We start from the raw sequence: 144,179 nt of genomic DNA, 5'->3' as shown, positions 1-144,179 counted from the left end.
TTCCATTACTTCTATTACTTTTTATCTATGATCATTTCCAACAATCTCCCTCTTTGGCATTGATGGCAAACCAAACTGATCAATTGATCAACTTAGTTACCACCAAGATTGTATGCGTTATCTTGATTGCTGCATCCTTACTACTGATCTCATATATCTCCCTCTTTCATATATATCTCCCTCTTTCTTTGTATTGATCAGTTTTTTGCATATTTCTCCCTCTTTGACACAAATGCCAAAGATGTAGCATCTTTAATATGTGAAGTATAAGCTTTTCATCTCATGTTTTCTCCCTCTGTCACCATGCTTGTGACTGATTTGGAGTTTCTGCTCCTACTATCATCCTCTGCATCATTCTTCTGATATTTCAATGATTTTTTCCTATTGATGCAGGGTAGCTTCCTTGTTGTTTTATACTGCTTGAGTTAGGGGCATTACCCCCAACTTGCCTCTAAGATATTCATAAGCATCCTTGGGCAATGGTTTGGTGAAGATATTTGCAGTTTGTTCCTTTCTATGAATGTACTCCAACTTTACTTGTTTGTCTTCTACCAATTCTCTGACATAGTGATACTTGATTGCAATATGCTTGGTTTTTACATGCATTACTGGATTTTTGGATATGTTTATATCACTTGTATTATCACAATATAATATCACAAGTTTAGTTACTTCTTCTTTCATTCCTTTCAATAGATGTGTGAGCCACACAATGTTTGTGCAATTGACTGCTACTGCCACATATTCTGATTCTGCAGTGGACTGGGATGTGCATGTTTGTTTCTTGTTGGTCCAAGTAACTAGCCTTTTACCTAAAAATAATGCACCTCTACTTGTGTTTTTTCTGTCATCAATGTTGCCTCCCCAATCTGCATCTGTATATGCATTGAGTTCAAACTTCTCATTCTTTTTGTAATATAGACCAAAGTTATCAGTTCCTTTGATATACCTCATTATTCTTTTTACTACTATGAGATGATTTTCTTTGGGATTAGTAGAGAATCTAGCCACTATTCCAACTGCTAATGCTATGTCTGGTCTACTATGTACAACATATTGTAGTTTTTCAATCATGGATCTATACATTGTTTGATTGACTTCAGCTAATACATCATTTTTGGATAGCTTATTTCCTATTTCCATTGGTGTGTTGACTAGTTTGGACTCCTCCAATCCAAACATTTTAATTATCTCTTTGATATATTTTGATTGTGTCACAAATATACCATGTTTTAGTTGATGTACTTGCAATCCAATAAAGAATTTGATCTCTCCAAACATAGACATCTCAAACTCATGTGTCATTTTGTCAGAAAAGCCTCTGAAAAGCACTTCCTTTCCTCCAAAAACTATGTCATCAACAAAGATCTCAAATACAATAATATCCTTACCTTCTTCTGATTTGATGTACATGTTGTTGTTATCATCAGTTCTTTCAAATACTATTTGTACTAGATACTTGTGAAGTCTCTCATACCATGCTCTGGGTGCTTGTTTCAGACCATAGAGTGCTTTATGTAATTTACAAACCATATCCTTGTTGTTCTCATCAAAAAATCCCTCTAGTTCTTCAATATAGACTTATTCTTCTAGTATACCATTTAACAAAGCAGACTTTACATCCATCTGATAGACTTTAAAACCTTTATATGCAGCATATGCAAGTAAAGTTCTTACTCCTTCCATTCTAGCAACAAGAGTGAATGTTTCCCCATAGTCTAATCCTTCTTCTTGAGCATAACCCTTGCATACTAGTCTAGATTTGTTTCTAGTAATCTCACCATTCTCATCTAGCTTGTTTCTGAATACCCACTTGGTGCCAATCACATTCTTGTCAACTGGTATGAGAACCAAACTCTAGGTTTTGTTCTTCTTTATTTGATCAATCTCTTCTTCGATAGCTTTATACCAATCATCATCTTGTAATGCACCATATACTATCTTAGGTTCAAGTTTACTGATCAGACATGATTCATGTCTTAGTTTGTTCCTTGTCATTGGTCTTGCATCTTTGTCACCAATTATTTGTTCAGCAGGGTGATATCTTTTTACATATTTGGATAATCTTGGTTCTATCCTTGTTTGCATGTTTGATCTTTTAGATTCAGGGTCACTATGCACTTCATTGTCAGGTTGTTCTTCATATATTTCATGTGTACTAACTCTAGAATAAGATTGTGCATTTTTTTCATTCTGTAACTTGGCTTCTGAATGTAACTTGGCATTCAGTAGTTGTGACTTGGCTAAAACTAAAATTTTTTGTTGAATTTCAATTTGATTGACAACATCCTTGTCAATAGGCATTCCTTCATAAGAATACACAAAGGTTCTGTATTCATTCATTCTCTTTGGTTCTTTAGCTTGGACTTTTGCATGCTCATCAAAGGTTACATTTGCACTTTCCACAATTTTGTTAGTGTTAGTATTCAAACACTTGTATGCTTTACTTCTAGTGGAGTAACCAAGGAATATACCTTCATCACTTTTTGCATCAAATTTTCCATTTCTAGCATCTTTAAGGATAAAGAATTTGCAACCAAATAATTTGAAATATTTTACATTGGATGAGTGACCATACCATAATTGAAAAGGTGTTGCACTAGTACCTTTCTTGACTTGTACTCGGTTCAGTGTATGATTAGCTACACTTACAGCTTCTCTCCAGTATTTTAGAGCAACAACCTTGTCCATCATTAATGTTATGGAATAGTCAATCACAGATCTATTTCTTCTCTTAGCAATTTCATTCTGTGGGGGAGTTCTAGGAGATGACGTTTGTCTTTTGATTCCTTTGTCATTACAAAATATCTCAAATTTGTTTGATGTGAATTCACCACCTCTGTCTGATCTCAAGCATTTCAAAATTTGTCCTATTTCATTTTTAACTCTGGCCACATACCACTTAAACATTTGAAAAGAATCAAATTTTTGCTTTAAGAACATAACAGTCATCATCTTGGAATAGTCATCAACAAACAATATTATGTATTTCTTTCTTTTGTAGCTTTGTACTTCCATTGGACCACATAAGTTAGTATTAACTAACTCAAGTACTTCTTTAGATGTATAGTTTTTGCTTTTGAAACTTGACTTTGTAATCTTTCCTAGCTGACATTGTTTGCACATGATATTGCTAGGTTTTTAAAATTTAGGTAAACCTTTGACTTTCTTCATTTTACTGATATTGACCAAATTGTCAAAGTTGACATGACATAGCCTTCTATGCCAGAACCACTCATCATCAAATTTTGCAACAAAACAAGAAACATCATCCATATCAAGGTAAAATAGATTACTTCTTGTTTGATCTCTTTTTCCTATCAATTTGCCATCAGTATCATAGATTTTTGTAGGTTTGTTTCCAAATTCTACTTTGCATCCTACATTGCCTAACTGTGAGACACTCAACAAATTGTAGTTTAATCCTTAAAAATAGTATGCATTATCACATGAAATTTGTTCTGTAAGCTTAATGGAGCCTTTTCCTTTTATTTGACATGGAGCATCATTACCAAATCTAACACTATTTTCATCATACTGAGTAAAGTTAACAAACTTACTTTTGTCTTTTATCATGTGATGTGAGCATCCACTATCTATGATCTATCTATCATTTTTGTTCATACATGTTACCAGTGTTGTAGGTTCTTCTTCATTAGACTAATCCTTCATGGCTACATAAACAACTTCATCATCATTATCATCAGAATTCTCTTCAGCAATTTAACACTTCTTGCCTTTATCTTTGTAATCTTTCTTGTCATCTTCTCTTCTATATTTGTGTTTTTTTCCTTCCTTGTAATCCTTTTTCTATGTACACCTTGTAGCAATATGTCCTACTTCATTGCAATTGAAACAAATGATAGGCATCTTACCTTTGAATTTTGCTTTGCCTCTGTGAAATCTTCTAGCTAGCAATGCTTCCAATTGTTCCACATCTTCCTCATCAGTGCTACTGTCACTGGATACATATTTCAATTTTCTTCCTTTCTTTGATTTTACCTATTCAACATCTTTCAATGATAGCTTTTCCTTGAAAGCAGATTCAACATTCTCAGGTCTATAGTTATCAAAGTTAGATAACTCAAATGCAGTCAGTCTACCCACTATTCCTTCAAAACTTAGATTTTTTCCTGGTACACATCTTAGTCCTTGTATTATTGATACTCTAATAGCATAGATAGGGAGCAAGGTTCTTAAGAAATTACTATTAATAGTATCTTCATCCAATTGACCACTCAAACATCTTATTGCACTTACCACTTCCTTTATTCTTGCGCCATACTGAGCAGCATTCTCACTTTCCTTTGAGGCTTTCTCTTTTTTCTCTTTAGAGATTCTGATCTCCTCCATAGATGTCTGATAGGGCTTTCCACATTTTGAATGCAATGTCACATCCTTTGATATCATCAAATTCAGTATAGTTGAGTGCAAAAGCAATCTCCAGCATTGTTTGATTGTGTTCCTGTTTGTTTTTCAAATCTTCTGCAGTAAGAGTACCAATTGGATCAACATGTTCAATAACAATTGAATTTTGGGCATAATCTCTTATGGATCCAAGATGTAGCTTCATCAAACTTTCCCATGCAACAAAGTTGTCTTTGTTGAGCTTGGGGACTTCTCTCTTAGTCATTCTGATCTTTTTTGCTTCTAGTCCCTTTAAACTGAATCAACAGTTTGGCTCTGATACCAATTGTTAGAATTCTTTAGAATAACTAAGAAAGGAGGGCGGGGTGGGGTGAATCAGTTATCCAAGGTCCAAATGCCCTAATAATACTTTTTCTCAAATTATAGTGAATCCATAAACTTTTCATCCATCCAAGCTTAAATCAATCATCTTAGCAAATTATAATAAATCAATATGCAAGGATACAACATACAAGATCAACACATGACACAATGATTTACGTGGAAACCCAATTTGGGAAAAACCTCTAGTAACATGCTACTTGATTTTTACTCTTCTAAAGTGATGCCCTATTAAAGGCTTACAACACACTTTTAAATGTGACCTTGTTAGAGGATTTCACCATACTGTTTGGAATGGGCCTGATCAAAGGACTTTAGAATATTCACTTGGAATGTCACCCTGTTAAAGGATTTACAACATGCCTATTAAACTAACCTAAGTCCATAGGATTTAAGCTAACTGTTACAATTGCTAGAAAGTAACAATAATGGATTTTTGATTTGATACAACTTACAACATATCTTGTAGATTTTAGATCACTCTTTAGCTCAATCCTTTGCTTGGCTTTAATCACTTCAACTCTAACAGCTTGTCATCTCAAGCTTCATCTCCTTGAGTCTTCTTACTCATCATAACAATGCAATCATATCTATGGTCATCTGTTGAAGCAGAGTAATTGTGCTTTCTTACTCCTTAGCACCTCCTTCAGTACTTTATACTTTCATGCTTGACCTCTCCTCTCTCTTTGCTTCATGACCTTGTTATTCCTTAAATAGAAATTTGGATTGCCTTTTCCACTCAATTTTCCCTCTCCAACTTTAGGGTTTCATATGGATTAGGTAGGATACAATGTATCTACCCCATATCTTTCTCTTTTCTAGAAACTTCGTCTAGAGTCCTATTGTATTCTCCAAAAAAAAATGTTCTACATGGTGTTCTGTGCCACTAGCTCATCACTCTTATCTTCTATTTAATTCATAGAATTCAAGATAAAAACCTTGTTAGCTCAGATATAATGAATCTTTGATCTTTGAAATAATGTAGCAACTCATCACTATTGGTTTATTGATGCTCAGCATCTCTGTGTTACTTGGCACTTGTATTTTCTCGGCACTTGTTTCTGTTTGGCACTTGTATTTGCTCGGCACTTGTTTCTTCTTAGCACTTATATCTACTCGGCACTTGTATCTTCTTGGCACTTCTTTTTGCTTGGCACTTCTATCTGCTCGACACTTGTATCTGCTTGGTACTTGTTTCTACTTGGCACTTGTATCTACTTGGCACTTGTATCTGCTCAGTACTTGTTTCTGCTCGACACTTACTGAAGTTGAACTTGCTCGGCTTCAACAAGGAATCTATTTGGCACTTACTAGCTTGCTCGGCTCTCTCTCTCTCTCTAATGAACTTAGTTAGGCTTTACAAATGACTTAGCTAAAACCTTGCATCTTTGATATGTTTTAGTGTGCCCATTTTCTGTGTCTTACAGTATGTCATCAATATAATTTTTCATCAATGGCTTAGCTGATCCTTGTACTTCATTACAACATCATAACTTCAACCTTTCTCTAGGTGTTCTGGTTACATTTTATTGATTTCCTCCTCCTTGTCAATCAACCATTTGATAATGTTTGGATCACTAAAGCAATTGTCATTCCTACAAGTAGCAAGTTTGAAATCAATGACAAACTAATGATTGAGAACATTCTTTACCAATTCCATTACTTCCATTACTTTTTATATATGATCATTTCCAACAATCTCCCTCATGATCTTTTCAATCATTTCCAACAATCATAAGATCAAGACATGGGTTGGATCATTAAATTGGAGGTGATGATTAGGTAAAAACCTAATCGAAGGATTCTAGAGAAGTTTCTAGAGGATAATCAAGAAGATGTACAAATACATTGAATTGAGTTGAATCTGATCATAAACCCTAAGATCTATAGTAGATGTATAGAATGGTAAAGCACAAACTGCCTATTTAAAGGGATACTAAATTGGAATTTGGAGCCATATACAATCAAGCTTAGTTGAGTCAATCCAATGTGTATGAGAGAATTTTTATACAGAGTAATGTTTATCAAAAACACAAAGTGAGTGTGAATGTGAAGCTAAGGATAAAGCTTATAGATGTGATATTTTTGTTGATAAGTGAATTTGAGTAGAAGGCTTATTTGTTCATGAGAAGAGTGGACTAGTTGCTTGAAGGGTGTCTAAGAAGATCAAGATCATAGATGAAAATGAAAGGTTTACTAGTGCACCAACATGAGGATTGAACATAAATCTACACCAACTAAAGTGAATTGTAATTACATAGTTCAAAACCTATTATTTTCTTTCTTATCATTGTAAACATTTTGTATTAAATCCTTTTAAAAGAGTTTGACCTAACAATCATTTGAAGTTGTAATATTCTTTGTAAATCCTTTAACTAGGTGACATTCTAAATGGAATGACCAAAGTCCTCTTACAAGGCCACTCCTAATAGGGTGATCAAATCCTCTAACTAGGTTATATTTAACAGTGTGTATTGTAACCTTTAATGGGGTTGGCTCCCAATAAAGCTCACCTCAAAAAAGTGAAAATGAGTGATATGTTGCTAGTGGTTTTTCCCAAATTAGGTTTCCACATAAAATTCTAGTATCAAACTGTGATGAATACCTTATTAATGTTTTACATGTGATGATGTTTTCATTACACAATGCAAGTTAGGTTTATGAAATTTTTATAGTAGAGAATGAGCAATAATAGGATAAGAAAAATAGTGATGTGTTTAATGTTTAGTTGTTTAAGTGGTACATAAAGACCTTGGGTAACTAATTCATCCCCCTTAGTCATTCTAAACATTTCTAACAATTTTTATCAGAGCCCAATGCTTACAGAGAAAAGTTTGAAGCTACTTAAAGCTAGGGATCATGACAAACAAGAGAGATGTACCAAAGCTAAATAAGGAGAACTTTCCTACATGATAGACCTTGATGAAGCTATACATATCTAATATCAATGATACTATTGTCAATTTTTTGGACACTAAATATGTATAAGTAACAACTACTCCTCTGACTACTAAAGAACAGAGACAAAAGTTAGATCACAATCAAGATATGTTGGAGATTGCCTCATCTCCGAGATATGTAGAGTTTGATGACCTAAAATATTGCAAGATTGCAAAGAATATGTGGGATAGATTGAATGCCATATATGGAGGTGATGAAAATGTACTAAGAGACAAAGTAGAAAATATAAGAGGTAAATTTGATGGCATGAAAATGATGGAAGGTGAGAACATAGTGCAATACTACACAAGAGTAAAAGATTTAGTTAATGCTATTTGAGGAGAAAATGGAACAATTGAAGATGATACAATGATAAGAAAGGTATTGAGGACTCTATTGCCTATCTATTCCATTAAAGTCTCTACAACTCAAGAACTGAAAGGCACACCAGGTAACAATTTGACCTTAGAAGGTGTAATTGGTAGACTTAATACTTTTGAGATGTCTATTTTGATAACTAGACACCTACTACCATTGAATCTGCTTTCAAGTCACAACTAATTCTTAGTAAGAAGAAAAGCATGTGAAGAGTGAAAGTGATAGCTCTAATGATGAGATTTATGAACTTAAAGTGCTCATTGCAAAAAGGTTTGGAAGAGAAAGAGGTAAATACAAAGGTAAATTACCTATCATTTGTTTTTCGTGCAACAAAGTTGGTCATATTGCTGCTCGATGTCCTAATAGAGAAGCTAAGGATGAAAAGAAGAAGAGATGGCATTGACTACAAAAGAAGCAAGGATGACAAAGGTAAGAAATATTGTTATGTTTCTAAGGAAAAGACTGATAATGAATCTAAGAGTAATGATGATGAAGTTGTCTATGTTGACATGAAAGAAGAATCTGATGAAGATCAAAAAACTTCATTAATTTCTTATTCGAACAACAGGGTAGATGGATAATTGATAATGGATGTTTCAATCACATGACTACTAATAAAGACAAATTTGAAGATATTGTTTCATACAATGGTGGATATGTTAAATTTGGTAATGATATTCCATGTGTTATAAAAAGTAAGAGAAATATTCTACTAACTGATAAGATAACATGTGAAAATTCTTAGTGGGTTGAAGGAATTAACTATAATTTGTTGAGTGTTTCACAGCTTAAAAAATCAGGTTAGCCAATTAAATTTCACAATAGAAAGGACAACATACATGATGGTGATGGTAAGATAATTGGAACTAGTGAGTAGAAAAGAGGTAACTTATTCTATCTAGACCTATCAGAAGATGCATGTTTACACAACAAGAAGATGTTTGGCTATGACACAAAAGATTATGTTATGTGAGTTTTGATAATTTGGTGAATATCAGTAAGATGAAGAAACTAAGAGTGTTGCCTAAACTAAAGAATCTTGACAATGCTATGTGTAAACAATGTCAATTAGAAAAGATGACCAAGTCTAGTTTCAAGAGTAAATCATATACTACTAATGATATTTTGGAATTGGTTCAAACTAACCTATGTGGACCCATTGGTGTTCAAAGTTACTATAGAGATTAATCTTTCATTCTATTTTTGGATGACTAGTCTAGGATGATGACTATGATGTTTCTTAAAGTTAAATTTGGTGATTTTCAATTATTCAAGTGGTATTTAAGTAGAGTTGAAAAAGAAACAAGGAAGATTCTAAAGTGTTTGAGATCTAACAAAGGTGGTGAATTCATTTCACACGAGTTCAATACATTCTACAATGATAGATAAATTAAAAGAAAAATGTTAGCACCAAGGACCCCTCCTCAGAATGGGATAGCTAAAAGAAGAAACATATTAATAATGGACTATACAAGAACACTAATGATGGAGAAAGGTGTATCACATAAATATTGGAGACAAGTGGTTAGTACTACCATCTATATCTTGAATAGAGTTCAAGCCAAGATAGGTACAAATGCTACACCTTTTGAACTATGGCATGGTTATGCTCCTAATGTTAAATATTTCAAAATATTTGGAAGTAGATGCTATTTACTAAAAGATAATAGGAATTGAAAACTTGATGCAAAGAGTGATGAAAGCATATTCCTAGGTTATTCCACAAAAAGAAAAGGTAATAAGTGTTTAAATTATAACACTAACAAAGTTGTGAAAAGTGAAAATGTTAGAATTCATGAGTTTGTAGAAAAAGGGGATGCTTCATGTAATGAAGAACTTGAAAACTATAGTAAATTCATCTATATGGATAATGATGCTTCCATCACTCAAAAAGAACAAACAAGTCAACCTGAAAGTTTCCATTAGACATGAAATGATGGAATGTAAATACAAATTGTTGAGCAACAGAGAGTGGGTGTCGAGCAATAGATTGAAGATGTCAAGTCATAGATAGGCAATGCCAATCATCAGAACCAAAACTAGATCAAGAAAGAGGAAATGTTCCTAAGATTGTTTTTCTAGATGAACCTAAAGAAGACCTAATAAGAAAGCTACCTATATTAGAAAAGTATGTGAGAAGACATCATAAACCTAATCAAATCATTGGAGATGTTGAATCAAGTGTTATGACAAGGAGAAAATCAAAGGTGACACATGCTTATTATGTGATTTTGAGCCTAAAACAATAAAAGATGCTTTAGAAAATGAAGATTGGATACAAGCTATGAGTGAAGAAATTGACTAAATTGAGAAGAATAATACTTGGACCTTAGTGCCAAGACCTAAAGATATAAATTTCATTGGGAAAAAGTGGGTTTTTAGGAACAAGCTCAATGAAAATGGGGAAGTAACAAGAAAAAAAGAAAGATTAGTATGCAAGGGTTATGCACAAGAAGAAGGAGTTGACTATGGAGAAACTTTTGCTCCTGTGGATAGACTTGGAGGAGTCAAAACTCTTCTTACATACTCATCTTACAAGAATTTCAAGGTATGTCAAATAGATGTCAAATCTGCATTTTTAAATAGTATACTGGAAGAAGAAGTATACATTGAACATCTTGAAGGATTTGTAGATCCAAACAAGGGGAACGTGGTATGTAAATTGAACAAAGCTCTTTATGGAATAACGGAAGCACCAAGAGCATGGTATGAAAGGTTAGATAACTATTTAGTTAAAATTGGTTTTGAGAGGACTAATGATAACATCAATCTACATTTGAAGAATGGTAAGAACAATGAGGTAGTTTTATATGAGATATTTTTTGATGATATCATATTTGAAGGAAGAGAAGAATTATATAAATAATTTGTTGATGAAATGAAAAAGGAATTTGAAATGTCTATGTTTGGTGAAATCAAATTCTTTCTTGGATTACAAGTATGTCAAATATAGTTTGGTATTTTCATTTCACAAACCAATTACATCAACAACATATTGAAGACTTTTGGTATGGAAGATTCAAGGCCAATGAGCACACCTATGTTTGTAGGACATAAGCTATCTAAGAATGACAATTCTACTGATGTGAACCAATCCCTATACAAATCCATGATAGAAAAATTGCAATATGTTGTTCATAGAAGACTAAATATTATATTGGCAATTGGGATAGTTGCTAGATTTTCAAAAAATCCTAAAGAGAATCACATTGTGGCTATAAAAATATATTGAGATATTTGAAAGGTACATAAGACTATGGATTATACTACAAGAGAAGTGATAGATTTGAGCTAAAGATTTTCAACGACTTAGATTAAACATGAAATATTAATGATAGAAAAGAACTAGTGGACGTGAATTCTTTCTAGGAAAGAGATTGGTGTTATGGACAAGCAAGAAACAAATTTATTTCCCAATCAATGGCTAAAGTCAAGTATGTGGCAGCTACATTGAATTGTTCAAATATGATGTGGATTAAGCAATTATTAAAAGGCATGCAACAAGAAATTATAGATCTTGTAGTTATCTATTGTGATAACACAAGTGCTATTAACATTTCAAAGAATACAGTGATGCACACTAAGACAAAGAACATTTCTATCAAGTATCACTACTTGAGAGAATTAGTTCAAGAAAAAGAAATAAAGCTAGAATCTATGAATACAAAGGAATAGATTATTGACATGTTCACAAAACCATTACTCAAAGATGCTCATGAATATCTTAGAGGTAAAATAGGGGTCATTCACCTAACTAAAACTACTTAAGAAGACAAGGTGCATTGTATCACATGTAGTAATCAAAACATTCTACATAGTGGTGCAATAAAAATCTACTCTGGGACATGCCTAAGGTAGAATACTTTAGTACAACATAAAAGATCAGTACAACATATTTCTATTTAGTCCAAATGTCATATCTATTTGATTGATGAAGACGATTTGAGAGTTACTCATGACTATAGCACCTAGAGGAAAGGTTAGAGTTATGAAAATGAAGTTATAATGGACATTTGATTAGATAGAATTTGATCAAGCAAAGTAATTTTTTATGTCAAGAAGATAATCCAAGCAAAGAAAAAGAGTAACATACTACAGAGTGTCAAGTAATGCTAGCGTCAACGGAGCCACGGTTAATGCTGAGAAAATCTAGTGTAAACCAAGAATTAGCATCCACCAGGCAAGTTAGTTGATGTTGAGCCAAAAAACTTAAACAGTGACCAACTATTTTAGTATTGACCAAGTATCAAAATTTAGTGATTGTCGAGTGATAGTAAAAGATCAAATTCAAAGAAATCATAAGATCAAGCTAGCTTAGTTGATTTCTTGGGAGATTTAAAACATGTCAAAGATAAGATTGATGAGTTGGATCATTAAATTCAAGGTGATGATTAGGTAAAGACCTAATAGAAGGATTCTAGAGAAGTTTCTAGAGGGTGGTCAAGAATATGTATGGATACATTGAATTGAGTTGAATTTGATCATAAACCCTAAGATCTATGATGGATGTAGAAAATGGTAAATCACAAATTACTAATTTAAAGGGATACTGAACCAAAATTTTGGAGCCATTTCTAGTCAATCCTAGCCAAGCCTAGCCAGTGTATATGAGAAAGTTCTTATACTAAGAACAGTTGATTAGAAACACACAAGTGAGTGTGAACATAAAGCTAAATGATAAATCTTGTAGATATGATATTGTTGTTGATAAGTGAATTTGAGAAGATGGCTTAAGTGTTGATGAGAAGAGTGGACTGGTTGCTTGAAGGGTGTCTAAGAAAATCAAGATCAGAGATGACAACAAAAGACTTATTAGTGAACTAGTATATGGACCAAAAATAGATTTGAACCAAAAAAAGTGAGCTATAATTACATAGATCAAAACCTAATGTTTTCTTTCTTATAATTGTAAACATTTTGTATTGGAATCCTTTTAGCAGAGGTTGACCTAATAGTCATTTGAAGACTTAACAGTCTATATAAATCTTGTAAATAGGTGACATTCTAAATGGAATGATCAAATTACTATTACAAGGCCACTCCTAATAGGGTGATTAAATCCTCTAACTAGGTCATATTTAATGATGTGTATTATAATCTAGTTTAAGGTTGGCTCCTAATAGAGCTCATTTTAAAAGAGTGAAAAAGAGTGACATGTTTATGTTAGTTTTTCCAAATTGAGTTTCTACATAAAATCCTAGTGTCAAACTATGATGAATTTCTTATGAATATTTTACATGTGATGATGTTTTCATTATGCAATACAAGTTAATGACAATTATATAGTGGAGATCAAGCAACAATGATAAGTAGAAAAATGACGTGTTTAATGTTTAATTGTTCAAGTGGTACATATAGACCTTGAGTAACTGATTCACCCCCCACCAACACCCCCCCCCCCCCCCAAGTTATTCTAAATATTTCTAACATTGTTTGTATGTTGTTTTTATTTTTGGTATCTATTATGTTCCCTAGTCTATTTTTTATTTTGTGTTCATTTGTGATTTTGGTTTCTTTGTTTTCTTTGTTTGTGTTCATTGTGTTTTTCTTTTCTTGTTTTTTTTTTTTTTTTTTTTTTTTTTTAAGGTTTTTTGTGTGGAAAAGGACAGAGCAGAGGCAAGGTAGAGAAAGGAGCAATAGTTGAAGGATGTTTGTTTTCAAGGTAAGTTGATTGTCAAATACACTTTCATAAACATATGAAAGTTTTTCTAATTTTGCTAATTCTTTATAAATTGTATTCTACCTATATTTTATGCTTTGAAGTGATTTTGGTTTTGGTTTAGATTTTGGTTTTCTATTTAGGGTTTTGAAACAAAATTTGAATGGGAAGTTTGATTCTTATCAAGAAAACCCACGTATCAACTAAGATAATAGTGTTTTTATGCATTTACAAAAATTATTAATAGTTAGATTGTATTGTACTTTCTTTTCCAAAGAATGTTTATGGATTGTGTTCAATCTTTGTTAGTGGTCTCTAAGCATATGTTAATAAATATATAGATATAATCTCTATATACTGACTTATTCAAAGTTTGGAAAAACCATTTAGCCATCAAATTCTAGGTTGTGTGGGATTAGTATTATGGGGCATATAGATCATAAATTGATGTTCTTAGTTGCTTGGATTTTGTTGGAAATCTATTTTTAGTTAATGAAGATATGCCCCTTCTTTTGACCCACCAGTTTCCTCTTATCCCAACAATTAGAAATTAAAATCTATGCATGAAGAGATCTACAAGATATGATGTAGGTTGACTCTGTAACCCCTGACCTTTTGCACCAATAGAGAGCATTTTGAGAAACCTTTTTCATCTTAAAAAAATACCCTAACCTTGGGCTATGGTGTTCTTGAAAATCAATCCCCAATAGTGGCCTTTGGATACTATGATCACTATTATTGATCATTATGAAAAAATATAGTGACTTGATTGAAAGTCTAGAAAAAATATTTAACATATATCTTAGGATATGAAGTAGCACCACTTTGTAGTTGGCTATGGGGGATTTGCGTTATTGTTAGGGGCTTGGGATTTGTGGTTTTTATTAACTTCTTTGAATTTTTTGGAAGTCTATTTTTAGTTAATAAAGATTTTTTCCTTGCTTTAACCCACCAATTAGGAATAAAAAGATATTCATCAAGATGTACTTGAACATGTTGTAGGTTAACTCTCCAACCCTTGACCTTATGCACAAAAAGAGGACATTTTGAGATACCTTTTTCAACTTACATAAACACCCCAACCTCTCCTATGGTGTTTTAAAAAAAACTTAAATAGTGATAGATAATCTACCCCAAAGGGTATTTATCCCACTCTTACACCTAATAAACTACTCCATTAGACATAATTCAACACCAAATGACCATTTTTGTAGGTTTGGGGTGCTCAAATAAAATCCCCAAAACTATACCATGAAACCATGCTTAATGGATTCAACCATTGTTCTTCAAGTTCAAAAATGTCAAACTACACTCACCAATCAAATTTTTAAGGAAAAGTAGAAAACTAAAGATGAAGCTCAAAAGATCAAGGAGTAAGCACAACTACATTATCAAGATAGCTACCTTTATGCTAGCTGATATATATATATATATATATATATATATATATATATATATATATATATGTATGTATGTATGTATATGATTTAGTGAGCACTAAGAAATAATTCAAAAGAAGTTGCATATTTCTTAAAAGATCACCTAACATAAAGGTTGATATCTTGATAATGTAGTTGTGCTTACTCTCTAATCTTTCAAGCTTCATATCTAGTTCTCTGAGTTTCCTTGTCTGTTAAAATTTATCAAAGGTATGCATTGGTGTAAGAAAGATACACATAATCTACTAGTTTGTAAGAAATTCCCATAGGGAAAACTACCCACAAGATTAACTTCTTGTTCTTGTTTTGAACATGTGCCTTCAATTTCAAACCAAGGGAAAAATAGCTATTAGATTTTGAATACTATTTTCTCATATTATCATAGATACTCTAATATATAGAGACAAAGTACAATCGAGATTGATTGAGTTTAAAACGATGCACTTTTAAAATATTTTGTTATCATAAGTGTCTTTGCATTGGGATGTTTCCCAGCCTTGAAGCTTTGTAGTTTTGCCTAAGCACACAATTTTTTTATACTTCGTCATGTGTCAAGTTTCCAATAGCTCCTGCAAAGTTCTAGATGTCTATATATAAATATACATATTTGCAAGGCTTAGTGGAATATAAACTAATAAATTAAAATAATTCTAAAATATAATCAAGTGCACATATAGGATATCCTTCCAAAATTATTATCATGTAATAATATCACTATTATGGCAATTGATTTGCAAAAGTCTACCTGATAATATATGAAAATGAGTAGTTGATTTGCAAATAGTGGTATTGCTTGTTAACCCATCTGGTTTTGTTTGCTGACAGTGAACACCCTCCAATTGTGCTACCTTGAAATGAATAAAAAATTCAAAGGGCCAGATTATAAATTGTGAAAAGAAATTCCTACAACTCAATAGATTATTGGTATTTAAATTTGGTAACCATGATACATAAGATAAAGAAGAAGCTTCTTAGTTTTCTAGAATGTTTTAATTTTCTATCTGAAACTTATTAATGATTTGATGTTTTGATTTTTATCTTCTTATAGATAAACTTTTTCAGGAAATGCTACAAAGGTAAGTTTAGGTTTATAGTTTTCCTTTTCATTATTAAATTTCTTTTTTTTCAAAATTTTGTACACTTCTTAAGTAGTACAAGCATGTTCAGGTTATTTATCTATCATGTGTTTCTTTATTTCAAGAAATATTCAAGTTATTTGATTTAATTTGTAATTATCATAATTTTAGTGAGTTAATTGAAGCTGAAATCATTGAGGTTGATGTATTAGTGTTGTTGGAAATAATAGAAAAAGAGGTATGGTATGAATGCATTGTTGATGCTTAAACTTCATTTTATTGACCATTTTTTTTACTAGCTGCTCTTATTTTAAATGTTTCTTAAATGAATTTCATTGCATTTCTCTTGTCAATATTAATGATATTGCATTTGAAATTGATAATGGTAGACAAAGGACAAGGCTTTTTCACCTAATTATTTTCCACCATTATTGAAGGTGAAAGCATAGGAAAGAAATTGTTGCTGTGGATTTAGAGTAGCAAGAGATGATTGGTTATTTTTTATTTTCTTTGTAAAATTTTGATCAAAGATTGATCTAGTAGTTTTGCAATGTGTAAAAATATAGGGTTGAATAAAAGAAATTTATTTGAAGGGGTTAAAATCCCCCTCAAAGACTGAAGGGAATGTCCATTGTCCATGGTCATCCCCAAAGTCTTTTTTTTTACAACTTAAAGAATGGTTTAAATATGCCAAGGCCATTCTTTAAGGTATGTCACTTGTCCCTTGCATTGTCTCCTCTTTAGTGTTTAATTCTTTATTATTATAATAATTTAATAATTTAGATCTTAACATTAAAGTTACAAAGCATAACTTCATCGATAAAATGATTATTAATGGATGCCTCATAAATTGTTTCATGATAATAATAATATGCATGTTTTGATCATAAATTAACCTTCCTACATAATATTCATAAACACAATCATAACTCACTCTATGAAAGTAATTTGTTTGCACAGTTCACAATAGTTAAAACATAATCATGAACTCGCTCTATGAATGTAATTTGCTTCAAAGACAAAAAAATCAAAGCATGATCATGAACCTGCTCTATGAATGTAATTTGTTTGTACAAACACAAAAATTAAAGCACAATCACAAACCCACTCTATGAATGTAATTTGTTTGCACAATTTTTAAATGCACAATTTTACACATAACATGCAAACATGATTACAAATGACTAATTTTTTTACACATAATTAAAAAAATAGATAAGAATATGCTATTACCACAAATTATCATTATTACATCACAACTAATAGCCTTAAAACTTTAAAATATTTTCCCCGTTTTTAACAATGCACATAACAAAAGAGACAATGAAATCTTAACAATTACATGTAATGCATATAATATAAAATAATTACATTCATAAAGTGAGTTCATTTAATGTAAACAATGAAATAATAAAATAAACTTGTGGGGTTGTTTTGTGTTATGGGTTGTATTTTTTTCGTGTGATGTTATGTTGTGGTCATCTTAGGTCTCTTAGGGAAGGTCATATAAGCTTCCGTCTTCATGTGGTTGGCCTTGTTAGTAGAGAATATGTGAATTAAATATTCTTGAAGCTAAGAGAGGCTTGTTTCTACATTTAATTAGAATTATCAATCTCAACGAAGAAACAATTATATGTCTATGCTTGCCTGTTTTGTTTATGTGTAATTTTAAAAATAATTTACTAGTGGTCCATAGTAGAAAATCTTAAGTAGTAATATTTTAATAATTATAACAACATAATAATAATCATGTTTTAATTTATCACAATTAAAAATTATAAATTGTGAAAATTTGATATGTTAACTATCATAAATTACCCTTCCTAATATAAATGACAATTGTGAACTCATTCAACCAATCTATTTACATAATTTATTTGCAAATATGGCTTTTTTTTTTAACACAATGAAATAAATGCATAAAGATGTGTTACTTGACCATAACATATTTTCATCATTTAAACTTTTAAATGAATAATAAAAATTTTAAGTTAAAGAATATGTGAATAAATATTCTTGAAGCTAATGTATTATAATGTTTTGTGATGTTGAAGCTTTTTTATAATGTTCTATGTATTTACATTATATATAATATTTTATAATTTAAGATATTTCATTATTTGAAATTTTTACACCAAAAATATTCATTCAAAATGTCATTAAAAAATTTAAAATTTTGATTTATCTTTTTAGTTCTAAATTTAATTTTAAAGCATAATAATATGCATGTTTTAATCTATTACAATTATAAATTATAAATTGTAAAAATTTGATATGTTAACTATACAAATTACTCTTCCCATTTAAATGACAATTGTGAACTCACTCTATCAATGTTATTTGTGACATATTTTTTATGCAAACTTGAATTCATTTTTAAACACAATAGAATAAATGGATAAAGATGTGCTACATGACCATAACATATTATTATCAAATAGCCTTGGAAATTTTTAAATAAATAATCAAAATTTAAAGTTTTTGATAAGGAAAACAAGTTTTAAAGGGACCCTAAAACCCTTTGACAATCCAAATACATTAAAATATAGCTAATGAAGCCTTTAGATAGAATAAGTCCTAAATAAAAACATGTCTATCACCTAAGAAAATCTAGGTCATTGAGAAGAAAATAAAAGAAAAGGTTTTGGGTATAGGGATCTGCACACCACAATCACAAATGTTGTAGCAATCAAGCACCAACTACCCACATTTAAGAAACAACATCAACCCTAATATTTCCCATTGAATCCCAACTGTGAGATCTAAGGGACATATCAAAAGAAAGAGAAGGCTTCCTTGAATGTAAACACCTTTGATTGTGATCCATCCATCTACAACCTTGGTTGCATCAGCCTGCCAAGCAAATAAATCTTTATAGCCAACTACAATAGAAGTAACTTTTGCAACACCACCAAAGACAAAAGTCACCCTAGATGGGCTAGCAACAACTGGTTGAGAGATGCCCATCCCCTCTTTCCAAGAAGAGCCATTAGAAATACTAGAAGACACTAGACCAACAACAACAACCTTTTTCTTGAGAGGGGATAGAAGAAGGGCCTTCACCACCTTCCAAAGATTCCTACACCTTAACCAACCCAAATGACCCATGTAAAACTTCCAAAGGATTAGTAATTGTATAATGTTGTGACAAGACACCCTTCCACCATGATGAAGGCTCCTTGGATTTTTCCCTATCACTATCACACTTCATTGCCACATGAACTCTTTCAAAGCACTTTCTACATCTAAAGGGGAGTCGTTCATAATCCAAAGGCTGAATCCAAGACCCCTTTGGAAAAAAAAGTTTAATCTATGTTGGAAAGCCCTTGTAGGCATCAATGACAACTAGAATATGAGATAATATAGTATGGAGAATATCATAAGAATTATAATCACAAAAAAATTTAAGAAACTTCTCTTGATGAAAATATGTAAAATGTTGGAAAATTCAACATTTAATGTGTAGGAAAAGTTTCTAATCGAGGGTGATTTTTTTTTTGAGGTAGGGGAAAAGTTTAATACAATTGTTTAATTGTGTATTGCCTTTGATGTTACAAAAAATGTAATATATTTACCAGTCACTATATGTCGAGCTAACTTATGCAGTGAAAATGATTTTCTATGTCTATTGAGCATTCTAGTGTCTGCCAAGTTCAGAAGGTAGTAACTATCGAGTTCACTCAAGCATCAAAGAGAAGTTCACAAAAGTTGAGCATTAACCGAGCTCACTCAGGTAACAAAGGAAATGTTGGATGGAACTAGTGTTAACAAGCTCACTTAGTTACCAAAGGAACTTTGTGAAGATGTAGTGTTAACCGAGTTCACTTGGTTAACACAAGAAAATCAGTTTTGAGTTAGTGTCTACCAAGCAAGGTTAGTTAATGAAGGTTTTTCTCATTTTGGCATATTGAGTTCAATGTATTTATTTGTTGGTACTAGCCAACTGAGGAGATGAATATTAATTATTCTAAGTTGTATATAAGCTGACTTGATAATGGATATGATATAAGTATAAGTTCAAGTTGAGGATTGAATGTGAGGAAATGTAAGGAAAAATAGAAGATGCTTAGAGGAAGTGAATTAGAAGGATAAGAAGAAAATCCTTGTAGAGATGCAAAGATACATTCAATCAGGAAGGATCAAGTATTCAAGCCATAATTGAGATATGTAATCAACAATTTAGTTGCATCAAAAATTAGGTCATCTCATTGTTACTCACTAAACATTGTGGTAGTGATCTAAATCTTTTAATAGAGTTGGCTTAACATCTATTTATAAATCCTCTAACAATGTAGAATTTCTAGATTGAAGTGACTAAAGAGATCTAACAAGGCCACTCCTAAGAGGGTGATTAAATCCTTTAATAGGGTCACACCTAATAGTTTATTTTTTAACCTTTAACAGGGTTGGCTCCTAACAGGGCTCACTTCAGAAGACTAAAAATCAGTAACTAGCTGTAATTGGTGGTTTTTCCCATATTTGGTTTTCATGTTAAATCCTGGTGTCACTTTTGTTCATACTATTTATTTCATGTGTATGTAACTAAGTTAATTAAGATTAATCAAAAATAATATCTTAAAGATTTTCATGTTAAACATTTGTTGAGTTATAGTTGTTATTTCAGTGGTTATTAAGTTAAAACATAATATCTATATTAGTTGAGTGCCTATATGTTTGCCGAGAAATAATATTTTTAGTAGAGTTTATGATCTATGCTAACATCTAAGGGATCTGGGATTTATTTTAGTGGTAATTTATTCACTCCTCCTCCCTCAATTACTCCTCTTATATTTCCAACATTTGATATTAGATCTTTTGGTTCTTATAGAGAAGGTTTCAAGGACCTAAGCTAAAGATCAGGATATCTTACAGAAGAGAGATTCCTCAATTGAACAAAGATAACTTCAAGTCATGGCAAGAACTCATAAGACTACATTTGGCAACCATTGGAGATTCAGGCCTAAAATACCTAGACACCAAATATGTGACACTTATTGGAACTATGACTATTGAAGAAATTGTAGAGAAGAAAAGTCATAAAATTATGATGATTGATATCGCTTCATCTCTCAACTATGTCAAATTCGATGAAGTCAAAGACTACAAAATTGCTTATGATATGTGGATCAAGCTAAAAGCCATCTATGGAGGAGATGATAATGTAAGAAGAGATAAAGTTGAAAGTATCAGAGGATAATTCTATCAAATAAAGATGAGAAAAGATTACAACATTGCAAAGTGCAATAATAGAATTAAAGCAAGTGTTTGTGCAATCAAAACTTCAGGAGGAAAGATCAAAGATGAGACAGAGATAAGTAAGTTTCTTAGAACACTTCTTCCTATATATGCAATTAGAGTATCAATAATTCAATAAATGAGATGAAATCCAAAGAATGATATAAAATTAGATGCAGTAATTGGAAGATTGATGACATTTGAGATAGATAACTATAATAATTATGTTCTTAGTTCTAGCAATCTTGAGTTTGCATTTAAAACCAAGTTGTCACTCAAGAAGAAAGCTAAAAGGTCAAAAGGTAAACTATCTAAAAGTGAATAAGAAGATAGTTCTAATAGTGATCTTGAAACCATTGGATCATTACTTGCAAGAAGGTATCCCAAAGGCAATGGAAAGTATAATGGTAAAATTCTTTAATTTGATTTTCTTGTGAAGAAGTTAGTCGCATTGCTACAAGGTGTCCAAATAAAAAAGACAAAGATTAAAAGAAGCACAAATTCAAAGGAAACAAAGATTTCAAGAAATTCAAGGACTACAAGGATAAATGTAAGAAATCATATTTTATGGCTAAAGATTCAGATAATAGTGGTGATGATGAAATGGTCTATATTGTTGCAAAAGGCGAATCTAATGATGAAGAAGATAAAATGGCACTTATCTCTCATGTTAGAAAAAATGATACATGGATTATTGGTAGTGGTTTTTCACATCATATGATTGGTGAAAAAAAAAAGTTTGAACATATGGAACACTATGATGGTGGAAGTGTAAGATTTGGAAACAATAAACCATCTCATTAACCAATGAACTTAAGTGTGATAATGCTTATTGGGTTGAAGGACTAAAGAATAATCTAATGAGTGTGGCACAATTGAATAACATTGGATTCAAGGTAGAATTCATGAATGGTAAGGTCAAGCAACTAGATGGAAATGGGAATCTAGTTGAGTTTAGTAATCAAACAAAAGGTAACCTATTCTACCTAGATCATAGTGAAAGTTCATGTTTCATTTCTCAAGTAGAAGAAAGCTAGTTATGGAATAGAAGGTTATGTCATATGAAATTTGATAATCTAATCAAGATAAGAAAAAAAGAAGAGTGAGAGGTATTCCTAGTTTGATAAAACCTAATATGGGCCTATGCAAAAATGATCAAATTGGTAAGATTAGCAAGACAAGTTTCAAAAATAAAAACTATCATTCTGAAGAAGTCTTAGAGTTGGTTCGTACAAACTTATGTGGATCTATTGGATTGAGAGCTACAGTGGAGATAAGTACTTTATTATTTTTTTGATGATTATTCTAGAATGATGACTATAATGTATAAAAAAGATAAGTCTAAAGAATTTCAAAAGTTTAAGTGGTATCTGGCAAGAGTAGAGAAGGAAACTAGAAATAAGTTGAAATGTTTGAGATTAGATAGAGGTGGTGAATTCATTTCTAATGAAGTCAATTAATTTTGCACTGAAAGAGGAATTAAAAGATAAGTATGAGCCCCTAGTACACTACAACAGAATGGTATAGCTAAAATAAGGAACAAGTCCATCATGGATTGTGTAAGAACTTTAATGATGTAAAAGAATATTGCAATCAAATAATGCAAGGAAGCAATCAGTACAATAGTGCATACCTTAAATAAAGTACAACTAAAAAAAGCCTCAAATAAAACTCCTTATGAACTATCCTATGGCTACAAACCTAATGAAAGTTACTTGAAAGTGTTTAGTAGAAAATTTTATATCTTGAAGGAATCTAGGAATAGTAAATTTGATGTCAAAGGTGGTGAAAGCATATTCCTACAGAAGTAAATCATATAAATCTTTGAATTTATCTACTCATAAGACCATAGAAAGTGTACATGTGAGAATTGATGAGTTTGTAGAAAAGAGTGAAGAAGAGAGCAATAAAGAACCTAAGGATTACAAATAATTTATCTATTATGAACCTAATACATTGCCAAATCCAATTTGAAATTAGCATACTTCACCTCCTGAGTCCCCAAAATCTCTAGAAACACCTGAGTTGCATCCAATGCAACTTGAGTCATAATATGAAGGACCTGAGTCATAGTTAGAGGCTACCGAGATGTTTCTAGAGAAAATCAAGTTTGAAGGAGCTGAGTCATAGATAGTGGGACCTAAGCTTGATACAAACGATCATGGTGAGGAAAGTGGAACAAGTTCTAAATCTAGAGTACCTATATTAGAAAGATATGTCAGAAAACATCATGCACCTAATCAGATCATTGGGGACAAGTTAGATAGAATGTTGAAAAGAAAAAAATTGCAAGGTACATGTTTTCTTACTAAATTTGAACCTAGATCAGTTAAAGATGCTTTGGATAATGAAAGATGGATTTAAGAAATGAATGAAGAGATAGATTAGATAGAAAGGAATAAGAACTGGACTCTTGTTCCTAGACCAAAGGTTAAAAATTTAATTGGCACAAAGTAGGTTTTCAGATATAAGCCGAATGAAGATGGAGAAGTTTCCATAAATAAAGAAAGGTTATTCTCAAGAAGAAGGTATTTACTATGTTGAAAAATTTTCTCCTATTGCAAAACTAGAAGGTGTTAGGACTTTACTTGCTTATGTCGCACATAAAGAATTTAAAGTTTATCAAATAAATGTGAAATTTTCTTTCTTGAATGAAATTCTTGAAGAGGAAGTTTACATAGAACAACCAAAAGGTTTTGTAGATCCTAGAAAAAAGGATATGATTTGTAAACTACACAAAGAATTGTATGGTCTCAAGAAAGCTCCTAGAGCTTGGTATGAAAGACTTCATAACTAATTGATAAAGATAGGTTTTCAAAAGACAAATGATAACATCATCCTATATATCAAAGAAGGACCATACAAGAAGATTGTATTGGTAGAAATATTTGTGGATGACACATTATTTACTGGAAATGATGATTTATGCAAAGCTTTTTTAGAAGAGATGAGTAAATAATTTGAGATGTCCATGTTTGGAGAGATAAAATTCTTTGTTGGATTATAGATTTAGCAGAAGAAAGATGGTATCTACATCTCTCAATCCAAGTGTTGGTATGATTTTTTACATTTGCAGAAGTTATGAAATTTTTCTAGAAATTTTGGTGAAAAATCATTTAGGTCTTTTGTTTTAAGCAGATTAGGGTTTTCACTCCTCATATTTTTGAAAGTTTTAAGGTTGCCCTAGTTGTGTCTTGCTCTGTGTGATGGTAGATCTTATTAACTTTTAAAGGTTGGTCTCTTAACTCAGCCATGAAAATGCCCTAAATCTAAAAACCCTAGGTTCCCCTTTGAATTTCTGAAGAGGAGTTATGAAATGCTTTAAGTTTGTCCTTTACGATCTTACGGTGTAAGGTTTCACGTAAGAGTGGAATGCCTTTCTCTTTCATTTCTATGGTCACGTTTTATAGCACAATGAAGAAGCATAAATGGTTTCATGTCTACGGGGATACACTCTTGTTTTTTGTAGTAGCAAAATTGCTTGGCCAAAGGCTTCCCGATCATACGAATGGTTTTGTAAGAAAAGAAGCGTAAAGGTTTATTGTGCTTTGAATGATCTTGTTACAAGGCTATGAGTAAGCAGTTTGAGTGAAGGGGTGGAGAGGTATTGAGTTGTGATCTGCACATATATGTTTCAATGAATAGCGTAAAGGCGTAATACCCCAACATGGCGTAAAGCTTTATTTGAAAGGTGCATGAAATTTTTTTATGGTTCTACGAGTAAAAGGGTAAATGTAAGAGTGAAAGTAAGGTTCAAATGTGATTATGTGCATATGTTCTTGAATTCACGAAAAATTGTAAAGCCTTGTTCTAGCAGTAAAGGCATTGAGTGGGACCTGTTGAAGTGTTAGAAGGCCCCAGTTGTAGCGAATCAGATAAAGACATGACATTTATGTCAGATGGGCCCAGCCCATGTGGCATATGGCTTAAAGTATGAATTTTGCATGTGCACAAAATTAGCGGTGATGTTATTTTTAAAATCTTCTACGATCAAATCTGGGTCGTTGATATTTGAGAAGGGCAAGTTTTGTCATTACTCCCTTATGCTTGCCAGGAAAGCGTATGAACAAAGGGCTATTTTATCAAATCTCCGTAGTCACGAGTTCAGTCTCAGCGTATAGGCATAAAATGGTAAATGGGAGATAAAAGAGGAGGCTTTACATTTTTATGATAAAAAGTAAACATAAGAGCGAGATGTCAGTTTGGAAGGCTCTCCGAGCATATGAGATAAATGGATTTCATAGAGGCATAAAGGATTGTTCAAAGAGAGCCATAAGGTATTTTGATGCTACGGGAAAAGCTAAATCGTAAGAACGGAGGGTAAGTTTTGAAGTCTTATGGTGTCCCAGGAAATCAAGTAAGCAGAGTGGCGTAGAAGAGATTTTCAGGTTTTTCACTGATACGAGGACGTGTGAGAGTAAAAGAAAAAAAAGGAAAGAAGAGGTAAGAGTTTTATGCTCATATGAAGAATTGTTGAATTGTAAGATCAAAGGTGACAATCAAAGGGATTTTGATCCTGCGGTGTGAAGGGCAGCGTATAAGCATAAAAGGTGAAGAAGGACTAAGATAATGGTTTTATGCTTATACGACGAAGGCCTAAGTCATAAAAATGGAAGAATGTAGTGAATAGGTTTGAGATCCTCTGGGGTAAAAGGCATCGTAAGAACATAAAGAGGGATTTTCAAAATAGTGCCAAGGCATCATTACGTTCTTACAATTTGGGCATACTGAAGCGTCTCCGAGTGAACGTAGAGATCCATCGAGGGCACTTCCGACATTACGAAGATTGAAGGTTTGACTCAGCATAAGAATGGAAGACAGTCATTTAAAGAGAAAATAGTTGATGTGTCATGACAGGTAAGCAAGAAAGACAAAATTACTATAGCCAAGTAAAATAAAGCTTTGAAAAGTACATCAAAATCAAATTTTATGACTAATATACCCTGATGGCAACTTGCATTCATAGTTTTAAAGCTCATGCATGCTAAATTTATTGAAAAGGTTGATAGATGTGTGATTAAACCATCAAAGATTGATTAACTGTCAGTGTATTTACTACTATGAAGTAGATTGTTTTTTGTCCCATTCTAGAATTTGAAAGTTTTAGAGCTCTGTGTATTCTGTGCTACTGTCAAATAATCCAAAATATAGTTTGAAGGCAAACATGGCTGACCAAGAAGTTGAAGAGATACATGAAGAAGAAGTTGAAATCGAAGACGAGGGTGATGATGTTGTAGAAGTCACACCAAAAGGAAAAAGAAATAAATCTATTGTTAAGACAGAAAAGAGGACAAGGGTCAGAGAACCAAACAAGCATGCAGAAGATTGGCTAAAACTCCTTCCAGGGTCGTCAAATGCAATTTCTACAAATGATCATATATTCAGAGACCCTTATGTTTTTGTTCGAGATGCTGAATGCCCTAGAATGACTAGTTACGATCTTTTTATGTACTTCTATTAGAATAGAATAGAAAATGTACTAGAGTGTAACCCCTAGAACAGAAATATGGCAAAATTGATATTTCCAAAAGTATTCATTGATGTTGATTTGATAAAAGCCCTAATAAACTCCTACAATCCAGTAACTAGGACTTTCCACAGGCATAATGGGAGTGTATTATGTACATTGGATAGAACTTCTTTGTTGAGGCTTTTGGATTGATGGGACAAATGGATGTACCTATTGACATTGCAGATTTACAAGGAAAATTTGCCAAGAATAAAACCTATTTTGTAAACAATGTCATGTTGCCACATATTCCTTACAGAGTTAAGAAGGTAGGGTTAATTCCAAGAAAGATGGGAGAATTTTTACCTTTGAGTAGGTTCAAGAATTATTTCTAAAATATAGTGTATGGGTTGCACAAAGTGTTGGGAAGTGATGGTGCAGAGGATTGTGTATATGGTTCTTTTTTTCTAATGGCATGTGATATATATGATCCTTTTCATCATAAGGATTATGATTATGTGGCTTTTATCATCGACAGTATGCACATGCAGATTTGTGATGCTAAGAAAGGAGAGCTGAAAGACTTCAAGTTCCACCATTATTCATTATTGATGCACCTTATCCTATATAGCAATATTGGGTACATCAATGGAGACTTCATTGATCAAACTTCTGATGAATTTGGTGAGTTACCTGTGCAACTCTGGACTCATATTTGGCATAAGGATTTCTTTTATTCAAATGCCCTAGTGTTTTTTAATTTGTTCAGTTCTGTTATCATGAGGCAACTAGATCATACTTTATTTAGGGCACCTAATGTTTTGAAGACTTTTCTTAGGCCCTCTTTCTTAGATGAAAAAACAAAATTAGATCATAACTGGGGGAGTATATTTTTGTTTAAAGAATGTACGTTAATCAGAGTATTTGCATGCCCACAACCTCCTCATCTATTGCCAAAATATTTACCCCCCAGACTGGCTATTATTGAATTCTTTTGGCAATTCTTATTGATGAATAGAGAAATGATCCCTCCCTCTTTGCATAAGCCTACTTTTGTGTGTATAACTTTTAAAGTAGGAGATTTTGAGATAGGAAAAAATGCATTTGAGGAATTAAGTGAGTTTTTAGGTCAATACAAATTTGCTACTGGGCCCTATAGGATGTATGACCCTGACAGTTATATTGCAAATGAGGTTAAGGCCATTAGGGGTTTTATTCTGCCTCCAAGCAAGCCAATCTCTGTAGAGGACCTAATTGCCAACATAGTAGCAACAGGGGAGGCAGATGAGTTATTAAGGAAATATGAGGAAATAAGGAGAGATGAGAATGCTTTGAAGAGGACCAACCCTGATTTTAAGGGTTTCTATACAGAATTTCCATATCCTAATAATCTGAGAAAGATGGTTGAAAATTTTGACCATATTATGTCACAAATGCCTCATGAACCAGAGGGAGAGGAAGCCACTGTAAATAGAGAATCCCCTAAGCCAGATACACAATTGGAAATTGAGTTAGAAGAGGAGCAACCATCAACTTCAACCTGGGTACCACAAGGAAATAAGAGACAAAAGACAATGCACATCCCTGAAAAGGTGGTAAGCAGAGCTATACAAGTCATGTCTAGAAATAGTGAGTGTTTTGTTGATATTAGGCAAAATTATTTTCACCAAAGGGCTATTGAAGTAGGGAAGGCTTCTACTGATTTACAAATTGCAGCATCCTGTCATCCAATCTAAAAAGTTCATGGAAGATGATGATTTCATTAAATCATTAGAATTTAAAAGTTTTCTCTATAAGATCAAACAAAATGAACTCACATTGAGTCTCATGCTAGGAGAAGATCTAGAGAAAAATAAGGAGTTAGTTGAAAAATTATTGGCTTATGATCTTGAGAGTGAAACAATGACTGCTGCAAAAGTCAAAGAATTGGTACATAGGAGTGGTATGATTCTAATACCACATCGGCATATTGAGAAGGCCTTTGTGTTGGATCAAATGAGAAGACAAGACAAGGCCATCAGTTATGAAGCCACTAGTAGTGAAGGCTTTAAAAGAGGGTTAGGTTTTAATGTGGACACAAAAACCTTAGCAGTGTGGAGTGTGGCCCCTGACACTAAGAAGCCCAAGATGATGGATATAGAAGAAACTACTTAGGGCAATATGATTGTGTGGACATTGGAGAGCACTATTGGGAAGGAGATCTTCAGCTTGGTCAAACATTTTGCTCTCATGAATGAAGAAAAGGTTGATGAAATTGAGGATAAGTTAGCTACAATGTTCAATGAATGCCTTGATATTAGAACATATGAAGAAGAGCTCAAAATGAGCCATGTACAGAAACAAAGAATAGAAGAGTTGGAGGAAAAAATTAAAATTCTAGAAACAGAAACAAAATCCCTCAAAGAACAACTCAAGGTAGCAGCAGAGGCAAAACATGTACCAAGGCAAGAGGAAGAAGGAAGGCACATGGTAGAAGTAGAGGCCCAAATAGAAGAAATACCTATAGGGGTAATAGTGCCAGTGCCTGTGATTAGTGTGGAAACAGAAGTGTCCCAATCTGACAGTGACACTAAGAAGAATGCCTTGATGAATGTATTAAATCATAGAATAAGCATTCTGAAAAGAATATCTCAAGATGCTTATAATAAATTCATCAATCTCCAACCTGCATAATAGGTATGCAAGGATGCAATCAAATGGCTTGAGCCTATCTTTCAACAATGGGGGCCATATATGCAATTCTTTGACAGGTTGATACCCTTGTTAGCTAAAAAGCCAGATCTCCCAGATAAAGTTATTACTGTGAAGGAAGGCATGGATAAAGTGAAAGACTTATTACAAACCTTCATAGGGAAGTTGGCAGTAATTCAAAGAAAATTGAAAATGCTGACAAATGGTTTCTATTCTTTAATTCTTTCTGTTATTAATTCTGATGGTAGGCTAAAAGATTTTAATGATTGGTCTAGTTCTTTTGATCACATTATAGACTTTCCACAAGTGGTATCTATTTTCCAAGATGATATTGATGAATGTCTCTTCAATAAACTAATTGATACCCTTTTCAAGATTGAAACTGAAATGAATAGGTTTACCATAGAAGGAAGGGTGATTACTGATGCCAGGTGGCAGAAAACTGTTGATGAACTAACGACAGTTAAGGAATGTGAATGGCCCACCAAAAGAGAAGTATTTGTTTGGGAAGAAATCATAGAGATTAAAGCATTACCAACAAGGATCGGTTAGAGAAAAGGACAAAATTGAAGATTTTATGCTCCAGCTGTCATCTACTACTATTTTATTTGTTCCTTTTTGAGTTAAGATGTTCGGTTTTCTTTTGAAAAAGGGTAATATACCCAATTTTGTAAAAGGACGCCTATCTTTTTTCTTTTAGCCTGAAGCTTTTTGCATCTTACACTATTTAAGTGAGATTCCAAGGCTAAAGAATGGTCCGAATTCTATTTTTCTAAGTAATATGCTTAGTCTATTTTTTGTCCAAATTTTGAAAGCAAGTTTATGATGTATTTTCTCTATCAATTCTCTGAGAATACATGAATATAGAATGAGTTGTGTTTCTTTTTGAAGGTCATTCAGAGTCTATTGTAAATGATATACCATTTTCAAAGAAAATGAATACAAACTGTGAACTGTCCCCATATCAGTTCTTTTTGAATCTTGTCTTCTTCCAATTACTTGGTTGTCTTGATATTGTATAAGTAAAGGCTTGTGCAATTGAATGCAATCTAGTTAGGTTGTATATCTATTTATCACTGATGTTAATTCAATGGATTAAATAAAAGCTTTGATGAATGTGATAAGGTTTCTTTAGTAGTAGAAAGGGTTTTGAATGATGAATTCTAATAAGAATTATTGATAGAATTTGTTGTAAGGAAACAAACTAGATCTGAGAACTTGCTATAGACTCTGAACCCCAATGGATTAGGGACTGATCAAATTGATTCAGCTGAAGGAGAAATATATCATAAATGATTATCAAAATGTAGCATCAAATCAAATTTCACTTTTAATCCTGTAGATCTTCAAAGCTAGCCAGCACTTGTTTGCATGGAATGTTTTAGCTTCAGTTAGCCACTATTGTTAAGAACATTTGTAGATCTATAGAAGAATTCTTGGCCATATCTGTTTTATGGGATGTGTTTATCAAGTTAGTAAGAATTATGTATATGTTTGAGGATTTTGAAATGAGAATCAGAATGAAACTAAGAATAATCCTCATACAGTTGTTCCAGTTTTGAATCATCCCTAGGTATACCCACCCTGGTTTTGCAGAGCCAAAAGAGTAGAAAACCACCTTTGGTTTTGTTGAATTTGGGTCCAAATACTTTGCATATGCAATTGTTAATAAGAATTGGCTAGTCTTTACATTGTGTGTGTACTGTCATCTTGGTATTAAGCACTTTGTCGCTTAGTAGTTTTAGTGCATTTTAAAACTCCAACACCAAGTATACCAATGAGATACTAAAGAAGTTTGGAATGGAAGATTCAAGACCAGTTGGAACACCTACATCTACTAACATGCACTTTCCAAGAATGATGATTTCAAAGAAGTAGATCAAACCACATAGAAATCAATGATTGGAAAATTGCAATATGTAGTGCATACAAGGCTTGATATTGCATTAGCAGTTGGTATGGTGGCAAGATTCTCAGAAAAATCCTAAAGAAAATCATATGATGGCAATAAAGAGAATCATGAGGTATCTGAAGGCTACTGAAGACTATGGATTATGGTACAAGAAAGGAGGGAATTCGGATTTAAAGGCCTTCACAAATGTTGATTGGGTAGGAAGTGTTGATGAAAAGAAAAGCACTAGTGGTAGAGAATTATTTCTCAGTAAAAGACTGGTGTCTTGGACAAGTAAGAAGAAAAATTGTATTTCTCAGTCTATAGAAGAAGTAGACTATGTTGTAGTAGTAGTTGATTGTTCTAGTTTTTTCTAGTTCAAGCAACTGTTGGCATGTATGAAGGTAGAAATCAAGGATCTAGTGGTTATCTTCTATGATAAAAATAATTTAATTAATATATCAGAAAACCCTGTGATGCATACCAAGACCAAGCACATTGCTATAAAATATCATTTTCTGAAAGAATTGGTGCAAGATAAAGAAGTAAGATTGGAATATGTGAATACTAAAGAACAAATTGCAAACATATTCACTAAGCCATTAACAAATGATGCATTTTTGTATCTAAGAGATAAGTTAGGGTTTATTCCCCTATCTAAAGCTCACTAATTGAAGTTTAGTGATGCATCAACTAGTGCAGTTGAAGATCAGTCAACTTGATGCAATATCAAAAAGAGTAGATTGCATATGAATCAGTACATGAGGTACATTGATATTCATTGAATATTGTTTTTGGCATAACATGTTAAAGAAGGATAGTTTGCTATCATGTTAATAGAAAATTTATAAAGAGGGTGAATTCTGTGATAAGGGAGAATTTGTAGAGATGTCAAAGAAGAAGAACCTAGTCTAATACCAAAGAAGGACAGTTTACTATTAGAAGAATATGTTGAAGATAGAATTTTCTAATAGAGGAAGAAACTAAAGGCAAAAGGAGTTCACACAAATAGCGGGAGGTCTCATGAATGAAAATCAAAATGAAACTAAGGATATTTTCCTTACTTTATTTTTCTCTAAAATTTCATTACATTATGACATGTTATGTTGCCATCAATACCAAAGAGGGAGATTTTTGAAAATAATTGGTTAATTGTGTAGTCTTTGATGTTACAAAAAATTTCATATAATTACTAGTCAGTGTATGTTGAGAAAATTTGGGCAATGCAAAGAGTTTTCTATGTTTGTCAGGCATTCCAGTGTCTGCCAAGTTCAAAAGATAGTGACTACCAAGTTTACTTAGGTAACAAAGGAAATGTTGAATGGAGCCAGTGTTATTTGATGTCACTCAGTTACCAAAGGAACTTTGTGAAGATGTAGTGTTAATGGAGTTTAGGAAAATTAGTTTTGAGTTGGTGTTTACTGAGTAGGGTCAGCTAATGAAGGATTTTATTGTTTTGGCATATTGAGTTCAATGGATTTGTTTGTTGGTTCTAGCCAAATGAGGAGAGGAATATTAATTATTCTAAGTTGTATTCAATCAAAAATTGATAATGGATATGATAAAATTATAAGGTCAAGTTGAGGAAGTTATGGAATAATAGAAGATGCTTAGAGTAAGTGAATTATAAGGATAAGCAGAATATCCTTATGGAGCTACAAAGATACATTTGAGCAGGAAGGATCAAGTATTCAAACCAAAATTGAGATCTGTAATTAGCATTTTGGTTGCATTAGAAATTAGATCATCTCATTATTAATCTCTAACCATTGTAGCAATGATCTAAATCTCTTGATAGAGTTGGCTTAACAACTATTTGTAAATCCTCTAAAAAGGTGGAATTTCTAGATTGAGTGTCTAAAGACCTCTAACAAGGCCACTCCTAATAGGGTAATGTCACACCTAACAATGTGTTTTGTAATATTTAACAGGGTTGGCTCCTAATAGGTCTCACTTTAGAAGAGTTAAAATAAATAACTAGTTGGAATTGGTGGTTTTTCTCAAATTGGGTTTCCCCATTAAATCTTGGTGTTACTTGTGTTCATGCTATTTCTTTCATATGTATGAAACTAAGTTAATTAAGGTTAATCACAAATATTATCTTAAATATTTTCATGCTAAAAATTTGTTGAGTTACAATTGTTATTTTAGTGGTTATCGAGTTACAACATAATATTAGTATTAGCTGAGTGCCTATATGTTTGACAAGCAACTATATTTTTAATAGATTTTATGATCTATGCTAACATTCTAAGGGATATGGGATTTATTTTAGTGATAACTGATTCACCCCATCCCTCTCAGTTACTCCTCTTATATTTCCAATAGAAAATATTATTTTATGTTGCCAAATTTTCCTTTTCATATCAAAATATAATAATAATAATTGCGGCAAATAATTTATTTTTCCTCGCATGTATATAAATGTAGGTAATTTTTTGGTTGGCCATAAACATTTTTCTAATGTAAGAGGTGAACTAATTGTTTAATATGCACAAAATATTAATATAGTTGGCTAATATGTCAGTTTCTATGGAAATATTATTTAAGTTGTTGGTGAATTTACAATGTCATAGGTGGGCCATGATCCATATGCCAAGTGTCCACTATATAGTGTACTTGTAGCCTATCAATCTATTAAAATTCAATTAATAATGTGTCATTTTTTGTTTCCAACTTGGATGCTCTCACTTTGCATGTTATTACTATTATGGTGAAAGGAATTGATCTGGACCATCAATCTAAGATAGATCAATAATCTTGGCTCTATTTTGAGCCTTATTTAAATGTTATAACATTAAGTCTAATTCTTCCCCAAATTAGGACACATGTCCCAAATCCACTCAATGTGATCAATGCTGATAACTATAATCAGATTGTATCACTCCTCACTCATGACACAAGAGCTTTTCTTACATCTAACCATTGATTAAAAGAAATATCGATGGTTTGAGATGAATTTTGGGTCAATTTGGGAATGTTATCACTTTTTCCTAGATTCATATGAATTTGTGACACCTATTTCCTCACTACTTGATATAGTGAGATGAAACATGTCATGTGTCTAAAGGGTATCTACTACTTAGTAAAAATGAATCACATAAAAAATAAATTCAATAATAACTTACCTTTAGGGAAAATCCCAAGTCACAATTGGACAGTGCACTAAACACTCTAAAACTTTGGTAGCAATAAGAATATGAAATTAGAGAAGAGAAAATTGTGTAAAATAAAAGTCTTATATTAATGTATCCATACTAGACTATGTTGAAAAATTGGGCAGGAATTGCAAGTGTTTATGTAAAAATTAGGCTAAATGATGTGTGCTATGTAATCCCAAAATATAAAATAGTTGGCTAAATGGGGGTAGTTGGAGACATGCATCAGTAAAGTTGTAGATGAAACTTGGCTCTAGGGAAAAGATTTTGTTATGCTAAGGGTGAAATACCACTTTCCAATAAGAAAACATTAGATAAAGACTAGCAAAAAGTTTAAATAATTGTTTTCTAAATGTAGATTATATTGGCAATTGTACCGAGATTTGAGACCAATTAGATATAAACTAATTGGTGATTGGCTAGGGATTTGCACCCAAATTATGTATTATCTTAGTAATGTGGTTAACCCCATATGTAGGTTTTATTTTCCAAATGGTGATTTCCCAAAGAGATGGAATTGCCAATTGGCAAAGATTCGCCACTAAAAAAATCCCTGATTAGAATCAACTATTCAAAAGTATCGTAAAGCCTCCCCAATTTATTCAAGAACATAATCCATCCAAATATGAATAGGGAGGTTATGAAGGTGAACCCAATTGGTATCATACAAAATCATTTTGAAGATTGACTAAAGTCCTTATGCCATGGCTTAATCATCAAGCGAAAATGATTTACCTAGGTAAAAAAATGGTCATATGGGATGATTCTTTTATCCTTTAAATTGTTGAATCTAGCAATAAAGAAGCCTTTAGTCAACAGGAAAATTTGGATAGAATCATAGATATGAGGTTTGTAGTGCTTAGAAACTCAAGCATGGATCCCTGGAAGAATGTTCCAGAAACCCCTGAATCAAGTTTTAAAGTTATATGAATGTGAATTAATATTCTAGAAGCTAATTTTTCATAGTATTTTATATTATTGACTTATAAGACTATTTATGATTTTTTATGTATTTAAATTATAAATGATATTTTATAATTTAAGCTATTTCATTGTTTGAATTTTTTACACCAACTCAAAATGTCATTTAATAATATAAAAAAATTGGGATTTTCTTTTAATTCTAAATTTTATTTTAAATAATTTAAATCTTTTTATATTTTTTAATTAAATAAATTTAATTATAGTAAATCGATGAGCTAATTTTCAAGCAATTTATTAAATTTCATTTTAATAGTAAAGATATTTGATTTAATTTAACTATTTGTCATTAATGCAAATTAAAGTATTTTAAAAAATAGGAAATGTGTTAATCCTAAATTATTAATGCATAAAGGAGATCCTATATATGCCTAACATATATTCTTTATACTTTTCTTGTCTTTTTGTTTCAAAGAAGCTATTATGATTTTATTTTTTGAGAAAAAGGGTAAAAAATTATTTAATCAAAACAAAAGAAATACAAAGGGATCCAAGCCCAACTAATCAAGAGAAATGCCACTTAAACTACTCAATATTCTCCACCACTAGTTACTCCAAGATCTCAAGACAATCAACAAGAAGCATATCCTCTCTTGCAATACCCAACCAAATCCACTCTTTGATGCCCATTTTACCAAAACATCAACCACTCCATTCCATTCCCTAGGAATATCACAAAAGGAGATGAAATCCACTTATCTACACATATATAAAATTTCTTTAACAAAAAAGGTTAATTGCCAATTAACATTAATCTTCCATCCTAAAGAACAAACCTTCTCAATAGTAATCTTAATAGCAAGGGATTCCATTAGATTATTAGTGTTGACCTTTATATATAGAGAAAAGAAAGATAATTTCTTCATCCTTACCTTGTCCTATGCCACCAATACCTACATGCCAAGGATTCCCACAAGATGAACTATCAATATTAATTTTCAGGATATCTCTACAAACCCTTCTGTTGAACTGATGGGATTTTTTTTCATCATTATTTCTCACTCTCTTGTTCATCAAACCCAAGTTCCTTACAATATCATAATGTCTAGGATTAATATTTTTAGACATATCACACTTGGCATATATAGTCTCTTGAACCCTATTCAGAATCCTTTACATAGTTGGATAACTTGCAATTTCAAGTTACAAAAGAACATATGATTCTATTCCAACCAAAATTTTTGAGAAGTAGGCCCAATACTTATAATGAAAATAGACCCAATAGCTCAAGCCACCTAGAGGGAAGTAGTTCTAGTAGGAGATCTACCTAGGCTTTCCCAGAATTCCTTTAGGGAGGTAACATAGATACAACCATGTTATCACACCTCCCACAATTTATGCCATATTTATCTTGAAAAGGGGTAGATAAAAAATAAGTGGGACACACACTCTTAATTATGCATGTAAAGGGAGCATAGAGAAGGCCCCTGAAGTCCTCTCTTTTGAAGGTTTTCCCTTGTAAGGCATTTCTTTAAGAAATCACCTATTCATGTTTTAACAATATAGGTCCCAAAAACCAACACCATGATATAGAAGATCAATAAATGCCTAAGGATTATATAGTTCCCATACTCAACAAAATTTATCTTAGATCTAGACCAACATGAAAGAGCACAAGGACTCTTTGCACTTTAGGCTTTACAGGGCCAAGACAGGTGCACCTAGGGATTAATTGGCTTCTTTATTGTTATTATTTCACAAATTTAACCCTTATAGAAAAAAAAAATGATTAGAAAAATTCTTGAAATGCAATCAACTTGTTGATCTATATCCCCTTACTATAATTCAAAGAAAGTTGTCACAATAAGGGAATAACTGTCAATTCAGTTCTTTATTACAAGAAAGGAAAATTGATTTTAATTTAAATGTTTATTGTGCAACCACATGAATATATCCATTTGCATCAAAAATTTATGACTAGTTCCTTATCCATTATTATATGGACTTAACACGGTAACCCTTGACCTATTTTAATTGACTTACAATTAAATTTATTAGTTGTTAACCCTAAATCTCATTCTTATGATACCTCTTTCATATACCTAGAAACCATATTAATTCATGGAAGCATTTACTTAATTCCTTGAATTTAAATCAATAATGAAATGATATACAACTCATACAAGATTTATTAAATTGAAAGAACTTTGCTCATTTCATCCTCAAAATAATAGGTACATGAAAATGGAGACAAAACTCAGAGACACATATATGAAAAACTTCCTCTTTGTATTAATTTTCTATGAAAACCATACATTACTAACATAAAACTCAAAATATAACTCAAAATATGACAAGATTTTTCATTCAAGATTCACTGTATTCTCAAATTTGCAAATATGAAATAACATACAATTGATGCAAAAACTTTGGACTGACTATAATAGCATAAACACTAAAAATTTTACAAGATTCAGACCCTCACTCCACATCATGGTAATCCTTTTATAAGAAAGGATAAAAAAAAGCTTCAAATGGGAGGACACATGTCAAAAATTGATTTGAAATAAAATACAAAGATATTATTACATTGTTACTCTACAAAACATTCTTTGTATCTAGACAAAATTTGGGGAAGTAGTTTTATGACTAATGGATGGCACTCTCTACACATGTCTTCAACATAATTTTATTTTTACTTTAACAACATATCACTTTCATTTCCTTTTCTTTTCTTTTTTCTCTTCTGCCTTTAACTATACTTTTAACTATCTATTCACTATCCTCCAATGGTAGGGCCTTTATTCATGCTATGACTTCCCAAATGGAAATATTAGTGTCTACATCTGGCCAGGTGGCATCTCTAAATCCATTTAGCTCTTTGAGGCACTTATTCCACTTAGCATGTGTTATAGCTCTAACCTCTACAGTTATCTTACCCATTTCTAATTCTAATTTATATAGTATATCAATTAAATCATTTAGTGCTACAATATCTACCTCACCATTGCAGTATGCCAAAAACTTGGAGTGATTCAAAATGTTATCAAAGGAGAATGAGCATTCTAGCCATTCCTTGACTCCTCCATAATTATCCAAAATGTTGGGTATAAAGTTGGGTGTTCCTGTGGCAATCATTTTCATTTTATTTTGAATCAATTGCACCTTGCCCACAAAGAAACCATTTAACTCTTTTACCTTATGAATCAACTTTTAGATAGAAATAATTTTCCCTTTTGGTAAGTCCTTCTTCTAGGGAAGAATGGGCACAAGTTTCTTTAAAAAAATGGGTGTATAGGCTCCATGTGGTGAATAAGGGATATAATAAAGTGATTACCTCTGAACACTTATACCCTACCCCTTGCAAAACAAGATAGGTACTATACACATTATGAGAAACAAGTTTCAAGGAACTTATCTTGTGAATCAACAAGTTCTTGATGGTCCTGATCTCTATGTCCTTGCAAGACTCCAATTCCTCTTCATCAAAATCCATACCTTGGCCTATAATATCCTATATTTCATGCACATAACCCTCTATTTGTATGCACTTATCTTCAACCTCTATACCAGATCTGAAATTTTTTTCAATGCTACTATTTAATTCTCAAGTCAAAGATTTTTCTATTCTAAAATATAGGTTTTCTTCATCTCCTCTTCATAGTGCCTCTTGGTCCTAATGTACCTCTCATAGGCTACTTCTAGCTTCTCTTCTAGAACATCAATTCTGTTCTTCCCTAATAGTGATGCTAAAGTTTTCAACCAATAAATTTGGCTGCTTGAGGTGGAATGGACATTCCAAAATATCACATTTCCCCTAGGGGAATCCTTACTCTCCACGAGGGTTGGTTTCTAGTTTTCTAGAGCTAAAATTCATATTATCATAGTTTGGGTATCAATGTTGTACCCAAAATCTCGTAGCTACCCTTAATAATTCTCATCTTCAAATGAGATCATCCTCTCTTGTGTCCTCATTTGATCTAGCAAGAATGTGGATCTTATATCCCAATCTAAGAATACAATCATTCCACCCCTTTGTGTCAACTCTCTAGCCTCTTCTAAAGTGAGGGTTTCACTAGCAAGATCAAATTGTTGAAGTTTTTTACATCATCTCATCTACTATCTGATCAAACTCACCTAGTTTCATCTATAGTGGCGGTTTATTCTACTTCAACTTGAACAAAAAGCTCTTGAATTCCTCTTTCTTGATGAAATTTTCATCACTCATGAATTCAATTGCCTCAATGATTCTTTTATCAATCATTTGAGCCTAAAGCTCCAACTTCTTGGCCCTCTTCTCATCTTTAGTGGCTTGAGCAATCAGATAATTTCTTCTTCTCATGTCAAAATATTGGCTATTTCTTGGTATGAGCTACAAGGCTTTTTCTTTGGTCCTCTGTGGAATTTTGACCATTTTCTACTTCTTTCTCCTCTCATGAACCCACACTAAGCTCTCTAGTTGGTCTTCATCATCACTAACCTCCATGACTATGTCTTGCTCAACATAGCCAGGATCAACTCTATTTCTGATTTTTTCAAGAATTCAAGCCACTATGTCATCAAAATTGTTAATGAATTTATGAAATTTGGACCAATAATCCTCTTCGAGGTAGAATCCTTTAAAGGAAGGAACAATCCTTTTCTTCTCCATTTCAAAATTTACTACATCCCTAAACTTTATCATTCTCTCTGTACACGCATTATTTGAAAATAGATTGATGCAATTATGAATATGTGTTTCAATCATTGTTTTGTCATTGATGTCAAACTTGCTACTTGCTGGTAAGAAATTTTTTTAGATGATTTGAGTACTATCATTTGTTTGATTGATGAAGGGGATTTGATCAAATGAGGTAAAAATAGCACCTAAAGGAAAGATTAAGTTATGATATGGAAAAGGAATAGAAGGATCAGTTAAGACAATGATATTATAGTGCATTGATAATCTACTTAAGGTTGCAAAGGATGTATACACTGATTAAGTTTAGAAGAAAAAATTAAATGAATTATGTTTGCCAAGCTTAACAATCTGCACAGTAGGTGTCGAGAAAATTTAGTGTAGCCAAGCTATAAACTAGTTGGATCTGAGAAAAATTAAATTTTCGTGTATCTTGAGTGATACAGTGTAAGTTGGTTAAAGTTTAGTTGATGTCAAGCACCAATAAACTTTAGTTTGTGCCAAGTATTTTGATAGTGGATTTTGAGCAACACAATATGTGTCAAGCATCAAAAGAAAGTTAATGTTAGGTGTTAGCATTATGAGAAAGATCATTAATTCAATGAATCTAAGTTGACAAATTTGATTTGTTGGATTGTGTGAACCATGTGGAAGATAAGCTTGATGAGATAGTGGCACAAAATTCAAGATGAACCATTTTGAGGTGAATTCAAAGAGGATTGAGGAAGAAGTTTCTAGAAGGGAATAAAATGAAATGATGGGTAGATTCATTGAATCCTACGTAATCCAACCTAAACCTAAAATAGACAATGGAGGATGAACAACAAAAGATCCTAATTTTCTATTTATAGAGATGGTTGGTCAAAAAATTTTTTTGTCATGTGCAAGAACCTAAGGAAGAAAAGTAGTTTGGGGTATTTTTTCATTCAATGACCTAAGAGAAGAGACTGCTATTCGAAAGAAAAAGAAGATGACTTAATGGTAAGGATGTTTGAAGGGTGAACAAGCTATCAAAGCTAAAGTGTGGGAAAACCAAGTAGAATGGAGGACTAAAATAGAGATCTGTGATCAACAAAGTGTGTTGTAATTTTTTATTAGATCAAGACTTACTATTACTTTCTAATCATTGTACTAGTCTAGGGTAAATCCTTTGGATTAAGGTTGAACTAACAATCATTTTTAAATCCTTTAACCAGGTGACATTCCAAGTGAATGATCTAAAGTCCTCTAATAAGGATGACTCCTAATAGGGTGATTGAAATCCTCTAACTAGGTCACATTTAATAATGTGCATTGTAACCTTTAATAAGGTTGGCCTTTCATAGGGCATCACTTCAGAAGAGTGAGAATGAGAAGCATGTTACTGGTGGTTTTTTCAAAATTGGTTTTTCATGTTAAATCATTGTGTCAAATGTGTTATTGAATCTATTATGTTTCATGCTTACATTTTTACAAAGTTGGTTTGATAGTAACCTATAATTTTAAAGTGATTGTATAATCTAATAGATGCATGCATGATGAATTTTTATTATGGATATGGGTTCACTAAGTTGTGAAAAGTTTTATTCTATACATGTAGACTTTTGATAACTAATTCACCCCCTCCCTCATCCTCTCAGTTATTCTAAAGAATTCCAACAATTGGTATCAAAGCCATTAGTTTAAGAGTACTAGTTTGATGGTACTAGAAGAAAAATGATCACAATGTCAAAAAGAGAGGTACCCAAGCTTAATAGAGATAACTTTCCTACTTGGAAAGTTTGATGAAGCTACACCTAGGAGACCTTGGAGATCATGCATAATCTACCATCACCACAGAGCATGTTGATCTTGTTGTAGCCCTAACTACTAAAGATTTGAAAAAGAAAAAAAAACACAACCAAACAATGTTGGAGATTTCCTTTGCCTTAAGTTATGCCTAGTTTAATGATATCAAGGGTTGTGATAGTGCAAAGAAAATGTGGGATGCTCTATACACTACCTATGGAGGTGATGTAAATGTTCTAAGAGCCAAATGAAAAAGTCTTAGAGGTAAGTTTGATGATATGAGAATGTAAGAAGGTGAGAATGTTTCTCAATATTGGTCTAGGATAAAGGATGTTGTTAATTTAATAAGGGGATCCACTGGTAAGAAAGATGATGAGATTGTAGTAGGAAATTTTTTGAGAACACTACTTCTAATTTATACTATTAGAGTTTCTATAATACAAGAACTGATATGTGTACCAGGTTCTAATTTGACTCTTGAAATTTTGGTAGGTAGGTTCACTACCTTTGAGCTATCTAATTTTGATAATTTCAAATCTAAAAATGTTGAATCTTCTTTGAAAGCCAAGTTGTCACTGAAGGAACCTAACGAAAAGTAAAATATGTGTCTAGTGACAGTGATATTGATAAGGAATATGTAGAACAACTTGAAGCACTACTAGCAAGGAGATTTCATAGAGGTAAAGGCAAGTTCAAAGGTAAGTTATGCATCATATGTTTCAATTGCAATTAGGTGGGTCATATTGCTGCTAGATGTCTAGAGAAGAAGAATTACAGAGGTGGAGACATGTACAAAAGTAGAAGAGATAAAGATTGTAAATATTACAAAGACGAAGGAAAAAAGTCTTGCTACATTGCTAAAGAGGAAACTAATGATGGATCTAATGATCATGATGATGAATGGTGTATGTGGCAATGAAGGATTATTTTGATGAGGATGAGGCAATTGCATTAGTGTCTTGTGTGAACAAGAATGATAGATGGATCATTGGTAGTAGGTGTTCACATCACATGACTGGAGATAAAAGTAACTTGATTACCTTGAATTATTACGATGTAAATAGTGTAAAGTTTGGTAATGATGTGTCATGTATGATAAAAGGAAAAGGTTCTATCAGACTCACATCAAAGATTTTATGTGAAAATTCTTATTATGTTACAGGACTTAACTATAATTTGTTGAGTGTGTCACAATTGAATAGTTTAGAGTATAAGGTTGAGTTTGAGAATAGGATTGCTAAGATATATGATACTGATGGAAAACTAATTAGAAAATGTGATAAAACTAGAGGTAATATATTCTACCTTGATATGGAGGATGCTACTTGTTTAGTTGTAGAATTCGATGATGTGTGGCTATGGCACAAGAGGTTATGTCATGTTAATTTTGATAACTTGATTAGTATTGTATGCACCCTAAAATGGTCGCCTAGACTATGGGTCCCCATTATTCAATTTATCAATTTCCTGAATCAATAGTTTGCAATATTTTATTAAATCAATTTAAATCAATTTCCGTGATCAAATTTAATTATTTCATTTCTAAGGTTGATCATTTTATCCTAAGTCTTATTTAATTAAAAGGAAATCTCCCTTTTAATTAAATAAAACAAGCTCCCATTTAATTAAAAGAAAACCTCTCTTTTAATTAAATAATTTATCTACATTTAATTAATTAAGAGAAAAACTCCTCTTTTAATTTAATTAAAAGAACTTGCTCTCTTTTAATTAAATAAAATCCCACATGAAAAAATGAAATGAAATAAATGAAAATCACATAAATTCTTTTTTCCTTCTCTCATTTAATTTTCCTCCTCTTTTCTCATTGGTGGAATTTTGTTTCACATGGATCAAACCCTATTATCCCACATATTGGTTGTGAGAAGTCTAACACCACCACATTCTTCTTTATAAGGGAGAGCCCTCTCCTCAATTTTGACATCTACTAGTATACTATTGTTATGTTGTAGGTTTGGACAATCCACAATAATGCTATTGTTATGTTGCAAGTTTGGAGAGCGATTTTTGGAGAAGGGTTTTGAGCATTAAAGCTTTTTGTCGAGAACTTATATTTTCTTGTATTCTTCTCCCATGCATCCATGGCTTCCATCATCATGTTTCATCCTTGCAATTTCATATTAGCTTAGATCCATGTTTTCTTCCATATATTAGGCCTTGCATTGTTATTTCCTTTCATAGATTAGATTTTCTTTCTTGTATTGCTTTGCATTGTCATCATTTAGATTAGTTTGCATCTCCATTAGCATTCATATTTTGATCCTTGAATCTCTTGTTTCATGGTGTACTTGCATGGGCACAAACTAGGTCAAATTGAGGGCCTCCATTACAAACCCTTGCACTCTATAAATAGAGAGCTATGAGTTGCAATTTGAGACCTCATTCTAGAGAAATCTTGGATATAATGACTCATAGAAGTGTGCCCACATTTTAGGCATGCACCCCTATTTCTTAGCATGCATCCTTGAAACTTAGCCTTTCTCCATCATGCCTTCTCCTTATTGCCTTGGTTTAGAATTTGCATTTGTCTAGGGGGCATTACTGTGTTAGCTTTGGTCTCTTGGCTGCATTAATCTTTATGAAACCTCACAAATGGTGTTTTTTAACAACACCCAACTATATTTTTTAATACAACCCTTGAAATTGAGTGTTTTTCAACACTGATCAGTTTGGTCTTACCCAATTTTGTCATGTAGTTTTACCTACTTGCAAGCATTCGATCCTTATCCTTAGAACTCAATATTAGTCAAAAAATTTAAATTTTTAAAAACACAAATACTTAATGTTTGACTTATGTCATGATCTTTTCTTTGTGTGCTGACTGTTATTGATTTTCATTGAGTGTCTTTATTAGATAAGTCTCTCCAAGATGCATAGCTAGAGGACTTGGGGCATGAGACATGTTTTATTTGTTTTTTGCTTGTGGGTGTGGTCTAGAAACTTTAGAGTGTCTCTTTTTGTCCCCTTGATACACTTCCGATATTTGAGGCATCATCATTGGCTATTTTTGCACCATCATTCTTTTGGTCATCCTGGCAACTAGGTCTTGATGCGAGCATGGTTTTGCTACATTAAATTGGGTAAGCTAACATTGAATTCATCTTGATCTTTATTTATGTGATTCTTATGTTAGAATCTTTCCACATTCCAATTCGATATAAATCACATTCATATCTTCATAGTTGCACTTGTGACTAGTGATGATTGTGTGATTTTTTGATGTCCATTAATAATGGTCCAGTGATGAAAATAAGTTCTTTTACATTCTCTAATGAATGATGAACACAAAAATCCTATGTTATAGTTGCTCTTTTGCAAGTACACCTTTGCATTTTCATAAAGCTTGCATTATTAGACTTCATGTTTGTTTGCATTTTTAGGCTACATTATGAGTGTGAGAGGGTTCTCCCTTCATTTTTATTGTGGAATTTTAATCAAATGTGTCATGTTTTGATCTTCATTTCCTTATCTTCTTTCATGATATCAGTCAAAATTTCTATCTTAAATAATTGATTGATTTTGGGGCTTTATCTATTCTTCTTTCTATTTCTTTCCATATCTTCCAAACTTCTATCTTCCATTTGATTTTACCCCACTTCTTTTCTTCTAAATCACCTTTGGGGCATAATATTTCATGCTTGATGATCTACCTTGGTTCTGTGATTCTTATCTCTTTCCTTTTACATCAAGAACTTTATCTTTTGTTTGATTTCATCAAATTTATCAATTTTCTATTTCTCCTCTATCTCATTTGATTTCGATCACAAGGAGGTAGTACCTATCAACTTCAATCCTTGATTCAAATTTATCAATTTTATCTTTGACTTTTTTTATGTCAAAATTTATTTGTATTCTTTGTCCTGATGTGTTCCCAAATCGACCATACATCTGGTTTGTTTTCTGATCCCAAATCAATCTCACACTTCAATTTCTTTCTTTGACTATATGTGTTCCCAAATCGATCACACATTAGTCAAAGAGGGGCAAACGTATGCACCCTAAAATGGTTGCCTAGACTATGGGTCCTCATTATTCAAGTTATCAATTTCTTGAATCAATGGTTTACAATATTTTATTAAATCAATTTCCTTGATCAAATTCAATTATTTCATTTCTAAAGTTGATCATTTTATCCTAAGTATTATTTAATTAAAAGAAAATCTCCCTTTTAATTAAATAAAATAAGTCCCCATTTAATTAAAAGAAAACCTCTCTTTTAATTAAATAATTCATCCACGTTTAATTAATTAAGAGAAAAACCCCTCTTTTAATTTAATTAAGTATTTCCAATTTAATTAAAATAACTTGCTCTCTTTTAATTAAATAAAATCCCAGATGAAAAAAGAAAATTAAATAAATTATTTCTTCCTTCCCTCATTTAATTTTTCTCCTCTTTTCTAATTGGTGGAATTTTGTCTCACATGGATCAAACCCTATTATCCCATATTGGTTGTGAGAAGTCTCCCACCACCATAGTCTTATTTATAAGGGAGATCCCTCTCCTCATTTTTGACATCCACTAGTATGCTATTGTTATGCTATAGGTTTGGACAATGCACAATAAAGCTATTGTTATGCTGCAGGTTTGGAGAGAGATTTTTGGAGAAGGGTTTTGAGCATTAAATCTTTTTGTGGAGAACTTCTATCTTCTTGTCTTCTTCTCATGCATCCATGGCTTCCATCACCATGTTTCATCCTTGTATTTTCATATTAGCTTATATCCATGTTTGCTTCCATAGATTAGGTCTTGCCTTGTTATTTCCTTTCATAGATTATTTCCTTGAATTACTTTACATTGTCATCATTTAGATTAGTTTGCATCTCCATTTGCATCATATTTTGATCCTTGAATCTCTTGTTTCATGGTGTACTTGCATGGGCACAAACTAGGTCAAACTGAGGGCCTCCATTACAAACCCATGAATAGAGAGCCATGCGCCATCATTCGAAACCTCATTCTTGAGAAATCTTGGATATCATGACTCATAGAAGTGTGCCCACATTTTAGGCATACAAGTATCAGTAACATGAGAAGAGTTAGAGCTTTTCATAAGTTAAAGAAACCTAAGAATATAATTTGTAAACAAGGTCAAGTTTTAAGAATAATACTCATACCTCTAAAGGAATATTAGAGATTGTTCATACTGACTTGTGTGGACCAATTAATGTGAAAAGCTACAAAGGAGATAATTACATTATGCTATTTGTTGATTATTATTCTAGAAAGATGACAGTTATATTTCTAAAATAGAAATTTGATGCTTTCCAAATGTTTAAGTGGTACTTAGCAAGAGTTGAGAAAGAAATAGGTAAAGGTCTGAAATGTTTGAGATTTGATAGAGGAGAATAATTTACATCAAATATGTTTGAGTTTTTTTGTAATGATAGGAGAAACAAAAGACAACTATCTACCCCTAGGACCTCTCCACAAAATAGAATTGTTGAAAGAAAGAATAGATCTATAATGGATTGTGCTAGGACACTCATGATGGAGAAGAATGTTGCTTCCAAATACTAGAGAGAAGCTATACCTTGAACCTTGTGAAAATAAAGAAAGGTACTCATTCAAATATTTTTGAACTATGGTATGGATACTCACCCAATGTAAAATATTTTAAGGTATTTGGAAGCAAGCGTTATATTCTCAAGGATTTCGGGAATGGTGAATTAGATGCAAAAAGTGAAGAAGGTATATTCTTTGGCTATTACACAAGAAGTAAAGTTTATAATTGTTTAAATACTAACACTAACAAAGTTGTGGAAATTGTAAATGTGAAATTTGATCAGTATATAGAAGTACATGAGGTTTAACCTATGAAGGAACCAGAAGAGTACAAATCATTTGTATACTTTTATGAAGGTATGCCTATTAATGAAGATGTTGTAAGTTAAGTTGCAAATCAAAAACAAGTTTTAGTGACTATTGAGTCACATACCATCAATGTCAAGTTGCATTTAGGAACTAAGCTACATTCAGGTGCTGAGTTACAGAATGAAGTTGAGGCACATCCTCATTCTGAGATTACTGTGCATGAAAGAGATGTTGAACTACCTGATAGAGATGTACATAATGACTCAAAAGTTGAGAAACAAAATGAGGAAAATAGAGTAGAACCAAGATTATCCAAGTATATCAAGAGAAATCACTCTACTACACAAATCATTGGAGATAAAGATGCAAGACCAATGAAAAGGAACAAATTAAGGAATGATACATGTTTGGTTAGCATGCAAGAACCTAAAATAGTGAAAGATGCCCTAGAAGATGTGGACTGGAGTAAAGCCATGAAAAAAGAGATTGATCAAATTGAGAAAAATAAGATAGGGACTCTAGTTCCTAGACCAGAAAATAAAAATATGATTGGTACCAAGTGGGTGTATAGAAACAAGTTAGATGAAAATGGTGAAGTCACAAAGAATAAGGAAAGATTAGTTTGTAAAGGATATGCACAAGAAGAAGGGATATACTATGGAGAAACTTTTACTCCTATTGCAAGATTGGAAGGAGTAAGAGCTTTGCTTGCTTATTTTGCATACAAAGGTTTCAAATTTTATCAAATGGATGTTAAGTCTACATTTCTAAATGGTATATTGGAGGAATAGGTTTATATAGAATAACCAAAAGGATTTATTGATGCTAACAAAAAAACATGGTATGTAGACTACACAAAGCTTTATATGGTTTGAAGCTGGAACCAAGAGTATGGTATGAAAGGGTTCATAATTATCTTGTGAAGATTGGATTTGAGAGGACTAATGATAACAACAATCTATACTTGAAGATAGAGAAAGGAAAAGGTATTTTACTATCTAATTTTTTGGTTGATGATATCATATTTGGGGGTCATGATACTTTATGTAAAGCTTTTGAAAATGAAATGAAGAAAGAATTTGAGATGTCTATGTTTGGAGAGATCAAGTTCTTTGTGGGTTTACAAGTACATTAGATGAAATACGGTATATACGTCACTCAGTCAAAATTTGTAAAGCAGATACTGAAAACTTTTGGATTGGAAGATTCTAAGCTAGTAAGAACACCTATGGTGATAGGAAATAAATTGTTAAAGAATGATGATTTAGTTGAGGTGAATCAAACATTGAACAAGTCTATGATTAGCAAACTACAATATGTAGTACACAATAGACCTAATATTGCATTATCTATTGGGATAGTTGCAATATTGTTTGCTATTCCTAGGGAGACTTATTTGATGGTTGTTAAGAGAATAATGAGATATCTGAAAGGAACAAAAGACTATGGTCTATACTATAAGAAAAATCAGAAATTTGAATTGAGAGCCTACATTGATGCTAATTGGGCTAGAAATATTGATGAAAGAAAAAGCACTAGTGGAGGAGCATTTTTCTTAAGAAAAAGGCTAGTTACATGGACTAGCAAGAATTTTTTTTTGCATATCTCAATCTACTACTAAAGCTGGATATGTTGTTGTTACAGTAAATTGTACAAATATTGTATGGATCAAATAGCTACTCAAAGGTATGAAGGAGGAAATCATTGAACTTGTGATACTTTATTGTGATAATTTAAGTGCTATAAATATATCAAAAAATCCTATGATGCATACAAAGACCAAGCACATTGCAATCAAGTACCATTACTTGAAAGAGTTAGTTCAAGATAAAGAGGTAAAGATGGAATATGTTAACACAAAAGAGAAAATAGTTGATATCTTCACAAAAGCTTTACCTAAGGATGCTTGTGTGTATCTAAGAGGTAAACTAGGGGTGATACCCCTATCAAAAGATATTTAAGAAGCATGATAAGTTCCATACTTCAAACAAGATGATTGACATATATTATACATTGATGTAGTGGATCTTACTTTAGAAGCTATCAAAAGTAATCAAAGAGCTAGAACTACAAATCAGTCACAAGCTAGGTGACCAAGGGAGAAACTAAAAATTATCATATCTGCATATTATGATGACAAGTCTTTGACATTATTGTCAAAGAGGGATAATTTCAAGGAAATCTAGGGAGATAGAGGAGATAGAAGATCTATAAATAGAAGAAATATGGAATATCCATTTAGAGGGAGATAGTGTACCTACTGATTACATCTACCTAGTCAAAGAGATATAATGTCAAGGGAGATATAAGAAGTGATCAAGTGGGAGTCATAAGGATGAGTTAATTGATTGCTAATTAGAATAGAATTTTGTAACCTATTTAGAAAATGAAATTTGTTGATAGAGAGAGAGATTTCAATACAAGGAATTATTTTCTTTTTGGTAATTTGTTGGTTGTATTGATTAAGTTTGGTTTTCCATCAATGCCAAAGAGGGAGACTATTGAAAATAGATTGATAAAAGTATGAATATGTATTTCAATCATTTTTTTCACTAATTTCAAACTTGGTACTTTTTGGTAAGACAATTGCTTAGATGATTTGAGTACTATCATTTATTTGATTGATGAAGAGGATTTGATCAAAGGAGGTAAGAATAGCACCTAGAGGAAAGGTTGAGTTATGATATGAAAAAGGAGTACAAGGATCAATTAAGAAAATGATATTATAGTGCATTGATAATATACTTATGGTTGCAAAGGATGGATACAATGATTAAGTTTAGAAGAACAAGTTAAATGAATTATGTTTGTCAAGCTTAACAATCTGCATAGTAGGTGCTGAGAAAAGTTAGTATAAACTAAGCAATAAACTAGTTGCAGCCAAGCAAAGTCAAATTTTAGTGTATGTCAAGTGATACAGTGTAAGATGAGTAAATTTTAGTTGATGCTGAGCAACAATAAACTTTAGTTTGTGCTGAGTGTTTGATAGTGGATGTTGAGAAATGTAGTATGTGTTGAGCATTAGAAGCAAGTTAATGTTGAGTGTCAGCATTATGAGAAAGCTAGTGAATTTGATGAATTTGAGCTGACAAATTTGATTTCTTGGATTGTGTGAATTGTGTGGAAGATAAGATTGATGAGATGATGGCACAAAATTCAAGATGAACCATTTTGAGGTGAGTTCAAAGATGATTGAATAAGAAGTTTCTACAAGGGAATAAAATGAAATTATGGGTGGAGTCATTGAATCCTACCTAATTTAACCTAACCCTAAAATGGATGATGGAGGATGAATGATGAAAGATCCTAATTCTTTATTCATAGAGATGGCTAGTCAGAAGAAAAGGTTATCATGTGTGAGAACCTAAGGAAGACAAGGAGTCTAGGGTATTGCTTCATTCAGTGACCTAAGAGAAGAGACTGCTATTGGCAAGAAAAGAAAGAAGGCTTAAGGGTTATGGATGCTTGAAGGGTGAACAAGCTATCAAAGCTTAACTTTGTGTAAGCCAAGAAAAATAGAGGACTAAAATAAAGATTTGTAATCTACAAAGTGTGTTTTAAGTTTGTATCAGATCAAGACTTGTTGTTACACTCTAATCATTTTACTAGTCTAGGGTAAATCCTTTTGATTAAGGTTGACCTAGTAGTAATTTGTAAATCCTTTAACTGGGTGACATTCCAAGTGAATGATCTAAAGTCCTCTAACTAGGTCACATTTAACAATGTGCATTGTAACCTTTAATAGGGTTGGCCTTTCATAGGGCATCACTTTAGAAGAGTGAGAATAAATAGCATGTTATTGGTGGTTTTTCTCAAATTGGGTTTCCACATTAAACCATTGTGTCAAATGTCTTATTGAATCTCTTATGTTTCATTATTACACTTTTTCAAAGTTGATTTGACAGTAACCTACAAGTTTAAAGTGATTGTATGATCTAATGGATGCATTCATGATGAAATTGTTTTATGGATATGGATTAACTAAGTTCTAAAAAGTTTAATTTGTACATTTGGACCTTGGATAAATGATTCACCCCCCTCTCAATTATTTTAAAGAATTCCAACAAAATTCTCATCAAGGTAGTCGATAATTACATCTTCCTCCCCTAAACCCTTGGTTGGGGCCATATTATATCCTCTCATCTATTTTAAGGCATTCCTAACCACACTATATGGGTCATAAGTCTTGTAGGGCCAGTTGGTAATTTATAATTTCTCAAGAAAGCATCAATTACCTCTATTGCATTATTCCCAATCTCAAAATCACCCACTTTGGTACATCTACATAAAAATGTGTCCTTCTTGACATTCCTTCCTAAGTATCCTCTATTCAATGAAATAAATTGCCAAAAGACTTCTACAAGTCCCAATCTTTCTAGAACATATTTTGGGAGAAAATGGGGTGGCTGAGGGCATCCATAAACCCTAATGACTATATAGTCGTCAAAGAGAAAAACATTTCCTCAATTACTCCCTATCTATTTTCCCCCATCATAGCACATGTTGGGCTTGATTATCTTTCTAACACTTCTAGGTATTCCATCTACTATAGCTCTTAACAAGTTCATAATAGGGCACACAAAATCATTATAGAAAGAAATAGTATTAGAATAAGGGTAGAATATTCTTCATACACTTATCTAGCATTGCACTAGAAATCTTTCTCCCCATTCTTCTATACTCTCAAAGAAACTCCAATCAATGAACTACATATTCTTATGCAAGATCAGATACATGAGCAAAAAGTAATGATGAAATCTAAAATTTTCTAACTTTCCCTCCTATGCTGCAATGATCTCATCATGAATCCTACTGATTATGTATGTAACAAAATCATACTCAACATTTGTGTATAGGTCCTAAATATTTAATTCCATGATGTAGTGTGTACCAATAGCATTCATGGTTCCATCTGATCCTAGGACCTTGTTTAAATGAAAGATAGTGTTATGAAGACACTTCTAAAAATATTCATGAGGAATAAGGTCTTCCACCTCCTTCTTTGGTATCTCTCCTTTCTTTTTCCTTGACATTGGAATATGCCTAGTCATGGCTCTACCCATGTAGAAGCTCTTATAATTTTTTAAATTTTTATCGAGCTCCTCTATGAAAATTAGTAATGACGTAGGTCCTCCCAAGTCAAAAGCTTCAATAAATGATTATTTGTCCAATGTGTAGAGTATATTTTTGTCTTTTTTGTGGAACACCTTGCTGACTGGATTATATAATCTTATTAGTCCCTTGACCAAGTCAACATCAATGAAGACCTTAGGCATGATTAATTTTACCAAGTTTCTATTTCAAGGTTTTGAAATGGAACCTTTTCCACCCTGTTCTTGTAAAAATACTAGAATAATTTGCTTCTATTCTTGTCTAGGACCTCTGCAAAAACTATAGGGATCCCTAAATGTATGATCATTCATAGATTATGCATTGACAGACCCTAGTAGAATTTGCAACCGCTCATCCATGAATTAGCTAGGGATTTTTTCTTTTGATGTAGACTCCTCAATTATAGCATATGCTATCAAATCTCCTTCCTTCTATGCCATGATTCCAAAGTATCACAATAATTCTAAATGTTGTATGCTAAAAATTTTCTCTACAACTCTGAAATCACTCTAACACTTCAAACTCTATACAATTAGTAATGAAAATACTCATTCTTCTTAGAAGTTATCTATTTCTATAAATGGGAGCATGATATTAATGGCACTAAAATAACATTCTTGAAAATATTTAAGTCCTTGAAAATCTGGTGATGTTTTCACTTTTTAATTTTTCATAGCTCCAATTCGTATTTATTTTTTCCAACTTAGACATGGTCATTTAATTCTTTTTTATGCTTTAAAAATTGAAGTTTTTGAAGTAGTGATCTCCTCTTTATCTCTTCTTCATAGTGGTTTCAAATTTGTCTTTATTCCTAGTTGTGACCATGCAAAGATGGTTATATTTACTAGTTCACAAATTTGCAATCTAAAAATTTAACTGTCATGTTAAGCTTGTGATCCTATGCTTTACTCCATTCACCACTTCACAACTCTATTTCTTTATTGACCATGTGGACCCATGAAACATTGAACTCTTCATCCAAGCTTTAATCGCTTCATCACAACTACTTCTCTTTACATCTTACTGACCACATCGAAGTAGTGATGACTACATTTTAAACCATTTTAAAACTTCACACTAGTTTAATTCTTGATTTTACTAACCATGACAATCAGGCAAAACTGACACTTAACATCTCTTCACAATATTGTTGCCTTAGAATGAAATTGTGACTTAAACCTTGCAAACTAGCAAAAACCTTCAGACTAACCTTTTCGCAACTTCTCTACATTTTACAAATTAGCATTTTCATTACTTTTAATGGCACAATGATCCCATACTTTTACCTTGTCACCTCTTTGCAACTTCCAAACACATAGCTCCTTTAGACCATGCGATGTTGTGATGATTGTCTTCACTAACTTTTATTTTGTTTCATGACTTTGCAATAATTTAATTTAACTATAACCTAAAACATGCAAAGGTGTGATGACTATTTCATTTAATAGTAAGATTCTCTTCATGGCTTCACAAATTAAAACTCTAACTCATGGCTTAACCCTGTGAGGCTATGATGATAAGCTTTTGCTACTTCACCATCTTGACCTCAGATCAAGTTTAACCTCATGCGATGAAGTGATAACCTTTGAAATTTAACTGCACTAGTTTCTTTTATCTCTTTTGCAACTTGAAATATATTATCCACTTTGCCACCTGCAATGTTGTGATAACCATTTTAAAGTTAACTATTACCTTGTTCATAACCTTTCAACTAAATATTTTAACTCACTTCTTAACCCTTCAAAGGCACAATTATGAGTCATCTCCACTTCACAACTACAACATCAAGTTAACCTTAACTGTGTGTGATGTTGTAATGGCTTAAATTTTGACTGTTGTGGTTACTCTTCATAATATTGCAACTTAAAACACTGTAAGCCAAAACCAAGCCATGATTATGTGATATTCAGTTTATCACTTCTTTGTATCCCTAACTTTGAATTTATCCTTAAAATTTGTGATCTCATTATGACCTTCTGGTTGACTTCATCACACCTTCACAACCTCCAAAATAGTTAGAGATCATAAAGGGGTGATGGGGCGATTGAAAAATATCATAACATTGAAACTTAAAAAGATTTAGAGACATGACTTATAATATATAAAAAGGATCAACAGACATAGTGATATAAATAATTAACATATAACCAAAGATTTTATGTATCCTTATTTGGTATTTGATATCAATTTAGGAGTAATCCATCAAAACACAAGGTATAACTATTGCCCTAGGTTTTGTTTTTTATAACGATGAAAACATTTTCAAAAACCCTAAGGAACACCAATATAATCTCTTCCTAATTTTTATAAGGTATCACAAATTTGTGGCTGGGTGAAAATTCAGACCATTAGTGGCTCTATCTAGTGATGATGGATAACTTGTATCCATGCAAGAATATATAATTTATGGGTTAAAAAGACCACATGAAAAAACTAAAAAATCTCAGAAAGAAACACATAAACCAAGGGAAACAAAAAATATATACAAAGGGGGACATACACACACACACACACACAGATGTGTGTGTGTGTGTACAAGGATTTTCAAGAATTGTCCATGAACTAGTAATTCAAGGATATTAGCTAATAATTCCTTTATAAAATAAGAGTCTTCTCCCCAATTTTCATGAACTAGATGTGGTCCTAACCAGATGGGATCAAAATTTCCATGTTTTTCCTTATCTTCTAACCTAGCATTCCATAACAATACCATATCTTCAGGCTAAAACATTCTTGATAATGCCCTCTTTTCATACAAGTGCTTAACTTGGATTTGGAACTTTGCATTTTTGGCAAAAGCAACCCTTCTTGTTTCATCCAGTTGTATAATGTCATCCATTCTAATCTGCATTTCATTAATGTGATCATCATCATAATATTGAGGAAATTTGTATATACCCCATAAATTGTTTTGAGGCAACCTAGCTTATATCTCATATATCAAATCAAATTGTGCACATCCTATGGCTTTCTTCATTGTTACTCTATCATCCCAGAGTGCTAATGGTAGCTTACAATCCCATGCCTTTTTTTTTTCTTTGAGGATTCTCTTGATAATCTTTGATAGACTCTTGTTGCTTGATTTTTCCTACCCATTTCCTTGGGGATGGTATGGGGAAGATGTTGATCTTATAATACCATACTTGTCACAAAATTTTATAAATTCTTTAGATGTAAAGTACATGGCATCATTAGTTACAATATTTTCAAGGCATTTATAATATTATTCAACATAAAATTATTTACCACTTTAGTAGTGACATTTCCTATAGGAATAACCTCTACCCACTTTGTGAAATAGTTTGTTTCTACTAATATCCATGAATAACTAGTTTTGGACTTAGTTGACACTTCACCTATTAAATCCATTCCCCATAGCTGGAAGGGTGCTTGAAGTTCTACTAACTTCAATGACATGTTTACAAAAAAAATTAATTTTCCAATAAATCTTTGGCAAGCATTACACATTTTCACCACTTTTTATGCATCTTTAAAGAGAGTAGGCCACCAAAATCCTACTCTAACTATTTTGTGAGTTTTTTTTTTAGCCATATAATGGGCCCCACACACTCTACTATTAATTTCATTTAAGATTGTGACTAAATGATCTTTATCAACACATTTGAGTAATACACCTTCAATACTTCTCCACCATAACTGCCCACTCACAATGACATATTTGATATTGTGTAGCTTTGAGTCCTTCTTTGATTATCACTTAATCTTGGTGGAGCTTTCATGTATTATAAGTAGAATATTATATATTTATACCATTCACAAGTATCCATGTCACATAATCCATTTATACCTTCATCATCAAGTTGATTTTTCTGATTTGCTTCAAGGTTCACCTCTGCCATCAACTTGGCAAGTTCTTGCCCTCTGACCAACTTGGTGATCTAAATATCTATATTGAACTCTTGGGTCATGTTGATCCATTTTCATCTTCTCCTAAAACTTCTTGTTGTGAGAAGATGACTTTTACTACAGAACTTGGAGCAAATGCTATTATAGTAGCTCCCATTAGGTAACACCTAAATGCCTTTACTACCTTGACCAATGCATATACTTTCTTTTAATTTATGTCATATTTTAATTTTTTAGCTTGCAAGGACTTACTAAATAATGCTATTGGCTTCTCATACATATCCTTATTCTTTTACAATAAAATTGTTGCAACAGTATGGAATGATGCAAAAGAGAATATGTGCATTGGCCTTGAATAATTAGGTACCCTTATAATAGGATCATCTTTGATTGCATGCTTTATCTTATAGAAATCCATGCATGGTTCTTCATCCCATTTGATCTTAGAACCTTTCTTAAGCATTTTAGAAATGGGTCTACATACTTCAACAAAATTGGTAACAAACCTCCTAAGGAAGTTGCTTTTCCCAAAAAAGGATTGAATGCCTTTCACATTCTTAGGCTTTTAAATATTATCTATACCTTTTTTTTCTTTTGGGGTCTATCCTAACCCCTTCTTTTCCCACCAAGTGATCCAACAATTTTCCTTCAATAAAAGAAAATGTAAATTTCCTAGGATTCAAAGAAATGCCATATTCAAGTGCTTTGATGAATACCTTTTCAAGATGCATGAAATAGTCATTTTCATTCTTTGAGTAGGATGTCAAGTCGTGCTAATACACCACTAGAAATTTATCAAGTATGTCTATAAAGGCCACATTCATGGCTCTTTGGAAAGTAGCACCATCATTGGTAAAATCAAAGGGCATTCATTTATAAACATAAGTTCCCCAATGTGTGGTAAATGCAGTATTGTACTACTCTTATTCCTTCACAACTACTTGATTATATCTAGAGAATCCATCTATCATAGACATCAACTTGAATCTGATAACTCTATCCAACATGGCCTCCAAGGTTCACCTCCTCCAAGTCCTTTGCATCATGCTCCTTCTCATTTATCTTAAATCTATCATGATTATCAAAAATAGTTTCTAGCATAACCAAGCCCTTAGGAATCTTATTTGTTTCCAACTAAACAAATTCCTCACCAAAAATTGAATCCTTACCATCTATGGTTTCTACAAGTGTTGCACAATCAATCTCCTATCCCCAAAACTAGTCTTTACAATTTAAGAATCTTATAATATCTTTGTCTTCTTCAAAGACCTTTCAATTTTGGATATTGTCAAGATCTAAAGGTTTGGTCTACATCTCCACTTTTGGCAAACCAACAAAGGTTATTCCATCAGGCTTTATAGCAATATTTTCCAATAGATCATCCATCTTATTATTATTTATATATTTCCATGTAATTCCAGAGGCATAAAAAATTCTATGATATCCCAAAAAGCATTTCTATATTTCTTTAGCCTTTTATTCTTAGAAACATATGCTTGCCTTACTTAGGAAATAATCAACTCAGAATTTCCTATAACATGAATGCAATTTATACCATGTTTATGAGCCAATCCCTAATAGTAAGTCTTCATATTCTATTATGTTATTTGTGCATGGAAAGATCAAAGTAAATGAGAAATTATAAGTGTGACCATTAAGATAAATCAAGAGAATACTTTCTCCTAATCCTTCTTTGTAGTAGGATCCATCAAAATGTATTGTCCATAAGTCACCCTTCTTTGATTTTGACTAAGCTTCCTTTATAATGGGTGACTTAATTTTCTCTTTTTTCAATACCAACACTTCAGCCCTGAAAGCATTTACATTAGCATCTACAAAACATGTCATATCATCTTCAAATTCTTGTTCAATCATGTAGACACTCTTAGGCTCACTATTCACTTCCACCGACTTATCATCAATCTTAAAAGTTGCATATGACATATCACATTGAAGAGTTCCCCCCATTGATGCACTCCATTTCATAGACAATAATATGCCATATTAGGGTGGAATATCTACAACTAGTACACTCTTTCCCTTTTTAGGATAAGAAAATAATTTATATGGCATTGCACTTGTTGTCCCAATGATAGTGACTTCTCTTTTTTCCATAGAACAACACCTAACCTAAGGAGTATCCACTTTTAACTATAATTCTTTCATTACCTCAAAAGGAATTAGTGGATTAGATGCTCTAGAGTCAATCATACAATTCATTAGAGTCTTTCCATTGACAATAATTCTTAAGAAAAAAGGATCAACACTTCCTAAATATTGATTTACTGAATCGTCTAAATACATGGGTGGAATTTGAGACATAAAAATCTTAGTTTCTAATTCCTTCTCAGGCTCATCAAGGATCTAATTAATATTACAATCATGATTAACCTTATTATCTACACCCTTGGTCCATGCTATGACTTTTCTCTTATATTTAGGGATCCTTAACAACTCTGACAAAGGAACTTTTACTATGATTTGTGACACCAATGACAACATATCTTTAGGAGAAACAATGGAATTATCAATAGAAATACCTTTTATCTCCTTTTTCTTGTCAGATGAACTTTCAACATTTTGATTCCTTTGATTCTCATTTATAGTAGTAATCACTAATGATCCTTTTTCTTTTTTACCGTCACTAATTTGCAATTCAGTATCTTTTGAAATATCTCATTTCTTGGCTTCCCATTTTTTATCCATAGTCTTGACCTTGATATTTCTTTCATCCTTAGGCTCATTGACTTCTATTTTCATTTGATTAGTCTTCTTGATGAGACTATTAGCATGAATTTTGATGATACTACTTTGGGTGAGTATCCTAAGCATTGGAGAATATTCACATGTTGCATTCATGACTATGTTTTTCATTGATGTCAACATAGTATTGTTTCTATAAAGATAGGTTGAGCAATGGTATAGACAATATTTTGATTTTGTGGTGATTCACAGTCATGGACATGTTATATACTATGTCTTGATGATGTGGTTAAGTGTGTAGTCTAAGACAAAGATAGATAGAAGTTGTACCTGATTTATAGAGAGTAGTTTAATGATAGAGTATTGGAAAAGTAATTCTTGATGATTGTTCTCTATCTTACATCTGAGATGCAATTAGAAGATGTACAATTAGTCAGTGACTCATGATAGTTGTATGATGGTGTTAGAAAGTGTCTAAACCCTAATATTGCACGTGTGAAGTTTTTGTATAGACTGTGAGACAATGGTACTATTGTAATTGTAATTAATTAATTATCTTACTATAATTAACTGGGAAAACCTCAAGACTAACTCAAGGAATTATTTTGAAGATAAAATATAAAGGAAAGATGTTTTCTTTGTTTTTAAAGTGTTGATTTATTGTGTTGAGTACATATTGCAAAAAGGAGCAAAGCATTTGGGAATGCGAGTAAGCAATCCAAGGGTTATTGGATGTGAGTTCTGTTATTTGGTTGCAAGATCAAAAGGAGAAGAGGCCTAGTTGATAGGATATAGATAGAGAAAGGAATCATATTTCATTTCTATTATTCTACAAGGAATAATATAAAGATCATTGTTATAGTGGATTCATTGAGCTTAACCTTGAAATTGTTTGGGTAGTGGGTCCAATTGTCTTTCACAACTCCTAATAGGGTTGGAATCTTGTGGTAGGGATTCAAAGTCTTCTAAAAAACACTCATATGTAGTGAATGTATTCATAGACTCCTAACAAGGTCCATCCTCTAACAAGGAAAATTTATATTAGTACATCATATTTTGGGTACCATCCCCACCTAGGTTTTCCCTCTAATAAAGGGTATTCCTAGTTAACTTATTTGGTGTTATTGTGTATGATTATCTGGTTATGGTTCTAGTTTATATTTCTCATATGGTTAAGTTTGTTTAAGGTTGATAATTTTGATAATAGTTGGATAAATGATTCACCCGCCACCCCCACCTCTTAGTTATATCAGTGGACTATATATTCTAACAATTGGTATTAGAGCTTTAGGTTAGAGAAAGGTTAACAAATTTCGGAAATTGATGGAAAATTTACTTAGAAAGGATAATCCTAGACTCGATGTGGCCAACTAAGATAGTTGGAAGGAAAATATGAAGACTCATCTACTATGCATGGGTTCAAAATATTGGCTTTTGACAAAAGGAAACAAGAAATTATCTGACGAAGGAAAGCTTGAAGAATGTAGTAAGGAAAAAAGATATATTCATGTTTAACATGAGAGCTAGAAAAACTCTACTATCAACTCTTCCATAAAATGAGTACAAACAGGTAAAGACTCTTCAAACATCCCATGAAATTTGGAAAGTATTAGAAGAAACTTTTGAATATAATATACATGCAAAAATAATTAGATTATAGAATTGAATTTGTGCATTTGAAGATGATGGAAGATGAATCTATTAGAAGTTATATTCATAGGATACTAGAGATTATTTTAGGAATCAAGACTCATGGTGGAACCAAGGAAGAAGATGAGGTGATATGGAAGATCTTGAAAATTTTGATACCACCATTTAAGACAGTGGCTCAAATGATCAGTTACTTGCATTGTGAACTAAGAATTTCACCAAGGAAACATTGCTTGGTATATTGGAAGCTCTAGAAGTAGGTCTTAGATAGTTTAGAGATCTATAAAGATTCAAAACAACTTTTAGTGCTCTTAACATTCAACCTAATTTGACAAGGAGTGCAAGCACAAGAAGAGATTTTGATAGTAAAAATAGATCTAAAGAAGACAAGAAGATTGAAGAAGGTATAGCCCTTCTTGTGAGAAGAGAGAAAGATGGTAAGAAAATCTTTAAATTTTGGACTTGTGATGAATTTGGTCATTACGCATCTGAATGTCCTAAAGGAGAGAAAAAGTATAAAGGGAAGTTTAAGCCTGGAATATATAGAAATTGTTTGTATGCAAATGAAGATGAAGAGTCTGATGAGAGAGATCAAAGTGAAAGTGATGATGAATTAATATTTTTGGCTACATCTCACTATTCAAGACCTAGGCTAGCTACATCTGAGCCTATAATTGGAGATGTAAGTAGATCTCATAGAGTATTTGCAGTGGTGGACCACTATCAGGAAGATCATTAGGGGACCATGATTGAGACTATGGGAGCTATTCGAGGTACACCTCTCTCCATCTTGTTCAATTTAAGTGATATAGAATCTTTCATTTCACCATCTATAGTTGTCAAAAGTAAGCTAGAGGTGGTAAAGTAGGGCTTGGGTTGGCAAGTGGAACTAGCTTCAGGAGCTAGGGTTCCCACAAATTCCTTAGTGTAGTAGTCTGAACTAAACTTGGGAGGGTCTATTATATTAGTAGACCTTTGGGTTATCCCTCTTGGTTCTTATGATATTGTTTTGGGTATGGATTGGCTTGGCTCTCATAGAGCTAGTAGTGATTGCAAAAAGAAGACCATGTTGTGTAAAGATGATCAGGGAAATGACTCAAAGATTGTGGGTATCTAGATACCTATATTTCTATGAATGATTTCTACTATGAAATTAAAGTGGAGCTTTCATAAGGGATGTCAAGAGTTTTACATTATGGTGAGTGAACTAGAGGAAGAAGACCCTGTAGGTAAGACTTTAGACCATCCTATCTTATAGAAATATGTGGACATCTTTCCTAGCAAGATTCTAGGTATGCCTCTAAAGAGGGATATTGATTTTAGTATTGACCTTATTCTAGGAGTGGAGCCTATTTCTAGAGCTCCTAATAAATTGATCACTTAGGAGTTGAGTGTGTTACATCTATAGATTGAGGACCTATTAGCCAAGGGTTGTATTCAACTGAGTGTTTCCCCATGGGGAGCACCAGTGCTCTTTATGAAGAAGTATGGTTCATTACACTTGTGTATTGACTATAGATAGTTGAACAAGGTGACAATTAAGAATAGGTATCCTTTACAAGGGATTGATGATTTATTTGATCAGATGAAGGGAGCCACAATATTCTCTAAGGTTGATCTAAAGTTAGGATACCATCATCTTTTCATTCATTATGTTGACATTCACAAGATTGCCTTCTGTACTCACTATGTACACTGCAAGTTCATAGTGGTCCCATTTGGGTTGACAAACGCTTCATCAGTTTTCATGTATCTGATAAATAGGGTGTTCTATTGTTATCTTGATCAATTTGTGCTTGTGTTCCTAGATAATATTTTAATATATTCTAGATCCTAGAAGGAGCATGAGGAACATCTACAATTGGTTTTGTAGTGCTTGAGAGATAATCAACTATATGCCAACTTGGTGAAGTGTGATTTCTCTCAATCAGAGATGCAGTATTTAGGGCATATCATATTAGGGGATGGCATCTCTATAGACCCCATAAAGATCTAGGCAATGGTAGATTGGCCTACACCCACTACCCTATTAGAAATTCTTAGTTTCATTAGTTTAGCTAGTTTTTGTTGTAGGTTTATCCAAAACTTTTCTAGAGTAGCATATCTTATCACTTCCCTTTAGAGGAAAGAAAAGAAGTTTATTTTGATAGAAAAATGTGAGGAAGTATTTCAGAAGCTCAAGGAGCTTTTGACTAGTGCACCAATATTATAAGTACCTAATCCAACAATTGACTTTATGGTGTGTACATCTGCTTCCCTAGAGGGGATTGGAGTAGTATTGATGTAGGATGGATGGGTGATTTCTTATGAATCATGCAAACTCAAGGATTATGAGTTGAATTATAATATGCATGATCTTGAGTTTAGCTATGGTAGCTCATGCCCTAGTGAGATGGAGACACTTTTTCAATCTGACCTTCTTAGTGATCATCACAATCTATAGTACATATTAACATAGCCTAATCTGAATGCTGGGCAAAGGCATTAGATGGAGTTTCTTTGTGAGTATGACTTTGAGATGAAGTATATTTAGGGAAAGGAGAATCTAGTAACTGATGTTTTGAGTCATAGAGACATAAGACACTCTCTTTGACTCTTAGTGTGGATTTGAGGAGTTGTATACTTTAGGCATTCCCTATAGATACTTGGTATTAGTAGGTGAGCATGGAGATAGCTTTAGGTATACCATTGGAGGATAGGTGTTCAAGTTATGTTTTGGATTCATATGAAATTTTGTGCTATTCAAGAAGGATCTATGTACCACTATTAGGAAAGCTTCATACATTGATCCTATTAGAGGCTCATCATGCACCTTACTTGGCACATCCAAGTGCCAAGAAGATGCATGCAAATTTTTGAAACTTATACTTTTGGATAGTGATGAAGTGTGATATTGCTAATTTTGTGACTAGGTGTCTTGAGTGTCAAAGAGCCAAGGTAGAGCACTAACATCTAGTAGGGCTTTTATAGCCTAATCTTATTCCTTCATGGAAGTGGGATATTATCTCTATGGATTTTATTGTAGGATTACCTATAAATGATTGTTTTCATGGTGCTATCATGGTCACCATTGATTAGTTGACCAAGAAGGCACAATTTTCACCAATGAGGTCATCCTACAAAAAACTATAGTACCTAATGTCTCCATGCATGATATCATGAGATTACATGGTATTCCCCAAAAGATCATTTCAAATAGGGATCATGTACTCACATCTACTTTTTGGACATCACTGTAGCATGATCTTGGAGTGTTGTTGAACTTCATCTTAGCTAATCAGCCAAAGGTAGATGGTTGAACTGAGAGAGTGAATTAGGTTTTGGAGGATATGCTGAGGATGTATATGATGGATAGAAAAAATTTGTGGGAGGATTATCTTTACCTAGTTGAGTTTTCTTATAATAATGGATATGATAGTTCTATTGGGATGACACCTTATCAAGCTTTGTATGGTCATCTATTCTATACACCATTGATTTGGGATAGTCTTGAGGATCACATCCTATTGGGTCCTAAGGTGGTTCAAGATATGGAGCAATAGGTATTGCACATTAGTGAGCATGTGTCTATAGCACAAGATAGATAGAAGAAGGATGTAAATACCCATAGAATGGATAAGCAATTTGCACTAGGTGAGAGGGTTTTCTTAAGAGTGCATCCATGGAAGAGTCTGATCCATTATGGAAAGGGTTCAAAACTAGCACTTTGCTTTTTGGGACCATTTGAGATTCTTGAAAGGACATGTCCAGTTGCCTATTGTCTTGCATTTTTGTCTAGCCTAGCTCATGTTCATGATTTTTTCCATATTTTTGTACTTAGACAGTGTATCCCTAATGCGGTACATGTTTTGGATTGGAATGTGTTATAGGTGGAGGATGGGCAACTGGCTTTGGAGATGATTCACATTTTTTAGCAACAAGATTTAAGCCTTAGGGGTCAAACCATAGAGAAGGTAAGGGTTCAATGGGACCCTATTGATGAGTCATCAATCACATGGGAGGATGCATCTAGTTTACGAGATTTATACCCCTACTTATTTATAGACTTCTAAGAGTAAGCCTAATTCTAGGGGGGGTGGATGTAGTGTCGATCCTTAGTTTACTATTCAATTATTATTGTCAAACTCTTTTAGGTTAGGTTTATGTTTATGATTGATGATTAGCAACATTTATTTTCTAGATTGTTGGATATTACTTTGTATTTAGTTGATTAGATAATGAGTTACATTGGTACTAGTTATTTCATGTCTGCATATTATTCTTTGGTGATGATGATTGTCTATAGTGATTCCATTTATTTCATGATGATAGTTAGATGGATTATGTAAATGTGTTTTCTATGGATACTTATCCCATACATGCATGTGTATGGTGCACCCATTTGTTTTACCTTATGTATGATGTTTTTAATATGGTTGAGAGAGGGAGTCATAGTCACTTACTAGTCAAGATCTACACTATGCAACACTCTTTGCAATTGCTTGTTTGGTTTATAATATATGTGTATGTACATGTGTGGATTTTATGTAGATTGTAGGTATTGGATATCAACTTCCCTAAATTGCTAGGATGAGCACACCCTATTGCAGTATCTCAATGATAAAAGAGGGGAGATAATTCTTGAGTCCAAATCCTAAACTTAAGCCAATTGTCCTAGAAAGTAGGAGAAGTATCTGAGTTTTCTACCCTTTTGAAATTGTCAAGCGATGTAAGTTAATGATTTTGACCCTTGAGCTTGATCTAGTATTGTGTACTTTATAATGGGTTTGCATATTTAGTCTTGTGGGTCTGTGATGATTTTCTATTATAATTAAATCAAATTTAAAAGATTATTTAATCATTTAATTGAATGGAAATTTTATAAATAAAATTCAATATTTAATTATATCTAACTAACTAAGAAATTAAATAAATAAAAGAATTAAATTTAAAGATATAGTTAAAGTTTTAATTTTGGCGTAATCATATTTATTTAATTTAATAATAACATATTTAGGACTTTCATTTTTATAATAATCTCTAAATATTATTATTATTTAAATTAATAAATATTTTAACATAAACATCTTTAGAATTAATTAGAGAAAGAAAGAAATTGATGTAATAAAGATATTTTAATTAAATTGCAAAAGGTTGCACATGAAAATTAAAATACAATAAAGTAATAAATAAAAAGGGGTTTTGCGTGATTGCACAATCAAAGCCCTAAATTGGGGAAAAACTCTTTATTAGGAAATCAGAGTTCATTTCTCCATATGGGGATTTGGAGGAGCAATTTTCAAGATGGAGGTTTTTAGAAGAAGGGGGATTACTTGCCTGCTTTATGCATTTGTCATTTTTAGCATCAAATCCAGATAGGATCTTGTGGGTTTATTCATACATTAGTTTTTCATTCTTTGAATTTCTATATTCTTCAAGTTTGAATGAATCTATTTTCAAAGTTTAATTTGGGTTGAAACCCTTTTTGTAAATTTCATGGTTCTTCATTTTGAGATTATGTGTATATGAATTGATAATTGGAAACCCTCATTTTAAAACTTTAAGAGAACTATTTTTTGATATGAATAGGATTTGGAAAAAATATCAGGATTATTTATACAAATTTGCTTAAATTATTCGTATTTCTCCTATTAAATTATTTAGGGAAATCCTTTTTAAAAATATATATGTTAATAAAATTACCACAGTAAATGTTTTTACTGTGATAATTTTATCATATATTTTAGAAAAAAATAAAAAAATAAAATTGAATAAAGGGTGGGGGGAGGGGTGAACTTATTTGTTTTGATAAACACAAAGATTACAAAAATTAAATTGTAAGTGGAGACAAGCCACCACACCCCACCTCCCCTCCTCTTGTCCACATTGGCTATCTTGCAATTGTGCATGCAAGAGATCTGTTGTGGCAATAGTAGGTTCGGCTGCTAATGTAGTAGTACTCTGCTGCAATCGCAATAGATTGCTACAATAGTTCTTATCACATAATTAAAAAGTTTTTTTAATAGTTTTTAAAATTGTATTAAGTTTTTATAATTAATAAATATTTTAATGTAGTTTTGAATTGTAAAGTTATTTAATGTAATTAATAATGTTTTAAATTTTATTTAATTAATTAAATTAATATTAGATATTATTTAATGAATTTAAATATATTTTTATGATATTATTATTTAATGACTATGATTATTAATGATCGTTACTATATTACGAGTTTGGAAATAGTTTTATATTTTAGACCAACAAAATTGTATTTAAATTATTTATTTTAAATATAATGTTGATTAAATTTAGTAATCATTGATTTGTTAAAAGGGGTTCAAGGGATAAATCTATAAACTTTATAAAGTCAAAAAACTATAATGAAATGTAAAATTGAACCTTAGTGATAAACCAAAACTATATGTTTTCAAAACCAAACATAAACTATGAAACTACACTACCAGTTGTATGATTACTTTTGTATTGGATTTGGGGTTGACTTATAGTGTTGACCAGCTTTAGGATGTCTACCAGAAGTTGGGAGTTTTTTTTTTGTTGATGTCATGTGATATCATGGTTTCATGTATGTGTACTTGATTTTGGATCAATCTTCTTAGGATGATTGTATTGGTGAAATCTATGATTTTTTATTAATGATAGTTTAGTACTTTCTAGTTACTTGCTTAAGAACTGATGTGTGGTTTATGGTTGTATGAGACCTTCTTCTTTACTGATCTTAGGGTAGGTTATATATATGTCATGTTGGGAAGTGGCTTGCAATGAAGATCAGAGCCCTAAAGAGGCTGTCTAGGTAACCCATTGTAGGTTCTTTTAATAAGTGATAATATTTCATTAAATGAGAGTAAAATGAATTAATAACAGTCATTTTTTTCCTCTCCCATGCCTTGAGTGCTAATATAGGCTAGGATGGGAGTAGAGAGGATTCTTGGTTGTGACCTTGCTTTGTTAGTATGCCTTGTCTGTACAAAAGGATGTTGGTGCTACATAGAGTCACTAGGGGCCAAAGTCTAGTGAGGCTACCAGGGTAACCTTAGAGTTGGCTCATGCAATGACACTTGCCCACTTACATAGTATATTTCATACATGTCATTGTTTCTTCTAGGTTTAGATGTCATTCATGTCTTGGTACCTTTGAGGTAGATTACATTCAGGTTTTCCTTGACCTAGATGCTGGATTTGACTTTTGAGATTGTTATCTTGTTTAGGACTTGAGACTATCTCCTCAATGTGGTGGAAGTGGACCATTTGGATTTCACAAGGCTGAGTAGTAATTCTTTTTTACCTTTACCATTGAGATCTAACAGTTTGATGTCATTTTTGGAGTTCCCTATTCTATATTTCTTTTCATTTTGTTCCTACATACTATGATGGATGGTTATAGTCTAGTGCATTGTATTTGATTTCAAAGATCTTACAAGATGATGTAGTTTATTTTATGATGTATTATTCTTTTAGCTTTTCATACCTTGTGACTTGTACAGTGGATTATGCATTTTGATTATTGCCAAGTGGCATTCAAGATAATTGTATATTATTTAAATGGATTCATACTTGTAGTTATTCTTTAATGTGGATTTTTTACATATTGGTTTCAGTATTAATTAATCTTAAATGTGATTCAATGTCATGGGACCCTTAAGAGATGTAATCTATTTTAGAGTATTGTGTTTATGTATGTGATTATTGCTTCCACTATATTCTATCTATTGTTGTTTATTATCTTTCAAAAAAAAAGTTTGGAAAACTTAATGAAAATTTTAGGTTAATATCTTTTGGGTTCCCTAGTAGGGCATTACAGGATTCAAGCAATGAAGGAAGAATTAGATCAGACTTTAAAGAATGAAACATAGGAATCAGTTCCTAGACCCAAAGACAAGAATGTGATATGAACCAAATGGTTATTTAGAAATAAGTTTAATGAGCAAGGAGAAGTTGTGAGAAATAAGGCCAGACTTATTTGAAAGGCGTATTCACATCAAGAAGGCATAGATTATGAGGAGACATATGCACCTATAGCCAGAATGGAAGTAGGAAGAATTTTCTTGGCTTATGCAACGAATAAGAAGTTCAAAGTCTATCAAATGGATGTAAAGTCAACTTTTCTTAATGGAGAACTTGTGGAAGAAGTCTACATTGAGTAGCCTGATGGATTCCCTCTAACAAAAGAAAAATAAATGGTGTACAGACTAAAGAAAGAACTATATGGTTTGAAGCAAGAACCTAGAGCCTAATATGCAAGGTTGGAGAATTATTTGGAAAAGCTTGAATTTGCTAAAGGTATAATAGATAGTAACTTGTATTTGAAAGAAGTTGAGAATGACTTTCTGATAATAGTTATATTTTTTGATGACATCATATTTGGAGGCAATGATGAAGGAAGTGATAAGTTTTTTGAAAGACGAAGAATGATTTTGAAATGAGCATGATAGCATAAATGAATTTTTTCTTAGGATTGTAGATTGTGTAGAATGGTGATGGTATTTCATTTCAAAAGCTAATTACTTGAAAGACTTGTTGAAAAGGTTTGGTTTAGAAATTTGTAAACCTATTGGTAAACCTATGAAAATTAGTCACAATTTATCCAACAAAGATGAGACACCTGTAGTAGAGTAGAAGATGTACATATCCATGATTGGAGGCTTGCAATATTTGACTCATACCAAACTAGATATAGAAAATATAGTCAAGATTGTAGTTAGATTTCAAGATGATCTTAAGGAGTATCATTTTGCATTAGTAAAGAGAATATTTATATATTTTAAAGGTACATCTAACTATAGAATTTGGTATGACAAATCAAGTAATTTCACTCTATGTGCATATAGTGATGCAGATTGGGTAGGAAGTATGAATGAAAGAAAGAGCACTAGTGCTGGAGCATTCTTTCTTGGAGGAAGATTGGTTTCTTGGCTAAGAAAGAAGCAAGATTGCATTTCATAGAGTATAGCTAAGGCAAAGTATGTTACAACAATAAATAACTATAATCAAGTCATGTCAATGAAGCAAATGATGAAAGTTATCAGAATTGAGTTTGAAGAACTTGTTATCATTTACTATGATAACACTAGCATAGTGAGTATGTTTAGGAATCCTGTATTTCATTCTAATACTAAGCATATATCTATTAAGTATCATGTGTTGAGAGAGAAAGAAGTAGAAAAGGAGATTAGGCTAGATTATGTAAGTACTAAAGATCATATTGTAGATATCTTTACGAAGCCTTTTCCTAAAGATACATTTGAATACTTGAGAGGAATACATTTGAATACTCTTGGTATTTTGTTTTGAATAGTGTTTCTGGACACTTGAGCTAGTAGAAGATTTGGAGAAGTATATGTAACAATTTGTATTATTTCATATTGAGGGCTTTGAGATTGATTTAAATGGAGGAGAGAATATGCATGAATAACATCTCCTAATCCATGAAGGAGAAGAAAGCCTAAGTATGAATAAGGGAGAGATATCTCTTTAGGGAGATTTCTAAAGATTCATGTAAGTAGGAATATGCACCTAATGTATTGTGAGTTATTTAGTGTGAAGTGAACAATTGTTGTTGATTCAAAAGAAGAAGAAGTAGGAGTATCCACTTGTTCTATTAACAATTTTTAGTGTGTGGATAGCTGATGCTAGTCCTAGAATCTGGAGGACAACAACAACATAGTACTATTTTGTATTCTTAGAACTTAGATGGCTTGTCATCTATATTTCCATCAATGCCAAAGGGGGAGATTGCTAGCATGAATTTTGATGATACTACTTTGGGGGAGTATCCTAAGCATTGAATAATATTGACATATTGCATTCATGACTATGTTTTTCATTGATGTCAACATAGTATTATTTTTGTAAAGACTGGCTGAATAGCAAACAAAGATCTTAATGGTACAAACAATATTTTGATTGTCTGGTGATGCGTAGTCATGGACATGTTCTACACTATGTCCTAATGACATGGTCAAGTGTGTAGAGTCTAAGTCAAATATGTATGGAAGTTCTACATTATTTATAGGGAGCAATTTAGTGAAGAGTATTGGGAAAGCAGTTCATGATGATTATTTTCTATCTTACATCTGAGATGTAATGAGAAGATGTGTAGTTAAGAAGTGACTCCTATAAGTTGTATGATGATTTCAGCAAGTTTGCAAGCCCTAGTATCACACGTGTGAAGTTTTTGTATAGATTGTGAGCCAATAGTACAATTTTAATAACAATTAATTAATTATCTTATTATAATTAATTGGGAAAGCCTCAAGGTCAACTCAACGAATTATTTTGAAGATATGGTAAAAAGGAAAGATGTTTTCCTTATTTGTAAAGTGTATTGATTGTGTTGAGTTCAAAGTGCAAAAAGGAGTAGAGCATTTTGAGAATGTGAGTAAGCGATCCAAGGGATTATTGGATGAGAGTTTTGTGAGTAGGTTACAAGATTAGGAGCAGAGGTCTAGTTTTAGAAAAAAGATAGAGGAAGGAAGTACCTTTCATTTATATTATTCTACAAGGAATAAAATAGAGATCATTTGGATAGTGGGTTCATTGATCTTAACCTTGAAGTGGTTTGGGTAGTGGTTCCAGACATCTTTCAAAACTCCTAATAGGGTTGGAATCTCCTAATAGGGATTCAAAGTCTCCTAATAGGGACTCATATGTACTAAATGTATTCATAGACTCCTAATAAGGTCCATTCTCTAACAAGGAACATTTATATTAGTGCATCATCTTGTGGGTACCATCCCCATTGGGGTTTTCCCTCTAATCAAGGGTTTCCCTAGTTAACATATCTGGTGTTATTATGTATGAGTATCTTATTATGGTTTTAGTTTATATTGCTCATATGGTTAAAAAAATTTATGATTAATAAATGTGATAATAGTTGGATAACTAATTCAACCCTCCCACACCCCCCTCTTAGTTATATTAGTGGACTATATATTCTAAAAAAGACACCAGACACCTTGTTTCCTTCAGCCTTTTGTAACATAGTCTTTACTTGAGCAACCATATTGGCAGTGATTAGATCAATTTCTTCTTTATCAAGAATCCTTAAGGTCACTTCACTTTTTGGTGACACCATATTACAATTTGTCTTCCTCATCATCTTCATCTAAGAATATTTTTTGATATATTGTTTTATGGAACTATATTTTTTCATGAACATCATTATCACTATCATCACATTCAAAAGCATCATCATAAAATGATTCAACCATATTAAATCCAACATATTTAGCACCATCCTCATGACTATTTTTTTCATCATTTCTATCTTGATCAAAAGAAAAAGATAATGCAACAACACAATATTCTAGTGCATGGGGCATTTGACAGATCATACACTATTGAGGGTCATCAACCATATTGACAAATTTTTTTGCAGAGGATCAGGTGTACTCTTTTCACCAGTATTCTTAGCAGGAGTTACAATAGGCTTCTCATCCTTCCATTAGGTAGTATAAGGGAAAAATTTCATTCTATTCTACTTATTATAATGGGTATTAAACTGAGCTTTCTCACCAACGCTTTGTTTATTGGCATGATTCACTGGTGGATTCAGATTCTTGAGAAAAAAATTTAGCTAGTCCATTTTATCATCCTTGGGTTTCTTATCTATAGTAAGCTTCTCACCTTCTCTTCTATTAACCCTTGGATTGAATAATTTTGGATCATATTTTCTTCCTAGCTTACTTGAATCCTTTCTATTATTCTCAATGTTGACAACCATCTTCTAAGCATCCCTCAATGTTCTAGGGTCCTTATCTTTGAGAGTATAAGCCATCTTACTATTAAAAGAATTAAAGTAAGTTGTAAGACATGCATATTCCCCTAATCTCATAACTTGGAACAATTTTTAACATCCCTTTCTAAAACTTTACATTGAAATCAAAGGTTGACTCATTTGGGCTCTTTTTTATGGTATTGAAATCATTTAGCATAAATCCAACATTGGTGTTGGCTCTTTGAAGAGCTTCTCCAAATGATTCCATGATCCAAAACTATCATCAAACAGTCTTCTAAACCAATCTTTGGCATCCTCTGTGATGGAATGAAAAAATAATCACATCACTACATCCTCATGCTCTACCTCATAGTCATTAAGCATGCCAATGAACTTTCTAAGGTGCTCTTCACCAATTATGTCATTATTGCCTGAAAACTTGATGACTTTGTCTCTTAAATCATTAAAAATGGGATGGGGGAAACTAAGTATGCCTATAAAATATATTTTCTTATATTTCTCCATATAAATGGGTCTTCTCTAAAAACCTATGGTATGTTAAGTACTTGAGCCCGCTCCTTGAGTTTGTACAAGAATTTGGGCTTTTTGAGTAGCAGGTATTTGGTTAGTCACTATGGATGAAGGAATAGGTGTTGACTGAGATGAAGTTTGGCTAGTTACAACTAGTCCATTGACAAGAATAAATGGCATGGCTTGTGAAGGTTGGTTTGGCCATGAAGCTAGGGCAGAGTTAGATTTGATAAGATGTATTTTCCTTCTAGTCTCTACATTTTGGGCTTCATTTTCAACCTTTTCAAGTTCTTTGGCTAGATCTTCTCTCTCTTTATTAGTTCTCTCTGAATCTAAATCAAGTTTAGACATAAAAAGATTTTTAGATTTGTTAGAAAGAACTTGAGGCTCACTGATTTGTATCCTCACAACCTTCTACTTTCCTTTATTGGGATTCTTTACAGTCAAGTCTATAAAATCTTTTTCAACTGGCTTATAAGGTTGGATTTGGGAAATAACAGGACCTTCCTTATCCTTTAGGAGGTGTTCTTTTTCTTGGACCTTAGATCTCAAATCTTCAACATCTAAAAAGACATCCAAATGCAAAGTAGAAGATCTTTCTTCCAACTTTATATTTTGTTCTTTCAAGGCTTCCATTCTCGTAAGTAAAGTTTTTCTCTCCATTAGGGAATTCATTGTGATGGATACATTTTCTTCTCTAAATGTATTCTCTTAGCATCCTCTTTTGCAACCTTCTTTCTGAGAATTTTAATCTTTGATAACAACTCATTTGAATCTGCAAAAGTGGCTTTTGAATCAACTACATCATCCAAGTCTATGAGATTTCTCTCAACATATGGAACTTGTCTAGGATTAAATATAACACCCAAATTATCTTGGTATCCCCACCTATAGTTCATTTCATTTACCATAGTTTTCCCTAAATGCATATTCCCTATAGAGGAAATAATTTTATCTTGGTAAAATCTCTTTTTTTGGTAATAGAGTTTTGATTATCCCTCCCAAAAGTCTAATATTTTCTAATTCAGAGCTTAAGGAAGAGGATTCCCTTTCTACCACAAGTTGGTATTGGAAGTGGAATAATTGACTACCTCTAGAATTCCATGTAGGATTGGGATACTTCTTTTTTTCTTGGTTCTTCCTACCCACATGAGGTAATCTTGTATACAATGGTATTTTTGGATTGGCCTTTATAAATGCTCATGTACTTTTCCTCTTATCTTCCATTTTGTTAGAATTACTTGAAATATATAGCACTAGATGCAAAAGCTTTTGACTGAGTCACCACCCTATGAAGGAAAACTATTTTATAATGGATTTTGGATTTGGAAAGTATCACGAGAAAATAAAAGTTTCAAAGCTAGATCTGACACAAAGGGCCAATTAGAAAGACTTTTAATACTATGCACTTTGGGGAATATAAACTCTACTTTGCAAATAAGGTACTACTAGAAAAACCCATGTTAGTTTCTTCCTGTTGTATTAGGAAATTTTAGATTCTCAAGATTTGTCACTATAAAAGATCAATATAAACATAGGAAAGATACAAATGATGTAACACTATGATCATACAACTTTATACCAGAGACTATAATATTCTTTAAACAACATATTGTATTGGACAACTCCCCAATAGACTCGCCAATTTGTTGGTGTTTTAAAAATACATGTCCCAACAACTAGTACTAGGATACAAAAGATCAATAAGTGCCTAAGGATTAGCTTGTTCCCATATTTAGAAAAAATTATCTCAGATCTAGACCAACATGATAGAGTACAAGGACTCTCTGCACTTTAGGCTCTACAAGGCTAAGGTGGGTGCATCTAGGGATTAATTGGCTTATTTCTTGATATTATTTCACAAATGTATCCATTATAGTAGAAAATAGTTAGAAAAATTCTTGAAGTGTAATCAACTTGTTGATTTACAATAGCTTACTGTAATTCAAACAAAGGTGTCACAATAAGGGAATGACCAACAATTCAGTCTTTATCATAAGAATGGAAAATTGATTTTCATTTAAATGTGTATTGTGCAATCACATGACTATATCAATTTGCATCATAAATTTATGACAAGTGCCTTATCCATTGTTATATAGAGTTAAACCACTAACCCTTGACCTATTTTAATTGATTTGTAATTAAATTTATTAGTTGTTAACCCTAAATCCCATTCTTATGGTATCCCTTTCATATACCTAGAAACCCCATCAATTCATTGAAGTATTTACTTAATTCCTTGAATTAAAAGAAACAATAAAATGATATATAACTCATCCAAGATGTATTGAATTGAAATAACTTCTCTCATTTTAATCTAAAAATAATAGTTACACGAAAATGGAGAAAAAACTCATAGACATAGATATGCAAAACTTCCTCTTTGTATTAATTTTCTTTGAAACCCATACATTACTAACATAAAACTCAAGACATAAGTCAAAATATGAAAAGCTTTATCATTCAAGATTCACTATTTTCTTAGATTGACAAATTTGAAACAATATATAATTGACACAAAAACTTAGGAGCAACTATAATAGCACAAACACTAAAAATTCTACAAGACTCAGACCCTCACTCCACATCTTGGAAATCTATTTATAAGAAAGGATTTCAACAAGCTTTAGATGGAAGGACACATGTTAAAATTTGATTTGAAAGAAAAAAACAAAGATAATTTTACATTGTTACTTTAGAAAACATTCTTTATATTTGGAAAAAATTTGGGGAAGTAGTTCTATAACTAGTAGGTGACACTTTTTGTAGGTGTCTTCAACATAATTTTTTTTGAACTTTAACAACCTGTCACTTTCATGTCCTTTTCTTTTCCTTGTATCTTTTTCCTTTAACTATTCTTTAACTATCTATTCACTATCCTTGGATGGTAGGGCCTTTATTCGTGATATGACTTCCCAAATGGCAATATCAATATACACATCTAGCCAAGTGGAATCTCTATTTCCATTAACCTCCTAAAGGCACTTGTTTCGCTTAGCATCTATCATATCTCTCACCTCTATAGTTATCTTACCCATTTATGATTCTAATTTATATAGTATAGCAATTAAATCATATACTACTACAATATCTGCCTCACCATTGCAGTATGCCAAAAACCTAGAGTGACTCAAAATGTCATCAAAGGAGGATAACCATTCTAGCCATTCCTTGACTCCTCCATCATTATCCAAAATAGTGGGTATAAATTTTGGTGTTCCTATGGAAATTATTTTCATTCTATTTTGAATCAATTACAACTTTCCCATAAAGATACCATTTAACTCTTTTACCTATTGAATCAACTTTCTAATAGAAATAATTTTCTCTTTTGGTAAGTCCTTCTTCTAGGGAAGCATGGGCACAAGATTATCAAAAAATTGAGTGTAGGGGCCCTGTGTGGTGAATAACAGAGATAATAAATTAATTGCCTTAGAACACTTATACTCTACCCCTTAAAATACAAGATAAGTACTATACACATTCTAAGAAACAAGTTTCAAGGAACTTATCTTATGAATCAAAAATTTCTTGATGGTTCTAATCTCTATCTCCTTGTTGGAATCCAATTCATCTTCATAAAAAGTCATCGCTAAGCCTATCATATCCTCCATTTTAGGTTCACAACCCTCTATTTGTATGCCCTTGTCTTCAACCTCTGTAGTAGATCTGACAGTGTTTTTCAATGCTATTATTTCATTCTCAAGTTGAAGACTTTTCTATTCTAAAACATAGGTTTTCTTCATCTCCTCTTCATCGTGCCTCATGTTCCTAATGTACCTCTCATAGGCTCCTTCTAGCTACTATTCTAGAACATTAATTTAGTTCTTCCCTAACATTAATGTTGAATTTTGAAACCCATAAATTTGGCAGGTTGAGGTGGAATGGACATTCCAAAATATCACATTTCTACTAGGGTAATCCTTAATCTTTATTGTAAGGAAACTTGGCAAGAAAGAATATAATTGTTTCCACATAACCCATTACAAATCTGAAATAAATATGCAATTGAAAATCCACATGCAAGAGAATAGACAATATACCCATAAAGATTTGTGACACATGATATACTGTGGGAAACCCTCATTGAGGGAAAAATCTAGCCTCCAAAAGCATCCATCACTATGTATTATTCAACAAAAATACCATTGAAATACAACCATGGAATCCTTCAAAGCCATAGCCACCACCAAGCAATCTATGTAAAAAAACATGAATCCACACATCTCATGCCATGCTTCCAACCTTCACAAATAATACCTTGGCTAACTTGTCAAGCCTTGTCCCACTCAACTCTTGTCTTTTTTCCTTCTTCTTGTCACATACAACAACTACCCTTGTGGCTGCTTATATAGTAGCAAGTCTACATGAAGATCCTCGAAGTCTATATTTACACAACTAAAGTGTCAGTACCAAGTGAAACCAAGATATCCGAACCAAGAAGATACAAACCAAACTAGGATCCAATCCTACACCATCACATCATCACTATCACAAGCTCCCACTAAATTGTGTATCTAAGCTATCCATGACAGCATGATAAAAAATCAATCCTCTAACCATGGGAGTTAACCAGGGCATCAAACCATCAAAGAACTCAAAGTGCACATCATGAGCTCCTCAAAAGAAATGAAATAACCATGATCCTCAACCAAGAAGACATACAACCATAGCCAAATTAGGAATCCAAGCCAATGAACATCAAGGATGTACCTATATATCCAATCATGTGATGCCACAATCCATAGCACCATGATCACATCCATGAAATGAGCAACAAAATCTCAATGTGTCCAACCTATAAGCTTAAAATAGTCAACCACAATTCTCCACCATTACTATACCTGGAAACACCATCTAATCCCTTCTACAGGATGCAAAATTAGAAAATCATGTGACTTAGGGCATAGATAACCCAAATCTAAACCACCAATTTAAATATGCATCAATAATGAAAGATTAGTGGACAAAGACAACCCATATCCAAGTCATAAATGCAACCTGTAAGTATAGACCACTTACAACACTACACAACTTGTAGACCAAACAAGTCATCATTAATATGCTAACCAAATACTAATAATCATATCATCACGATACTATTATGAAATATGAATTGAGTATACAATGAAATCAAATCTTAAATCTCCAAACATACAATGTCATAAACTCACAATGCTACCATAGTCAATATATATCATAAATTATTTAGATCAATATATCACCAAATAATTCATGCCAGACCTACACTAAATCTAAACCAATGCATAGAGCTCTCCAAGAGCTTTTCATTGACTACTCAAAGTCCAAAATCCAACTCTGTATGTCCAAGTTATGCCCTAATCTGTGCTCAAAATAAACAAGGTCTAACTTTTAGACTCTTAAAACTTGATAAAATGTCCAAATCACAAAACCTAACATACACCAAGTTGTAGTTCTCTAAATTACCTTTCCAACACCTATAAGAAGTTTGAAATCCAATATCTTGAGAGAAAGTTATGGTTGTTTTACTAAGACAATCTTTTTACCATTTTCACTATGATTTTTTTTTTGTGACAAAAATTCCAATGAGATTAAATTTGATGGCCATCATGGGCTAAAACAAAAAACACTTTCATTTTCTCTAAACATGGCCAAATTAGAACATATTATATATCAAAATTTATGAAAACATCAACCTAGATCCAACAGTGAGGTTTGTTTTTACCTATGAGGTCATTTCTGCAAGCTCCCCCTTAAACCCTCATTTAAATCAAACATTCAAAAAACCATTTTGTCCAACAATTTGACATGCCCAAAATCTAACAATATCCCACTATAATAGAGAACCCAAAACCTTTAGATTTGCAATAAACAACTCATATATCTTGTCCTTTCTTTAATCCTCTCATCCATTCCCATGGATTCAATCTAGGGTTACAATAATAAAACCATAGCTCTGATACCACTTGTAAGGAAACTTGGCAAGAAACAATATAATTGTTTCCACATAACCCATAACAGATCTAAAATTAATATGCAATTAAAAATCCACATGCAAGAGAATAGACAACATACCTTCAAAAATTTGTGACACAAGATATACCTTGGGAAACCTTCATTGAGGGAAAAACCCACCCTCCAAAAGCATCCATCACCATGTATTATTCAACAAAAATACCATTGCAATACAACCATGGAAGCCTTCAAAGCCATAGCCACCGCCAAAAAAATTATGTGAATAAGCATGAATCCACACATCTCATGCCATGCTTCCAACCTTCACAAATGCTCCCTTGGCTAACCTATCAAGCCTTGTCCCACTTGACTCTTATCTTTTCACCTTATTCTTGTCACATACAACAACTACCCTTGTGGCTGCTCATATAGTAGCAAGTCCCACAAAACCACCAAGTGGTATTACGTAAAACATGTGTTATTGCTACCTAACCCATTGACTCCACATTTAATATTGGAATTTTAATTCTTTTTTCTAGAATTAAATAATTACATGAAATATTATCACAATGTTACAATACAACTCATAAAGTATAACCCATGGGAATCTTTACATGTTGCACATCCATCTAGGTGCAACATTACATAATGAAATAAAATAATATAGTATAACAATATTATGTAATGTGTGCAACACCCATTATCTCAACATCTATGAGGGTTGATTTTTAGCTTTCTAGAGGTAAAATCCATATTGCCATAGTTTGGGCATCAATGTTGTACCCAAATTGTCTTAGCTTCCCTTATTGATTCTCATCTTCAAATGAGATTGTCCTTTCTTGTCTCTCCATTTGATCCAAGAAGAATGAGGAACTGATATCCCACCCTCAGAATATAGTCATTCCACTCCTTTATATCAAATCTCTTGCCTCTTCTATAGTGAGGGTTTCATTAGCATGATCATACTCTTTCATTTTCTATACCATCTCATCAACTACCTCATTAGAGTCACCTAGTTTCATCTATAGTGTCAATTTAGTCTACTTTAGCTTGAACAAAATAATCTTGACTTCTTCTATCTTGATGAAATTTTCATCACTCATGAATTCAGTAGCCTTAATGATTCTATCATTAATAATTTGAGCTTAAAGCTCTAACTTCTTGGCCCTCTGCCCATCTTCAGTGGCTTGAGCCATCAAATAATTTCTTCTTACAGTGTCAAAATATTAGCTATTTCTTGGCATGATCTGCAAGGCTTTTTCTTTGGCCTTATGTGGAATTTTGATCATTTTTTACTTCTTTCTCCTCTAATGAACCCAATTTGAGCTCTCTAGCTTGCCTTCATCATCAGTGACCTCCACAACTATGTCTTGCTCAACATAGCTAGAACCTATTCTACTTCAATTTGAACAAAAAGCTCTTGAATTCCTTTGTCTTGATGAAATTTTCATCACTCTTGAATTTAGTATCCTCAATGATTCTATCATCAATAATTTGAGCCTAAAGCTCCAATTTCTTAGCCCTCTAATCATCCTCAGTGGCTTGAGCCATCAAATAATTTCTTCTTGTAGTGTCAAAATATTGGTTATTTCTTAGCATGATTTAGAAGTTCTTTTCTTTGGCCTCCTATGGAATTTTGACCATTTTTGGCCCTTTCTCCTCTAATGAGCCCACTCTGAGCTCTTTGGTTGGTCTTCATCATTATTGACCTCCAAAATAATGTCTTTCTCAATATAGCGAGGATCTACTCCATTTTAGGGTATTTCTAACCACATTATATGGGTCATAGATTCTTGCAGGACTAGTTGGAAATTTATAATTTCTTAGGAAAGCATCAATTTTCTCTATTACATTCTTTCCAATCTCAAAATCTCCCACTTTGGTACATCTACATTAAAATGTGCCCCTATTGACATTCCTACCAAAGAATTGTCTATTCAATGAAATAAATTGCAAAAAGACTTCTACAATTCCTAGTTTTTCTAGAACATTGTTGGTTAATAGTTTTTCCTCCTATTAGATTTTATAATCTTGACTCTTTGATACCCAAATATTTGGAAAGATGAAAAGTATGCTTACCAAAAAATGGGTTATTGTATGCATTTTATCACTGCCCTCTGAATTGATTATGTACAACTCCCTATGATTTGCAATGATATATAGTGAATATGTTTTTTATGAGATCAAAAGTCTTGACATTATAACATCTTAACCTAAGAGTAGAAAAGGATAATTAAATTGTTTGCAGGCACAAACAATTCAAGAAAAATAGATATGGACAACCTATCACACCCAATGGAATGATTGTAATAGACTATCTTGAGATTCTTGATTGTTACTTCTATTCTAAAAGAAATGTTAATCAGCTAAATGCAAAGAGAGATAGAAAAAGAGATGCACATGAGGGAAAATGAAATTACTTTGGCTTGAATGAAATGGAATTTAGCAAGTTACCAATAGATTCATACACATCTATTCTTCAATTCACAATGAAACTATCTAACATGATATGAAATGAACAAGAGCGTAAGCAAAATCATATATGGAGAAAGTAATTGGAATCACTCTTGCTGAAAATATCAAAATGAAATAGAATCCACCTGACTATCATAGGATCACATATAATTTTCCTTCAAGTCTTAATGCAAAACTACTCTATCCATGGGCAATGAAACATAAAAAGAAAAAAGGGTACATGAAATTACAAACCAATTCATTATCAAGCTTTCCAACCTTTGCATTGTCAAATGAGGCTACATTTATAGTTTGTTGATATCCTTTCTTAATTCTGGAAGAGCAACAATCATCTAATAGAAAAGAAAATGAGAATAAAATATAGAATTATCCAATTTGTATCATGATATGAGCATGTGGTATCTCTTTACTTATGATTCTAAATCCCTAGTATTCTTGAAAACACTCCATGACTTTTCATCTTCATGCAATCTTATAAAATCCTATAGAAAAATGATTTATTCTTCATCTTCTATTGTTTCATACCAAACTCATGTGTTTCATATTTCAATGGTCATTGCATTTTCAAATCATGATCGTCGATCTTAAATTAGCAGTCATGATTAAAACATTATGATCTTCCTTTATAACTTCCTCTATGAGTGCTTTTGAGTACACATGTCTCTCCATCATAATGTCACTATGATTATTTTCCTTACAAATTTACATAGCAAGATAGTAACAAACATAGATCTTTCTCTAATTTGACAGTGGTAATAAAATGGTGTCAAGTCTTTTTGTTTCACACTGTGGGTCCACTTTCCAACTAGGTACATCATGGCTGATAGATGGTAGTAATTCATTGCTTGGAGAGTCTAACCTTTACCTTTCATGCTTCATTGCCACCTCGTGACTAGATTCTAACTATGCTTCATAAAATGTGGTGGCCCATAGGAAATGTGTCTTTCTATCACTTTTTCGCATAGATTATCAAACAAGCATCTTTTTATGATGACATAACGACCTCCATATATCTTCTTGTTGGAAATTTGTTCAATTCTCCCCTTAGGACTCGTGACAAGGGCTTAACCACCTCCTATGTACTGGGTCAAAGCACAAACTTGTGTCACCCTTTTTTGAAGGAAAAGGCTAACAAAAGTACAACTATTCACTTTCAACTATATAAAACTAGTATTATTATTTAGAATTTGAAATTGAAATAAATTAATAAAATGTGTAGAAATTGATCAAGTTTAGGATTATAATTTTTAACAATTATTTGGATTAAGAATTGATATATTTTCATAATTTTTATAGATAATTTTTTAGTTGTTGAAAAATGTTGAAAATTAGGGGCCTATTTCCCACAACAAAACTATATGGAAATATATTTATTTCCCTTTGATCTCAGACTATGTTATAGATAGCATATATATCTAGAACATTCAAAAATAAAAAATTGTCTTTAGACTTATATTTTCATGTTTATAATCATTCAAAGTTCAACTCACTTGAAATCAATAGTTTTTTTCTCCCACCACATTTTTCTAAACAAATCTATTCTAACCAAAATAAAAATTATGCATTCTAGAAGAGGACTGTCTCCTTTAGAATGCCATATAAGTTTTAAATTTTTATGATATGATTTACTATTTTTTTCTTTCTCAAACTTGACATCTTTTCTAGTGTTAAAATATGTGGTTGTAGAATTTTTTAATTATAATATTCTATATCTAATTAAAACACTATAAACTCTATATAAGAATATTCTTGACTTTAGGCTCTATAAAATGTTATTTATAAGTTATTTAAAACATATCATAAAAAAATGTAAGAGTTATTGAAATGTCAATTTTCAGAAATAATTATATTTCTTTAGTATTTGGATACAAACTAGTATAAAACAATAATTTAATAGACATTTTCAATTGCAAAAGTGTGATACCATATATAACTTAGCTAGAATTAATTTATCTAGATCATATCTTAGAAAAAAAAAGATTATTAGATAAAAATACTCAAATTCAATCATTTTGATTAGTCAGCCTGAAAGGTGACACAACTTTGTGCTTTTACTCTACTATAAGTTGAGTTTTAATGCCCCACCCGGAGATCCTTGAAACAAGGATTCAATCCAAGAAAAGATCATTTCTTTTTAGAAGTATGAATGCACATGAAAATATTATACAAGGATCACATAGATTGCAACAGAAGACTTAACCACCATCCTGGCAACCAACAAATCTCCAAATGCCACTACTAACCAAAATGATTGATGATGAAGAATGCATAATTGAATTCGAATTGAACACATTCCAAATTCAAAATGTGACACCAAATGACTAAAGACTGCCTAAGAGGGTATCCCAAACAACTCCCAAAAAGTATATATCAAACTAAAAAGTACTCGCTGCCCACCCACACAGGTCCTTGCAAAAATCTAGGTGATACTTTAATACAACACTGGAAAGTATTGCGTGCCATTCCTAAAGAAGAAGGGAGACACTTTCAGGACTGGACGATACTTCTCTCAAAGGTGTGCAATAATCTAAGGGTATCATATGATAGTTCTTACAAGGAGGTGCTATATTGGAAAGTATCACATGATATTTCTCCAAGAGGCGTGTGATAGAACCAAGGGATGTACAATACAATTTCAATGGGCATACGATACAATATTGTATCACACCATGTTGATCAATGGTCACCTAGGAAACATAAGAAACACTTAAGGAAAACACAAAAGAGAAAAAATAGAGAATAAAACCTTCACACTAGAGAGTACCAAATCCACATAGATCGAGGAGCGAACACTTGAGTGCATAAACAACAAGATGCCATGAGACAGGAAAGAGGAATATCTATCTATCTAAACCAAAGCAGTAAAGAATGTATTGAAAGCAACATCGTAGTAAACATAAGAAACATCACAATGTATAGAAATAACATCACAATAACCAAACAACCAAACTAAGTATGTGATTCCTCCCAACTATTAATAGCATCATAAGATCATTGTGGGTCCTATCCATCCCTTGTACGTAACATCCCAAGCCACCAACTAGATCATCGGTACTATCATAATAGGGACATCATTGCTAAAACATGCTACAATATAAGCATAAGGAAATCTAACATTCTAGTAGTAAAGCATATGATAATCCTACAAGTAGATAACATCACCTATCACATCCTAAACATCAATAAGCAATAGATGCACCAACAAAGAAAATCACATCATCTAATCATATGCTAAACATCATAATATATGAATGTGTCAAATAAAGTAGCATCATCTAAATATGATATCCAAGCATTCCAATGAAAGCATAAATCACAAGAAAGAATACTCTAGAATGAAAAGGATCAAGTGAAAACATCTAGAAATGGTTGCACTAGGACAAAAGACCATCTCTATACATTGGTCCCTAGTAGTGGTGAAGGTAGCTATGCCTTCCAACCATGTGGCACCCATAGGTCCACACCCACTATACTGATGGAGATAATGATTCAACCACAAACACTCAAAGGAAACATCCAAGGCTATCACTCATGCCAAATAGTAACGATGATTGTAAACAAGAACCTATGACAATACAAGAAGTACAAGTCCTAGTCAGACACTCAAAAGGCTACTAAGTAGGGGTTGACATCATGGAGAGTCACTTGGCATCCAAAAGCCCAAGCTAGTATAGACAGCTACTCTTCTCTATAGAAGCCACACAACCTAGGGCAGCAAATCTTCTTAAGGGAAGTCACACAACCCAAACATTTTATTATCTTAAGTTTTATTAACATTCACACATTTTATTTAGTTATCAGTTATATAAAACTTCCTCTATTAACTAAGAAATGGACACCAAGTTTCTTGATAGAAGCCCCTCAATATGCTACCATACCCTACCCATGCTCATCCTATGACAAGTGTCTATGGGCATGCATATCCCATCCCAACCCCAATGATCATAATTTCTTAAAGTACCACAGAAGATTGTGCCTCAAAAGTCACCTGCCAAATGTACACACTGTAGTGCCTCTCCCATTTAACTTCTATGAGTCATCCTTACAGATGCAACCTTGTTGATCTTTTGTTGTGATGGATCATGATTGTGACCATGAGTCGTCTACACCATTGAGGTGTTTGGATTTATATTTCTGCATCAATTGCTTTGATTATGCTTTGACTAATTTATGAGATTATGTTATGATTTATGGTTCACTGAGATTGTGCCAGCGCTTACTAGAATCAATGTGGTAACATGAGGTTGTTCCATGATTACCTTGAGATGTGTGCAGAGATTGCACTATGTACTATTACCATGCTACACTAGACTAGGTTCTTGTAGCAGTGGTTAGTCATGTTTATGACTATGGTTGTTTATGTGTTTTAAATGCATTTTTAATGTAGAGTAATCAACCTTTATTAAATGCTTAAATGATTAGAAATGTACTATCCATTTGGATTATTTGGTTATGTGTTGCGGACATTTACCTTATTATATTTTGATTTGAGAGATATCTGTTACTTATGTGATGTTTTACATTTGAGAGGACCTAAGGGTCAGATGTTCTACTTTGATTTCAATTTCATAGATTTTAGACTACTATGATGTTCAGTAGATCATATTGCATGATGATGCCATTTTGAGAGGACAGTGTGTTTTATGATGATATCTGGTTATTTGGTATTTGGACATACCTCTGATTAGGTTATGTGATCGATTTAATCCTATGGTTATTTACTTCATTCTTGTGTTGTATGCATTATGCGAATGTGAGTGATGTAAATAGATTATTTTAATATAAATTAATAAATAGTTAAATTAGGTGATTTAATGCATTTATTGCTTCAGCTATGTTATTATATGCAATTGCACTTAATCTTGTTGTTTAGTATGCATGATTTATATCCCTGGCAGTGGCATATGGAGTTAGTTATTCAACCTTTCACATTTTACCAATGTCATCCTTGTATGGTCAATTTATCCTTAATTAAATTTTTAATTTAAACCTTTTGGTGATTATTAAATCCGAACTCATTTGCATTATGTGATTTGACTAGTGAGCATGTCTGTGCATTTAGAGTTTCGCATTATTGTGAAAGTTGTTAAGGAGATTTCTATGTTTTTGGGTTTTTGAGCTTTTTAATTGTTTTATTTTAATTTTTGGCAACTTTTCCATAGATGAATTCCTATTTATAGGAATAGCCCTTTTTTTTTTTGGGTCGATTCGGGGTTTAACTAGGTTGGGCTGGTTATTTGCCCTAATTAATTATTCACTCAAAAAGTGAATAAATATCCAAAAAGGAATTTAATTCCTCACTTCTCACTTTTGAATTAGAAAGTTGGAGAGTAAAACTCAAAATCCTCTTCGTAAAGATTTACTATTTTGTTCGTTGTGGGAGCTACAAGTGTGGAATCGTTGCGAGGTTGAGCTCATTGGATCTAGCTCAAGGAAACCTTGGATTGCCACAATTTTTGGCCACTTCTATGGACATTTTATTTTCTGGTTCAGATTCTCGTTTTTCCCTTTTGGCTATGAGGTAGGGCTTTCCCATTTTATTGTTTCTACTCTATTTTTACTTCTATTTTTGGTAGCCATTTTTTTTGAGGTTGAGAACTAGTGTTCCCCTCCATTTTTGTATGCTAGTTCTACTCGGTTGGGTAGGTACGAACATTCCCTTATTTTTTGGGATGAGGGTTTGGGATTTTGCACCATTATGCTAGCCATTTTTGCATACGGTCTCCAATTTTTAATTTATGGATTTTTGGGGTTTTTGTACCCAAAGGTCAAATGGGTTTTAATTTTGGAAGTTTTTCAAAATTTTGGGTTTTTACCTCGTTTTGTGTGCCACCTTGTTTTCTCAAGTTTTCTTAGCACAATGTGGGTCGTGGAATTAGATGATCTATTTGGACATCATTCAAACCACTATTACACTTTTTGTTGCATTGGGATGTGTGTCACATCTGTAATCCTAACTTTGTGTTCAGTTGAGTGTTTTTCATACCTGTTGTTATGGTTTCTTTTGGACCTTTGCTTTTGTTTCGTGGACACTAGGATTCATGTAGAATCCATACTCTTAGATTGAGGCTGGTGGAGTGAGTTCATGACTTTTGGTCTTGTTACATCATTAGGATTCGTGTAGAATCCATACTCTCAGATTGAGGTCGGTTCAGTGATTTCATGATGTATGATTTTATTAGCTTTGAGATTCATGTAAAATTTGTCCTTCTCATGTTGCTTTCAGTTGGATGTTTTCTTTGCATTATGTTCTTAATCTATCCTTGTGTTATGATCTTCATGATGGTGGTGTGCCACACATGAGTACATGTACATATATTTTTCAGATGACTTGCAAGGCCCAATCTTCCATAGTACTTCTAGAAGTTATGATCATTGGGGTTGGGATGGGAGTATGCATTCCCATAGCCACTTATCATAGGATGAGCATGGGTAGAGTAGGGTAGCATATGGAGGGTGCTTCTATCTCATATCTTGGTGACCTTAATCCCATAGGGTTGGTGGAGGATAGGAAGTTTTAAATAAGGGATAACTAAATAAAATGTGTGAATGGTAATAGAACTTAAGATAATAAAATGTTGTGCCAAGCCATTCTGTTGAGGGATGTTGAATCTGCATGATCCAAGCTTGGGCTTTTTGATGCCAAGCAACTCTCCATGATATCATTCCCTACTTAGTAGCCTTTTGAGTGTCTAACCAGGACCTATACTCCTTGCATTGTCTTAGGTTCTTGGTTACAACCATCATACTGTTTGGCATGAGTGTTAGCCTTGGATGTTGTGCTTTATGTGTGTTTGTGGTTGGATTTTTATCTCTATCAGCATGGTGGGTGTGGACCTACAGGTGCCACATGGTTGGGAGGCATAGCTACCTTCACCACTACTAGGGACCGATGTATAGAGATGGTCTTGTCCTAGTGCGACCATTTTTGGATGTTTTTACTTGATGCTTCGGGTTTCAAAGTGTGCTTTCTCATGATTTATGGTTTCATTGGAATGCTTGTATATGATGTTTAGATGATGTTAGTTTATTTGATGCATTCCCATATTATGATGTTTAGCATATGCCTAGATGATGTGTACTGTTGCATTAGAGTATCTATTACTTATTGGTTTAGCATGTTAGATTTCTTTATTATAATGTTCAACATGTAATAGGTGATTTTATCTACTTGTAGGATTATCTAATGCTTTACTACTAGCATGTTAGATTTCCTTATTCTTATTTTGTAGCATGTTTTAGTAGTGACATCCCTATTACAATAGCATTGACAATCTAATCAGTGACTTGGGATGTTATGCACGGGGGATGGCTAGGACCCACGATGGTCTTATGATGCTATTGACGGTTGGGAGGAACCATGTACTTACTTTTGTTGTTTTGTCATTGTGATGTTACTTTGGTTCACTACGATGTTGCTTTCAGTATGTTCATTACTACTATGGTTTAGATGGTAGATGTTCCTCTTTCCTTGTTGATTTTGCACTCGAGTGTTCATTCCCCAATTTACGTGGATTAGGTACTCCTCGGTGTGGAGGTTTTCATTTTTTAAAGCTTTTTATTCTTATTTTTTTGTCGCACTCATGTGTTTTCTCATATGGATAGGTAGTTCCTCATGCAAGAATGTACTTCTTCATGTGAGAATGTACTTCTTTGTGCAAGAATGTACTTCTTTACATGAGAATGTATTTCCTCACACGAGAATGTGAGTCCTCACGTAGTGTGGTGTGAATCTTCATGCAAAGGCATGCACTTTCTTGTGTGAAGCATTGAAAGGTCTCATGTGAAACTTGAGACCAGTGTACTTTCTCGTGCGAGAAATAGGGGCTATCTAGGCTTGTTAGATGTAAGTTTGGAAGTTGGTTTAATATGCATCAACTTATACTTAAGATATATTTTAATAAATGCGACAAATCTTTTAATATAGGTTTCAAACCTCTCAGAGATGAGATAAAGATTTTAGGAAATTTTAGGGCTTCAAAAATCCAGACTTAGCCAATTTTCAAGGCTTCAGGATTTTAGGCTTAGCCAAATTTCAAGATTCTGCATTTTACCCTAGCTTGGTGTTTTGTTGATGAGAGGTCATCTCTTTGAGCCCTCATCATGTGCGTGGTCATTGTTGGCTTTTGTTTTCTTGTGTCGATTTGGTAGTGGCATTTGGAGATTCATTGGTTGCCGGGATTGTGGTGAAGTCTTCCGTTGTGATTGTTGTGATCCCTATATGATGTTGTCATGTGCATTCATACTTATAAAAAAAAATTATTGGCTTGCATTTCATCCTTGTTTCCAAGGATCTTTGGGCAGGGCATTACACACACACGTACTCATGTGTGGTGCACCACCATCACAAAGATCATAACAAAAGGACTGGATGAGAACATAATGCAAAACAACACTTAACCAAAAGAAGCTTAGGAGGATGGATTTTTCATAAATTCCAAGAACCAATAAAACCATACATCATGAAATCACTCTACCAGCCTCAATCTAGGAGTATGGATTCTACATGAATCCCAATGATGCAACAAGACTAGGCATCATGAACTCACTCAACCAGCCTCTATTTGGGAGTATGGATTCTACATGAATTTTAGTGTCCATGAAACAATAAGAAGGGTCCAAAAGAAACCATAAAAATAGGTATAAAAATCACTCAACCAAACATGACATTGGGAGTATGGATGCAACATGCATCCTAAAGAAAACATAAAAGTGCAACAAAGGTCAAACTAATATCCAAATGGATAATCCAGGTCTACGACCCAACTTGTGCCAAGAAAACTTAAGAAAATAGGGATATACAAAAAATGAGGTTAAAACTCCAAATTTTAGAATTTTTTTGACAAAAATCCTAAATATTCAAAAATAAACAAGTTCGGACACTATATGCAAAAATTTCTAGCATAATGGTGCAAAACCCCAAACCCTCATCCTGAAAAATAGAGAAATGTTCATGCCCACCCAACTGGGTAGAACTAGCATATAGAAATGGAGGGGAACAGTAGTTCTCAGCCTCAACACAAATGGCTATGAAAAACAAGAGTAGAAATAGAGCCAAAATAATAAAATAGGAAAGCCCTACCTTAAAACCAAAAGGGCAAAATAGGAATCTGAACCATAAAATAAATAGCCCACATAAGTAGCTGAAAATCGCAGAAATCCAAGGTTTCCTTGTGCTAGATCCAACAAGCTCAACCTTGCAACGATCCCACGCTCGTAGCTCCCACAACAAACAAAATAGTAAATCCTCATGAAGAGGATTTTGGGTTTTACTCTCAAACTTTCTTATTCAAAAGTGAGAAGTGAGGAATTAAATTCCTTTTTGGATATTTATTCATTTTAAGTGAATAAATGATTAGGCAAAATAACCAGCCAACCTAGTTAAACCCCAAATTGACCCAAACGAAAATAGGCTATTCCTATAAATAGGAATTCATCTATGGAAAAGTTGCTAGAAATTAAAATAAATTAATTAAAAGGCTCAAAAACCCAAAAACAAATAAATTTCCTCAACAACTTTCACGACAAAGTGAACCTCTAAATGCATAGACATGCTCACTAGTCTAATCACATAATGCAAATGAGTTCATATTTAATAATCATCGAAAGGTTTAATTTAACAATTAAAATAAGGATATGTCAACCATACAGCAATGACATTGGTAAATTATGAATAGCTAAATCATTAACTCCATGTGCCATTGCTAGGGATATAAATCATGCACACTAGACAACACAATCAAGTCCAATTGCATATAATAACATAGTCGAAGTAATAAATGAATTAAATCACATAATTTAACCATTTATTTAATTATATTAAAATAATCTATTTACATCACTCACGTTCACATAAAGCATAACAATGCAAGAATGAAGTAAATAACGACAGCATTAAATCCATCACCTAACATAATCAGAGATATGTCCAAATACCAGATAAACAGATATCATGATGTAGGAGCATCCAAAGGTATAAGGGCAATCTTGTGTCACCCAAAAAAATGTACTTAGACTTAGTTTCTATTTCATGTCTTTACATTTTTGGATACCCATTTGGCTCAAATAAAGGTTCCAACTCTCATAGTTCAACTATTAGTGCGTTTGAAAATCCCAAAAAAATAGGAGCATGTATTTGGGCCATCATTTTGGTAAACTAGAAGGTGTGAATTGGCTAGATGAATGTAATCATGATTTAGAGCATTCCAAAAAAAGAATCAGCTCAATAGGCCCCACGGTTTGAAAGTTATTGTAGTTTTTTGGGTTTTGGAGACCTCCTAAGAATGCTTCAAAGTAGAGTTTGGGGCATTAAATGACCTCGTAAAGGGTCAAAAAATGGGGGATGAGAAAATATTGTCCATAGGGCTATAGAGCACTTTGAGATCTTTCTGAAAATGTAAACGGTTCATCAATCGGAGCTATGGTTCAAAAGTTATGCCTCCCGAAAGTTCGGTTACCATTTCTGGATTCTTCTAGATTTGCACCGACTTCTAACGTAGCTTTCGGAACCTTCTATTTCATCGGTGGATGCGTACTAGCACTTTTTAGAATTTACTCCTAGTCCTTAACCCTCTGAGGTCTATTTAAGGAGATTTTTGACATTGTAAAAGGCAGTTCGGAGTGGAGTTTGAGAGGACGTGCTAAAAGGAGAAACATTCTCCAGATTTATGCTATTGTAAGCCCTTAGGGCATGTTCTAAAGTTTATTTTCTCTGTACTATTTGTACTAGCTTATTTTCTCAGTTAATATAATTTCCCTTTTCTGTTGTGTCCATTCTGTTCTTGGGTTGTGTTCCCATCAAGTGGTATCAGAGCGGGTTTTCCTGAGTGTGTAGACAGAGCGCCGACTGTGAGGCAGTTTGCACCAGGACTGTGTGGTTGAGGGTTCGAGTTAGAAGATGCCTCCATGAAGAGAGCATGGTGGAAGGGCTAGAGCTATTGATCTTGAGGAGGTTAGAGCCCTCCAGAGGCAGGTACAAGCATTGCAAGAGGAGCTTTGTAGAGGAGCAAATGCTGCCGCAGGTGACAATAGTGAGGATGACAATGAAGAGGAAGTAATGGGACCAGAAGAGGAAGTTGATGGGGAAGTTCTGAATCTTATAGAGGAAAGGCTCTTTAGGGCCATTACTAAGTTTTGGAAAAGACCTACAATTGAAGTGGGTATATTTTCAGGAAATCTGAAACCAGATGAGTTGATCGATTGGATCAATGAACTGGAAGAATACTTTGAGTATGAGGATATAAGGGACCCAGATAGGGTTAAGTTTGCAAAGGCCAAACTGAAAGGCCATGCCAAAATATGGTGGCAAGAGGTTCAAATGGAAAGACTTAGAAGAGGAAAGGAGAAGATCACAAGATGGGATCACATGGTGGACAAATTGAAGAAGCAGTTCATTCCTGTGGACTACGAGCTTGATCTGTTTAAGAAGATGCATGGGTTAAAGCAAGCAAGAAGATCAGTCCAAGAATATATAGAGGAGTTTTACCGACTCTTGATTAGAGTGGGGCATGCAGAAGAAACTAAGGAGAAGGTTTCTCGTTATATCAGTGGGTTGTGACCTAGCATCCAGGAGGAATTAAGTCTGGTAAGAATGACCAGCGTTGAAGAGGCATACCAGTTTGCCCTGTGAGTTGAAGAGAAGCTGAATAAAAGGTTTGAAGGAAGACAAAGAGGGCATGGTCAAGGAGGAAGGGGAAGCGGTAGATCATCTGGAGGCCGCAATGAAACCCAAAAAAAAAATGAAGATGTGGGTACTAGCAGAAACCAGAGGAATGAGGGTTTCAACCGCTCCCATGATCAAGACTTTGGAAATCAAAGAGGAAGAGGTAGAGGACATGGACAAGGAAGAGGAGGCTTCCGTGGTACCTATTTCCATTGCAATGAAGAAGGTCATCGTGCCTTTGAATGCCCTCAATGACAAGGAAGGATAGATAGGAGAGCTGAGGGCCAAGCTAGGGTTGCTCATGTGGATGAGGATGCACAATCATCACATTCAGAGGATGCAGAAAGAGGAGAGACCTTGGTAAATGAAAGAGTCCTACTAAGTGGTGAGAATGAACCAAGACAACGGAGGAGTTTGTTCCGTACCAGATGCAAGTGTGAGGATAAATGTTGTGATGTGATCATTGATGGTGGTAGCACTGATAACTTGGTATCAGAAGAGATGGTCTCTAAGCTGAAGCTCAAGAGGGAGAAACATCCCCAGCCCTATCAGATTTCTTGGGTAAAAGATGATCATAAGGTCCTAGTAAGTGAACAATGTTTAGTAAAATTCAAAATTGGGAGTTACCATGATGAAGTTCTCTGTGATGTTATTTCGATGGATGTTTGCCATCTATTGTTGGGTAGACCATGGCAGTTTGATAGACATGCAATACATGATGGACATGCAAACACATACTCTCTGACAAAGGATGGAGTTCGCCACAAATTGAAGCCCATGAAAAAGGAAGGTGAAAAGGTATGTAGAAGTGCTAGGATTTGTCTTGTTGATGGAAGGAAGTTTTTAGATGGCATGAAACATTAGCATATGTGCTATGCTTTGATTCCTAGGAAAGATAAAGAAGGTAGTAGTGAAATAAAATTTGAAGTTTCAGATTTACTAGGGGAATTTGGAGATATTATCTCTGATAATGTTCCAGATGGATTGCCACCAGTAAGGCAAATCAGTCATCAGATAGATCTGATTCTAGGAGCTAGTTTGCCTAACAAGGCTGCTCACAGGATGACTCCTACTGAAACAGAGGAGCTAAATAGACAGGTTCAGGAGTTGTTGAGGAAGGGCTTGATTCGAGAGAGCCTGAGTCCATGTGTAGTATCTGCAGTACTTGCACCAAAGAAGGATGGAAAGTGGAGGATGTGTACAGATTCTCGAGCTATAAATAGGATAACCATCAAGTACCAATTTCCTTTACCAAGGATGGATGATCTTATGGACTGCTTGAGTGGAGCTCAGTACTTCACAAAGATAGATCTGAAGAGTGGCTATCATTAGATACGGATTCAAGAAGGAGATGAGTGGAAAATAGCCTTCAAGACCAAGGAGGGTCTTTATGAGTGGTTGGTCATGCCCTTTGGATTGACGAACGCCCCAAGAACTTTGGAAGAACATTTACTACATATTCATAGTGTCCTTGAAAGGATAAGGGAAGAGAAACTGTTAATTAATCTAAAGAAGTGTGTCTTTGCAAAAAGGGAGTTAGTCTATTTGGGATTTGTTATATCACCTGAAGGTCTCAAAATGGATCCAGAGAAGGTAAAAGCCATCTTGGAATGGCCTACTCGAAGGTCTGCTACTAAGGTAAGATCATTTCATGGTCTGGTTAGTTTTTATAGGAAGTTTATTAAGAATTTCAGTGGCATATGTGCACCCCTAACTGATACAATAAGAGGGGATAGAAAAGAGTTCAAATGGACTACAGCAGCTACGAGAAGTTTTGAATTGTTGAAGAAGAAGGTGACAGAACAGCCTATGTTGGCACTTCCAGATTTTAGAAAAGTGTTCTAGGTGGATTGTGATGCTAGTGATAGTGCTATTGGGGCTGTATTAAGCCAAGAAGGTAAGCCTATTGCATATTTTAGTAAGAAATTGAATGATGCAAAGAAGAAATATTCTGTTTATGATCAAGAGTTCTATGCAATAGTTCAGGCCTTAAAAAAATGGAGGCACTATTTATTGCCAAAGGAATTTGTTTTGTATACTGATCATCAAGCATTACAGTACCTAAATAGCCAAGGTAAATTGAATCAGAGGCATATGAAGTGGGTAGAATTCTTGCAGAGTTATACATTTGCGTTGAAGCATAGAAGTGGAAAATCTAACAGGGTTGCAAATGCACTAAGTAGGAGACAGTTGTTGCTTACAACAATGCAGGTTGAAGTAGTTGGGTATGATGAACTCAAGAATTTGTACCCTGAGGATCCTGATTTTTCTGAAGCATGGAAATCTTGTAAAGAACCTGTTGTTGTAGATAGAACCAAGTGGTTAGACTATTTGATTCAGGATGGCATGTTGTTCAAAGGTAGTCAATTGTGCATTCCAAGGAGTTCCATGAGGGAAAATATGATTAAGGAGAAACACAGTGGAGGGATGGCAGGACATTTTTGGCCTCAAATTACACAGGATGTGAAGAAGTTTGTATAGATTTGCTAGATTTGTTAAGTTGCCAAGGGGTTTAGTCAAAATACTGGCCTATATCATCCATTTCCTGTTCCATCAAGGCCATGGGAGGACATAAGTATGGATTTTGCTCTTGGATTGCCAAGGACACAAAGGGGTAATGACTCACTATTCGTGGTGGTTGATAGGTTCTCCAAAATGACACATTTCATTCCATGCCACAAAACTCATGATGCTGTCCATATTGCAGACTTGTTTTTCAAAGAGGTGGTAAGACTACATGGTCTTTCAAGGAGTATAGTTTTTGACAGAGATACTAAATTTGTGGGGTATTTCTGGAGGACATTGTGGAAGAAGTTGAGAATAGACTTGAAATTCAGTTCCACGCATCACCCACTAACTGATGGCCAAACAGAAGTGGTAAATAGAAGTCTGGACAATTTGCTGAGATGTTTAGTTGGAGATAAGCCCAAGGGATGGGATTTGATTCTACGACAGGCAGAGTTTGCTTATAATAACTCTATAAATAGGAGTACTAGAAAATCACCATTTCAAATTGTATATGGGAATAGCCCAAGGACTACACCAGAATTGAGGAAGATAGAACAAGGGGAGAGGACAAGTGCTGAAGCTGAGGAATTTGCTGAACACATCAAGCGTCTACATGAGGAGGTTCAAGCACACATTATCAAGATGAATCAAGAGTATAAATCTAGGGCTGATCAAAGGAGAAGACATAAGGAATTCCAAGAAGGGGATCTAGTCATGGTGCACTTATGAAAAGAAAGATTTCTAGTTGGTACTTACAACAAGCTGAAAATGAAGAAATTTGGCCCCTGCAAAGTTTTGAAGAAACATGACTCAGGAAACGCATATGAGGTGGAGCTGCCAGATGGTATTCACATTTCTCCCATTTTCAACATTGTAGATTTAACAAAGTATCATGATGATGGTGCAGATGAGGAGCTGGTTTTAGAGCCATGTCCAATTCCTGCTTCTAAGAAGGAGGAGATAGAAGACATTCTAGATCATCGTGTGGGTAGGAGTACCAGAAACAGGCAGTATGAAGAGTATTTGGTCAAATGGAAAGGACGGCTGATCGAGGACTCAACTTGGATTTCAGCAGCTGAGGTTTCCCATTTGGGATTTCCTCTACCATCCATAAAGTGACAGGGTCACTTTTCAATCTACCTTGGGTGTCTGATGCAAGAGCATCCAGAGGTATAAGGGCAATCCTGTGTCACCCAAAAAAATGTACTTAGACTTAGTTTCTATTTCATGTCTTTACATTTTTGGATACCCATTTGGCTCAAATAAAGGTTCCAACTCTCATAGTTCAACTATCAGTGCGTTTGAAAATCTTGAAAAAATAGGAGCATGTATTTGGGCCATCATTTCGGTAAACTAGAAGGTGTGAATTGGCCAGATGAATGTAATCATTATTTATAGCATTCCAAAAAAACAATCAGGTTAATAGGCCCCATGGTTTGAAAGTTATTGCAGTTTTTTGGGTTTTGGAGACCTCTTAAGAATGCTTCAAAGTCAGGTTTGGGGCATTAAATGACCTCGTAAAGGGTCAAAAAATGGGGGATGAGCAAAGCTTGTCCATAGGGCTATAGAGCACTTCGAGAACTTTTTGAAAATGTAAATAGTTCGTCAATCGGAGCTATGGTTCAAAAGTTATGCCTCTCAGAAGTTTGGTTACTGTTTCTGGATTCTTCTAGATTTGCACCGACTTCTAACGCAGCTTCCGAAACCTTCTTTTTCGTCAATGGATGCCTACTAGCACTTTCTAGAATGTACTCCTAGTCCTTAACCCTTCGGGGTCTATTTAAGGAGATTTTTGGCATTGTAAAAGGCAGTTCGGAGTGGAGTTTGAGAGGAGGTGCTAAAAGGAGAAACATTCTCCAGATTTATGCTATTGTAAGCCCTTAGGGCAGGTTCTGAAGTTTATTTTCTCTGTACTATTTGAACTAGCTTATTTTCTTAGTTAATATAATTTCCCTTTTCTATTGTGTCCATTCTGTTCTTGGGTTGTGTTCCCATCATATCATCATAAAAAACACTCTCATCTCAAAATGGAATCATCATGCAATATGGTTAACTAAATAGTATAGTAGTCTAACATCTATGATACTAAAATCAAGGTATAACATCTGACCCTCAGGTCATCTCAAAAGTAAAGCATAACATAAATAATAAAATATCTCTCAGATCAAAATATAAAAAGGTAAATATCCGAAGCACATAACCAATGAACCCAACAAGGACAATCCATTGTAATATTAAGCATTTAATAATAGTTATTTAAACAACATAAAAAGGCACTTAAAACACGTAAGCAACCAAAGTCATAAACATGACTAACCACTACTACATGAACCTAATCCAATGCAACATGGTAATAGTACATAGTGCAATCTTTGCACACATATTAGGGTAATCACGAAACAACCTCATGATACCACATCGATCCTAGTAACTATTGGCACACACATCAGTGAACCATAAATCACATCATAATATCATAAATCAGCCATAAACATAATAAAAGAAAACTGATACATAGACATAAATCAAATCACCTCAATGGTGTACACCACTCATGGCCACAATCATGATCCATCACAACAAAAGATCAACAAGGTTGCATCCATTAGGATGAATTATAGAAGTCAAATGGGAGAGGCACTACATCATCCCCCCCAAAGACTAGGCTTACTCTTGAAAGCTTGCAATCTAAGAATAGAAACCACAACACACCAGAAAAAAATCGAGATCAAACAAAAAGAATGACTCATCGACTTCTTCACAAGTCCAACCAAATCACTCCAACATTCTCAAATCATCTTGTCAACCCCAAAATAGGTCAACCATAGGAGAAAAGTGTTACACTGACACAAGGTCCTCCAACAATGAACCTTATATGTCCTAGGAAAAAACCCATCTAGACATAAAGTCAACAATACAAGGTAAGGAAAAAGCCACTCTACTTCATCAACAGGTGCCCAACTATGACATGCACCTACCACATGACTGCAAAACCAGGTCAACACACTATGCACTCCCAAAAGAGTTGTAATCATGGGGAATAACCATCCCAAAATTCCCAAGGATACTATCATGTCACACATGAACATCGTTGAATCCATGTAAACTCACCCTTAGAACATAGAGGATGATAGTTTACTAACAAAATTACACACTCCACAAAGGGAACTGATTGCTACCAACCACCAAGTGTAGGAGCACAACGTCTCTAAGATACAAAAGCTCAACTGACACTGGGAACTCAGGTTACACAACCCAACGAGACAAGATATCACCTTTCCACAAGATTGCAAAGACTTTCGTTAGTGGACACAATCATGTAATATTTGCATACCAACTCATAATATGGTAACATGTGTCCAACGATACCATGTCTCTCTAGCACCATGCTAGGAATACCATACCCAACCTACCGCTAAACTCAATCTCCAGCCTCAAGTCAATGATCAATGACAAAAGTTGACTGAGACAATCCTCTTGAAGAAACAAGCTTAGGGAGAAAGAACTACTGAGTATTAGGATTGAGAGGGAGTCTCTCTCTCAACCTCTATACTAAATCAATCCATGACACATTAGGGAACTCACAATTCCACCAACCATCAACATACGCATCTAAAAAAACTAACTAAGCTAGTGACATAACCACACTAGCCTACTCTCTCAAGAGAGAAAAGGATATAAAGATGCACCCAAGTCAACATCCAAAAAGGAGAATCTAGACTCATCAAAGAACTGAGTCACTCCCAAATAGAAAGGCAACATCAACCTCAACCAAGGAATGCTCCCAAACCACACTTCACCTCACAAGGGTGGTTTTGTGCTATAGGAAACACATAGACCCCAACACAAACTCCAACAAGTACATAGTAGATTATGAAGACTAGATAACTCTCTCATTATGAATAACATGAAGAGTTAAACTTCTCTAATGGCCATAAATATGATATGACATGACTGAATTGGCCTCTACTCAATAAAGGGTACTCAGAACATCAATCGGCAACTCCAAAAGCGTGAACAAGATGTTTGTTGTTCCCTAGGAGAAATTTTGCATTAGCACAATCATGCGTGAAGTTGCTTAGCAAACCAAGTGAGAAAATGCAATGAACTAGGTGAGAAAGTGCAATGAACTAGGTGAGAAAGTGGATGACCACTAGTTTCTTGCATGAAATTTCAAATAAATGCAAAATTTGTCTTAACTCCAAAGGCCAAAACTTTCACGTTTGAACTCTGATTGACTCTATTTGAGAAATGTTAGAAAGATATTGACAAGGATTACAACATGAAAGAACTTAGAGCATCCTAAGATCTAAGAGTTTTAATCAGCACTTAGATAAAACACTAAGGGAAAACTCAAACCATCTCAGTTACCAAGACAAGTGACAGACAAAATGTCCAAAACCATTCAAGAACACACATGCCCAAAAACAACATAAGACATGGAATGAAAGGTAGTTCACAAACTAAAAACCATCATTACTTATCTTTCATAATTTCATTACTTAAACATAACATGAGCACTAATGCACAATGAAATTGAAAGGTTTTCAAAGCAAAGGTTCAAGAGTCACCATAAAACAAGTATGTATCTTTCAATTTCTTTCAAGAATAACATTACATTTACTCATCTTTTAAACCATCCAATTACATTAACAACTTTTAAATCTATAAAGGACACACTAGCATGTTCTCCATGACATTATTCCTCATACGTATTACCAGAGGTTCAAGATGAACATGGTAGAGTCACAACACACAATTGGGTAGCAACTAAAACACATTCAAAATAGTCATCATGAACCAAAACAAAAATCCCAAATGGGGAATTGTCAATTCCAATAGTAAATATCAAAAAGAGCTCATTTCAAAAATAATCCAAGTGTGACAATAGCCACAAAAGAGAGCAATCAATAAAATTCTATGACTACTCCAAAAGAGGGAAAAAAAATATTGAAAACCAATGTAGGCCAACAACATGAAGAAAGTACCTCTAGCCAAATAAAATAAGGCATCAATAAAATTACATTGCATGTGATGACTGAAGATAGTCACACAAGAGGGATAAATCACCACACAATGCTAAGGAATACATCATCCTTGGAATGTTAGAGAACATACTCTCACACACCAAATAGTATACCATCAATATCCTCATGCACATGCAGACAACAATAATTTCCTTAATTATTTTTCCATGCAATGAAACAATTAGATATCCATCTAATTAATACCATTTTCCATAAGCTTAAGAAGCAATCAGATTGGGGACTTAAGTCATTAACCCAAGGATATAATGCAAAACCTACTTCTTTGCAATGATTCACAATAAACACTTATTTTTTAATGAAAGGAATCATTTCATTACTATAATGACAAAACACAGAATCACAAATAAGATTGATTTATTTACTTACAATTAGGATAAAATAGAGAAACAATGCACCTTACTCCACAAGATCAAAAGAGGCACTCACGCCAACACATGGACACCAATCAGTGGTTCCATCCAAAAAGGGTCACACAAGAAAGCAACCAAACAAGGCATATTGATACCATCTACAAAACAAGGGAAGACTCACTTCCTTCTCCTCATACTGATCTAGTTGCATCTACTGGACAAGCAAGTCCATCACAAATAGACACTGAAGCAACAAAGATCACAAGTTCTCACCAAGACACTCACACTCACATAATGCAACATCAACCATATGGGAAACATAAACACAGAGATCCCAATGTTTGAACATGGGCTCTGATACCAGATGTAATGCCCTGCCCAGATATCCTTGGAACAAGGATTCAATTCAAGCCAAGATAATTTCTTTTTACAAGTATGAATGCACATGACAACATCATATATGGATCACATAGATCATGACAGAAGACTTAATCACCATCCCGACAACCAACAAATCTCCAAATGCCACTACTGACCAAAAGGACTAATGACAAAGAACACATAACTAAATTTGAATCAAACACATTTTGAATTCAAAATGTGACACCAAAGGACTGAAGAATACCTAAGAGGGTACCCCAAATGACTCCTAAAAAGTTTAGATCAAACTGAAAAGTTCCTATTGCTCGCCCACATAGGTCTTTGCAAAAATTCAGGTGATACTTTAATACAACACTGGAAAGTATTGCTCAACATTCCTAAAGAAGGAGGGAGACACTTTCAAGGACTAGGTGATACTTCTCTCAAAGGCATATGATATTCTAAGGGTATCATATGATAGTTCTTACAAGAAGGTGCGATACTAGAAAGTAACGCATGGTATTTCTCCAAGAGGCGTGTGATAGAATCAGGGGACACACGATACAATTTCAATGGATGTACGATATAATATTGTATCACACCATGCTAATAAGTGGTCACCCAAGAAACACAAGAAACACTTAAGGAAATCAAAAAAGGGAAAAAATAAAGAATAAAACCTCCACATCGGGGAGTACCAGATCCACATAGATCGAGGAGCAAACACTTGAGTGCATAAACAACAAGATTTCATGAGATAAGAAAGAGGAACATCTATCCATCTAAACCAAAGTAGTAAAGAATGTACTTAAAGAAACATTGCAGTGAACATAAGCAACATCGCAATGTATAGAAATAACATCACAATAACCAAACAACCAAACTAAGTACGCGATTCCTCCCAACTATTAGTAGCATCATAAGACCATCATGGGTCCTAGCCATTCCCCGCACGTAACATCCCAAGCCACTAACCAGATCATTGGTACTATCATAATAGGGATGTCACTACTAAAACATGCTACAATATAAGTATAAGGAAATCTAACATGCTAGTAGTAAAGCATAATATAATCCTACAAGTAGATAGCATCACCTATCACATGCTAAACATCAATAAGCAATAGATGCACCAACAAAGAAAATCACATCATCTAATCATATGCTAAAAATCATAATATAGGAATGCATCAAATAAACTAGCATCATCTAAACATGATATCCAATTTTAATGAAAGCATAAATCACAAGAAAACATACTTTGGAACCCATAGCATCAAATGAAAACATCCAACAATGGTCGCACTAGGATAAAAGACCATCTTTGTACACCGGTCCCTAGTAGTGGTGAAGGTAGCTATGCCTCTCAACCACATGGCACCCATAGGTCCACACCCACTATGCTAATGGAGATAATGAACCAACCACAAATACTCAAAGAAAACATACAAGGCTATCACTCACACCCAATAGTGATGATGATTGTAACCAAGAACCTATGACAATGCAAGAAGTACAGGTCCTAGTTAGACATTGAAAATGCTACTAAGTAGGGGCCAAGATCATGGAGAGTCGCTTGCAATCCAAAAGCCCAAGCTAGTACAGGTAGCTACTCTTCTCAATAGAAGACACACAACCTAAGGTAGCAACTCTTCTCAATGGAAGGTGCACAACCCAAACATTTTATTATATTAAGTTTTATTAACATTTAGACATTTTATTTAGTTATCACTTATATAAAACTTCCTCTGCCAACTAGGAAATGGACACTAGGTTTCTAGATAGAAGCCCCTCCATATGCTACCCTACCCTACCCATGCTCATCCTATGACAAGTGTTAGTGAGCATGCATACTCCCATCCCAACCCCAATGATCATACATTTTAGAAATACCACAAAAGATCGGGCCTTGCAAATCACTTGACAAATGTACACACATGTACTTGTGTGTGGTGCACCATCATCATGAAGATCATAACATAAGGACTGGATGAGAACACAATGCAAAACAACACTCAACCGAAAAAAAATCATGAGGATGGATTCTACACAAATCCTACTATCTACAAAACAATAACAAGGGTCCAAAAGAAACCATAACAATAGGTATAAAAATCACTCAACCGAGCATGACATTAGGAGTATGGATGTGACATGCATCCCAAAGAAAACATAAAAGTGCAACAAAGGTCTGACTGATATCCAAATAGATAATCTAGGTCCATGACCCAACTCGTGCCAAGAAAACCTGAGAAAATAGGGCAACATGCACAATGATGTAAAAACCCCTAATTTTGGAAAAAATTTAAAATTAAAACCCATTTGGCTTTGGGTACAAAACCCCAAATATCCAAAAATAAATAAGTTTGGACACCATATGCAAAAATGGCGAGCATAAAGACACAAAACCCTTGAATCCTCATCTTGAAAAAATATGGAAATGTTCATACCTACCCAACCGGGCAAAATAACATATAGAAATGGAGGGGAACACCAGTTCTCAGCCTCCAAATAAATAGGTACCAAAAATAGGCATAGAAACAGAGCCAAAACAATAAAATAGGAAAGCCTTACCTCACAACCAAAAGGGAAAAATGGAAATCTAAACCATAAAATAAATAGTCTACAGAAGTATCTGAAAATTGTGGTAGTCCAAGGTTTTCTCGTGTTGGATCCAACGAGCTCAACATTGTGACGATCCCACATCCATAGCTCCCACATCAAACAAAATAGTAAATCCTCATGAAGAGAATTTTGGGTTTTAGTCTCAAACTTTCTAATTCAAAAGTGAGAAGTGAGGAATTAAATTCCTTTTTGGATATTTATTCACTTTTGGAGTGAATAATTGATTAGGACAAATAACTAGCCAACCTAGTTAAACCTCGAATCGACGCAAGCAAAAATAGGCTATTCCTATAAATAGAAATTCAACTATGGAAAAGCTGTTAGAAATTAAAATAAATCAGTTGAAAGGCCTAAAAACCCAAAAACACATATAGTTCCTTAACAACTTTTGCAACAAAGCAAACCTCTAAATACACAGACACGCTCACTAGTCTAATCACATAATGCAAATGAGTTCAGATTTAATAATCACCAAAAAGTTTATTTTAATAATTAAAGTAAGGATACATCAACCATATAGGAATGACATTGATAAAATAAGAATAGCTGAATCATAACTCCATGTGCTACTGCCAGGGATATAAATCTTGCACACTATACAACACGATCAAGTGCAATTGTGTATGATAACATAGCCAAAGAAATAAATGCATTAAATCACCTAATTTAATCATTTATTTAATTATATTGAAATAATCTATTTACGTCACTCATGTTCGCATAAAGCGTAACAACACAAGAATGAAGTAAATAACCATAGCATTAAATCCATCACCTAACATAATCAGAGATATGTCCAAATATCAAATAAATAGATATCATCATAAAATACACTATCATCTCAAAATGGCATCATCATGCAATATGATTAACTAAAGAATATAGTAGTCTAACATCTATGATACTAAAATCAAGGTATAAAATCTAACCCTTAGGTCATCTCAAAAGTAAAGCATAATATAAGTAATAAAATATCTCTCGGATCAAAATATAACAAGGTAAATATCTGAAGCACATAATCAATGAACCTAACAAGGACAATCCATTCTAACATTAAGCATTTAATAATGGTTGTTTAAACAACATAAAAAGGCACTTAAAACACATAAGCAACCATAGTCACAAACATGACTAACCACTACTACATGAACCTAATCCAGTGCAACATGGTAATAGTACATAGTGCAATCTTTGCACACATCTCAGTGTAATCATGGAACAATCTCATGATACCACATCGATCTTGGTAACCACTGGCATAAACCTCAGTGAATCATAAATCACATCATAATCTCATAAATCAGCCATAAGCATAATCAAAGCAACTGTTATAGAAACATAAATCAAATCACCTCAATTGTGTAGACCACTCATGGCCACAACCATCATCCATCACAACAAAAGATCAACAAGGGAAGGCACTACACAAGTGGTTGTATTGAGCATTGATAGATCGGTCTTTTGGTGCAATGACAACCTCGTTCTAATAAGTGTTATCAGAGCTTGTTCACAAGTTTGAATCCTCAAGCCCTTAGGTAACACTAAGGGGGAGATTGTTGGAAAAAAATTTAGTGCTCCCCTCATGATTTGTAACAAGGGCTTAACTACCTCCTATGTACTATAAGTCAAGTGGTTGTATTGAGCATTGACAAATCAATTTTTTGGTGCAACGGTGATGAAGGGTGCTCCAATTAAATTCATAAACTCATAAACAAAAAAAAGAAATAATAGAAAATGCAAGAACAAAATATGGACTTCTTATTTGTACCATAAATGTAGAATTCACATGTACAAAATGCCAACCCACATGGGCACCTTTATTACAATAATCTGCAAGGCTAAGCTATGAACTACCACCAAGAGTTGTTCTAGAAATTGTTCATGATTTTCTTAAATAGGAAATTTTATGCCATTTGGGAAGGTTCTAGAAACTTAATACCTAGGGCTGACATACCCTAACAATGTATATAGAGTTAGAAAAATACATATTTGACAATTATTTTAAATATTTTGGGTAGTCCAACTTTGGAAGGCCATAACTCACGAACTATTACTCCAATTGGCTATTATAACCACTTTTTAGAAATGCCAACTCTTGATCTACAAGATTGAAACCATGTTAGTACCCTTCCATCATTTTTTTTGACCTCATCCAAGCAGTCTAAGGCCTCCAATAGTGAGCCTAAAATTTTTTTTGCAAATATTTTGACCAAAAATCCTCAATAACTTCTCTAATACTTATGCTTGAGAAATTACATTTTTATGGTAGGCTTACAACTCTAAAATGAACCTTCATGTATAAAATGAGAACATTTTGAGCTCATATGAAAAACTTACTAAAAGTAGCATGTTCCCATAAATACTAACCACCCTATCTACTAGTCCTTATTAAAATAGAATAGACTAAAAAATATACAATTTTGGGTGATGCAAGATTGCTCTTACACCTAGGATGCTCTTGCATCAAATGGCAACCCCACTCTAACATTCAATTGATCTAACAGTCAATGTGATGCATCATTAGATAGTTTATAGCTCCATCTTAAAACATTATCCATTAATCTAGTCTTCATCTGATGGTCATGACTTATTTCCAAAGTGACTTGACTATTCAACTTGATGATGTGGAAAATCATACATGTTTTGATTTGTCAATTTGATTTCAACTTTAATCTCCACCACCTTTGACTAGGTTCTTTGCCATTTCTACATTTTTCAGTACTCACTCTACATCAAATTTAGCTGATCTTGTTTGTAACTCATTCTCATGATCTTCATATTTCTTTTAAGCCTTAGTCTTTGATATTCTCTAATGCATTTTCTATGTATATGTCTATGATCTATTTAAATGCATCCTTTTTTTAGATATAGACCTTAACTGATAAAGATTTAGAAATTCTTTCATGAAGAACTATTTCACAGTATGAATCTTTTTCTTCAACATGATTAGGAACAAGAAAATATGAATTAGTAGAATATCAATACTTTCTTCTCATCAGGATAACACATAAGAAACCCTCCAAACCATAATTACCTAGCTTTGGACTAAGGCTTTTCTCATATGATTCGAGCATTATGTTGACTCAAAGAAATGATGAGAAGAGAGATCATCCTATAGGAAATATAGACTCAAACTCAAGACATTTACACTTGACTTCACTCAAAACCCTAGAATAAAAGAAATGAACTAGAGCTTGGGAAACAATTGGCTCTATTTGGGGATTTAAGCATGATAATGCTTGAAAGAACTCTAGAAATCTCTGGTTTCACAGAAAAAGTGACAACTTGGAAACAAAAAGAATAGACTAAACTAAGAAAACAACAATGAACTACCTAGGGAAAAAAACAACTAAACTAGAACAAATTGCAAGGAATGAAAACCTATATATCTAGCTACTGTGTAAGGTTTACGTGCTTTTAATTTTGCATTTGATACAACTCAAATCCTGCCCATTATAAGAACATGGTAGGGTTTCTCCTATAGGATAGGCCAACTTAAAAGAGCTATTCTGATTCACTTGTATGATTTGAAAAGGCCCTTTCCATAAAGACTGATGTTTTGAATGCATACCTCTTGGTTCATGTCTCTTATCCCATATCAACAACAAATCACCTACCATAAAATTTCTAGGCCTTGCCCTTTTATCAAACAATTTATTTACGTTTCCTTAGTGTTCAGTAAGTTTGTTAACCATCTCTTCCCTTTCTTCTTGTAGCTTGGAGAGGTACATAATTCTCATTTATAATCCATCTTTGAAAACATCTTCTTCGATGAAAGTCTTTAATTTACATGTAGCAAGTTCTAAAGGCAATGACAGATTAACTTCCACTCCATAGACTGATTCAAATGTTGAAACACCTATTTCTCTTTTAGGTGTGGTTCTGTTAGACCATAATGCATCATGAATCTCCTTATGCTAACTTTTCTGATTATTTTATACCAAATTATTCAAAATATTAATCAGATTCTTATTACTAGACTCATCCTACCCATTTCCTTGAGGGAAATAATCAAAGGAATGTCCAACTTGAATACCATTATCGTAACAAAATTCAATAATCTCTAAAGAGGAAAAGTTATATGTATTATCTATTATCAATTTTGCAGGAACTCCAAACCTAATCAGAATATGTTCTTTGAGAAATTCACATACTACCTCTGATGAATTCTTCTTCATTGGCTTTTCTTCAACCCATTTACTAAAATAATCTATGGCAGTCAATATATATGCATGTCCTTGACTCGAAGGAGGATTGATTGGGCCTATAAAATCTAAACCCCATTGATGAAAAGGAGCTTCAATCACCACTGGTCTAAAAGGTAAGACAACTAGCTAAGGTTTACTAGTAAACATCTTGCATTTCTCACAATTAACAACCCACTTATATGTATCTTTAAACATGCCATGCCAATAATAACGTTTTCTCATAATTTTGAATGTAGTGACAGTGCTAGAAAAATGTCCTCCACATGCTTCATTATGAAAAGATCTTAACAACTTTACCTATTTCTCCTTATCTACACATCTTTAAAATGTTCCATCAATTGCTCTCTTGTATAGGACATCATCACGAATCACATACTTCAAGGCCTTTGTTTTTAGAACTCTTCTTTTCTTAGTAGTTAATCCATCAAGGCATTCAACATATGTTAGAAAATAAGCAATTTTTGAAAACCAAGGATCTTGAAGACTTACCATAAGAACTTTTGGAGTGTCTTCTTCTTTGAATTGTTGATCCTCTACCAAGGCTTTACTGAGTGCATTTCCTCTCACAAGTTTGGTTGGCTTAATTTCTATATCATATTCCTGGACCTTTGCTATCCACACTTCTCTATTATTACAACCAACATCTTGTTGTGTCAAAATACTTTTTACTGTTAGATCTAGCACATATATTACTGAGTGAGAATGTAAAATATAAAATTTGAAATCCTTAAGGGCCTCACCACTGCACATACAAGTTTCTCCATTTGTGAACATCTCAATTCTTAATTCTTTAGTGGCATACTCATGAAAGAAATTGGAGCTTTTATTCTCTCTTTATTTTCTTGCATCAATATAGCTAACATAGTATGTTCTAAGGCATAACAATAAATGATGAATTATTTAGTGTAGTTAGGATGAACAAACATAGGGGATTTTCCAATAGCATCCTTGATATTTTCAAAAGATTTTCTCCCAAAATCACTCCATTTGAAATTTTATTACCTTTCATCATATGAACTATACATTTAACTATCTTAGAGAAATCAGGCACAAATCTCCTCATGAAATTTACCTAGCCAAAGAAGGACTTCACCCTAGTTTTAATCAATGGAAAAATTAAGTGTTGAATAGCTTTAACTCTATTTGGATCAATCTTCAATCCTTCTTGGGATACAATATGACCAAGTAGCTTACCTTCTATCACATAAAATACCAACTTCTTTGGATTTGGTGAGACACTATGATCTTTACATCTTTGCAACACCTTTTCTAAATCTCTAATATGGTCATTTCTCTTCTTGGAAAAGACTATCAAATCATCAAGGTATATGATAATAATTTTATCTTTCAAGTCTTTAAAGGCCAAATTCATGCCATGCTGAAAAGTTGCACCTACATTAATTAAGCCAAAATGCATTCTATTGTAGACAAAACTACCCTATGGTGTAGTAAATGCAATTTTGAACTGATCTACTTCATCTACTTGAATCTAATTATACCCTGAAAATCCATCTAACATTGACATCATTTCTAATCCTACAATTTGTAAGAGATGATCAATATTAGGGAGATAAAAATTATCTTTGAGTGAGGCTTGATTTAGATTTCTAAAATCTAGCCAAATCCTTATTTCTTCATTCTTCTTCCTCACAAGCACACTATTAGCAACCCAAGTAGAATGATAAATACGATATATAATCCTAGCCTATAGCATCTTGTCAATCTCCTTGAAGATTTCTTCTTTAACTATAGGTTTATAGTTTCTTTGTTTTTCCTGAATGGTGTTGCCTCTAATTTAAGAGGGATTTCATGTTTGAACTTTTCACCCATGAAATTATTTAGGTCTTCATAACTCCAAGAAAATACATCTTGAAATTCAATAAGTAATTTCCTAATATGTACCCTCTCCTTTTTTGTACAACACTTTTCTATGTTTATCATCTTTGGGCTGATTTCTATCCATATATTGATTCCATCATGTTCACCAAAGGTTTTTCCTTTATAATCAGTTTCCCTCTTTATGTGTGCATCATGTCTATCAAAATGTTTTACTAAAGAGATTGGATGGGGTGGAATCTTATTACCTTTTAATTTAATCATTTCAGGCTCTATTTTCTTTTAATCACTTGTCACTGAATCATCATCACTTGCATGAGTACTTCCTTCAAAATACAAGCATTCAAAAGGATATTTCCCTTCATTAAATTTTAGTATGTTTTTATCATTTTTAAACACCTACCATGAATCTTCATTATCAGGGACATTAGGCCTAAATAAACTTCCACTTTATAGGTCTGATCTTTAAAGTTAGGATGTAGTAAGAGCAATGATGCAGAAACTACCAAAGAATCAACTCTTTAATTGAATTTCTTAAGTATTGATTTAATTGAGAAAGCATCTAAATCCTCAGTTTCATCCCACACCTTATTATCTTAACCTCTCAATCTTGAGTTCTTTACTACATATTGATTTATGACTTGTCTCACCATCAACTCTACATCTCCTTGAGCTTTAAGTATCTCGACTCCTTTTTGTTTTGTTGTCATTATTCCAAGGAGAAGAGCTTAATATTTTGTAGTATTCTTAATATTTTTGAAGTCTAACTTATAGGCCAAGAAAGTAATTTCCCCACTAGTTGATGTCAACACTACCCTTGCACTTGAACTAGCATTAGCACAACTACCATCAAATTCCACAGTCCACAATTGATGGGACCCTTTAGTTTGTTTTGATTCTTTTAATATATCAGGGGTTTTAGAGAAAAGAATTTAATTATAAAACTATATTTCATGATACAATAGATCTAGGGTCATCTAATTTTAGGACAATAAATTTTGCATTCTCTTCTGGTTCTAGCTTCACCTTTTTATCTCCAACTTAGATTGTGGCATAAGACCAATTTAGTTTGATTTATCCCCCATGTCTTTGAATAAACTTATACATAGGAGAATGCCATAGCTTGCAGGGATGTCTGCTACTAGGATGGTAAGTTTAGGTCTTTTTCAAGGATAGGTAGATAGGGAAACTTGAGCATCTAATATTTGTCCAGGAAAAGATACTTGTTTTGAATCCATTAAATAACATCTACCAAAGGTTTTAGTTAGTGGAAGCCCTAATATTTTTCTACAGATGTAGACATTATATTATCAGAAGCTCCTAAATCTATGATGAAATTACTCAACCTATTCCCATTGATGAACAAATAAATGTCAAAAGGATCTAGTTTTTTATTTGGACATGTAGCTAAGATAATGGATTCCTCTTCTTGAAACAACTTAGGGAGTGCAAAATATTCATCAGTTCAAGAAGATCCATTAGTACTAGCTTTACTAAGATAATCAATATTAGCATTAATATTAACCTATTTTTTAAATCTTTATTATAATACTCAACTAACCTTTTTCAACCGATCAAGATTAGTTTTCAAGTAATCCAATAGAGATATTTGAATTCTTGTTTCTCTACAGTATTGAATTATGTGTAAAAAATTAGATGATTTACCTTTGTGTTCTATGAAGTTGAAGTTACCGTGCCTTATCTTTATTAGTCTTGTGTAATGATGCATTATTTTTTATAGGGACTAAATTAGTGATCTAATTTATATTCTTCTAACCTCTAGTCAATACTATCAACTGAGGCCCTTCTAGAGTTGTAAATTAGTCACCTCCTATCTCTGAATCTAATTCATACTCCAAGAAAAAGTTTTTAGAGTCACTACAAGGAGCATGATCATCCTCACTTTTAGGATATTCAATTGTTTGTTCTTTATTATCCACTATCTATTTAAATGTAATTATATCAGCACATGTATCTCCATCATGGTCCTTAAGTGAAAAAATAAACATATTTCATCTCTTAGGAGCACCTTCAATTGCTAATCTATATTGAATAGGTGGCATTTTCAATGCTTTATCTCCATTTGGATATCTAGATCCTTCTTAAAAGAATGTGTAAGGATTTGGTATAGCTCTGATATCATGCAAGACTTTGCCTAAGGCAATAATTTAACACCAAGATCAAGAAGCTCAATAGATAGCATGAGAGAGACTAATGATGATCAAAATGATAACAGGTATCTGATTAATACACACTAGAAGTGCTTGTATATAAAAGAAACTAGAATGACTAGGAGTCAGCAAAGAGATACACATTAAAACTAAGCACGTCCACCAAGAGTGGATTATCCTCCATTGGACATAGGAGTTTGTGCAATGATGAGAAGATAAGTTTACATAGGTGTTTCTCGTAAAGAGATGTTGCATACACCATGTGCTCAAATAAGTTTCTAACTTGTGTGTTGTCAACAAGACAACTCATATGTCTATGCATATTCCTAAGTAAACTTAAGTAAAGTGTAATAATAATTAATTATTTACATGGCACCCCTACTTAAGTACAACTTAGGGGAATGAACTTAAGCTCACAAAGCTAGATACAAGATGCAATGTGGGTCCTAGCTACTAGGCCATGTTAGGTACCCATGTACAAATGTAATGCTCTACATACAATGCTATACAATGCAATCTCTCTGAAAATGTAGAAAGAGGGAAAACCTCATGGGAAAAACCTCCTCCAAAAAGAGAGATGAAGAAATACAAGATGCATGCAAGGATGGAGTAATCAAGACCCCCCTAGTATGACATACATCATGCATGTACAAGCATATATCCCCCATAAGAAAAAATACATGATGGTATCCCCCCATATTGAATAATCTCTTGCAAGGATGTCACGAAGACAAAAAAGTATCCAATGCCTACAAATGACATTTCTCTCTTTAGGAAGAAGATACACCAAGTATAGGTGCAAGTATACTTCCCATTGTGGATAGGAAGATGGATGAGGAATCCATATGTAGTATACTATGGATGCTACCTTTGAAGTCTACTCATATGTTGACAAATCCTTGATGAATGTAGATGCGACAAGCCAATCTAGTGGATGCCCAAAAGAAGGTGGAAAACAAGGTGACATTTCCATGTATGAAAGTGAATCAAACTCCAAAGACAAGAAATCATCCTTATAGGAATATATGGGAAGAGAAGCAATGTAGCCTCCCCTCAATGATGAATGCACACCCATGAAAGAAGCTCCTTGATCACTAAAGAAGTTACACTATGAAAACTAAATGATGTTCCTCCTTGTAGGAAGAAGTGGTGCCATAGGTGTAGTAGAAAATTCTCCCTAACTAGTAAGAAGAATCCTCAAAAGATATGATGATTGAGAAAACTAGAATACAATCTCCAAAGACTAATATGTCTCCTTTTAAGTAAAAGAGTCCTCCTCCAACTGTTGAAAAGAAGTGTCCACAATCATGTCAGTCTCAAAAGAAAGATCAAGTGGTTGAGGGTTAGAGTGTTCCCCCACAACAAGTGAAGAATAATTCTCCTCAACAAAGAGAAGATGGATGTCATAAATAATGTCTCCTACATCTTCAATGTAAGACTCCACAAACAACACTGCAATGCCTAGAAGGAAGTCATCCCATGAAGCTAAAATAAGAAGACACGGTGTTTCCTGCTACATTGAATCAGGAGCATCTATGTATGGAACTAGATTAGTAGAAGCAACAAGAGCATCAAGAGTTATGATCTCAACTAGAGTTGTAGGTACCATAACTAGAGTGACTAGAGGTAGAATGTCCTTTGAGAATTGAGGGACTTGTGGATCTGCATATTCTTTCCAAAGACACATCCAAAGTTCATAAGGATTACTTGCATTTCTAAGGACAAAAAAATAATCCATACTGATGTTTATAAAAATAGCTTGAAAAATCATTATAAGAACTATTTGATCAGTAGAAGAAGGTCATTCTTTGGAACATAGATAAGGAAATACTTCCTTATGTTCTCTTAGATGATCAATCATCAAAGCACTCCATTTTTTATAGTTCCTTTTTTTCAATTTAAATCTTAAACTAAACTAACACTTGTGACATGAATCCATGTATGCACCCCCAAAATGCAAAAAAAAATCAAAGAAACCCCTCTAATGTATGATTTGGCACTTAATATTTAGTGTGATTACAATGGTCACTTGCCAATTTAGGGTGTAAGTGGACTTCTTATTTTGATGGTTACAACAACAAATATGAACCTATATTAGACTTGACAAGATAAGACAAAGACCTCTCAAGGATCTAATTAATTACATGTGCCAATAGGCCAAAATGAGACCAAAATTTGAAAGTACTATATCTACTCAAAATTACTCCAAACTGATACCAAATCTAGAAAGTAGACAAAAAAATATGCACTCTAAAAAAAATAGTACTTGAATATGTGTCTAGATGAGCCCAAACTAAGCCTTTGAAGTTACAAAAATTGGGATTTGCAATTTTCCAAAAAAATTAGGAATAGGGATTGCAAACAATGTACATCAATTTTTACATCACAAAATTCTACCCCAAAATTAAAAAAATTGCTCGAAAAAAGGAGTTCATATAAGGGAGATATCAATGTTTGAAAATCACCTCTATAATTATTTTTCCAAATTGCTGCCATCACACCTCCAAAATCAAATGACTCTAGATTTCACCTTAGATGTCCAATTTTGACGAAATAAAATTTGATTTGGGGTTCTTTTGACCTTCTGAATGTGATGCCAATATCTAATTTGCACCAGCAAGCTCCAATCTTGACCTGCAAAAAAAATCTCTCCAATGGATATGCAATGAAATTTCTATGGCTCTGATACCATGTAAGTATTTGGTATAGCTCTGATACCATGTAAGAAATTTCCTAAGGCAATAATTCAACACAAAGATCAAGAAGCTCAATATATAGCATGAGAGAGACTAATGATGATCAAATGAGAATCTCAATAATGATCAAAATGATAATGGATATCTGATGAATACACACTAGAAGTTTCAATATATAAAGACAACTAGAATGTCTAGGAGTTAGCAAAGAGATAAACATTACAACTAAGAACATGTCCACCAAAACTGGAGTATCCTCCATTGAGCATAGGAGTTTGTGTGATGATGAGAGTATAAGTTTACATAGGTGTTTCTCATAAAGAGGTGTTGTAGACACCATGTGCTCAAATAAGTTGCTAACTCCTGTGTTGTCAACAAGGCAACTCATATGTCTATGCATATTCCTAAGTAAACTTTCGTAAAGTGTAATAATAATTATTTATTTACACTAATAGAATTAAAAGAATGAGTAGGCCTATTAATTTGTTTCTTCAATGAAATGAGCTCATTAGTGTTGGAATACTTTAAAATAACTGAGAGGGTGGGGGAGGTGAATCAATTATCCAAGGTCCAAATGTATAAATAAAACTTTTCTCAGCTTAGTGAAAGCATAAAATATTTATACTCATGCATGGATTCATGAGATTATGTAATCACTTAAATCTTGTAGGTTACTATCAAATCAACTTGCAAAAATGTAAAGCATGAAACATAATAGATTCATCAACACACTTGATACAATGATTTACACGAAAACCTAATTTGGGAGAAACCACTAGTAACATGCTACTTTTTTCACTCTTCTTAAGTGATGCTCTATGAAAGGCTAACCCTATTAAAGGTTACAATACACACTGTTAAATGTGACCCTATTAAAGGATCTCAATCACCCTATTAGGAGTGATCCTTGTTAGAGGAATTTAGACCATTCACTTGGAATGTCACCAAGTTAAAGGATTTAAAAATGACTTTTAGGTCAACCTTAATCCAAAGGATTTACCCTAGAGTGATACAATTTTTAGAGAGTAATATTAAGGCTTGATCTAATACAACTTACAACTTCATTTTTAGATTACAGATTACTGTTCAGTCCTCCATTTTGCTTGGCCTTTATACATTACTATTCTAATAGCTTGTTCACCCTTCAAGAATTCATCTCGTTAAGACTTCTTACATAGATGCCAATGCAATCTCCTATTAGGTCACTTGATGAAGCAAAACCCTTTACTTCTTATCGTCCTTAGGCTCTTGTATCCAACTCTCTTGCTTCATGACCAACCATTCCTATAAATAGGAAATTAAGATATTTTTCCACTCATTTTCCATCATCCAATTTAGGGATATAATAGAATAGGTAGGATACAATGTATCTGTCTCACATTTCATCTCTCTTCTAGAAACTTCTCATAGAATCCTCTTTGAACTTGTCTAAAAATAGTTTACCTTGAATTCTGCGTCACTAGCTCATCATCCTTATCTTCCACATAGTTCAAAAATTTTAAGAAAGCACACTTGTCAACTCAGATTCATCAAATCCATGATCTTTTAAATAGTGCAGTAGCTTGACATTATTAGTCTTCTGATGCTTAGCACATACTTTGTTGCTCGACATCCACTATAATATCACTCGACATCAACTAAAGTTTATTGGTGCTCGACATCAAGTAAACTTTACTAGGGATCCATTGTTCTACTCGACATACACTAGAATGAACTTTTACTTGGCTCTAACTAATTTTTTACTCAGCTTGCACTGACTTTGCTTGACACCTACTATCCACTTTGTCAAGCTTGGCAGACAAACTTTGTGTAACTTGTTCTTCTAAACTTTCTTAGTGTAACCAACCTTTATAACCTTAAGTATATTATCAATGCATCAAGTCATCACTATCTTAATGATCCTTTTACTTCATTACATAATCATAACTCAACCTTTCCTCTTAGGTATTTTTGTTACAACTTTTGATCAAATCCTCTTCATCAATCAAATAAGTGATAGTACTTAAGTCTTATAAAAGTTGTCTTACCAAAAAATAGAAGGTTTGACATTGATGACAAAACAATGATTGAAGCATACTTTTATGTTATCAACAATCTTTCTTTAAAATCTCCCTCTTCCACATTGATGACAAATGGAACTGATCAACCAAATCAACCAAATGGTAAACACCTTGTTCAACCAAGTTTACTTGATTAAAATAGTAAGATAATACCAATACCAAAAAGAAAATAATTCCTTGTATTGAAATCTCTCTCTCTCTCTCTCTCTCTCTCTCTCTCTCTCTCTCTATTAGTAGCTTCCATCTTCTACATAGGTTACAAAAGTTCTTTCTTGCAACTCCCTCTAAGTCTCATCTTATATCTCCCTCTTACTAGGTAAACATTAGAATTTCTCCCTCTTTCTTGAATTTCTCTATCTCCTTCATTGCTCTTGTGTTCTCCTCTAATCAGCAATACTCTCCATCTCTTTGATAAAAATATCTTGATATTTCCCTTTGATGATTATTAGTTTAATACTCTTTCTCCCTATGATAAGGATCGGTTAAACTTGACATATGTCAAAAAATTGTCATCTTAAACATGTAGATATAGGCTTTTTTAGTTTCTTCAGTTTCTCCCTCTATCAACTTTCTTGTGACTATTTGGAAATTTTAGCTCTTTGATTACTTTAGGTAGTTCCTAAAGTAAAAATCCTCTACATAAATTTGTAACATGTGGCCATTATCTTGTTTGATGCAGAACACTCCTCATGTTACCTAGTTAGCCTTTGATAGGGGTATCACTCCTAGTTTACCTCTGAGATACTCATGAGCATCCTTAGGTAATTCTTTTGTGAAGATACCAACAATTTTTTCTTTTGTGTTGACATACTCCATCTTCACTTCTTTATCTTGAACTAATTCTCTCAAGTAATGATACTTGATTGCAATGTGCTTAGTCTTTGTTTGCATCATTGGATTCTTTGATATATTGATAGCACTTGTATTGTCACAATAAAGTATCATTGGTTCTATGATTTCTTCCTTCATTCCTTTGAGTAGCTATTTGATCCATAATGTTTGTGCAATTTATAGTAGCAGCAACATATTTAGCTTTAGCAGTAGATTGTGAGCTATAGTTTTTTTTCTTGCTAGTCCACGTAACTAGTCTCTTGCCTAAGAAGAATGCTCCTCCATTGGTTCTTTTTCTGTCATCAATGTTTCTAGCCCAATCAACATTAGTGTAGGATTTCAATTCAAATTTCTCACTCTTCTTGTAGTATAGACCAAACTCTTCTATTCCTTTTAGATATTTCATTATTCTCTTCATAGCCATTAAATGATTCTCCCTAGGATTTGTAGAGAATCTTGCAACTATCCCTATAGATAATGCAATACTAGGTTTTCTATGTACTACATATTACAACTTACCAATCATAGACCTGTACAATGTTTGATTTACCTTAGCTGAATCATCATTCTTTGATAACTTGTGTCCTATCACCATATGTCTAGTTATAGGTTTTGAATCCTCCAATCCAAAGGTTTTCAATATTTTATTGATATAATTTGATTAAGTGATGTATATACCATACTTTATCTGATATACTTGCAAACCCACAAAGAACTTGATCTCTCCAAACATAGACATTTCAAATTCTAACTTCATTTGATTTGCAAAATCTTTACATAAAACATCTTGACCTCCAAATATGATATCATCAACAAAAATTCTAGATAAAAAAATACCTTTTCCTTTCTTTGTCTCTATGTATAGATTGTTTTTATCATCAATCCTTTCAAATCCAATCTTTATAGGATACTTATGAAGTCTCTCATATCATGCTCTTGGTGCTTGTTTCAAATCATATAGAGCCTTATGTAGTACACACACCATATTCTTATTGTTAATATAAAAAAATCCTTCTGGTTGTTATATGTAAACTTATTATTGTAATATGCCATTCAAAAATGTGGATTTAACATCCATTTGATAGGATTTGAATCCTTTGTATACAGAATAAGAAAGTAGAGTTCTTAATCCTTCTAATCTAGCAACATGCGCAAATATCTCTCCATAGTCAATTCCTTCTTCTTGTGCACATCCCTTGCAAAATAGTCTTGCTTTGTTCCTTATTACTTCACCATTTTCATCTAGCTTATTTTTGAATACCAACTTGGTGCCAATCACATTTTTGCCTTCTAGTCTAGGAACTAGACTCCATGTTTTGTTCTTCTCAATTTGTTCAATCTCTTCTTCCATGGATTTACTCCAGTCTATATCTTCTAATGCATCTTTCACTAATTTGGCTTCCTTCATGCTCAACAAATATGTATCATTTCTCAATCTATTTCTTTTCATTGGTCTAATATCGTTATCTCTAATTATTTGAGCTATAGGATGATGTCTTTTGACATATTTAGACAATCTTGGCTCAACTCTTGTTTCTTCATTTTGTCTTTCAACATCATAATTACTATGTACATCTCTGTTAGGTAGTTTAGCATCTCTTTAATTTACACTAACCTCAAAGTCAAAATGTGCACTGACTTCATTCTACAACTTGGCATCTAAATGTGGCTCATTCCTAAATGAAACTCAACATTTATGGGGTGTGACTCAATAGCCACTGAAACTTACTATTGGTCTGTAGCTTGATTTGTAGAATCTTCATCAGTAGGCATACCTTAATAAAAGTATACAAATGATTTGTATTCTTCTAGACCTTTCATAGGTTCAGCCTCATATACTTCTATATATTCATCAAAGTTTACATTTTTACTTTCCACAACTTTATAGTGTTAGTATTCAAACACGTATAAGCTTTACTTCTTGTGGAATAGCTTAGGAATATACCTTCTTCACTTTTTGCATCTAGTTTTCCATTCCTAAAATATTTAAGAATGTAACATTTGCTTCCAAATATTTTAAAATATTTCACATTGGGTGGGTATCCATATCATAATTCAAAAGGTTTTGAATGAGTACCTTTCTTGACTTGCACACTGTTCAAGGTATAGATAGTTGTACTTACAACTTCTCTCTAGTATTTCAAAGCAATATTCTTCTCCATCATGAGTGTACTAGCACAGTCCATTATAGACCTATTTATTCTTTCAAAAATTCCATTTTTTTGAGGGGTTCTAGGTGCAGATGTCTATCCTTTAATTCCTCTATCATTGCAAAACATTTCAAATTCATTTGATGTGAATTTTCCTTCTCTGTCAGATCTCAAACACTTTAGACTTTTACCTATTTCCATTTCAACCCTTTCCAAGTATTATTTAAACATTTGAAAAGCATCAGATTCCATTTTTAGAAACATAGCAGTCATCATTCTAGAATAATCATCAACAAACAACATAATGTACTTATTTCCTTTGTAGCTTTGCATATTAATTGGTCCACACAAGTCAGTATGAACAATTTCTAGTATTTCTTTAGAGGTGTAAGTTTTTCTCTTAAAACATGACTTTGTCATTTTGCCTAACTGACATTGTTTGCACATTGTATTGTCAGGTTTCTTCAACTTAGGAAAACCTCTAAGTTTCTTCATGTTATTGATGTTGCCACTAGTATATTTGGACCCAATTTTTACCAAGTTTTGTCACTATTTTTCTTGTCAAAATTTTGACCAAACTACAAGTTGGTCAAAATTTTGACGAATACATTTTTTGACATTTCAACCAAATTATAGGTTGGTCAAAATTTTGATGAATACATTCATCAAAATTTTGACCAACCTACAATTTGGTTGAAATTTCGATGAGAAAAGTAGAGACAAACCTTGGTAAAAAGTTGGGTCCAAATTTACTAGTGTAACCAAGTTATCAAAGTTAATATCACATAATCTCTTGTGTCATAGCCATACATTATCAAATTTTACAAGGCAATTAGCATCCTCTATGTCAAGGTAAAATAGATTACTTCTAGTTTGATCACCCTTTTCGATCAATTTCCAGTTAGTTTCATATATCTTAGCAATCTTGTTTTCAAACTCAACCTTACATCTCAAATTATTTAGTTGTGACACACTTAGAAAATTATAGTTAACTCCTTCAACATAGTAAGAATTTTCATATAAAATCTTATCTATGAGTTTGATAGAACCTTTTCCTTTTATCAAGCATGGTGCATCATTACCAAATCTTACACTATTTCCTTTATAACAATTTTAGGTAATGAACTTACTTTTGTCTCCAGTCATATGATGTGAGCACCCACTGTCAATGATCCATTTGTCATTCTTGTTCACACAAGTCACAAGTGTCGTTACCTCTTCTTCATCATATTTTTCCTTCATTGCAACATACACCACTTCATCATCATGTTCATTAGAATCATCCTTTGTTTCCTCTTCAACAATGTAGCAAGACTTGTTACCTTTGTCTTTTTAATCCTTTTTGTCTTCATCTCTTCTACATTTGTATTTCTCACCACCTCTGTAGTTCTTCTTCTCTAGAAATCTATTGGCAATATGACCAACCTCATTGCAATTGAAATAAATGATAGGTAACATACCTTTGAACTTGCCTTTACCTTTGTTTTATTTTTCTTGCTAGAAGTGCTTCAAGTTGTTCAACATCCTCCTCATTAGTATCACTATCACTAGACACATACATCTTCTTTTTCTTTTTCTTCTTCTCATCAAGTTCATTTAATGAAACTTTAGCTTTGAAAGCATATTCAATACACTTAGGTTTGTAATTATCAAAGTTAGATAGCTCAAAAGTAGTGAGTCTACCTACTACACCTTCAAGTGAAAGATCATTTTGTGGTATACATATTAGTTCTTGAATTGAAGAGACTCTAATAGCATAGATATGGAGTAGTATTCTTAAAACTTTACTTAACACAATATCATCATCTAATTTTCCATTAGCTCCTCTTATTGCATAAACTACTTTTATCCTTGCAACATATTGAGTAATATTTTCAACTTCTTCCATTCTCATTTCATCAAACTTACCTTTGAGACTTTCAGATTTGGTTCTTAGAAAATTTGCATCACCTCCATAGATAGTAGCTAGGGCATCCCACATTTTCTTTGCACTATCAAGGCCTTTAATATCATCAAATTTAGCATAACTTAGAGCAGAGGAAATTTCCAACATTGCTTGGTTGTGTTCTTTCTTCTTTTTCTTATCTTCAATAGTTGGAGCTCCAACATGGTCAACATGATCAATGGTAATGGTAGATTGTGCATGATCTCCAAGTCCTCTAAGGTGTAACTTCATAAAACTTTTCCATGCAGGAAATTTGTCTCTATTAAGCTTGGGTACTTCTCTTCTGAACATCTTAATCTTTGTGCTTCTAGTACCTTCAAACTAGTCCTCTTAAGAAAATGGCTTTGATACCAATTGTTAGAATACTTTAGAAAAACTAAGAGGAGGGGTGGGGCGCGTGGGGTGTGGAGGGTGGTGAATCAGTTATCCAAGGTCCAAATGTATAAATAAAACTTTTCTTAGCTTAGTGAACCCAGTAAACATTTATACTCATGCATGTATCCATAAGATTATGCAATCACTTAAATCTTGTAGGTTACTATCAAATCAACTTGTAGAAATGTAAATCATGAAACATAATAGATTCATCAACACACTTGACACAATGATTCATATGGAAAACCCAATTGTGAAAAAACCACCACTAACATGCTACATTTTTCACTCTTTTGAAGTGATGCCCTATGAAAGGTCAACCCTATTAAAGGTTACAATACACACTGTTAAATGTAACCCTATTAAAGGATTTCAATTACCCTATTAGGAGTGAGCCTTGTTAGAGGACTTTAACCCATTCACTTGGAATGTCACCTAGTTAAATGATTTACAAATGATTGTTAGGTCAACCTTAATCCAAAGGATTTACCCTAGACTGATACAATTGTTAGAAAGTAATAGTAAGGCTTCATTTGATACAACTTACAACTTCATTTGTAGATTACAAATCACTATTTAGTTCACCATTCTGCTTGGCCTTTATACATTGTTGTTGTGATAGTTTTTTCACCTTTCAAGCATTCATCTTCTTAAGCCTTCTTTCTTAGCATGCCAATGTAGTCTCCTCTTAGGTCACTTGATGAAACAGAGCCTTTGACTTCTTATCTTCCTTAGGTTCTCACATCCAACTCTCTTGCTTCATGATTAGCCATTCATATATATAGGAAATTAAGATATTTTACCACTAATTTTCCATTGTCTAATTTAGGCTTAGAATAGATTAGGTAGGATACAATGTATCTATCCCACATTCCATCTCTCTTCTAGAAACTTCTCATAGAATCATCTTTGAATTTGCCTAAAAATAGTTTACCTTAAATTTTGTGCCACCAACACATCATCCCTATCTTCCACCTGCTTCACAAATTTCAAGAAAACAAACTTGTTAGCTCAGATTCCTTAAATCCATGATCTTTTAAATAATGCATTAGCTCAACATTATCATTCTTTTGATGCTCGACACATTCTGTGTTACTCAGAATCCACTATAACATTAGTAAGCATCAACTAAATTTTATCGATGCTCTTCATCAACTAAACTTTACTTAGCATCCACTATTCTACTCAACATACACTAGAATGGACTTTTACTCAGCTCTAACTAATTTTCAGCTCGGCTTACACTAACCTTTTTTGGAACCTACTATCCACTCAGCAAAGCTTGGCAAAAAAACTTTGTGTAACTTTTTCTTCTAGACTTTCTTAGTATAACCAGCCTTTGTAACCTTAAGTAGATTATCAATGCATCATGTCATCACTATCTTAACTGATCCTTGTACTTCATTACATAATCATAACTCAATCTTTCCTCTTAGGTGTTTTTGTTACATCTTTTGATCAAATCCTCTTCATCAATCAAATAAGTGATAGTACTTAAATCTTATAAGTAGTTGTCTTACTAGAAAATAGTAGGTTTAACATCAGTGACAAAATTATGATTGAAGCATACTTTTATGTTCTCAACAATCTTTCTTTACAATTTCCCTCTTTGATTGGCTTCTTCAATCTATTTTCAACAATTAGATAATTTTTGAAGCATATCTTCTATATTATTAGAAGTACTAGTTGTATTGCTCATGGTTCTAGATTGAAATTCTCTCTTCCATTTATTAGAAGTAATAAAATCATCCTCCATCTCCATAGCTAAAGTCTGGGAAACTTACAAGTTTTCTCTATTTGCTCTTCTAATTTGATATCCTAAATCAGGAGGTATAGAACTAATGCAGAAAGTCTTCTTTTTATCATTTCTAGGTGCACTTGCAGTAGGTATTCTTTTGATGAGTTTACTGAACTTTGCATTAAAATCTCTCATGAAAATTGATGGTTCTTTCTTTATCTATGCCAATTATAACAACAATACTTGTGCATCCTCTGTACTTTTATAACATTCCTCAAATATTTGTTTCATAGTGTCCCAATTTGTGATGAATTATATAGTTAGGTCTTGAAACCAATCAAAAACATTGTCCACTAATGAATCTATAGACATTCTGACAATGACATCCTCATGTTGAGGATTTAGTACACCACAATCCTTAAGGAAAGCACTAACCATCACCATTAAATTTTGGGAATTTATTCCTTGATGCTCTCGCAAAATCATTGTTAGCTACAAGAGAAAGAGTATCAATAGATTTTCCCCATGGTTGTGCAATAAATGCTAGTACAATGATTTGATTTTTTTGAAAGGTGACAGAAAGGGGGAGTATTGCACCAATAAAAAAAAAGCATCAAACACACTAGGAATGGAAGCCACAGAAATAGGAGGAACAAAATATCAAATTCTTCATGTCTTATTTAGAGGAATAATTATAGACAAGAGAGTATCTTGGAATTTCTTGGTTAAAGATTCCCTTGCATGTGTTCTTCCTCTTTTGCAAAGGTCTTGTAGGATAGGAAAGTTAGACTTCTTGAGATCTTCATATATTGGGTCAATCTTTCCTTTCTCCTTGGAACTCTCAATATATTTAGAATCCAGAGTGTATGAAATGTTTAGAAAGTGGTGTTTTGAAATTATCTTACTAGTCTTCAACTTTAGATTTTCTTTTTTTCTTTAGCAGGTTGAGGCTATAAAACTAGTATCAAATTCTTATGACAAACACCTAACTAGCACATGTATTTTCTTGCAATCTCAAATATATGGAATTAGATTGAAAATTAATATGAAGGAAAATTCTTTGGAGCTTTCATTTGAATCTTCCTAGTAGAGTCACCAAAAATTGTTGGTCAAGAGTTTGTCCTCCTATTAGATTTTATAATCTTGACTCTTTGATACCTAATGTTTGGAAAGATAAAAAGGATGTCTACCAAAAAATGGGTTAGTGTATATATTTTATCACTGCCCTCTGAATTGACTAGGTAAAGCTCCCTATGATTTGCAATGATATGCAATGGATATGTTTTTTATGAGAGCAAAAGTCTCAACATTATAAGCTCTTAACCTAAGACTAGTAAAGGATAACCAAATTATTTGTAGGCACAAACAATTCAGGTAAAATAGATTTGGACAACCTATCACACCTAATGGAATGACTACAATAGACTAACTTTAGATTCTTGACTCTTCTATTCTAAATGCAATGTTAAACATCTAAATGTAATTAGAGATGGAAAAAGAGATGCACATCAGGACCAATGGAATTTCTTTGACTACTAGACTTGGATGAAATGGAATTCAGTAACTTACCAATAGATTCATACACATATGTTCTTCAATTCCCAATGAAATTATCTAACATGATATGAAATGAACATGAGAGGAAATAGAATCATATATGAAGAAAGTAAATGGAATCACTCCTACTACAAATATCAAAGTGAAATGGAATCCACCTAATTATCATAGGACCACATATAATTGTCCTTCAACTCTTGATGAAGAACTAATCTATCCATGGGCAACAAAACATGACAAGAAAATAGGGTAAATGGAATTATAGACCAATTCACCATTAAGTTTTTCAACCTTTGCATTGTCAAATGAGGCTACATTTATAGTTTTTTGTTATCCTTTCTTAATTCAGGCAGAGCAATAGTCATATAATAGAAAAGAAAATGAGAATAAAATATAGAATTATCCAATCTGTATCATGATATGAGCATGTGGTATCTCTTCTACTGATGATTCTAAATCCCTGGTATTCCTTAAAATACTCCATGACTTTTCATCTTCATGCAATCTCAAAAAATCTTGTAGATAAATCATTTATTCTTTGTCTTCTCTTAATCCATGCCAAACTCATCTATTTGATATTCCAAAGATAACTGCATTTTTAAATTATTGTTGTCAATCTTAAATTAATGATTGCAATTAAAAAATTGTGATGTTCCTTTATAAATTCCTCCATAGGTCCCTCTGTGTACATGTGTCTCTCTATTGTGATGTCACTATGATTATTTTCCTTGCAACTTTACATAGTGAAATATTCACAAATGTAGACCTTTCTCTAATCTAACGATGGTAATAAAATGATGTCAAGTCTTTTTTTTGCGTGGTGTGGGTCCACTTTCCGACTAGGTACATCATGGCCAATAGATGGTAGCAATTCATTGCTTGGAGAGTTTGACCCCGACCTTTCTTTTTTGGTACCTCATGACTAGATTCTGACTGTACTTTGTAAAATGTGGTGGCCCATAGGACTGTCTTTCCATTGCTTTGTTGAATAGATTATCAAACTGACATATTTTTATAATGACATAACAACCCCCATAGATCTTTTTTGATTTTATGGTCAATGAGATGCATCATTAGATAGTTTATAATTCCATCTTTAAAAAAAAAATCATCAATTTGGTCTTCATCTGATGGTTGTGACTTATTTCCAAGGTGACTTGACTATTCAACTTGATGATGGGGATGATTAGATGTGTTTTGATTCATCAATATGATTTCAACTTTAATATTTTTCACCTTTGACTAGGTTCTTTTCCATTTCTACATTTTTTAATACTCACTTTTCATGGAATTCAACTAATCTCATTTGTATCTCATTCTCATGATCTACATTTTTTTTTTAAGACTTGGTCTTCGATGTTCTCTAATGCATTTTCTCAATATATGTTTGTGATCTCTTTAAATATATCCTTCTTTTAGATAGAAACATTTGACCATGAAGTTAAAAACTCTCAAAGATTTAGAAATTCTTTCATTTAGAACTATTTTACATCATGAATATTTGTCTTCAACATGATTAGGAACAAGAAAATATGAATTAGTGTAATATCAAGACTTTCTTCTCATCAAGATAACACATAACAAACCCTCCAAACCCTTATCACCTAGCTTTGGACTTATGCTTTACTCATATGATTTCCGCATTAGGTTGACTCAAAGGAATGATGAGAAGAAAGTCATCCTATAGGAAATATAGACTTAGACTCAAGACATTGACACTTGACTCAAAACCATAGAGAAAAAGATATGAACTAAAACTTGGGCAACAAACATATTTTGGGAGAAAATGGGGTGGTTGAGGGCATCCATAAACCCTAATGATTGTATAGTCCTCAAAGAGAAAAACACTTCCCTAGTTATGCCCTATATTTTTTCCCTCATCAAAGCACATGCTAGGCTTGACTATCTTTCTAAGACCTCTAAAAATTTTTTAGAGACATAAGGTCTTCCACCTTCTTCTTTGGTATCTCTCCTTTCTCTTTCCTTCACACTACAATGTGCCTAGTCATGGCTCTACCCATGTACAATCTCTTCAAAAAAAATTTAAAAAATATTAAGCTCCTCTATGTCAATTGGTAATGATATAGGTCCTCCCAAGTCAAAAACTTCAATAAATGCTTCTTTGTCCAATGCAAAAAGCATATTTTTATCTTTTTTGTGGAACACCTTGCTGACTGGATTATATGATCTTATTAGTTCCTTGATTAGGTCAACATCCATGAAGACCTCATGTATGATTAGTTTTCCCAAGTGTTTGGTCCAAGGGTTTGAAATTGGAACCCTCTCTACCTTCTTATAAAAACACTAGAATAATTTGCTTTCATTTCTGTCTAGCACCTCTGCAAAACCTACATAGGTCCTTAAATGTATAGTCATTGATAGATTGTGCATTGGAGGACCCTAGTATAATTTGCAACCACTCATCAATAAAGGGGCTAGGGCTTTTTACTTTAGATGTAGACTCCTCAATTGCAACTTGTGCTATCAAATCTCCTTCCTTCCATGCCATGATTCCAAATTATCCCAATAATTCTAAATGTTGTATGCTAAAAAAATTTCTCTACAACTTTGAAATCACTCTAGCACTTCAAACTCTACGAAATTGGTAATGAAAATGCTCATTCTTCTTAGAATTTACCTATTTCTATAAATGAGAGTGTGGCATTAATGACATTAAACTAGCATGGTTCAAAATCTTTCTTTTCTTGAAAAGTTGGCGATGTCTTCACTTTTTTAGTGTTCATACCTCCAACTCATATTTCTTTTTTCTAGCTTAGACATGGCCATTTAATTATGTTTTATGCTTTTTAAATAGAAGGTTGCAAAGTAGTAATCTCCTCTTTATCTCTTCTTTGTAGCGGTTTCTTATCTATCTTTATTCCTAGTTGCAACCATGCAAAGATGGTTATTTTTACTTCTTCACAACTTTGTGATCTATTAGTTTAACTATCATGTTAAGCTTTTGATGTTGCACTTTACTCCATTTTCCTCTTTGTAACTTTATTTCTTGATTGACCATGTGGACCCACAAAACATCAAACTATTCATCCAAGCTTTAATTGCTTCATTTAAACTATTCACCTTTACATCTTACTAACCACAAAAAAGGTGTGATGAATGCATTTTAGGCCATTTTGTAACTTTGCACTAGTTTAATGCTTCATTTTACTAACTATGATGATAAGGAAAAACAGTCACTTAACATCTCTTCACAACATTGCTGCCTCAAAATAAAACTATGAATTAACCCTTGCAAACTAGAAAAAACCTTGAGACTAACCTTTTCAAAATTTATTTGTAGTTTAAGACATAGCATTTTTATTACTCATAATGTCACAATGACCCCATACTTTGAATTTGTCACTGTACCTCTTCACAATTGTTGGATACATTTCTCCTTTAGACCACATGATATTGTGATGATTGTCTTGACTAACTTTTATTTTGTTTCATGACTTTGGAATAGTTTAATTTAACTACAACCTAGACCTTGTGAAGGTGTGATAACTATTTCATTTAACTATTAGGTTCTCTTCACAGCTTCACAACTTAAAAATTTAACTCATAGCTTAACCCTATGAGGCTACGATGATAAGATTTCACTACTTTGCTACCTTGACCTCAAGTCAAGTTTAACCTCATGTGATGAAGTGATAGACTTTGAAATTTAACTACCCTAGTTTTTTTTCACTCTTTTGTAACTTGAAATATCTTATCCACTTTGTCACCCACGGTGTTGCTATAACCATTTTGAACTTAACTATTACCTTTTTCAAAACCTTGCAACTGAAGATTCTAACTCACTTCTTAACCCTATGAAGCCATAATTATGAGTCATCACCACTTCACAACTATAACATCAGGTTAGCCTTAACTACATGCATTGTTGTGATGGCTTAACTTTTGACTTTTGTGGTTACCCTTCACAACATCACAACTTAAAACACTATAAGCCAAAACTAAGTTGTGATCATGCAATCTTCAGTTTATCACTTCTTTATAGTCCAAATTTTAAATTATCCTTAACATCTTTGATCTTTGAATGACCTTTTTCTTGATTGCTTCCCACCTTCACAACCTCAAAAATAGTTAAATATCATAAAGGAGTCATGGGGCAGTTGAAACAATATCACATCGCAACTTAAAAAGATTTAGAGACATGATTTATAATATATTAAAAATGATCAATACACTTAGGGATATAAAGAATTAACGTACAACCAAAGTTTTTATGTATCCCTATTTGATATTTGATGTCAATTTATGAGTAATCCATTGTAACACGAGGTACAAATCTTTCCCTAATTTTTCTATATTGAGGATGGAAGTATTTTTAGGAACCCTAAGCAACAACAACATACTTTATTCTTGATTTCACAAGGTATTACACAAATTTTGGCTGGGTGAAAATTTAGGTCATCACCATCCATAAAAGAAAATTGTACTTACATCAAGAAAAACTATTCAAAACCTTCTTCCACAAGGGAACTTCAAGTAATCCATGCCATCTTCTATCCAACTAAATATATCCTTGATCTACAATAAATTCTCCTTTAGGACTAGGACCCTAAGAAAGAATATCCTTATCCCTAGTAGAACTACTCAACCTTCCCTTGAGGATTCTATCTAGCTTCATCCAACTCTCCATAGAACCATCTAGAGGACACTAATGAGAGTCCTTACAGCAAGAAACTTCTAAAGGTTCAAAATATTTAACACTCTTAAAGTATTCCACCTTATCCCACCCAACGTCAATAAAAATATGACTAAGAAGTTGGAGTTGGGGATGAATAGAAAGAATGTAAGGATTTTAACCCTTGGAATATTTCTAGAACAAATCACACAATCCCCCATTACATATCCAGAAAATATCATCCTTAACAAGATGAGCTCCCCTTTTAAGAGTGTCCCAAATGAAAGAACCTATGCCAATTAGAATCAAACTTAGGACATCCTAACTTTCAACCCCTAGAAAATACTTTTGAGCAATAATCTCAATCCAATCCTAATCCAAATTATTGTGCCATCTTTAGTATAACTTAGCTAACAAGGCTTGACAACCAAAGCCATACACCAAAGACCTAGACCACCAACAAAATTTGATATGCAAACTATTGTCCAATTGACTAAAATCCACGTAGAAGAGAGAAGGTTGTCTAAACAAAGAAAATGATGAGATAGGGAATCAAATTATTTAATAGGTTTTAGAAGCCTACACACAATACCTATAAATAAGAAGAGATACAACACTTCCTTAAGGAGGGTCGCTCTCCTAGTTGAAGAAAGCCACCTGTAAGTCCAATGTCTAACCTTCATCCAAAATTTATCTAAACAATCTTTCCAATAATCCCTATTTCAAGCTCCTAATAGCCCTCATTTTTATTGCGCTAAAATTTTGAATATTCATTTTGAAAATGCTCTAAACTATATTGCATTGTTAGGGTTTTGTGTTTCATTTATTTTTAGTTTTCAAATGAAGCCTAACCTAGTTATTTTTCCCTAGCTCAATATTAAAAATATTGCCCTAGGGGAACAATTTGGTATCCTAAGGTCATGTTGTTGCCTTTCCATTAAAATAATTTTTTAGATGTGCAATCATCTACCCTTACCCTAGGTTTTATTCTAAGCAGAATATTTTTGCTATTCAAAATTATGTGTTATAGTCTCTAGATATGATTTTTAAGCATATGGTCATAGGCCTCAAGTCTAAGTCTCCTGATCCTAAGATATATTATGTGTCTGTAGCATCATTAGGGTTCAAATAGAGATCTTTGATCTTTTGACTCCCTTTATATCATATCATCTTATGTGTTTTTTGGAAGGGTTCAAAGTCATGATACTACAAAAAGCTAGTGATTGGGTGACCAAAAGAAAAGAAGTAAGGATTCTTGACCATACCATGAGATACGTGTCAAAGTATCATAGAAGTATAAAGTGTAAAAGTTAAATAGGGTTTCGATGTTATGATAGACAATGTGTCTTAAAATTGTAAAAGTAGAAGTGAAGACCAACGACTATACAAAAACAAAGTGATCATAAGATTGCAAGGGCACAAAGGTGCAAATAGTTAAGTGACTTCCAACGTCATGATAGATAGAGGATAGAGGTAGCATAGAGAATTCAAAAGGGTTTACAAAGAACAAAATCCTTATGTTTGTGTGATCATGGGAGAACTTTTCTGGATGTCTAATAGCATGATAAAGACTTGACTGTAAGATTGTAAGTTGAAGATGATGAAGATGATGAAGCATGGTGGGGCTAGCTACAACTACAAGAAGTTTTGAGACATATGGCATGTTATGACCTTTGATTCTATGGCAAGCTATAGATTGTAAGATCTCAAGGCAGAGTTTAAAGGCTTGTGAAGCTATAAAGAAATGTCAGATTATGAGATTGTAGAGGTGAAAAGGAAAGCTTATGATGATATGAGATCAGTTTCTAAATATTTTTTTAAGGTTGTAAAGAATATAATGCTAAGACATGATGTTATGATATCTTTGTGAATGTAACATCATAGAAGTTTAAAAATAAATTGGAAAAGTTACTAGACCTAGCATCAAACTATGATCATAGAATTTTGAGATAGCTAAAGCAAGGATAAGATACTATGACAAGGTTTGTAAGCTATTTCATGAGATCATAAGAGGCTTAAGTGCAAGTTCCAAAGGAATGATAAATTTTGTTCCATAATATCACAGAAGCCTTTTTCTAGGCTTACGATGGTACGATAAGGGGTTTAGTTTTGAATGATCATGAGATTGTAGTGCCAGGTTTTCCCTGCTAAGATGTTATGAAGGACTTTTCTTCAACATGCCATAAGATATCAAAGCCCTAATCTAACATAAAAAGGAATTTTTTTCCTTTCCTCTAATTTGGAATAATGATAAGAGACCCTAGCCAATAAAAATTGAGTAAAATATGAAGATTTCCTAGCTAGATAGTTATATAGATGCTCCATTTGAGGTAATAGATAGCACTAAATTTGAGACTCAAGCATGCAAATTATCAATGTACATAATGGGTTGATGAAGGTACACTCAGCATAAAAAATTCCATGATTCAATACTCAATTGATATTTACAAAGATTAGAGTTTTTAGAGAAATCACAAAGCTATTTGTAGAAGTTTTCTAGTACTTATAGTCTATTTTGCAAGATGTATGACAAGGAGGTAGAAGAGATACAAGTGTTAGAAATATAAATCATAGAAACTTCAACCTCAAAAGGAGGAAAAACTAGACAAAAGAAACTAAACAAGTTTGTGGAAGAGTTGATAAAGTTATTTCCAGGATCCTCTAATGCCATTTCTACAGATGATCATGCATTCATGGACCCATATGTCATATGTAGATATGCCCTATGTAGAGATGATACATGTCCTAAAGTCTCTAGTTATGAGCTTTTAAGATGTTTCTACAACAACAAAGAGAAGAAGATCCCTTTTTGCAATCCATGGAAAAAGAACCTGGCAAAGTTAATCTTTCCAAAAGTTTTTCTAGATGTTGATTTAGTAAAGGCCTTGATCAAATCTTATAACCCAGCCAACAAATCATTCCATGAGAGGGATATGACTATTTTATGTACACTAGATAAGGCTTCTTTCATTGAAGCATTCAAATTGGATGGTGCCATGAGAAAACTAGTGGACCTGATTGACCTACAATGAAAATTTAAAAGAAATGCTAGGCACATTCTGGGAAGTCAATGCTACAACATATTCCCATGGACTTGAAATAGGTGGGTGACTATCCAAAGAAAGTGGACAAGAAGGTGCCACTAGATAAATTTAAGAATTATTTTTTGAAAATTGTATATGGTGTCCACAAGGTAGCTAGAAAAGATGGAACAAACATGGTGTATGGGGTAGAATTCATCATAGCCAGAGATGTGTAGGACTCCAACCATGGAGAAGAATATGATTATGTTGGGTATATTCTAGAAAAAATGAAGGAAACATTGGATTGTCCCATAATGTGTTGGAAATAATCAAGACTAACAAGGTTAATGAGAGGGGAGGGGTGAATCAGTAACTCTAAAACTTTAATTCAATTTCTGCATAATAATATTTTTACCATTCATCCATCTAATCTACTGTGTCCATGAAAAGATAAACATCTATAACACATGAACACACAAATTTTGGTGACCCAGAAACCTTCCAATTAGAAAGTAAAATTGGGGTGGGGATGATACCCACAAAACTTCAATACTGTAGTATAAAGTTGGTTGTTTAAGGCTTACAATGATCACTTCTGATGATCTCCCGTATTAGAAGCAAGTAGGATTGCTAGATCCACCTTGTTAAAGGATTTGCAAACATACAATGAAGTATGCACTCTGTTAGGAGATTTACAAAAGACTATTAAGTCTACCTAGTTAAAGGATTTAGAAAACTAATTCACCTATTAGGAAGAAGCAGTGAATCTGATTGCAACTGATTGTTGATAAGATTCTTGTGCTCTCATCACCTGATGTGACAAATATATCTTTTATACATCAATATTGACCTTGCTATATTCCTCTGTTCTGCTAGTGATTCGCTTTCCGTCTTCTCAAATTGCTACAACATATCACACTCAACTATAATTTTTTTTCATCTCATTGTTTCAAATGATATATACCATTCCAATATTTACACTGGCAAGGTTGGCCAAAACACAAGTGAACAAACATTACTGAGTCGGCCAGGTGGTAGAAAACTTTGGTTCCACAAACTGACTCGGTGACCTTCTGATACTCAACATCCACTTCAATACACTACATCATCATGCACTTGGTAAGAGTAGAGGCACGATCCATACTAATTATTTTTAGTAGCTCAGAACCCGATAACCATTGGTGACTCGGTGAATGTTGTCTCACTCGGTAGAAACTGAATCCATTGATAACCTTCTTTACTTGGTAAATACTGATTCCCTTGTTTACTTGGTAAACATTGATTCCTTTATTTACCTTGTTTACTTGGTAAACTCTGACTCCTTCATTTACCTTGTTTTACTCGAGAAACACCGATTCCTTCATTTACCTTGTTTTACTCAATAAACATTGATTCCTTCATTTACCTTGGTTGCTCAGTAAATACTGATTCCTTCATTTACCTTGTTTACTCAGTAAACACTAATTCCTTCATTTACCTTGTTTACTTGATAAACATTGATATCTTTGATGACTCGGTGAGCACTGTCTGCTTGGTAAATACTGCGAAGCTCGGTAATCACTAACTACTTGGAGAACACTGTTCTGCTCGATAACTACTGTGCACTCGGTAAATACTACTGAACTTCCCATATGCTCGGTTTCCAAAGAAATGCTTGGTATCAACTGTAGATTAGGTGAGTAGCTCAGTAAACATTCACAATAAAATAAGTGTTGTGACTGATGACAAATATATCATAATTCCAACAATCTCCCCCTTTGGCATTAGTGACAAAAACACTTATGAGCCAACACTTATATACAATATCTGACATATTGACAACTGATTCTGCTGAATATTCATGACTTTCTTTACATATGACTCCCCCATACAATATACACAAGGTATTTACATGAGTTATATGACTTTTATTTATAGTATCTCTTTGTCCCTTTTTGTACATTTATCTCACCAATAACTCTATCTGAGTATCTCTTTCTCCCCCTTTTTGACAATAATGCCAAAATAATAATAATAAAAGAATGTATTTACATAGAAACACCAAAATGTGAGATAAACTCTGAATGTACCTAAAGAATGAGTTGCAGAGTCTTGTCCCAATTCTCTTGCAAGATTTTGCATGTGGATAGAGCTATCTAAACTTCTGCAGCAAGTTCAATCACATGATTTGCAATGAAGAAATTGTTGTCATGGATCAATGTTTTTGAATGGGAAATGTGCTTTTGCATTGTGTCCATGATGGGAAGGATCATAGTCTAAATATCTAGCAATGTAGATATGATCCTTGACTCTTCTCTTAGCAATTTTGCTTGCTTTTCTGACAAAAAATTGATTCTGAGGTGATGAGATGAGGTTGAACTGGGGTCAAGCTTCAGATTTTGTGCGCTTGCCTTCAAATCCTCATCTATCTTATTTAATTTCTCTCTTATCTCCTTAGTATACTCAGTAACATCACAAAGCTTAGCAAAAAGAGATGTTATATTATTAAAAGAATTTTCAATATTAGCCAAAACTGAGGTTAATTCAACCTGTTTCATTGCTATGTGCTGAGCAATGTGCTCAAGCACCTTATTATCAAATTTCTTTTCTGCCTTCTCCATCAATTTTTCTTGACTGGAGGTATCCTCATTGAATTTATTGACTGCCTCTTCTAACTGGATCAAAATGTGTTGAGTAGAATCTACATCAACACCTATAGCCTCTATAATTATATTTCGGGCATTCTCAATTATTTTATATTCCTTATCCCTTTTAGACCTTAGCTGCTTCTGCATAGCCTTCATCTCAATTAGTTGACTAGCATACCTCATTTCTTCAATGGTAGCATTTTCATAGTCAATCTTTGGAATTACTATCTCTGTGTCTAGATCAATGTTTTCAGGAATTTCCTTTCCAGTGATCATAAGTCTTAATGATTTCCTTTTTTTGACTTCTATGATGATTGGTTTGACCTTGGGAATAGACACAATGGTAGAGATGGAAGGACTAGTAGCGAAAACTGGGATACTTGAGGGTGGAGTGCCAATAGGAGTATATGTCGGGTCAAAAACTAAAGTACTTGTCGCAAATGGTGATACACTCGATGATGCATTATTTGAACTAACTAGGTTTGAAGTAGATATAGATATTGCTGACAAAACTGTAGAACAAATTGGAATTGACAAAATTGCGGAACTTACTGTTATTCCGGTTAGTGATGATGGAGCTGAGAAGGCTTACTCAGTAACTAAAGAAAAGGAATGCAGCTTGGTAGATGAAGTGGTAGACACTTCCATTGATGATACCTGGAGCTAAGATGTGGCAAGTGCTAATGATATATCTGATGTAGATGTGACCAAACCTGCTGAAGCTGACTCCAACCTTGATAATGCTACAGTTTTAGGTGGAGAGTGAGGAAGTGATGCAATAACTACTGCTGCAATTTTCATCAGATTGTCTTCCTCCGTATCTACCTCTTCAACTTCTTTTTCCTTGTCTTCTTCCTCTTTATCTTCCATCAGTGCATGCAGCTCTCTTGGTGAGACTGTGACAGATGGAGTATTATCAAGCTCATCATCACTGTCGCTGTCATCATCCTCGATTTCTACTGGGTCTACACTGGGCTTATTTAGATGATAGATATTTTTCCACATGTTTGTAGCATCATTTACAACATGTTCAATGTCTTTGATCAAAATCAAACAAGTGTGGAATCTGATCATCATTTTACCTTCATGGTTTTTCATTTCAGTTTTTACTTCTGCTCCAGTGAGACTTGGTCGGAGATTCCTTAGAGATTGCTCATAAATATATTTTACCATTTGGGTGGCTAACTCCCATCTCGGTTGCAATCTCTCCAGTAGTTCTTTTGAGATTTGAGGGGCAATCTAGTCTGGGGAGTATTTCCATTTACCCATCTTGCTGAGTACCAGTTCCTCAATTTGCATTTTCTCTGCATCAGTTCTAGTTTCAAATTTCAATGCTTTGAAATTTGTGATGCCAGCTCCTTCCTCCAATTGTTTTAGCCTTTGCTCAAATGTGGGTGCAGGCCTAACTAGTATAGGTTCCTGCTTACCTTTCCTAGTTCTTTTGGTGAATACTGCAGTAGGCTTCTTTTTGGGTTTGGTAATGATTACCTTACCTTTCTTCTTTGGTTGTTCCTCTGCAGATTATTTTTCTCCTTCTTCTTCACCTTCTTCTTCTTCTCCTCCTTCTTCTTCTTCACCTTCTTCATCTTCACCTTTTTCATCGGTGAGCATAAGAGGACCGGTAGAGGTTTTCAATTTTGCTATTTTCCTCTTGCCCTTGCTTATGGCCTGTGGTAGCTTGATTTCAAGCTCAATTCTGGCCTTAGCTTCTTCATAGGTTCCAAAAATTGGTTGCCTTGGGTCTACTACCTTATTTACCAGTGCCTCTATGATGTCTCTAGTTTCATCAATATTTACCTCATAAGGAAGAGGTTTTACCCATGCAACTCGGGGTCTGACTACCTGGATGTACACCTTTTCATAGTCCACCATGAAACATACATCATCTCTATAATCCTCAACAAGATTAGGAGGAATTTTGAACCTGTTATTCATCCTCTCCTTGAAGTCTTCAAAATAATTATCCATAATACTATCAAAATTTTCACCCATCTCTGCTACAAACTCATTTATTTGATACAAAACTGGAATATCTTTCCTCCATACAACTGTACCTTTTGAAGGGAAAAATTTTTGTACATAGAAAAACAAACAAACCAACAAGGAACCAAATTTACAAGAGTTGGTTTTTGAGGTCCTTATACTATCCATGTTTTTATTAAATTGTTTAAGCAGCACATCTGCTAGGTCAAACTCCATATTTTTCTTCACAACCTTATAGGCTAAATCTACAGCCTCACAAGGCACGCTGTTCAATATGTTGGACCTATAGATCTTATATGCAATTAAATAGAGTCTGAATCTTAACTTTGCATCAGATACATTGTTAGGTTTCAATCCTCTGCCATCCCATTTGGCTAGGGTTAACCTCTGAAGGTCATCCTGACTTAGGGTTTTAGTGGTTTTTGATTTGCTTAACATTAGCAAACCCGTGATCTTATGAATCATTTTATTCATTATCAAGATGGGTTACTCTAACCACAACTGACCATTATGCACATGGCTTAAAATGTATCTTATCCATTTCATTTGGAAGTTCCTTGGCAAATGCAGGATATGGGTCAAACCTTTGGTTTCCAGATGTTTGAATTCGGGTTTTAGGGTTCCGTTCACACACAACTTGGCTAGGGCATTATCCATGTCTAGTGTCCTTATTTCTTGATCAGTGAATTTAAAATGAGTATGAATGTCATTTATAAGTAGTACCTTTGGTGGAATTTTTGATTGAGCTCCATGAGGGTCGAGCGATTCAGCTATGGCAGGAATGAGCTTGAAGTTGGGTGCTTTCCATTCTACTCCCTTCACAAGCATTTCAGAACCTCCTTTTGCCTTGCGGATGCCATTACTGCTTGGTGAGTGAATGATTTCATTTGACAAATTTTTTGCTGAAAAATCACTTCAAATTTCTTGAACTCTCTTTCACACTCTTGGAAACTCTTCTCTCTGTATATTCTGAATTTGCGGTGAAAAATGAGATCAAATTCTACCCTTTTGATGAAAAATTTGCCATTAATGCTTAGGTACAAAGGTAGCTAAGATGACCTAAGGTTTTTCAAATAGTCATCGACTTAATCCATAAACCTTGCAACTCGATAAAAAAACCAAAACCTTTCACATTATCGACCTAGCTCGGTTAAGTCTAAAATCAACCTTGCTCGGTAGATGCATCATAGTGAAATATGTCTAATATCTGAAATATTGATTTGTCTTTTGCACTTCTATATTCTAGAACTACTTAGGATATTGCTTGAAGATGCAGTCCCTAGTCCTTCTTGATGAGGTTAATTAGAAATGGTGGAGTCACCCACTTCTTGAGTGACATAGCCATTATTTGAATTTTCTGGCTCAGTAGATTTTGGAATCCACTGTTGTCTCCTCTGCTTTCGAATGTTGTCAGCTTTGGCTTTCTTTTCATCTTCAATTCTTCCTATATTCATGCAATTCTTGGATATATGACCAAGTTTGGTACATGTATAAAATCTTATAGTAGTATCTTTCTTCCTTAGGTGATGCCTTACACAGTTTATTCCAATGTGTCCATATTCTCCATAATAGTTACATCTGCACCAAGTATTGTAGTCCCAACCAAATAATGCTTTGATAACCTGTTCTTCTAGATTGAATGATTTTGATCAACATTTAGATGCCTTGTGATCTTGTTTCTTGCATTTGTGACATTTACCCTCAAACTTTGGTTTTTCCTTGCATTCATTTGCTTTGTGACCATGTTGATTGCAATTGTAGCATTGACCATTGAACTTTCTTTTACCATTGCTCCAACATCTATTAGATGTATGACCTAACTTTCCACAGTGATTGCAAGTAGGTTTTTGATTCTTTTGAGTACCCTATTTTGAAGATTCACCTTCTTCATTGTATCCAAGGCCTGCTTTACCTTTTTGTCTATGAAGATTCTGCATATTTTGCAAATTCAATCGATCCATATCTGCTTGAGATTTTATCATCCTTTCATTTCTCAAGCTTTCATTCTCAGATCTTAGAATCATAATTTCTTCATTTGCATTAGATAGTTGTCCTATAAGATCTTCATGTTAAAGGGATAGATTATTTCTTACCTCTAAGTCTTCATTTTCCTTGTTTCTCTGTTCCAAAACTTCACATAACCTGATGGACTGGACTTCTTGTTCTCTTTTGAGCTTTCTTACTTCTTCCTACAAAGAACCATTCTTTGCTAAGAGTTCCTTGATTGCTTCATTAGCTTCATTTGAATTGTATGATGGTAAAAGGTCTTCAATCCTTTCTTCAACATATTGATAATCATTCATTTGTCTTGCAAGTTCCTTCCTTCTTTTCAGGGATTGAGAAAGATGCTCTATTGCTTCATTGAATTGATTCATGGCCATTTCTAGATCTAGTTTTTCATTCTCAATAGATTTTTCAAGTTTGAATATCTCCATTATCCTTGATCTTTTCTCAAGCTATCAAACTTTTATCCTATGAACTACAAAAGCTCTGATACCAGTTGTTGGAAATAATCAAGACTAACAAGGTTACTAAGAGGGGAGGGGTGAATCAGTAACTCTAAAACTTTAATTCAATTTTTGCATAATAATATTTTTACCATTCATCCATCTAATCTACTGTGTGCATGAAGATAAACATATATAACACATGAACACATAGATTTTGGTGACCCAGAAACCTTCCAATTAGAGAGTAAAACTGGGGTGGGGATGATACCCACAAAAATTCAATACTGCAGTATAAAGTTGGTCGTTTACAGCTTACAATGATCACTTTTGATGATCTGCCCTGTTAGGAGCAAGTAGGATTGCTAGATCCACCTTGTTAAAGGATTTGCAAACATACAATGAAGTATGCACTCTGTTAGGAGATTTACAAAAGACTATTAAGTCTACCTGGTTAAAGGATTTAGAAAAATGATTCACCTATTAGGATGAAGCAGTGAATCTAATTACAACTAATTTCTGATAAGATCCTTGTGATCTGATCACCTGATGTGACAAATATATCTTTTCTACATCAATATTCACCTTGTTGTATTCCTCTGTTCTGTTGGTGATTCGCTTTCCCTCTTCTCAAATTACTGCAACATATCACACTCAACTATAAATTTTTTTCATCTCATTGTTTCAAATGATATATACCATTCCAATATTTACACTGGCAAGGTCGGCCAAAACACAAGTGAACAAACATTACTGAGTTGGCCAGGTGGTAGAAAACTTTGGTTCCACAAACTGACTTGGTGACCTTCTGATACTCGGCATCCACTTCAATACACTGCATCGTCATGCACTCAGTAAGAGTAGAGGCATGGTCCATACTAATCATTCTGAGTAGCTCAAAACCCAGTAACCATTGGTGACTCGGTGAATGTTGTGTCAATCGGTAGAAACTGAATCCATTGATAACCTTCTTTACTTGGTAAATATTGATTCCCTTGTTTACTTGGTAAACATTGATTCCTTTATTTACCTTGTTTACTCGGTAAACACTGACTCCTTCATTTACCTTTTTTTACTCAGTAAACACTGATTCCTTCATTTACCTTGTTTTACTCAATAAACACTGATTCCTTCATTTACCTTGTTTGCTCAGTAAACACTGATTCCTTCATTTACCTTGTTTACTCAGTAAACACTAATTCCTTCATTTACCTTGTTTACTTAGTAAAAACTGATATCTTTGATGACTCAGTGAGCACTATCTGCTAGGTAAATACTACGAAGCTCGGTAATCACTAACTACTTGGAGAACACTATTCTGCTTAGTAACTACTATGAACTTGGTAAATACTGCTAAACTTCCCATATGCTTGGTTTCCAAAGGAATGCTCGGTATCAACTGTAGATTAGGTGAGTAGCTCGGTAAACATTCAAAATCAAATAAGTGTTGTGACTTATGACAAATATATCATAATTCCAACATAATGGAGAAAAGGAGAAATGTAGTTTCCATCATTACTCGCTATTGATGCACCTTATCCTATATAAGAATTTGCGATATATAAGCTTAGAATTTATTTATCATACAACTAATGCCAATGGAGAGTTGCTAGTCCAATTGTGTAACACAAGTATGGGACAATTATTATCATTATTTTGATTTTGTCTCATTTTTCAATAACTATAGTACTATTATGATGAAAATGTTAGACCCGGGTTACTTTAGAGCACCTGAGGTATTAAAAGGTTTATTGAGACCATCCCTCCTCCCAAAAGGAAAAATATTAACCACAATTGGAGAGATATCTTCTTATTTGCAACCTTTTTTTTAATGAGGATTTATGGTTGTCCCTAGCCCCCACATATTTTGCAAAAATTCATTCCCTAGAAATTGGCCATCATTGAATTCATGCAACAATTATTTATGGTTAATAGGGAGTATCTAGGGCCTAAGTAACATAATGGAGATTTCCTATATAGTTTTTTTGAAGTATGAGACATTTCAATTGGAAAAGAATCCCTTGATCATATCCATTCTTTTCTTCATCATTACAACTTGTCTATTGGCCCATATAGAATGTATGATCCTGACAACTAGATGAGGAACACCCTAAAAGAAATAAGCAATTATGTGTTTACTAACACCAAAGAATTTCCCCATGAGGACCTCATTCCCAATATTTTTGTTGAGGGGGAGGCAACTAACAAACTATCAAAGTTTGATGATGTGTTGAGGGTGGAGAGAGAGATGAAGAGAGTTGACCCAAACTTCAAAGGTTTTAACCTTGATGTCCCTTACCCTTAGAGGATCAAAAGATGGTGGTTGACCATGCATAAACCATGGTACAGATGCCAAAGGAGCCACTTGATGATGAAGAAAGGGTGAATCTTGAGAGCCCTGAGCCTAATGTAACCTTGGAATTGGAAGAGGATGATCCCCCTAAGGCTTCATGGGTTACAAAGCAAACTAAGAGCCAAAAGGTTGTCCACTTCACATAGAAGGTTAAAAAAATAACATCGCATATTCTACATGGTAAAAGTTAGTACTTTTTTGACTTAAAGAAAAGTTATATACAAGACAGGGTCATTGGAGCTAAGAACACACTCACTATCCTAGAACTAGCTATAGCAATGTTGGATGATAGGATCATCCAAGACCAAAAGTTTATAGAAGATGATGATTTCATCAGATTAGGAGATTTCAAGAGTTTCTTGTATAAGGTAAAATAGAGTGAACTGGTGCTAAAGATGAAGCTAAGAGAATTAGATGAGAAAAAAGTATGAACTAATTGAAAAATTGCATGCCTATGATCCTTAGAGTGAAGTCATGACTCTAGAGGAGACAAGAGATCTGGTACAAAGGAGTGGGATGCTTTTAGTGCTTGGGTGGGATTTGGAACAAGTATTCATGCTTGACTGGATCAAGAGACAAGAAAGTGTCATTTCCTATGAGGCATATGGTGCTGAAGGACTATAGAGAGGATTTGGTTTTAATATAGACACCAAGTCTCTGGCAGTATGGAGTATGGTTCCTTCAACAAACAAGCCCAAATTAATGGATGTGTAGAGCACTGATTAGGGAAACATGATAGTATGGACACTTTAAGGTACCTTAGGTACATAAATATCCAAGGTTGTTAAGAAATTTTCATTTATGAATGAAGCCAAGGTAGAGGAGATAGAGACAAGGCTATCCAAATCCTTTCATGATTCTATTAATGTTAGAAATCTCTACGAAGAGAAATTAAGAAAGAGCCATGTTTACAAGGATAAGATTAAGGAGCTTGAAGCTAAGGTCTAGGTTTTGGAAGCTAAAGTTGCATCTCTTAGAGAGCAACTAGTTAGAAAATGCGAAGCAAGTGGCTACTATAGAATAGAATAGAGAATAGGATAGGCAAGAGTAGCCATCTAAGGTAACAATAGAGACCATAACATAGATAGATGAGCTAGAGGTAGAGGATATGATCAAGATTAGAAGGATGAGCATTTATTAT

Source organism: Cupressus sempervirens, chromosome 6 (assembly GCF_028749045.1).
Source record: "Cupressus sempervirens isolate cs-2001-9-10 chromosome 6, ASM2874904v1, whole genome shotgun sequence".
In the NCBI taxonomy this organism is placed as follows: domain Eukaryota; kingdom Viridiplantae; phylum Streptophyta; class Pinopsida; order Cupressales; family Cupressaceae; genus Cupressus; species Cupressus sempervirens.
Note: the sequence above shows the minus strand (reverse complement) of the source record.